This window comes from Phaethon aethereus (genome assembly GCF_964289735.1).
Source record: "Phaethon aethereus genome assembly, chromosome: 2".
In the NCBI taxonomy this organism is placed as follows: Eukaryota; Metazoa; Chordata; class Aves; order Phaethontiformes; family Phaethontidae; genus Phaethon; species Phaethon aethereus.
Genome location: NC_138582.1, coordinates 55637243 through 55779551, shown reverse-complemented (window position 1 = coordinate 55779551; position 142309 = coordinate 55637243). Strand labels below are relative to the sequence as shown.

Here is a 142309-nt window from a genome sequence, read left to right as displayed (position 1 = left end):
AACAGTTATGTTTGGCCTATTGGTATCTCCTTTCAAGACCAGGAACTTTCTCTATGCCTCAAGGTATTGCAGCACAAAGTAATTTGGGATTCTCAAGTAGAAAAGACGAAGATAATAGCTTTCCTCATCTGTCAGGTGTACTGATGCCACACTATTCTACAGTGGTCTCAGCAGCACACATTTCTGTAATTCACTGCTATCAGAAGACACTAATAATCCCGATTCCCTTTTCAATACCAGTAACTTTCATCTCTTTACTCAGCTTGCCTTCCCCATTTAGCCTTTTTCCTGAGCCACATGCAAAGAATTTTGATCTTTATATTAATCTAAAATCTCTACTTCCTTTAAACCCCCCCCACCAACTTCTACTACTACTAGTTTGCCTCCTTATGACTCGTACCAGTAGGCTTTTATGCCTTCCTATCATTTAGGAACACCCCCCCTAACATTTGGTCTGGGCTCTCCGTCATCACCATTATTGCCCATCGCACAGATTTCCTGAGCTCGCTCTGTAGTGGGAGCCTCTCTGCACTCTCCTCTGATCAATTGCTCCTTTCATGTTGACAGTCCGACTGCTTCCTGTTGAATTTCAAAAGCTCCCTTTTCAGCAAGCGAATCATGAAAGCACCTTTGTTTCATCCTTCTAGGTTTTTGCCCAAATACAGTTGAAACTAATTTTAACGTTTATTAATCTTTTGCAGTAGGTAATTAGTAACAGTATGACTAATGCTTTCCTTTCTTTTGATAGTTTCCATGTGTTCTTGAACTTGGTACCACCTTGTGTACTAATTATTGCTTATATACTAGTTAGGCAGGCATCTTCTCCATTAGGATACCTGCTTCCCTTAGTCCATAGGGATTCCCTTTTAGTACCATAACTTCTCCTCCATGGCAGCCTGGAAAGGTCACATCAGACTGATGTTTGGTCCTAAATTCTTTCCCCTCTGCAATCATGTCAGCTTGCACCAAAAAGTATTTCAGTTGTGTATATTCTGAATGCTTGGACTGGATCAGGAGCTGTGAACAGATGTGCTGGTTTTGGCTGGGATAGAGTTAAATTTCTTTATAGAAGCTAGTAGTAGCCTGTGTTCTGGATTTGGGATGAAACTAATGTTGGTAACATACTGATGTTTTCAGTTGTTGCTAAGCAGTCAAGGACTGTCCAGCTTCTCATGCTGGCCTGCCAGCGAGTAGGCTGGGGGTGCACGGGAAGCTGGGAGGAGGCACAGCCAGGACAGCTGACCCAGGCTGGCCAAAGAGATATCCCATACCATATGATAGCATACTCAGTGTATAAACTGGGGGAAGAAGAAGGAAGGGGGGGATGTTTGGCGTTACGGCGTTTGTCTTCCCAAGTAACCATTATGTGTGATGGACCCCTGCTTTCCTGGAGATGGCTGAACACCTGCCTGCCCATGGGGAGTGGTGAATGAATTCCTTGTTTTGCTTTGCTTGCGTGCACAGCTTTTGCTTTACCTGTTAAACTGTCTTTATCTCAACTCACAAGTCTTCTCCTTTTACTTTTCCGATTCTCTCCCCCATCCCACCGCGGGGGAGTGAGTGAGCGCCTGCGTGGTGCTTGGTTGCTGGCTGGGGTTAAACCACGACAACAAGTTATCTTGTGCCATTCTGTGGATTCACAGAGTTTAGACAGAAACTGGGACTAGAAAGGTGGGGAATATGGCACAGGCTGACATCGCCAAAATTGGCTTAGAAAGCTGAGAAGAGGCAGGCTTGTACAGAAATGTGCGAGGAGAAGGGGAATGTGTTGACTTGCATCAAAGCTAAGAGCAGGATGTCTTGGGATGCAGCAGATATGCTAAGGGCTGCCTGGGTCAGACAACTGAAAATGGACCTATCATCTGGAGTGTGGAATAGACTCAGTGTACCAATTCCAGACAATTTGAAAGAAGGAGAGTTGCAGACAAGCAGGCTTGTTGCATAACCTAGACATACATCGGAGAATAAACTACTGGATCAATGCCTTTCCACTGATGGAACCACAGATGTGGAGCCAGAACCAGTTCACTTTCATGATTTGCCATACCCATGCTACTTGTGCCAGCATCTGGGGTAGGGACAGATGAATTCTCCCACAGTACACTGTAAAAACATTGTCAGAGCTACACAGCTTACTGCAATGTTACAAACCCCGAAGGACCACGTCTGGAAAAAACGGAACAGGGTGAATGCATGACTTCAGTCATGCAGGCACTTGTACACCTCCTTGCCCTTCCCCCCAGTGCTTAACCATTAGCCTGTCATTCTCTGTTATGGTAAGCTCATACAATGGGAGTGTATTGAAGGTGTCCCTCTCTCAGATTAATCCTGTGCTGGAGAGGCACTTTGGCTGGGGAGCTGAGGGCAGAGAAAATCCATGCATGGAAAAGCAGCATTATATAAATGCATAGAGTCCTGTGTGTTGGCATGCTTGGGCTGTGGCATAATAGCTCTGCTGAGAGGGAGCTAAAAATTGGCAAGACTGGCGTCTGAGGGTGGGGTTGGGCAGGAACCTGAGCAGAAGCAGGCATAAAGTGTAGCACAGACTTGGTATGTTCCTGTGTATCACCCCCTCTTCCCCTACCTTTTTGCTGTTATTTAGGCTTGACAAATGCTAATCCTCTAAATTTGGCTTAAAAATGAAACATTGCTTCAGGTGCTTTGGCACCAAAGACCATTCTACAAGTCTGAGTTGCTCTTCCACAATTTTCCACACATCATAGGCCTAGGCTGTACCTTCTGTATAGGGCTTTGGCCATTCTTCTGTTGAGTATTTACAGACTGTTTGAAGAGAGGAAGGTCAAGAGGGAGAATGCATGAGCGCTATACACTGCAGGTGTTTTACCAGGAATGGCAGGTCCAGATTTGCCCTGTGACCTTTCCCCATCTGGGGGAAGTTTTGATGTGCAGTTGCTTCCTGAGTTATGCAGTGAAGAAGTTCATTCCTTGCCTGCACACACCTCAGCCTCATAAGCAATTAGTTGTAGCTGTGATGGAGGTTACGCTTATGCCTCACTGGATGTATAGTGGAGGAGACTGTAGATGAAGGGCAGAAAATAGCATCTTTCAGTCAAGCCCCCATTGCATGTGTGTTCTCAAAACCTACAGAAATTCACCGACTGGAAGTCTAGACCCAAGTGGAAGTGGAGGGTGTAGATAGCCTCTTTCTCTCCCTTGTGTCCTTGCAGAACACAGTATCCAAACCTAACTGACAGAAAATCAGGAAACCAGCATCTTAACTCTGCATTTCCGTTAAATCCAGATAGAAGAGTTGCCCTATTAAAAAAAAAAAAAAAAGTTCTTTGTGCGTGGGGCAATTTGATATTAACACATCAATTTTTGAATTCACATCCACCCTCCAGATAGCCCCATTTAACTGGGGCTTATTTGCAATGACATCTGGATAGCCTGAGATCACATTGCCATCTTGGGATTTTATTCTTAGGAAGAGAACCTGTTAAGAGTCCCTTTTCATTTATATAATTTTCTGTTCACAGTCATAACACCTACTTGTAGACCAGACCTTCACAAATGAGAATAATGTATTCCTTGAAGTAGGACATATTTAAAATGCAATAATCCTTAGTAACACAGACCCTATGTTAAGAATTGCCATAATGACTAATGGAGCATATGAAGTCCCATCACCCAGTTTGCATCTGTAGTTCATCAGTACTATATCCAATAAAAAGATAAGATTTCGTATGCAAAAATGAGACTGATGTCAACCATCATACTAGGAAGAGAAACCTCTTTAATTGGACAAGGAGAAATGCCAATAATAAGGGTATGTACAAAGGAGATGGAAAAAAGAAAATAATTCCGAACTCACTTTTACAGTTCAAGAAGGACACTTCCTAGGAGAGAAGGCAGGCCTGGCTGCTTCTGAGGAATTCTTTGCTTTGAACAAAATGCACAAACTGTGTTGGGCCTCACATAGTAGAAGCCCAATGTCAAGTTCTTCAGAAATTCTGAGTTACAGAGCCAGGCATATAGGCTGTCTCTGTCTTCCCTTGTCCTCCCATGAATCTGACCCTCCTTCAACAGAAAGCCCAGCTTCAACAGGAGGTGTAGAAAAAGGTCTCATTCTAGAACAGTTTCTGGTATGAGAGCTTTGAGCCTTGTCAGGCTCAAAAAGAAATTGCACCCAGGTCTCTACTTGCCATATGTAAATGCTAGATACTGGCACAAATCTCATCGGTGGTGATTCTGCATGAGATGCCACTGTGCTTGTGCTTAACTCAGTGCTGTCCACCCTTGGTAAACACATTCACCATATGATTGGTGGACTCAGGCTGTGAAGGAGCAGGACATGAGTTAGGCCCAAAGACATCATCACATTTTAGACCTCATGTGGCTTTAGGTTGGAAATAACAATGAAGCTGTTCAGCTCAGCCTAGAGCATTAGATTTGTTATGAGTCTTCTAGAAAAAAAAAGTAAAAGGCCACTCCAGACAACCAGGCATGTAAGCAATTAGGACAGGAAAGTACAGTTCACTCTGTTCAGAGTTCAAAGCCTAGGTTCAGTATGGATTGAAACCTGGAAGTTTTATGTTCCTTTGCAAAACCTGTGTGTCCATGCTTACGGGACATTGGTAGATGATGAAGTCATTTGTTACCTTAGTTATCTTGTGTTCTCAAAAACAGAAGTTCCTTTCAAGTACTTTAGGATGGAAAGAGATCTTCACTTGTTAAAAGGTGAGTTGCAGGCATGGAGCCAAAATTTGCCTGTCAAACTTGTATGAGTACTGGATTTACTTGTATGGATGTAGATTAGGATTTGGCCAATACAGCTTGTCCCAGTCCCAGGTGTTTTAAATGGCAATAACATGCTGTACTCTGGCTAGCCATTAGTGCAAGGATTGAGGGTGTCTTGGCAGTAAGGTCAATAAAATGTAGTTGGACTCAGTTCCTCGGCTTATAAAACCAGTCTTGCTGAGGCTTTGGCACTACTTTCACCTACGTGATTCATGCTTACATAGTCACCTGCACCTATAATTACCTGGGTTAAGTGCAAGGCTCTCTGGGAGCCTCTCTGAGGGCTCTTAGTAGCTCACTAATTCGTGCTACTCTACAAACGGATTCAGACCTCATTTCCTCTTTCTCTTCATGGAAGGACTTAGGCTCCTGACACATTTAACCCAGTCACCTCCAGCTATGTGCATGCATCAGTTCTGTCCATTCAAGCATGGTGCCAAAACAAGACTCCAACATAGAATGTGTTTCTTTTGCAAGACATAATAAAAGTTGCATGAGATGAGATGAGATGAGATGAGATGAGATGAGATGAGATGAGATGAGATGAGATGAGATGAGATGAGATGAGATGAGATGAGATGAGATGAGCCACATTTTCGGACATCCGAATACAAAGATGTGTTCTCTGAGGGAGCATTAGAGCTGCAGATACACCAGGATGCAGACCGGTAGCTTGTGCAGCATAACTGATGTTAAACAGCGAGATTACTTATTCATCCATGCCTGGAAGGGTCAGCAGAAACTTCATCACTTCCACAAGGGAAGAAAATCCTTCTGGTACTTTATGAGAGGCTTTCCCCGATTCTCTTCACAGCACACCAGTGTGGAAGCCTTACCACTGCTAAAGCAGATAGCTACTGAGGCTGGAAGCTTGCTCTCTCACCTGACTGCTTGGAGGGCTGTGGCTCAGCTATAGTCAGAAGCACACAGACCATATGCACCAGATGATGTATAATAGCATTTATTTAGTGGCCTGGAGATCTGACGTTCCACTGGCTGGCAAAAGGAACAACTTCCCTCTAAACAACAGTTACTGACAGGTGCCAACGCTTGCGTTTGCTCTTTTGTGATACTATGCTCATGTAACACGGCCAAGAGCTGCATGGAAGAGCTGTGCAGACAGTGTCACAGAACGATGATTAGCAACTTGATGACAACATAAGCCAAAATGCAAGATAAAGCACAGCATGTAGTTAGCAAACAAGGTACAATTGTCTCCTTTTGTCATTAGGCTGTGGGATAAGAAAGGATGAGGCAGCCTTGGAATATTTTGGTTGCCACTTGTTATCTAGAACACTGCTAACACAAAGCTGCTAAATCAGCCTAGCCAAAGCCAGAGGTGGAAATGATGTTTTGATGAATTAGAGAGGGCCCAGTGGAAGCTGTTCAAACATAGCTTTTGTCAGCTCTACTGAAAAAGTGCTTTTATTATGGAAATGCCTTAAGACATTACATTTTCACACCCCCACCTCCCCTGCCACCTCTGTTTTGCTAGACACTGTACAAACACAGAGAGAGACCTACTCACCTGTCTGGAGCTCTGGGAGCATTGTGAGCATTGGCACAGAAGTTACTCTTCAGCCAGCTTTTTTTAGTGTAGTAAGAGGAAATATGCTCAGCCTAATAGCAAAATATCTACTAAAGTAAACTCGAGAGTCTGTCTGTCTCTCTCCCAATAAGGACATAGCTTCTTTCAGGAGTCCAAACTACTATATACCCTATATAGACTATAGATTACAGGACAGTCTGGCTTTGCCTAAAGTTTCTGTCTTAACTCTGCTTTTATTTATTCCTCGGCTACAGTAATAGCATATTGTATAAGATTATATAAAACAAGATTGTACTGTGCAAAGGGCCCCAATTTATTTAATCAATATGTCTCATGGTGTCTGGATGATTACATACAAAATGCCAGGGGCAAAAAAGTAATAAAAGCAACAAGACACTAGAAGTATTGTTCAGATAGCTGTGTAATTATCTTAAGCAATTTAATTTTCTGTGTTGAAAGTTAATTACTTACTATAGGGAAAGACCAATTTAATGTCTTCAGTCAACTAAGTGGTTAAGATTCATTAAAAGGAACCCATATTACAAATACCTTCATGCCACATCATTGCCATTATTTCCAGGTATAAAACTTCTTGCCCCCTACACACAACCAACTTCTGTTCTAAACAGATTTTTATACAATCCTTTTCTCTATAGCTTCTGGGAATAAAAGTTTGAAACAAACCTTTGTGGACTGTGTAAGAACATGCCCAGATATCACAGGTGTCTGACATTAGCCACATATAGCAGAGAAATGCAAGGAGATTTACCAAATGAAAATTTCAACTGCCACAGAGATAAAATGGGGCAAATTGTATAGGAAAGTCATTCATGTAATATTGATTAGAAGCTGAAACTCAAGCAAACTGTACCCTTGAAAAAAAAAAGTAAAAAAACCGCAAAACAAAGAACAGCAGAGTCAGGAAATGAGCCAGAATTACGTATTGGTACGTAAAGGTAAATATTGGAAACTCGCATAATGTTGCTGAAATGGCCCTTTTAGGTGAGCCTCACTAAATTCAGTACAATTTCCCTGTAGAAGGAAAGCCTGTGAATAGGCTTAAGGGAGGCATGGAGGGACTGGAAGGAGACGAAATAACTAAAATAAACACACCCTAACCTGTTCATAATAACAGCATCTCCCAAATGCTTTCCTTGCTTTTACAGTCACTTTAAAAAACACCAGTAGGTAACAAAAACATTCCTGCAAAGGGTGTGTGCAAGCACTAAATCTGTCATAGGTAAGAATAATCCAGAATCGGTCACATAGGTGTAAAGTACCCTTCGAGTCTGGAAAGTGGTTGTGAAAATAAGCAGCCAGCACCCCTTTGTTTGATATTTGCTCTTTCATAGCAACTTGAGATCAGTGATGGAAGAGGCATAATTACCAGCCCTGAAAACCTGGCATAGGGTAAGATCTTCCAGGCATCACTAGTAAGAACATCAGCCAAAACAGTCTCCTGTTTTCCTAGCACACTTACCAACTTCCCTCAGATAACAGTTTTGTCATGTGTTGCCCTATTGCTGTGCATCCAGAGACGTGCACAAGAATCTGATTTGTGCTTTCAGCCAAGAGCCTGAAACGTCTGAGATACTGACGTCCCATTTAGATACTGCCAACATTTTCAAAGCTGCCACTGAATTACTTCTTAATCCTGGAGGTGCTTGAATTTTTACTCATCAAAATTTGCAAAGTCTGCCTTACAGCTTATTAGCTGCTTTGAATCTTATCTCAAGGTGAGACCCAAGGTGTGGTACACAAAGTAGGGAAGGGAATGCCTTTCTTGCTTGAGGGCCTCAACCCTTTGGCACGTGTAAGGCTTGTAATAGAAGGGATAGATGCAGGCCCCTGACATGTGGAAGGCATTTAAGTGCTTTCATAAAGGATGGGGGGGAGGAGGAGAGAGAGAGAGAGTGAAATATCAAATACGAAACAGAACCCTGGAAGAGCTGCTGTGGGTTGCCAAAGTAAGGGGCTACCTAAAGAGTTGACTAGGCATTCGTGTCCAGCCTCTGGAGAGGGCTGACTACTGGGATCTCAGCTGGAGAGTCATCTCTCCGATCAGCTGCATCAGCAAATACTTCAGTGCCTCAGCCCCCATCTTCTCGCCTCTTTCTGGTATTTTAATCTTCAGGAGTTTAGATAGCTACTCAGTTATCCAAATTCTGTGTCCAGAGCTTGGGGCAGAAAATTTTGGGGGCATGCAGTGCAACAGGAGCAGAGTAAAATCAAGTACTTCCAACAAGCTTCATCACTGTCTTCTGACTGCAACGGGATGATCTGACTGAGCTGTCACATCCACATTGCAACTTGACTCCAAATTCGGCCATAGCTGCTACCAGGTGGGGTTTCTGCTAATCGCGTAGTTATAACTAGCACTTCATGGTAACAGTCTGTCCTCCTCTTTGGGGGTTCAGGTAGCCCATACTCATCTTCCAGTAAGTGAATCAGAGTCCTGCATTTTGCAGCGTATACCTTACTCATCCTTTTACACAAGTTTGACGACTCCTCCTTCCTCTTAGGTCTGAATGTAGTAGGACATTCCCGAACACAGCTAGGGCAGTGCTGCTGTTCTCCGCCTCACCTAGGCAAAGAGGCCATGGAATAGATGGATGTGCTAAAAAACAGCAATAACAAACACCAACAAGACAGATGCCGTTTACGTACCTATACTTGTTACAGCAGAGAAACTAGTTATTGTTAAATTCTAAGATTATGTTCAATTAGTTACAAAAAAAAGTCAAAGTCTGAAAGAAATGTTGTCTTCTGACAACTGAAAATTGCATTGCTACCTTTTTTTTTTCTTTTTTTGATTAGCAGAGGAGGAGAGCAGGCAAAATAAGAAGGGTTTAGGTTCATGGCCAAGTTCCGCTGTTTGCCGACAGGATAGCAATAACAGTGTTATAACTTGTGTTTTGTACAACATCCATCTCAGGTTCTAATAAATACATGAATCAGTAAAAGAAACAGGCAAGCACTAACTACAAGTCATTCTGTTCCATTTAATTCTCTTCCAAGAATGTATCACAAAGTTCATGAGCTTATCTTGCTAACATGAAACTTATCAACTCCCCTTTTAACTGACTCCAGCCCTATAGCTTTGAAGCTTGCTAGGGCTGTGGGGCATAGCGCTGTGCAGATTTCTCAGGAAATCTTGTGTATGGGGGGGGGGCGGCGTGCAATAATTGAGGTCTCACTGTAGCTTTTTGCAGTCATTTCCAATGTCACAGTGACCTGCACTTATTTGAAAAGGAAGTTTCTAGCTGCAAGTATCTTTAATTTGCAACTCTTACCTACTCACTGAAAGAAGCCTGCTGGGACTGGTATGCATTTTTATTAAAGTTGTGTGAGCTTTTTTTTTATATTTTTAAATACTCAGTTTACATGACACTTCGATCTCGTGATGATTACACAGAAATTCTAGTTAGGTTTGCCTTTCACAGCTAATGAGTGCTACTAAAACAATTTTTATACTTAAGCAACGGGATGCATGCAGTGGAACTAGAGATGAGTCAGCAGTTAGCTAAGGTTATTTGAATAGCAATATAAACCATGCCTGCCGCTAGGAAACAGTCCACAAAGGTCACACCGAGTGCCTAGTATTTAGACGCTGCCACCCTGGTGATAGGAATTCTCTTGAGACTCTCTTGTTTTTTAGACCATGCATCATTCTGTTTGACATTTGGATGTTGTCGTATTAAATACCCGCGACTTGGTGTCTGGATGACGGGGAATAATGCTTGACAACATTGGTACTATTCACAGTGAGGCACGCCTGCCAGATCAACAGATGCTGCTCTTTCCCCTTCTAGGGGAGCTAGGCACTAAAATTAGTAACTATTAAACCAGTGCACTGAGTAAGGATCTGCTGAATCTCATCAACAAGAAATACCGAAGAGAAGGTAAGGAGTCACCACCGCTCTTTCTACAGGAGTTGGGCTGTAACTCACAAGTAGGGACAGCAGAGCTTACAAAATGACTGCCCCCAGTACAGAGATAGCCGAGTTGCTCAAGGATAATCGGGTACTGAGCCACAGCAGCTTACAGCGCAGAGTAAGGACAGGGACAACCTTTATAAGTCATTACCTATGCTGACGGGGAGCGCGTGTGGGGTGTTAGGCCAGATACAGGATGTGTGAGACAGTTCCCTGGTGAGGCACTGCATCTCACAAACAGCCCTGGAGAGGAAACGGTTTATAAGCTAAAACTCATTTAGAGTTCAGCTCTGTTGCCTCTGCAACCACAGGAAACAAGCATACCAGCTCCACTTGTGAATCATAGCTTTTGGGAACTTCACCTTCAAGAGCAGGAAAGAGTCTTTCTTCAGGTAGAATTGATCTCTTTAATCCCTTCTGCTGAGATCATTGCCTAAGCTCCTTCATTTGCCAAAAAAGAAAAAAAAAAAAAGCAGCACAATAAGAAACACAGCTGCTTGCGGCGGTTCCACCCTCCTTTATTCAATTGTTCAGTGGTTTAACATTCAGCCTGAATGTTGCAGACCTACTTTTAATTCTCTCTTCTAGCTGAGAGGATTCAAGGCCACATTGTTCCAGCCCTCCACTCAAGTGACCTAGCTACAAAACAACTGAATGAAGTAAAAAAAAAAAAAAAAAAAAAAAAGGAGAAAGACATCCCACCATAAACGCCTCCATGTTCTGCTGACCCACTTCACTAACTTCACTAAGAACACTCAGAAATTCTGTGTTGCTCTGACTGCAATTGACTTTGCCAGGACTGAGAACTGCAGCTAGTCTATAAAACCAGTGTTACTGGTTCCAGACCGACACAGACTTTAAGGCACCTTCTGTATCAGAGGTAAGCGGGGGTTTAAAATTTCTTTGCAAGAGAAATCCCAGGCCTCTGAATTACCCACCAAAAGTCCTTTTTTATCAGCCTGACATGTCTGCATCAGTGCATTAAATGCCATTAAACTTGAGAGGGTAAAACAAAGATTCTCCTAAAGGCAAGGCTAAGAACAATAGCGTTAGTGAATGACAGTTCATCATCATCGCAAGACCAAATGGCATATAGGTGTTGCTATACAGCAATGTAGCCCTGGCCCGTAAGCAAGCACTGGGGTTTAACAACTGGCATTTATTGTTATAGATAAATACCAGCTGCCTCACTCCCAGCCTCAAGAGTTTCGTTTATATCACAGGTTTTAGTCTTTTGTATGTAAACAAAGTTATGCAAAGATACAAATTTGAATTTTGGGGTAGTTTTTCAAAGCTAATCTTACAGAGCAACAAGAGCACTTACTGAGATACCGAGAACCGCATGAGCAGTGTGCCTGGTTTGAGTTACAAAAGCAGCCTTAAGTCCTTCTGAAAACTAATCTTTTTCAAACATACACCACATGTGTGTTTGTGCATACATGACTGTAACAGCAGCTTGCAGATACCTCTTTTCCCTTTCTTTTGTAATGAATGAATTTGATTAAAGAGCCAAAATTCAACCCATACAAAAGCTGCAATTTGAAAAATCCCGAGAGCATGAGCCCTTGTTGTGGTAGGAGCAGAGCTTCTGTGGGAACTGACTGCATTTTCCTCTGTACGCTGCAGCAAATGAGCTCTTCGGGAGTCGGAAAAAACCACCCAAACCTACAGAAAACTCTGTTGTGAGCCATTTGCCCAGCCGCTAAATTAGTGCTAGGAGCTGCAATGCCACCTACTGATGGCTCTGGAGAGTGGCCTCCAGCTGCAGCCTGCTCCCTCCCGAGGAGTGCCCGGAGGGAAGGAGCGAGGCTGTCCTCAGCCGGCGGGGACCTCGGGCTGGTGAGGACCTGGCCGACTTCGCCTCCTTCAGACACGGCGAAAGTGGTTTCACTGACAGTTTACAGAATCAATTACGAAAGTTCTTTTTCGAATTTGTTACTGCTGCCCTCTCTAAACGTAAATATTTTCAGAAAAAAAGCAGCAACCGAAAACTTAATTTTGAAGCATTTGGATTTCTTCTGTCTTCTCTGAAAGTGTTTTGAACCCCTTACACTCTGTTTTTCAGCGCCTTCTATACTTTTCTTACAGTCCTACTGTTGGCATCCTGTGGTCCTTTATGTGTTCACACAGTTCCCACTCTTTTGCAAAGCTAACAGGGAACTGAGGCAGAGCAGAAGCTTCAGAGCTTTTTCTTACAGGTACCAGTGAATGTTTTTTATGGCATTGTTCCTTCTCAAAAGAGCACAGTCCTCATAGGTTGTTCATGAAAGAACAGTCTATTTCTAAAACAAATAATCACTGTCTTCTAATGAAATTTATTAGAAGTTCAGTTATCAGACCTGATAACTTTATTATCACTGTCCTGCACCTGGGTTGGGGCAACCGCCAGTACCAGTACAGGCTGGGGGATGAAGGAGTCGAGAGCAGCCCTGCCGAGAAGGACTTGGGGGTACAGGTGGATGAAAAGCTGGACATGAGCCGACAATGTGTGCTCACAGCCCAGAAGGCCAACCATATCCTGGGCTGCATCCAAAGCAGCGTGGCCAGCAGGTCAAGGGAGGGGATTCTGCCCCTCTGCTCCGCTCTGGTGAGACCCCACCTGGAGTCCTGCGTCCAGCTCTGGAGCCCTCAGCACAGGAAAGACATGGACCTGTTGGAGTGCCACAAAATGACCAGGGGGATGGAACACCTCTCCTATGAGGACAGGCTGAGAGAGTTGGGGTTGTTCAGCCTGGAGAAGAGAAGGCTCCAGGGAGTCCTTCTTGCATCCTTCCAGTACTTAAAGGGGACCTGTAAGAAAGATGGGGACAGGCATTTTAGCAGGGCCTGTTGCAATAGGACAAGGGGTAATGGTTTTAAACTGAAAGAGGGTAAATTTAGACTCGATATAAGGAAGAAATTTTCCACAGTGAGGGTGGTGAAACACTGCCAAAGGCTGCCCAGAGAGGTGGTAGGTGCCCCATCCCTGGAAACATTCAGGATCAGGTTGGACAACCTTGTCTAGTTGCAGATGTCCCTGCTCCTTGCAGGGGAGTTGGACTAGATGACCTTTAAAAGTCTGTTCCAACCCAAACTATTCTATGATTCAGTTTGCAATAGCAGCCTACCAAAAACCAGCAGAACACTCTCCACCAAATGACATTTCTTAATTTTGTAACCTAAATTCTTAAGGGATAACAATGCAATTCTTAGAAGTGACAGAAGCAACTCTGATCACCCTTTCTCTCAAGACCAAAAAGCCAGAACCACAAGTATGCAGGGTATGGCAAAGTTGCTTCAGAGTACCGTAGAAAATCTTCTGTGCATTCCATACCACAAGAACTGGAGGATGTAATTATGAGAAATGGAACAAAAAGGAATGCCTCTTTCTCACACACCCAAAGCACCACTCTCAGCAGAAGCTCTTAAAAATATATTGTATATTGTTTCATTTGCAAAGCAAGAGTAACATTTTCAGAAAGAAAACAAGAAGGAGAGAAACAGCACACCTTCCTTCTTCATCCAGCCCCATTCTCACTGTGCTTTGAAAAAAGATGGGAAGAGGAAAGAAAGAAAAAATAAATGGTTGCAATGAAATGTAATGAATTCTATATTGTCAGTCCTGCAAATCTGATAAGAAGCATTAGTCAACCATTCTACTCTCAGATGGTGCCTTCTGTAAGTTTTTAAAAAGCAGCATTAATACTGTACTCGGTGTCAAGAAGTGGAGATGCTAAGGTGGTAAAATCCCCCCTCAATTACATCCGTAAGATTTTTTTAATGTGCAAGTCTAGGACAGAAATCACTAATTTACAATGCACTAAAGTTTGAAGGGTGGGAGCTTCTTAATTCTATATGCTCACAGTAGTAAGTGAAGTACTCAGTTACTGAAGTACAAACATCGTATGCTTAAATGACTTATGCTTCATTTTTAAGGCAAAAACAGGTAACAACACAACTGCATACAGCTGCAAAAGTATTTACAGACATAATTAGAAAAACAGTTCACTTTTGAGCATGAAAATTTTAATGACATACTTAATATAGCAGTGTTTTATTTTAAAAACTACCATTGAAATTGTAAAAATCTATCCAGGATGAATAGCACTGACATTTTTACCTGGGCCTCCACGCTCACGGATCTTTGTCCCTAAACCTCTATCACTGTAAGCTGTCCTCTCTCCCTGCCCATTTCCAGTCTTATTACACAGGTGCAGGTGTGCCTAAGCAGCCCCAGAGTCCACTGAGGAAAAAGCTGGGATGTTAAAAAATGTAAGTAAAAGGTCCCACCAAGAAAAAAAAAAAGAAAAAACAGATCCTGAGAAACAAAATTACTGGGGGGGGGAAGCTATCTGCAGGTATCAGGAGCTTTGTTCAGTCATCCTTGTCTTTTGCCCCGTGTTTCAGGATGCGTGTGAATTCAATGTAGTTGAAATTCCCCTTTTTGTCGATGGGTGCCTCTCTGTACAGCTCATCTACCTCTTCATCTGTGAACCTGTCTCCCATTGTCGTCAGCAGCTCTCGCAGGTAGTCTTCCTGGATGAATCCTAGAATGTGACGGGTGGAGAGAAACACAAAAGGGAAGCTGTTTCGCAGCGAGCCTTCAAAAGCAGTAAGACAGACATACCGACACGTGCAATTAACTAACGCAGCATGTAATGAACGCATTTGCACCAGGAGCCCAAAATACTCCCTTAACTGAATTCTAAAAAAATTCCTTGAATGCAAAGGGGAAGGGGGGGGAAGTTTGATGCAGTTCATACAGATTTTTGAAAAGAGGGCCTGATCTGCCGTGACCTAATAGTATCTATTTCCATCTGCTGATCTTTAACAGCTCAAAGTGGAAAAACAAGTTCCTGTCACTGCTGCTCTTCATTACACAAGCTGTTCTCTTAATTGAATTATATTTTTCTTGACTTAATTAGATATATTTGTGCATCCTCTATAGTTTCCTCTGGGGACTAAATAACCACTGGCTGGCTCTTCACTGCTGCACAATACTGTTGCTGGCGGCGGTTTACGTGGATGCAGCAAACTGCTGGCAAGCATCCAGGGAAAGAGCTTGTAACAGAAAAGACTTCCAGGCAGGACTGAGCAAGTTAACTCAGGAAGAAGGAACAACGTGGAGAGGTAGAGGCAGAGAAGCTAGTCAAAAAGAGGTAGGATATATCAAGTTATTTATTTTATACTAAAATATTAGCAGAAGATTTTGGAGGAAATTAACAAAGGTATAAAAAAGAGCAGTTGCGAAGTATTTTCTGTTAATTCAATTTCAATAGATGGGCAGAGCCACCAGTTGCCAAATAATTCCAGGAAAGTTTAGAGATTAAAAAAGGAATGTGCATAACAAAGGGTAGACAGAAGAATGCAGAAACTGCTTAATGTTGAAATAAGACCTACCATGCCTTTAAATGCGCAATAGTTGCTTCATTTGAGAAAGAAATTGGTTATCGAACTTTAGTGGGAGAAATATCAATAACAGAATAGGGGAGGTAGAAGTATGTTCCCCCCAAAAAAAAAAAAAAAAAAAAAAAAAGAGTAAACTGCAGAACAGCTGGAAATCATATGTAGACACCCACATCAACTGATGTAGATTCAATTAGAATGGGTTTAAAAAAAAAAAAAAGTTCTGCTTTGGAAAGAGAGTTCAATAACTTAAGCAAACAGAGTTCATTAGGGAGACAAAACCAAACAGGGAATCAGGGGACCAGAAGGCAGTCAATGAACATGACAAATTATCATGGGGTTGGTCTATGCTGCAGGGAAGGGAAAAAAAGCACGTTACAACATATGCTAATTAAAACAGCATCATATCCCAGTGTAGACAAGCCCTTGACTACTGACTCCAAATGAAGAAGGCTAAGAGCAACATTCTACTTTAAAAACGGGGAGAATGTTCAGTTAGCCAGGCCCATCTTAGGCAGGGTCAAACTTTGGAGTTGTCTCTTCGCAGATTTGCGTAAAGAAGGGGAACCAGCTAAACAGATTAGGCTCTCTATTTCTGCAGTCCTACAGAGACCAAGTAGTGATGAGAGATGACGTGAGGATTAGTATTCAAAGAATGCAAGGCCTTTGGTGCTTCAAGTTTAGCCTCAAGGACTTAATTGCTTCTGTCTGAACAGCTAGGTGTTTAAACACTGAGCTAGGCTGCCAGACTTGGAATACTCTAAAAGTTGTAGCAGCACAGAGTTATAAAGCAAAGAGTACTCCAAGTCTCCTGCACACACAGCTTCAGCGTAGATGGGGAGCAACAAGTTAATGAGGCTGTGGCAGACAGCAGAAAACAGATGACAGTGCAGGATCAAAGAGCAGACAAAAGATATACTGAATGCAGACAAATAAAACTTTTATACTAATTTCATAGTACTACATACATACTACACACAACACTAATGCTGAAGCAATATACCCAACTAGACTGGCAATATAGGAAATGTAAGTAAAAAAGAACATGTACAACTGCCTTGTCCTCACTGAGACAATCTGATTTGTATTATTCTCTTTCAAAAGAACTACACTGATGTAGAGTTAGAAAAATCAGGCCCACAACACACACACACGTAGAGATTACAAAGTGAAAAAAAAGAAAAAAAAGAAAAAAAAAAAAGGTTTGACATATGCTTCTGTCCATCTTTAAAAGGAACAAACTGATCAGAAGCCAAATCTGAGAATAAAATTAATAAAAGGCAAACAACATGGGTTCCACAGATACATTACATATTATTTTGAAGACTGCATTTTGACTAGTATGAATCAAAAATCAATAAAACGGCATAACTATCTAACAAGTTTCCTGGTTAAAATTTGAGGATGGTGTAAGGCACAAAAGAGACTGTGGAACCATTATCCTCAAATCATCCTAGGACTAGACTAAAGCATTTACCACACAGAGTTGAAAGATAATAAAATCAATCTTATCAGTACATGGGGGCCTGAACTAGTAACTTATTGTTTACATAGGCATAGAAGGTTACTATTCAAAAGAACTGGTAGCACAATCATTTTCTTTATATCCTAATTCGCAGGCTCTTGTTTTGGTGCACACAAAAAAACCCCTGTAGCACAGTGAGTCAGACTACCTGTGGAGAGAAAATAATTAACCTACTAACAAAACTTCCTCCTTTAGGAGATGGTAAAGAGATTTCCCTTTAGAGGGAGGAAGTCAATTAACATTTGAAAAGGCCTTACCAACAGCAAGCCTGTTTACCTACACCTCAGCAGGAAGGGGATGCTCTTTGAAAGACTCAAAAGGTGCTAAAAATACACAGGCTGAAAATAGCCGTTTGAAATGGAGTAATATCCTTTGAAAGGTTCAGAGCACATATCCACAGGTCAGATTGAAATATTGTGGTGGACAGTTGTGGGGGAAGTTATAGGTACGATGACATCTCTAGCACAGAGGCTACATAATTTCAGCACGCTCTAGTAAGGCATGTTCACAACATGTCAAAGCATTGATATTCTGTAACACCACGGAATTGCCCTAAGGATTCATCCCTGGTTGCTACACACTTCTGCGGAATCTTAGTCTACATGCATAAATAAAGAAAAGCATAAACACTAACCTCAAGATTACAGGCACAACCTTGAAAGTCTGATACAGTAAAACTGAGCTCTGCATTTTCCTCCTTCCCTCCACCTTGCTATGCAAGTCAGTCCAATCTGTCATTTCTGTCTTCTAGACCCCACCCTATTTTTATCTTTAGATCATTAGGGCTACAGCCCTTCCTGCAACCTGAAAGCAAACTGAGCTGTGGGTGAGGGCATGACACATGGCATTTGTCATCAAAGCCATAACATACACTAGGCAAGATGAGGGTTCAAAAGAGTTTACAGGCTGGGCAGCCTACCTTGAAATATTAAATGCATTGAAGAATTCAGATGCATCTCAGATCTACTGCAGAGGAGGACAAACTCAATTGTATTACAGATTTCACACCTATTGCCTTTTCAAAGCCGTAATAAATCACATATGACCAACTTGAATTCCTCAGCTTTTTAGAGCACATGCATCTTATTTTGCACTTTGAGGAACATACACACTGCCTAGTTAAAACACTCTTCCTCAAAGCCTCGCAGAAGAACGTTACTACTAGCCCTCAGTACTCACACAGAACACCCAGCCAGTTTTTACTCTCACTCAAGTCAAGTGATAAGTCAAGTTCTCACTACTTGGTAGAATATGCCACCTAGAAGGATTACCATGTCCTACTTCCTTTATAGGTGCAAAAATCAGCATACTATTTAGAAACTGAAATAAACAACACACAAATACCGCTCCGCCCGACTGAGTTTCACCCACGTACCTGTTGCTTCTTCATCAAAGCAAGCAAAAGCATTCCTGATTACATCTTCCGGATCAGTCCCGTTTAACTTCTCACCAAACATTGTGAGGAACATCGTGAAGTTTATGGGGCCTGGAGCCTCATTCATCATGGCATCTAGGTATTCATCCGTTGGATTCTTGCCTACAAATAGAGGGATTCATATTTGGTTTAGCTTTCAAACTAAAAGAAAATAAAATCTGAATAGCACAATACCAACTGGGACACCTCTCATAAGCTGTCCCAAACTCAATTATTTTAATTATAACAGCACAAATTTGTCCGGCAAACATAAACAGAAAAGGGACATTACCAAGGGAGGCGAGCATATCATGCAAGTCCTCTTTGTCGATGAAGCCATCCCTGTTCTGGTCGATCATGTTGAAGGCCTCCTTGAATTCCTGAATCTGTGACTGATCAAACATTGCAAATACATTGGAAGTGGCACGCTGAGGGCGCTTCTTGGTGGTCTTCGTCTTTGCCTTTTTGCTAGACATGTTGATTTTTGGACACTAAGAGAGAAGTAAATATGGTAAATACAGTAAAATCAGAGTTAGGACTTCAAGAAAAACTGTACTAAGGTTTAAAGTTCACAGACAGAAAACACCTCTAACACCCTTCTATTTCCTCTTACTGGAATACATGCCCCTAATCAAGACGAGAAAAAGAGAAGTAGAAAATACAAACAAATGACAGACAGACTACTACCAAAAAAAGGTCACTAAAAGAAGACATAAGTTAAAATTAAATTTCAGTCTCCAAAGGGACAGCTTTTGTCTGGAACCCCTTCTTGATACATGCATCTGCAAGAAGGGAACTTGGACTGGTGTCGAGTCTAAAGGAGCAAAGAGAGGTTTTGAGAGCTGTTATTAAGCCTGTGAAAAACCTCTGTATGGATCTGCACACATAACTGTGTGCAATATTAGGTAGTAGGGGAAAGAGAAACACAACTCTGTCTACCTGAACAAACTCTGAAGCACCCATTCGTGACATCTGACAGCAGTAACTAGTTGCTCTTCTGTATATTGATGGGTCTCTGTCCTTGCCTTGCCTTCCACCCTCAAACTAGGGGAAAACTGTGCAAGCTATATTTCGGCACATACCAATCAGCTCTGCCTGACCTCCATTTACTTTTATGCATTTAATTTTACCTGAAATATACTACAGGTCTGCCATACCTGAAAGGTGACATCTGCTGCCTACTTCTTTAAGCAAAAAGGGAAAGCAACCAACTCAGATCGCTTTTCCTCCTCTCCCTAGAAAAACTGCTCAGAAAAAAAAGTATCTTCACCCTGTTACACTCAAGCTAACTGAGCCTGGGGCTGAACAATGCGACAACTCTCAGCTCTCCAGCGAGCACAGCACTGAGATTAAAAAAAAAAAAAAATTCTTTTTATTTTTTGGCCTCAGAGAAAGGCTGATCTTTCTTCAAAAGCGGCATCCCGCCCTTGGCTTCAGGGGCACACAGAGTCGAAGAACTCTTGCTCTCCCCCATGAAGAGACAACGCCACCGGCCCGGCGCCATCACTTCTCCGCAGCTGCAGCTGCCCCAACGGCTGCCGCCAACGGTCACTGGCTCGAGGCCGTCTCCCAACGGTCACTCTCTCCACAGCCCGTTCCCGCCCCCCCTCCAACACCTCTCCACCAGCGGCACCCGGACCCTCTCAGTCTCACCTCAACGGTTGCTGCGGGGAGCCGGTAGGTGACAGACGCGGAAAGGAGGAAGCGGCTGCCGCTTGCAGCTCCGCTACTTCCCGGAGAAACCATCGCCCTCCTGAGCGGCGGGTGGGGACGAGCGGCGGGCCGACACCGGGTGGCGGCGGGGGACAACGAAACGGCAGCGAAGCCTTTCTCCTAACGATCGCCACCGCCTCTTGCTCGGGGCGGCTGGCTCGGGACGTCCTCGCAGCCGCTTACTCTCCCCTCCACCCCCGCTGGCAGCGTTGGCGCAGCCCGGGGGAAGTCGCCGCCGCCACCGCCGGTGCCCGGTCCCGGCGCCGCCTAGGAGGTGCCGGGGAGCGGGGAAGGGATGGAGGGAGTCGTGCTGTCGGTTGCTGCTCTGAAGCCGGGGGTGTAGGGCGGTGGAGAGCCCAGAAAGCTGCTGAGGAAGGATCAATCCGAGCCGCCTTAAAAACGCGTGTCTGAGATCGGGGCGGGGGGCGGCACACGGGGCAGCTCCGGGCTGGGGACCGGTTTGACAGGCGGAAACATAGTTCTGGAAGGTCAGTCAGTGCTTTCCGTGTGCTTAATTTTTATCTGTCACGTTGAAGGAGCTTCGGTCCGTGTTCCTGAAGCCTTAGCCGGCCACCGCGGAGTCAACAGGTTCATGGTGTCATGGCAGTGAGGTAAATGAAGCCTGATCATTTGGTAACATGCTGCCTGAATTAGGTGTGAGGTGTTACCCTTACATTCAGTCTTCCTCACGTTTCGCTTACGGGATTAGAAAAATTCTAGTTTGCATCTTTAAGTCTTCTGAGTACTCCCGCGTCAACAAGATTTAACGCCTCTCGCAGCCATGGATTATAAAACCCCTTGGAGGATTTATTTTTGCTTATGTTTTCTTCATGAAAACAGTACAAAGGATAACACCAATATTAGGTTTTTTTCTTTCTTCGTTTACTGATATAGGATCTCAAAAACATTGAGGTACAAGCTCTTTAGTGCTCCCCTGACGATGGGGTCTGAAATGACTTCAGAAGCAGTTCGTTTTAAGCTGTGCCCACTTCTGCGTTTTTGAAATTTTTCTGAATGGAATGTTTATTCATATTTTGCATATTGAAGTCCTATATAAATCACTTGGGCTTCAAGAAGCTGTTGTTTAGTACAGAAAAAGACTCTGAAATATTGTCAGATGGGAAAGCTGCATTGTCAGTTCATCATTCTTTTAACTCCTTTCATACCTGTTACCGGTTTTGTTGGTACACAGTTGGTATCTTGGTAAACAGTAGCTCCTAAGGAGGAAAGGGAAAAAATAGATGAACAGGCTTTTGCTCTTTACAATTATATTGTAAATTATAAATTTATATATAAAAATTGTATTTACAAACATAAATGGATTACAATTAGGCACTGTGTGTAGTGAAGTTAATATATAACCTAGAAGTTGCAGTCCCAAATTTGAAGACATTTTAATTGCTGAAAGGCCCGACTTTCCTTCCCTGCCCTCTCCTCAAACAGGAAGAGTTATTTCATGAGGTCTGAGAATTTGGCCTAATTAGCTTATCACAATACTTCCCTGATTAATTTTAATATTGCTCTTCTAAAATTTGCCTCAAAATGCAATGGGGGAAAAGATATTAAACTTCACTGAATTGAGAGCATGTTCATGGAAAAAGTTTTGGTGAAAAATCTTCTGAACTTACTAGACACAGCACATCGGTTCAGGATAATTATATGCAAAGTGTGAGTGGGCAGAAAAGATAGTAACAGAGTTATTAAAATACTCTGTGATAATTTTGAACAACTGAAGTGTGTGTTGAAATTTAATTATGAAAATAGTTATTTGATATCTTAATTTAAAATCCTTTAATCGGTTACTTTAAATTGAACCACTGCTGCAAACATGCTGCTCTATATTGTATTGTTTTTCATGCTATTAAAAAGGTGTTATAGGAAACCTGTCATCGTGTATGTTGTTCCCAGTGTTTGACTTTCAAAGATGTGAGAACAGATGCAGTAATACTACTTGCCAAGTATAAGATCAGTTCTTACTGACAAAATTGTCTGTCTGTCTCTCTCAAAGCTTTTGTCTCCAATTTGTCACACCATAATGGAATAAGAAGCAGTTATTAAATGCAAACCACTTTCTGTGTGATCTAAATCTATATAATGCTTTTACAAACGGTTCAGTTTTACTTGATTCCAGCATTCATGATGCCACTAAAGAAATTGAAAGGGGAAAAAAGGGATTTGTTTTGCCTCTTATAATATTTGGAGACTATTTTTTTATTCAATGACATAAATCACAAAAAAACCCCTTTCTTTCCCCCCCGCCCTTTCCTTTTGTGTTAGCTTGTGCTTCAGCTCTTAATTAAGAAGATGTGTTGTGATGATCATTCAGGTGAACCGGCTTTGTTTCTGCTGTTTAAACCTCCCTCTGGAGAGGATGCTGCTTGAGGGTGGTACCTGTGAGCTGCCCGCAGCCTTGAACAGTGCTCACTTCACTGCGACTTCATCCGCAGCTGATGCTGGAAACGAGCGTGGCTGTAATCCCATTTCCTGCTGCCTCACAGACAGTTGCTGAGAGCACAATGAATGTTTCTTGAGTACGCAAGCTCCTCTGGGCGCTGATGGTTCTCCCTGACTGCAGGGAGAGCTGTGCTTGCAGATCGCTATCTGATGGGACAGCGGGCCTGCAGGCTCTTCTAGAACAGTCCAGGCAGATCCTGGGGAGAGCGTGTTCTGGGAAGCCCGAGCGTGAAATGGGTAGCTCTGCCGCTAAGTGGATCATCCAAACTTTTGCCACCACACAGTGCCAAGTATGTGCGGAGTGAAGCATTTCCATGAGTGCTCTGCAGAGAACGTGTGCCCTCCCTGCCGTCCTGTGTGCAGGCCGGGCGCTGCGAGAGCATTTGGGGCCGGGGAGTTCTCAGGGTGCATGTTGAAAGGGTGCTCGTGTGGTACTGCACCAAGAAATAGTACCACCTGGTTTGTTTTGTGGGCTGGTGAAAAATGCTTGCACTATACCACATCCAAGAATGTATGCCAAAAATGTGTTTATTTCTCAGTACTGCATAGTTTCCTGCATGAACCATACAGAATAGGAATTAATTTATCCATTCTGAAAACACGATTAAAAAAAAATACTGAGCTCTAAACTCCTTCAGTTTTCTTCTACTAGTTTTTCCTTCATTACCCCACCTTCTTTCTTATTATGTCAGTCTTGTTTAAGCAAAATGTAAAGATTTTCCTATCCTTTCCATCTAAAATACTCTAATACTTTGGTGCTGTTGAAATGTTTTCCTAGATTTATTTTCTTTGGATCATCTAAAAAGCCTTCAAAATTATCTGTTTCATGCTTAAGTTCTCAGGCTGTTGCAGACAGCAAGCAATTTACAGTAAACCTTTTCCCTCCTTTCATTTAATTCTCTCCATTCCCTCACCTCTGCTGAGTTATGATGACAGCGTGAATATTTGTGATTAACTTGAGTGCTTAATGAAGCAGAATGAGTCTGTGCCATACGATGTTTCTTTATGAATCTCATTAATGTTACAGGAACAGCTGCACTGGCTCGCCAGTAAAAGTCTGCTTAGTCCAGTGTGCCCTAGCTGTAAAGAGATGTGTGCTCTGGATGTGGGAAGCAGGGAGCAAAGTCTCGGCCATCCTTCAGTGACCTGCCGTTCCCATGGACTCTGTCTGCTCCAACAAAGGCGACTGCACTGAACGGGTGGGTGCCAGGGTGCTGGTCTACTTGTTTGCGGTCATGGTGTACCGCTTGCTCGCTGCAAGGCCAGAAAAAATACCAGGGTAGTCCCCAGCGCCTGCATTTGGCCATACGCCACAAGTGAGGAGCAGAGCAAGCCTGTCAGGATTGCTCAAGCTGGAGTTTTGCTCAACACTTGGATCTTGCTGCCTCCTAAGAAGCTGAGAACCACAAAGCTGGGGTTAAATGAGATTGTCCAAGCCTCACCCTGATTCTTCAGCAAGTCAGAATTGGCCCATGAAATGGGGAAGGCAAAGCCCAGCAGCTGTGTCCTCTTCCTGCTTCTTGTATTTCTAGATGGCGCACCATTGGGATGTGTCTACTGGCTCGTTGGATGCCTTCAACAAATAACAGATGCTGTGAGGTCTCCCCTACTAGGTCCCTGGAGGGTTTTATTGGTTTGGTTTTGTTTTTCTTTTTCCTGAAACTTGGAATCATCAGGGTTTTTTAAAAATCTCTTTCTCTATACTACTACTACTTTTTTAGAGGAGAGAGCGCACTGGGTGCTTTTAGCCTATTCTTAAGGGGAGAGCAGCAGCAATGGCCTTATGCAGGTACTGAGGGAAGAATAAGAATCAGGGAAGCCTGTGATATCCTTCCAGAGTCCTCTCCCAACCTCTACTATGTTTAACTCATGGAGGGGTAAGCCACCCTGAGCCAGATGAGGTAACCCATGATGAACTTCGTTCATGAGCTTGCCTAATATGTAGTCCTTGAATTGATGTAAATTTAGTATCCACAAAATCCTCTGCAGGTCTTTTTGGATTCCTTTGCAAGGTTGCTATTTGTTATGTGGAGAACTTCACCTTACTATTTTTGAGCCTACTTATTCCTATTTCTATTCAATGCTTTAGACTTTGTATTGGAAGAAATGCTAAAGCTCAATTGTGTGACGACCTCTTTTGTGTTCTGCTTCTAGAGAGCTCTTGTGTGTTCCATCAGCTGTAGCAAAGAGTCTCGCTTAGGTAATTTTTCTTGTGCTATGAAGCTATTCCATATCCTTGGCCATCATAGAAGTAATACTAAGGATATCCGTAGGAAACAGCAAAAGAGTATAAAGAAGGAGACTAGATGAAAAAGCATGTTTCTGATTTTCACATTGAATCAAGAATTAAAAATGTGTGAAAGTTGGATGGATTTGCCAGTTAAGAGACTTTTCTAAGCGTATTGTCACTGTTAACAAAAGTAGCAAATGCTGCTTGCAGAGATGAAGTATTGGCAGTGCAATCAAATACTTCCAAATTTTGTTCTAGTAATTTCTAGGTCAAAACAGTCATTTAACAAAAGCATTTTGCCTGTCAGTTGCTTCACCTAGTATTTTGGCTCATCCCTCCGCCTTTCCATCCCTTCTTCCCTGATTCCAGGTGGCATCTGTTGTCTCTGTCAAGCAATCCCAAGTGCAGTGCTGTATCAGTCAGAGTGACAGTCATTCTTTTTGTGATGCTGGGAGTGTCCCAGAGTTGTTCTGGAATTTCTCCAAAAATAGCTCCAGCATTGCGATCCAAAGGGAAAACGCTTGAGAAGTGGTGAGCGAAAGAAGGGGTTCTGAATGCATGTCTTCACTTGAGTCTCTTGGAGGACCTCAGAGCAAGCCTTCCTACTAGCTGCGGGGTACTCCCTGTTGTCATTCAAAGACTTAATGAATAAAAATGGGAAGTGACTGCTTTCCCAGGTGGTCCCTGCCACAATGTAGATGCTGAAGCACGAAAAATAAAGGCTCTCAGAGGATGTACTGGAGCGTATAGAAGAAAGATATATTCTTTCTCCATATTGAAAATAAGAAATGGCTCTGGTTTGGCTTTCTGGTAACTTCCAGTGTGCATAGCTGAGGAAAAGGTGAGAACATAAGTTCTGTAGAGCACCGTATGACATTGGTATGCCAGGGCCAAGGACAAAGAGAAATGTAATGGAACATAAATAAAATAAAGTCAGTCTCTGAAGTGTTGTAAAACAGGAGAAAACAAAAACCTCCAATACAATTACTTAAATCTGCAGCTCTGTATGAATGGGTACTGAAACACGTTTGTCAGAGTATCGAGAAGACTGCACTCGGCAGACAAGTCCAAAGTCCTTTATATATAAGAACACAAATTTAAAAAAAAGGAAGGAAATAGCTGAAAAGTACATTTTGGGCTGTTATTTCTCCTAGGTTTTTGTCCCTTGCTACCTGTTCTCTGTGATAAGTCACTGTACTGCCACTTGTGCTGTATGTCGATCACTTGTGTTTTATCCCAGCTGGTAAGTTGCAATAACGTTAGCCAAATCTTTGTGGGTTTTTCTCCCCTTTTTGCACCAGTTTTAAACAGAAATAATGCCAGACACCATGATTGCACAATGTTTATAAGTGAAATGCAAAAATATGTGTTGATAAGGTATTCTTAGTAAGAAGAGAGTGAGGCCTCCAGTCTTTCAAACACTTGTAATTAATTCTGCTAGACCTAAGGACATACATATGTGCCCTCTCCTCACAAGTTAAATTAACGTTCATATCTATCTGACAATATGTATGTATAAATAAGGAAGAAAATTAAATGTGCCCAATGATTGGCTGAAGGCCTAAAATAGTATTTTCAAACATACCCAGAAATCAAGAAGGAGCACATTTAGGCAGGTGTTTGGCATAAAAAGTAAGCTGTTATCTGTTTTCTTATTAGGTAATGCCCGTGCAAGTTTGGTTGGCTGGTGGCAAAATTTCAAAAGCAACATGCTGCTTGAGGGATGGTGATATGCTGCCAGTATAAAACCTATTGTGTTAAGAGATGGTTAGCTCACAATTAAGGAAGAAGAATTTGACAGATGAAAAAAAACCTCCACTATCTGCTAGATGCAATGCTAAGTCAAGGCTCGAGTTACTCGTGTCTGAAGCCAGCTCTATTTTAGCAAATACTAAGACAGGGCTCGCTGGCCTCGTTTTACACCCACTCAGTGGAATATGCTAGGCAGAGGCTGGAAATTATTGTGGAATGCTGTCTTCTAACTCCCAAGGAGCTATGCCCACAACACACATAAGGAAAAAAATGAAACAAAACATAGTTCAGTGTTTAGTGAGGTTGTACTCATTGATACCCAAAAATAGTCAAAGTGAGGAAATTACAAATTAAGGATCAAACCAACCTTGCAAAATTGAGCAGTGGCAGCTTACAAGAACGCCAAAATGAATGCTGCTGTCATGCACCATCTGCTCCTTCGGGCACATGTATTAAAGTTAGTCTTGACCTGCCTTATCCTGTAATATTTGTAACTGACTTCCAAGCTTTATCAAAATGGAAGGCTGGTTTACTAAGGGACAGAAGAGTCTGCAGGCAGCAAGCAGTTGGCATTTCCCAGGAGGCAGTTTGATTTTCTGCTCCCCTGCTCATGACGTGCTTCCGAGAAACAGGTAAACATCTTCCCTTGGATTTATGACATTCATACAAAGTGCATGACTCCTTCAGCCCTGCGATGCAATGTCTATTGTGTATGATCTCTAGGGAATGTCACACTGAAGATTCCTTGGCAGTATTTATTTCTGTATTGTTGGAACTTGCAATACAAGTTACTTTTTTAAAGGTCTAGCGCAGGGATTCCTGAAGGACATGCAACCACAAGCAGCCTGTGCGCTTTGCTCACAGCAACCAAGTTTGCTCCTACATGAAATGAGTGACCGCAGAGAGTGATGTGTGTACAGGCCCATGGACTACAGAGGAAAATGGAAGGATCAGCTTTTTTTTTTTCTTTAAGATTAAAAGTTGCCTGTCCAATATATCAGAAGTTTAGGAAAACAGCAACCTCAATGGAGTTGCTGCACAACAAAAATGAGCTGCGTGGAAATTGTTTTTTTCCCAGTGTTGTTTTTCAACATTTCATGATAACTTATTTTCAGCTGCATTTTGAGAGGCATTTACTGGTTTTTCTTTGCCTCTATATTCTTCCTGGCTTCTGTAATACTGTTTCTGAGTTACTGTCATCCTAAATAATTTTTCCAAAGGAGGAGGCTATCTAAAAATGACAGTAGAATTTGAAAAATTAAGTAAGAAACCAAAATAGGAGCATGGGTACATGGGCAATACCAATGGCAGATTAACTGCTGCTATCTAAAATGACCCTGACTCTGATTGTTACTCACCTGTTATTTGGACTTACATTGTCTGAATGCCTTCAGCATGGTAAAAGAGCCATTTGTTGCCATTTGAAGTTCCCCAGGAAGATACCAAAGATAAGGTTAGTAACATTCCTGACAAGAAAAGGCCTCGGCCACCAGAAACATGTGACGACAAGATTTCAGGTATTTTCCAGCTTTCAGAACAAATGTGCTGGGCAGGACACAAAGGCATACTGTTACTAATGTCCTGCGCCAGGATGGGGCCCCTGTGTTGCATTTTATTTCTCAACATATGACAGCGATCCTAGAAACGAGCCACCTAAAGATAGTTCTTAGATCAGTGGTGAAATGGATCCTTACCTCAGAGTGTACAGACATTACCTCTGTGACATCGGTTAGTTGCTGAGCTAGTATTTTAAGCTGACTTCATGTTGTGAATTGCTTCAGTCATCTGATCACTGTGTGATAAAAGATTGTTTTATTTGCTCAGATGTGGCATGAAGAGCAGAAACAAGCGTATCCTGAGTGGTTAAAATGGTGCATATTACCAGTATCTCCAGCAACAGTTGGAGGAAGGGAAGACAAAAAAAAAAGCACAGCATATACTGGCAGCACTAAACACAAACGTAGTCCTCTTGGAGGTTTCTCACACAGCTGCAATAGCTCTTTGGCTTCAGTTTGACCTTTGCAGATGTAGCCTGAGAACAGGGTAAATGGGTCATGTAAAATAAATTGCTGCTTTTCAATAGTGCTTCACAGGGCAGTATATATGACTGTAGATGTAAGACTATTAAATGTGTGCATCAGCCTATGAAAATAGTTTTTCACCATAAGCTTAGTCTGGCATGGAGCTTGGAGACCATTACATATGAACCCCCAGGGAGAAAAGATTAGGCTCCAAAATTTTGACCACAAAATGCTAAGTCTAAGTCATCAGCATCTTAAGCTGCTTTAGTGACCAAAGTTATTTTTATTTTTGGCAGTGGATTATTGATGACACATCCCCCCTACAGCCCTCGGCATGCAACCTCAGCTGTCTGGGCATTGCTCGCTGCCTAGCTACAAAATGCATCTGATGCTCTAATATGGCCTCTTGGCTGGGGCTGTAAGTCTCGCCGCCTTCAAGCGGTTAAGGGGTTTGTGCCCGCTTGCAGGTGAACTGTTCTCCTACACTACAATACAGGTACTAGGGAAACCTAAACTTGGAAGCTCATCATTAGTTGTACTTAAAGATCCTTGGAAATGTTCTCAATAATGTGTCTCCCTGAGTAGATGTCTTCACATGAATACAGTTCCTTGTCCCCACCCCCTAACTGGAGAAAGCAGCCAAGAGCATAGCACCCACACAGTGCAGCAAGGAACAAAGCAGCTACGTCCCGCGTTCCAGCTGGCTGTTCAAAAATTGAGAGCAGCAGCGCAGAAGATTTTGAAGCAGACAATTTCTTCTCAAGGAGAATACCAGATTCTTTTACATAATCCACAATTTAAAAAAAAAAATCACTTTGAAACTTACTTCCAGCAAGAAAAATCCAGCTGGCTTGTCTGCCATCCCAGCACCTAAAATTTACTGAGACGACAGGATCAGGAAAAGAATGGTTTGGGGACCCAGCGTTCATAACAGAAGAAAACCGCTCCTCCAAATCTTATACCATTTAGAAATTCAAAGGGAAAAAAAATAATCAAGACAGTCTAACTTCTATACTGAGCACAGGCTGCTTGCATGTATGCACACAATGTTGCATTGCACCAATGGGACAAGATCGGTCCAAAGAGGCAGCATAACTTTCTTCGGCTTCATGTTACATAGCAACATCTCTGCACCATTGTCTGCCACACAGGCACTGTAGGTGAAAACTTCCATACTTACTTGTAAACTACCTTCTAAAAATAGCAGCTGTTGCTAGAACCTTGCAGGCATCCTATGGAGAAATACCTCAGCAACCATCCTGAAGAGGACTGAGATAGTTTAAAAATCAAACCTTTGAGAAAAGGAGCAGGTGTGGCAGTCTGAAGGAATATAGCAGAGAACATAGTCTGGGTAGGAGAAAAAGAAAAATTGAGGCCAAGTTCCAGCTAGCAGATTAAACTAAAAATTGGAAAAAATTATGGCTGAAAGCTTATTTTTAAATTAAGCCCAGAAGTGCAAGAAACCACCCAGGAGTTAAAAAAATATATCAAAGTACACCTACCAAGTACACTTTGTCAAATGAACTTATTTACAAAGCTAAAGCCAAAACCTCTTCAAGAACTGATATACTGGCAACACAAATAAGATTAAGTCACCAAGCCTTCATGCTACAAGATGGGAAACAGGACAAACTCTCCTTACAGTATATGCTGTCCCAGCCTTTACACACCCTTTAGCTGAAGTAAAATTCCTATTCTTTGGGGTATTTTAAGTCACATGAAATAGGTCAGGGCACAGTTTCTGGATAAGAGGTCATCACTTAATTGATAAATATGCAGGCATAAATTCCCCTTATGCTTTTCAGCTTGCAGTAGCCAAGAGAACGAGACACATGGATGGCCAGGATCATGCTAAGAACTAAGAGAACCACTTTCTTTTCTTAGTACTTGAGGCATCAGCGTGGTTGCTTTTGAATGAATGAATCTTGCTTGCTTAAAAGCCATCTTACCGGTATATGCTCTTTTAAAAAGAGAGAGGGACTTTAGCATGTATAGCGTTTTACCAAGTTAATTCTCAGCACACTTTGCTCCCTTTCTCACATGCAAATGAAAAGCTGCAGAACAATAAAGGTTGATGTAGGTTTTCTGGCCATGTGTTGCTGTTAATTAGTGCAGCACGGACACCTAGCTCAGAGTCCAATTCCTTTGCACAAGCTTCCTTCAGCAGAAGGGAAAAAAAACGCCTAATTCCCACTTACTGCCAGCATAAAAACTTAGCAAACAAACCCACAAACTTTTACATGAAAATATTGCTAAAAAATTGTCAATATTAAAAGGAAATAAAAGCTGGGCATGGTATCTGCTTAAGAATCATAAATGTTCTCTGCTGGCCATTAGGCAATTGTAACAACCGTCCCTAACCATTTCTTTGGCTGCCTACATACACCAGTCAGATGCCACTTCAAAAACCTGAGATGAAGAGATTTGTACAGCTGCATTGTTAAAAATACCAGCACATCCTGCTAGGAGCAGTTCAGACCTGTGTGACACTGCACAAAACATTATGAAAATGAGTTTTCCAGCTAGATTTGCAACTGCAAGTAAAATACAATTAAACACACCTGCATTTGTAAATGCATAATAGAAATGTCATTCTTCACAAAATTTGAGGTATTTTATCTATATAGCAATCTTTATTTCAAAATGGCAGTTATTACAAAAATGTAAAAATCCAGCTAAACCAGAAACATTGAGATTATTTTCCTGGACTATCAAATCCATGGATCTTTGTCCCCATATCCTTTTCCTCACAATATCTTCCCCACTTCCAGTCGGATTACACAGGTGCAAATGTGCCTAAATGACCTGGAATAGATAAATACATTGAGAAAGGCAAAAGCTGTAAAGCTAGATGCATGCAACAAGTTCTATCTGGAAGAAACCCTCAATAATAAACATAAGTGTAAAGTAGAGATAATCTGCAGGTATCCAGGGATTTGCTCAGTCATCCTTGTCTTTTGCCCCGTGTTTCAGGATGCGTGTGAATTCAATGTAGTTGAAATTCCCCTTTTTGTCGATGGGTGCCTCTCTGTACAGCTCATCTACCTCTTCATCTGTGAACCTGTCTCCCATTGTCGTCAGCAGCTCTCGCAGGTAGTCTTCCTGGATGAACCCTGGAACACAATGGAAGAGGACGTAAGGGAAAGGAGTTCTTAAATTTATCTGCTAATCGACAGATGGTAATTTCTTTCTTTGAATTCTTTGTTTCAGTTAGAGACCCCTACAGTCTTTGTTCCCAAAACAAAGCCATTAAAGCCTAGCACTATTAATTGCCAAATAATTACAAACACTCAATCAAGTCAAGCCTCTAATTAATTTGCATGGTGTCACTACTTCAAGTAAAGGCCGTTTTATGATTTGCCCGAGTTGTTTCAAAGAACATACAAATTTGTCAGTATACATACTAGACCTTTCCCCCAACAGCAGGGCTATACTCCCAGCAGTACTGAGAGCCTTCTAACAGCTGCACATTTTATGCAACGGGGATCAGTTTGTCTTGAACATTACTAATGAAAACTACTAAAAAAAAATGATGGAACTTGACTACCAATGTTCAGCAAGTACATGAAACACAGGGAAGTTTGAAATATTGCGGAGATTTTTAGTTTGGAACAGGCTGCGCTGGGAAGTATTCAAAAAAGCATGTAGACATGGCACCTTGGGACATGGGTTAGTGGGCATGGTGGTATTGAGTTGATGGTTGGCCTTGATGATCTTGAAGGTCTTTTCCAACCTTAATGATTCTGTGGTCTTAAATCAGTGACAAAACTCAGATTTACTAAACTGGTTGCAAATACATTTTTGGCATTGTTTATTAAACAAGCAGCCTTCTATAACTTGTATTTTTTTTTCTATCAGCACTCTTGTGAGTCACACAAGGTTTTCCTTGTACTCTTTCTCCTCCTTAAAGCACAGCTTAATGGAGGAAAGGTGGATACAAGTTGCTGGCGGAAAACAAGTTCTTCATAACATCACAACAGACAAGGATTCCCCTTACAAAAGTTTCCCCAAAGCTCAACTTTAAGGTAGGAAAAATTTAAGGCCCTGGCTCCCAATCAACACCTTTTTTGCTTTCTCCTGTATTGAACAACAGAACCGAAGTGCCAGAAGTTAGGGATTTTAAGTTTTATAGTGTTTGAAAAGGTAATTTCAGCTGATGAGGATAAAGGCATGACTTAGTTTGCAGAAATCAGAATTTTCAGAGTTAAGAAAGTATTAATTGTTACAAAAGTAAGTAGAAGTAATATATGTATTATTTCACCCACGTACCTGTTGCTTCTTCATCAAAGCAAGCAAAAGCATTCCTGATTACATCTTCCGGATCAGTCCCGTTTAACTTCTCACCAAACATTGTGAGGAACATCGTGAAGTTTATGGGGCCTGGAGCCTCATTCATCATGGCATCTAGGTATTCATCCGTTGGATTCTTGCCTACAAATAGAGGGATTCATATTTGGTTTAGCTTTCAAACTAAAAGAAAATAAAATCTGAATAGCACAATACCAATTGGGACACCTCTCATAAGCTGTCCCAAACTCAATTATTTTAATTATAACAGCACAAATTTGTCTGGCAAACATAAACAGAAAAGGGACATTACCAAGGGAGGCGAGCATATCATGCAAGTCCTCTTTGTCGATGAAGCCATCCCTGTTCTGGTCGATCATGTTGAAGGCCTCCTTGAATTCCTGAATCTGTGACTGATCAAACATTGCAAATACATTGGAAGTGGCACGCTGAGGGCGCTTCTTGGTGGTCTTCGTCTTTGCCCTTTTGCTAGACATGGTGGCTGTTGGTTCTAGGGAGACACAAATGTATGCAAGATTGAACCTTATTAAATCAAGATTACAAGTCCTTGGGGGAAAGATGAATAAAGGAACAAATTCCATGTTATAAGCAAATACTCCAAAGTACACACTTATTTTAATATCCCCTGTTCCATTTTCTTTCATTCAGACTCACTTGCTATTAAGCATAATGTTTTTCAGGATTCAGGGACTGGCACTGTAGGCCAATAGCAGGCTACATTAAAAAATAAATCAAATCAGAGGTCTTGAAATGAAGATCACACAGTGCTTTTATTGCTGATTCAATACTCTATCTGCATCTTCCACAAATTAAGATTACTACATACTTAGCAGTTTAGGAGGCACCATTGACCTAGCATGTAGAAGGATATGGGCTGCTAACCTAGCATAATATGTAGTGGTTAAATAAATCAAGTAGTACGTTAAACTAACATTTGAGAGGGGAAAAGAAAAAAAGTATTTTAGGCTCTGAACAGCATTGTTTCATTTTAACAGCACTGCTGTTAAAAGAGCAGTAGGTCTCAGGACACAGAATGACCGTGCTAAGAACCTAATGCTTTTGTGAAGATCGTTGAATGGCCCTGGGGCTGGGAGAGAGATCTGCCAAAGAACTCCTACTAGGGTTCTTTCATCAAAGTCAACTAGAGGATTGCGTGTGTTACAAAAATGACACTGACACGGTTCAACTGCACTACATTGCTGTTCTCTTACACAGTGGAACTATTACACGATCCATACGCAAATGCAAGCATACTCTTTTTAAAATGAATTAATGACATAATAGTTCTAAAAGTCTAAAAAATCTAAAAATAGTTCTAAAAGTTCTAAAAATCTAAAAGATTGTTTCCTTTAAATTATCAACCTTTTAAATCATTTATATATTCTCAAAGAATCTTTATATAGTTTCATGTATCACAAATATACTAATTTCATTGTTTCCCCTTGAGCTGTCAAATGAAGAACATGGTAGTTTACATGTTGTAACACTAATATAATCAGAGTAGAAGTGCAGCTTTCAAGTTAACTGCTTCTAGTTATCTGGGAAGATACATTTAGTGTTCAGCTATGGCTGACGGCACAAACATGAAAAGCTGAGTCATTCACTGAAATGGAAACACAAAGACCTGGACACTGCTATTGGATCAAAGTAAGGCAGACCCTGTTTAATGCTGTTTCTAAAGGTGTTCTACACCTCTATGCTTTAGTTTTATCTAATGCAAGCAATCCATGCTACTATAATCCTTTATTAAGCCCAAACCAAATGTTAGGTAAACAAGGTTTCTTCCATCCTTGATTTTGAAACTTACATGAGGCACCTGCGACAAGCATGTCCTGAAAGAGGACAATTTAAGCTTCGCCTGTAGTAACAAGAATGCCAACATTTTGAAATTTACACTAAGTATTAATTTTATAATATTAAAAGAAATTATCTGGTCAGAAATGCAACTCTAATCAGTCACAGCACAGTTCTAACGGTTTCTCAGATAGTTTGCTCAAAGTTACTATATTTTCTGTTAGACTCCTGAAAAGCAAGACTGAAGTCAGTAACTTGGATTCATCCTTAAAAAAAAGGGAGTAAAATTAAGGAAAGTAACTCCCTTACATGGTCAACCAATGCAATATTCAGGCAAAAAGCAGTTTTTTGTTTTTTTTTTTAATTAAAGGAAAGACATTTTACCTTGCTTTGTATCAGATACATGACATGCTGTACCAAGCATCTGGATCATAAAAGGATATTCCATGGTTAAGTCCTTCTCAGTTGTCTACAAAAAGCGTTACTGATCTCCCCTGCTAATTCCACGCTTTTAAATCCTACGTGCATATACAACGTTCTTCTGACGTATAAGACAAACCATTATATGTCCTGAACTAAAAATAGCCTATGAAACGCAACTGCGCATCATTCAACAACACTTAAGTTCTCCCCATTGCATTCACTAACCACAAGCTATCCGAGATGTTTGGCCTCCAGCAACACTTCAACAAATAGATATGAAGTCCTGACATCTAGATATTTATGAAGACAGCTGACAATAAAGGTAGTTTGCTTTCAAGCTGCAGTCAAGGGCTGTGCATTACTTCAGTCTTTTTCTTACCTCAGTAAAAACCCTCATATAAGTTAAACTCTGAATTATTGATTAAAAGTCCCAGGACCCAAAATAGAGTAAAAAAAAAAATCCATTAACAACCGTTCTCTGAAATAATTCATAGTTTTCAGGATACGGCCTATTCAAAGTAAACTAAAAAGTTTTCTTTGCATGTGGTGCAAGGCAGTGCTCCCAGCAAGCCACTACCTGCAATTAAACCCTAAATCAAGAGAAGGTAACAAAAGCAGCCTACTGCCAAGTGTAGCTACCCATGGTGGGAAGACAGCCTCTTCGTTTTCAATTCTGTTCAGAAGATTGCCATATCAGAATATCATACTAGAGAAGACGAGAACTTTGCTAATGCTCGTGGTACTATTTTCTAAGTTTCTCTCAGCCAGGCTTGGGCAGCAGCCATACAGAACACAGAAGGCACGACTCTCTTACTTCAAGCAACCTGTCAGCCTGCATACAGAGAAACGTTCGGTCTCACAAGACTGTAATGCCTTTCAGCACAAGTTTAGTGTAGCTGTGCCTGAAATGCGGCTCTGGGACACTATGAGAAAGAGGGCAATATAAATTGGAATGTGTTCAGAAAAACAAGAGCATCAATCCAGTTAGCCGAAGAGATCAATTTAAGATAAAAAAGTTCCAAGTGTTTACATGTAGTGCTATTTCTCTGTGCACAACAGTGAACGATGTAAACAAGCAAGAACTAACCTCATTTGAGTCAAGCAAATGGGCCCACTAATTTTAGAGAAAAATAGGACTTAATCTGATAAATCTACCAGGTCATTTATTTAAAAAAAAAAATTGTGCTTTTATAATTGAAATGGGGTGAGTAGAGGCTGAACACAGAAGAATTTCAGTAGATAAAAAGTGGAAATACTTCACATTAGATAGTGCAAGTCATGACAGGCAGGTTTAGCCTCTGTTTAATACTATGATGCACTGAATGGTCTGAGCCTTGTTTTGGAAACCGTTCAGGAAACTTCTAAGATCTTGCCTGTGAGACTTATCATAAGATATTTCAAAAAAACATAACCTTTATTTAGGAAGATTTTCACATATTAAAAAAAAAAGTGGTACCCACCGGACTAGATAAGTAGTTACAGCACTGTGCTGCTTCTACACTCATGTGCTTAGTCAAGCAATAGCAATGGATATCAGACTACAGCAGCACAGAAAGTCACCTTATGCTCCTTACCTCTGCGAAAAACAGAAACCTGAGCAATTAAAGAGCTTGAGCCAGACAATAAGATATGAAACTTTACAACGCACTAACAGTGGTGCAAGCTGGATCTGTTTAGAGGCAGGGACCAAAAGTTACGTTTCAGAGAACAGCCTCCTGTTTCAACAGCGGTTTTACCATGACTGTGAATGTCTAGCACTCAGAATTTAAGAAGTACCCAACAAAAAAACCCACAACACAAAAAACACTCCCAAAAAAGTCTCTACATAACATTTAGTACTGAGTATTTTAACACTGCCAATTACTTGGGAACTTTATTAAACTAAGACACAATGGTCACCTTCTCTTAAATCACCAAATTCAAAAGTCAGCCTCAGAGCTAACTCTCAAGTTCTGTCCATGTAATCAATTAGGGCATCCAGTACCACCGCTCATCCATCACAGGCTGGGTGGTTGCAGGGAGAGATGATAAGACCAAGGCACTCCAGCAGATCTGTGGCAAAGCTCACTAACGAGCAGATTACACTTTGGAAAAAACAAAAGAACCCCCCACAACCTCACCCTATGTGATCTCGTCTAGTCTTGAAAGCCATCTTAATACACTCCTCATTAATAAGTTTTCCAAAACCATTGCACAGGGGTCAAACCTGCCTCAAAATCTAGTTTCTGTGAATCAACAAAGTCTCTGTCCGCAAATTAAAGAGCAGAAGCCACCATGAACTGTCCCCAATAGCTTTGCTAAAGCCGCAATTACCTCGAAGCGTAAGCAGGCAAGGACAGACTCACCGCCTCTCCTGCTATCTCGACCCCTTCCAGCCACAGCAGCCTTCAGGCTAGCCCTTCCCCTGCTCTAACAACGGCGAGTTTGGCCGGGGCCGGGAGGCAGCCGATCCCTTTCCACAGGGCGCCCATGCCAACGGGGGCTGCTGCCGGTGCCCGGGCCCAGGCCCGGGCGCGGCGAGGCGAAGGCCTGGGGTGGAGGGTGTGCAGCGGGTGACGGCGCAGCCGACCCCCGTCCCGGCTCCTCAGCCGCGCCCCTCACCTCCCCCCACCCCCGGCTCCAGACGCGCAGCGCTGGCGGCGGCCGCGCCTCACCTGGCGGCCGCAGGAGAGGGTCCTCGTCCGAGCGCGGCGGGAGCAACGGCTGCAGCAACCACGCTTCCGGAGTGCAAGCGGCCACCGCCCCGCCGGCGCAGAGGAAGGAAGGCGTGGGCGAGACCATCCACGCGGGGAGGTGGGGGGGGAGTTGGGTGGCGACGAGGGTCGTCGCTTCGGCGACGAGGCGGCACAAACCGTGCCCATGGCTTGTCCCGACGGTGCTCGTGTGTTTCACGCTTCCTCTCAGGGGTCTCTACCCTCCTCGGGGGGATGAGGTCAAGGTCTCGGCCTCGGCCTCTGCGCCGTTCCCCCCTCCGGCAGACCGGAGCGTTGGTGCAGCGCGGTGCGGTCACCGCATTCCAGAGACGGGGCGGAGGGAGCGCCGCGTCTGCCCTTGTAAGGCAACGGCGGGAGTTTCCTGCTCGCCCGGCTCGCGGCAATGGGCGGGGCGGGGTCTTACCCCCTGGCCCCGCCCCGCGGCCGGGCGGTGTTCCCGCCGGGAGGGCTCCGCCTGCCCGCCCCGGTGCCGGGCGGGCCGGGAGCCGCGTGTTCCTCGCGCTGTCCATCCCCTCACGCCCGCCGCGAAACTGCCGTTCCCGCCGCCTGCAGTGCCTTTCCACGGGCCTCTTCTTCATTAGCGTTGCAGCTGCCTCGGAAAGCGTCACAGAGCTCGCCTGTTCCCAATTTTCTGACAGAAAAATAAATCGTATTCCCGGCTGCCTTTGACTATCTAGGGCAGCGTGGTGGGGCGGGGGAGCCGGTCGCCAGCCCAATAACACGTAAAAGTAGGTGTTATTACGCTGCCGTGCGTGCTCGGGAGGTGCCATGTCACGACAGCCGATGGAGCTGGTACATCCAGAGGACTGTGTTTAAAGTTAATTACTTGCCAGCCTTGGCCCTGGCTTCGGAGGCAGCAAGCGAGGCTGCCTGTCGGGCCCCGTATCCTGAGAGAACGGGGCAGGTGCCGGCTCTTGCCTGTACCTCATCCCGCCTCGGCACAGCGTTTTGCCCGCCTTGGCCAAGGCCCGCAGGCCTCACAGGCGGCCTGCTGGGTATATTCAGTTCTCTCATCATTCGTGAGAATGGTGAGAGATTACCCATATTTCTGACATTATTGAGGGGAAATATGCTTTTAAGTGAGCGACTAGGAGGCGCGGCAGACAGGCTGTGCCTCCCGGGCCGGGGCAGAGAGGAGGGCTGGGGGAGAGATCTGCGCGGCGCCATGGGGGACGTCTCCTCTGCTCCCCTGCCGACTCATGAGAAACTGCTCGCACGGTCTTCCCTGCCGCTGGCGCGGCTGGCGGTGTTTTCTATTTATAGGGAAGCACGGTGGGTTCTGCGGCATCTCCCGTGCTTGCCTGCTGCAGGCCGCCCGCTTGGGATGAGTCTTCTGCGTCGTGACAGGCAGCCCCTGACCTCAAGCTCCCACGTTGCTGTTGCAGAGTGGCAACTATAGTGGGGAAGCTGAGACAACCTTTCCTCTCGTCATCCAGAAACAGGTCGTTCCTGGTGCTGCGTATGCACGTCATGCCTGGTCTGAAACCGCTTTTTTCGGTCTTTGTTGCTTATGTTTGTAGAGTCCAATACTTCTACTGCTGGAGTCAGTGGCAAAATTGACGTGTAATTTAGCAGAGTTAGCCTTGATAAGAGCAGGAAGGCCAAGTGCAGGGTCCTGCACCTGGGTTGGGGCAACCCTTGGTACCAGTACCGGCTGGGGGATAAAGGGATCGAGAGCAGCCCTGCCGAGAAGGACTTGGGGGTCCTGGTGGATGAAAAGCTGGACATGAGCTGGCAACGTGCGCTCGCAGCCCAGAAGGCCAGCCATATCCTGGGCTGCATCCAAAGCAGCGTGGCCAGCAGGTCAAGGGAGGGGATTCTGCCCCTCTGCTCCGCTCTGGTGAGACCCCACTTGGAGTCCTGCATCCAGCTCTGGAGCCCTCAGCACAGGAAAGACATGGACCTGTTGGAGTGCCACAAAATGACCAGGGGGATGGAACACCTCTCCTATGAGGACAGGCTGAGAGAGTTGGGGTTGTTCAGCCTTGAGAAGAGAAGGCTCCGGGGAGACCTTATTGCAGCCTTCCAGTACTTAAAGGGGGCTTATAAGAAAGATGGGGACAGACTTTTTAGCAGGGCCTGTTGCAATAAGACAAGGGGTAATGTTTTTAAACTGAAAGAGGGTAGATTTAGACTCAATATAAGGAAGAAATTTTCCACAATGAGGGTGGTGAAACACTGGCAGAGGTTTCCCAGAGAGGTGGTAGATGCCCCATCCTTGGCAACGTTCAAGGTCAGGTTGAACGGGGCTTTAGTTGAAGATGTCCCTGCTCCTTGCAGGGGAGTTGGACTAGATGACCTTTAAAGGTCCCTTCCAACCCAAAGATTCTATGATTCTTTATCTGTATTAGAGGTTGTATTTTTATCCAACAATGAAATAAATAATATTCGATAACAACAATTTCCTAATTTTTTCCTTCAAAACTTGATACAATATTAACTCAATGATTCATAACTATATTTATTTTAATGACCTATTCTAAAATAATTTTTTAGCTTACCCAAAATTGAAATAATGAAAAATGTATGAATAAAAGAATGATGAAAGGCTAAAATGTGAATGAATAATATGTAGGAAGGCCAGTCAGAATAAGCCTTTGTACCTGGTATCTGTGTCTGAAGTGTGTAGGTATGAGTAGCTGCCAGGTTTAATATTTAACATCATGAGCAATACTTAATATCCTGACTAACCACAGAGGACTTCAACCTATACACTAAATTACCATAGCTGAGTTTACTTTATTGCTCATTGACCTGTCACAAGATTTTTTTCTGAATCATTTCTGATGTGTGCAAAGTGTGCAACCTTTTATTATGAGAAGTAAGGGAGAAATTTAGAGACTCAGTAGATTTCAGGCATCTTTAAGAAATACAGACAGCAGTAATTTGATTCAGGAAGAGGAATCCTGTTTCCAGAAAAAAATAATTAACCAGTTATAAAAAAAATACATTATTAATTTGTAACATCCTTCTTCATTAGCTCTCATTAAATTTCTTTAGACAGTGTAAAAGCATCATGAGTTCCACATTACGGACGGTGAAACTGAAGCACAGGTGGGCTAGACAGCCGGCGATACGTAAAGGCTGCAGGTGGGAATGTAAAAGGACATTCAATAAGTAGTTTCAGAGTCTACTTTCAATGGGATTTAGAAGCTTACACACTTCCAAAACACCTATAAACTTCTGATCTCGGGACACCTAAATAACTTTAATATCTACCTTAAAGTGACTTACCTGCTGCTTCCTCAGAGGCCAGAGGTCCCTAAAAGGAGGAAATTTTCCAAGGCTGCTTGTAAACTCAGTTTTTAATATATGCTAGACTTAGGCTAATCCTTCTGGGTTGGTGTCTCTTTTACACATGGATAGTCTCATTGCAGCAACCAGGCTCCTCTCCTGGCTAGCAAGCAATCTGCCTGGAGCTCCTCTGCGGTGGCTTGTTTGGGGAAAAGTCTGCCTTCCTGGGCTTGCATGGTCACTGGCATCAACGCGTGTTGCATCTTCCATGTCTTTTCACGCTCTACTGTTGTAAGGATCTCCACTGCTGCTTTCTAGATACTTTTGGGGATCTTCTCACTCTCAATAATACCTTATGCTGCTTGTAGGTTGGTATTTTCCACATACAAACAATACGATTCACCTCGATGGAAATGATCATACTGCAGTGCAGGCTGGCAATGGCAGCCTAAAATGAATTACATCAATTTACCAAGAAGAGTCTGTAGCCAGCAAAATCCTGGCCGTATGGAAGTCAAGGGCCAGAATCAAGGCCCTTGTGACCCCAAGGTCACACCTCTTCATCAGTGTGTCTCCAGTATTTTACTGGGAGAAGCATACTTTAATGAACTGCATACTTAAATGAAGCTTGTGCTTCATAAAAAAACCTCAAACAAACAACTCAGTGGGACCTAGGGCATTCCAAGAAACAAAAGCAGAAGACTGTCCTCAAGTAGCTGATTTACCTATTCTAACCATATGTCAAATTTAGCAATTTGTCTAATGCTTTTCAAATGTTTTATTATCTTTGTCTAGAAATGAAACAATTACCAAAGTAGTTGATTAATAACAATTACAAATATAGTAATAACGATAATGATAATGATAATAATAACAACAACAACAAAAATAGCTTAATACATCTGCAGCAAAGGTTAGGAGAATGTATTATTTTACGGTATTCTGTTACATAAACATTAGTATAGTCAGACTATTAAATAAAATAAACCAAGGAGGCCGGACTAGTTACATTCTGGGAATCGCCGATACTGACAGTGAGGAAAGAACGAACATGCTCTACCTTGTTACCAATTCCAGCAATCAATGCACATCTTCCACACTACGGTGAATAACACGAGTTTACTTAAACAGTGCAACTCCAGCTGATGCGGGCACCTAGAAGGCGGGTGCCACGTCGCGGGCCTGGCAGTGCTGTTCCTAGGGCATTCCTACCACAGGACTATGGCCCCACGCCTCACCGACCCTTGAAGATGTGCCTGTGGAGAAGTCAGAGGTGCTGCCGCTTGCCGATTCCATGCGAGCTGAGCTGCTTTATCCTTGTCGTCCATCTGCTGCTTGCGCAACTCGGATGTCCCGCTCACAGCTGAAGTAAGGACACACTTTGAAAATGCAAAGTGATGACAATACATTTGAGAACAAACCCAACAAAAGCGCCGCCCAAGCCGAGCTGCCGTTCTCCCGCACCGTGAGGCCACGAGTGACAGCATGTGAATGAGGAATGACCAACGTGTCTGCAGTGTTAAAAAAGAGCACTTTGGTGGGCTGTCCACAGTGAACTGCTCTGTCTAGGTACTGAGATAGTCCTCTGGTATTGCTGAACACTAGTAAAGATTAAAAATACACTTACCTTTGATTATGGTATGCTGGGTGACATCAGATCTTATATTTACCTTTCTTGCTCTTTCCAGAGACTTCTATCTGCTACACAACTTTTTTCCCAGCCACGGTCAGTACTACAGAAACGTTTTTGCTTTGAACATCTCTGCAACGTTATTTTCTTTTTAATCTTGCAAATGCATATCTCTCCCATTTTGTGCTGTTGTGTTACGCGCCAAGTAGATTTGTCCTTCCATTTTGGGAGAAAACGGGGTCCAATGTTGAACGCAAGGAGTCAAGCCACGCACGGGGCATTGCAAGCAGCCCATCCGTCCTCTGCTCCGTCACAACTTCTGTCACGCCTTCCTTACCTGTGCGCGGGGTACGCAGGTTGTGCGGTAGCCGGGGGTGCACAAACCCCACGCGGATGCTGCGCGAGCGGATCGGGTTTGGGAGCAGCGCGGCCACGCTTGCCGGCTCGGGGGAGCCTGAGGACGATTTATTCACCTCCATTTCTGATTCCTCACCTTGAGCGGGGCACGTTTGTGTCACGAGAAGCCGCCCGGCCGCCGGCAGCGTGCGGGCAGCTCCCGTTCCGGCTGCCACCAGCAAGGGGAGCTCCTCGTTTGTGTAGGAGCCGAGGGACAGGCCAGGTCCATTTAACGCTGTAAAATGACATTAAATCATTTGGGGATAAATCCTGGAAGAGGAAGGGGCAAGACCCTACAAGTGCCGCGGGCCCCGGGGTGACACCTGGGGTGCTCCCGGGTTCCTCAGACGCCCACAGCAGCGCCTGCCCGCCTCTGCCGGGAGAACTTGCTGGGCATTTTACCCAGTGGGGCTCTGCCCGGGGGTCGTAGCCTCTCTTTGCTCTGCCTCAGTGCCGCTAATTGCTTCTTCGCAATCACCAGAAACCTGAAGGAGTGTCTCCAAGCTCTGGTTGCTGCAGAAGCTTTCCTGAGAGCTCGGTTTATCCCAGCTGTTAAAGCTCTGTGAAACCTGGCATCGCAGTTTCACCTGTGATGAAGCCCTTGAGCCACCTCTCTGGGCTGGGAACCGGTGTGTTCATTTTATGAAAAGCTCAACTATTATTTTCTGGGATGGGACGTATTTTGTTTTATGGTATTGCAATCAAAGTTACAAATGCAATGACAGGTACAGCATCGTAGTAATCCACACCACCTATGGCAAATATGTTTTCTGCTTATATAACAAAATTAGTCTCCTCGTTTTCAGCAGAGGTACCCCTGTGAACATGGTGAGCCAGAGCTGACCTACCACTCCAACAAGGTTTGCAAATACTCCTCTGAATCTGGATTGAATTTAGAACAGGCCAGAAGGAAATTTTGAATAAATGGGTTGAAGAAAATAGCCAAGTGCTTGGAAAGTATATGAAAACAAAAATTCTAGAGTAGGCCAAGAGCTGGAAAAAAATGCAATTTGGTGTGTGTTTCATTCAAACCTGAAAGCCAATGGAGAACTCATAGTTCATGAACCATTTTCAGTGAAAATTGATGAAATAAGCACATGGACAGCCAGGAACAAACAAACAAACAAATTACAATGAAAAAAAATCAGCAAACCAACACAGCAAATTAAACCCAGCTTCACAAATCTCTAGGTACACCTTCCGTTTCTAGCCATGCTTCCTAGTTCAAGTCTACCTGGGTAGCCTGCAGGAACATGTTAATTTTGATGTTAGGATTAAGAACATGTTCTCTCCCTTTTGTAGCATAGGAAAAGTAACGAGGACTTAATGAGGACTGTGAAAAATTGCTGAAAGACATAAATGCTTTTAAAACCAAACATTTTGAAATTTTCCTATTTTAAGCCTATCCTACCGAACATTATCTGGATATTCTGCTTGTACTCAGGTGTCCCCTGGCTCCCTGTTGCTAGAAACACATGCTTTTTTCTGTTGATGAGCTGGGAAGATATCTCAAAAGCCCTTGTTTGGATAGTCAGCTTTTGTGCTTTTTAAGAGGAAATCTCACTTCAAAAAACAAAGCATTAAGTCACTGACTATTTTATGCATGAAAGAAGCCTTGAGACCAGAAACCAGACGACAAGGTGAAACGGCATGCGTAACTTGACTCAATTTCTCCAATTGGAAGCGGGGATAAGGGCAAGCATAATCATTTTCCAAAAGCTCCACCCAAAACTGTAATCTGACTTGCGGCACTGGAGTGATATTAGTGAACAGCAGCTAATTGCAAATGGTAGGGGATATCAAAAAAACTGTTTTGCAGTCCCTCTAGATATTCGCATTTTAAAGGTAGTCATCTTGTGAGTCTCTCATACTGCAGAATAGCTGCTGACAGACCATGGTCCCCCAAGACTGCACCCCCAAAAAGGCTTCCTTGGGGTATCTGACAGGTGTAATAAATCCCTTTTTTCCCCTTTCCTTCCCTTGTACCGATTTCAAGGAAGAGAAAAGGACTTTTCTGGCTAGAAACCCTTGTCTGGCCCTTTTCCCCCCGGGCTTCACTTGCCCAGCCCTTGCTGCTTTCTCTGGAGCAACTGCCGGAGAAGAAGGGACTCTGGCTTCCTTGCTGCAGGCTGGGTTTCCCACTGCTCCCGCACCCTCCTGGGCAGGGACCCCCCTGCGAGGGCAGGCAGCACACGCAGGAGACCAGATGCTGCTCACCCGAGCTTTGCCGGTAGCCGGACTCGTTCCCCTCTTCATCAGCAACCCGGCAGCAGCAAAAAAAATTGAGTTGCTCCACCAGGAATTTCTGGAGCTCATCAGCAGCCGTTATGAGCCCTTAGCAGCCATTACGCTGCTGCGCTTGGTCGCGCGTCCCTGCTGGTGTTAGCAGAGGGAAGGGACATATTCCCTCTGTATTTTCTCTGCCGTCTAGCGTAATGGTCCCAAGAGAGCTATAAGGAGAGGGTAAAATTTTACGCAAGGTGCAGGAGGGTCAGCAGAACATCAGCCCTGCCTCGGGAACCACTAACACCTTTTGCAGGGCTGTTCGCAGACGTGCCCCGCACTTACAGCCGGGGGCTGAGGACTCAGCTCTCCGCCTGCGACTGCTGTCGGTGCAGCGCACACCCTTCCACGCTGAAACCCCAAACACAGGACCTTCTTTTGTTGATGGGAAATGAAAAGCACTGTGGTATGCTTGATAAGTTAACATTTTTCTCTTCTGTAGGCAAAATAGGAGAAATCTGGTATCGACTGAAAAAAGTTTGTTGTCTATTTTATTTTAGTGACTGTTTCAGACCTGCGGGAGTAATGATGAATGAATGTATTAAAATTTTCAAGGTGTCTCTGAATGGCTTGATGAAAACTCTTCATCATATGTAGAAAAAATACAAGAAGATACTGGCAAAAATCTTTAAGAATAATATGTTTCTGGTCCCAAAATATTGCCATTTCCCCACAGAGTGGATTAATTGCAAAGATTTTTCCCAAAATCCCATCAGAATCTGAAACTCTCAAGAAGTTCAGCCTCTGCAAGTTAAGTAACCTAAAACTTTAATTCATAAAACCACAGAATGTGAAAACAGTCTTGAACTATTCAGTTTGATCTCTCCCTTGCAGCTAACTTTAATTTTCTTTGGCCTTTGGCCAGAGCTAAAGCAATGTTTAAATCAATCTTTTTGCAAGAGCAAATACGATAACTATGGCTAAACTTCAAAGAACTGCCAGGAGGTGATAAATGGTCAACAGATGGGCTCAAATTTGGACCATCTCATAGAAAATAAGACACATCTAGTGGATAAATGCTTTCCCTCTGTTTTTGCATGTGACTATAAATAGTAAACAAAGATACGTCCTGCATTTTCTGCTGTGCGTATTTAGTCCCTGGTTTGGTATCTGCTTTATGACCCAGTGAATCATATGAACTCCAGACTCTGCACTCTTCTAACTTTATCTAATAACTTTGAGTGTTGTGGGTCCATATCACTGTTTTAATTATTCCTTCAAAGATTAGGCTGTTATCTGTAAGACTGTTTCTAATTAATCCAAACACTGTACGTATATAGAGGTAATAATTCTGGAGGCTCTCTCCCTTCCGCTGTTTTTCTCATGACAGACATAAAGATTAGGAATCGTATCCGTTGGGGTTAGCGGTGTAACGGGCCATGCAGGGCGGCATCTCTTGCGATGAAGAGATTGTGTTGCAATTATGTTCGCAGGCATTTTAGGATCATGTACAGTGCATGCCTATCCATAAAGAGTACAGCCCTCCTGTGTGCAGTTCTCTGAATTACTCATCTAGCCTGTGTTAATACACAGGGGATGAGTGCTGGAGGAACTATTATTATAAGAAATTCAAAAGCAGAAAGTACCTGGGCAAAAGAGACTTTTCCGCCCCATTGCCAGCTCACTACCAGCAACAGTGAGATCAAGTAATAAGGGCGTATACAGACAAATATTTTTATAATACACTTATCAGAACAATTCAGAGACTCATAGAAAGACAAAAATCAGGATGCTGATGTCTTTCCAGCTTCTTGAACTGGAAACAGCTAACGTTAATCACAGAAGAAGTGTATATAAGGACACCAGAATGAAAGAGATTCTGTGACAAAAATGCAGAGCTATTAATGCCAGGTCCCAGGCAGGTTTCAAATGGCTGCCAAACTGCCCACGTAGCACGTTTACTATGTGAGCAGGAGAAACCCACGCAAAGCAAGGAGATCACCAGCCTTCCAGTTGTTGCAGAGGATTAGGATGCGACATCTCCCTTGGCCAGCAAAGTTAGTGCTGGCACTAAGTAGAGGTGGACCTGCTCTGCCGAACAAACTCTACCAACAACTCTACCAAACTACCAAACAAAGAGAAACCGTTTTCAGAATAAGACCTAGCTATGGAGCAGCAAAACGTGATTCAAAAGCTTTAAATACTAAATTGTTTGCAAATACACTTTGGAAATAGATCTCCATTTAATTGTGCTACAGGGAAAGGGGAGAAAAAAGAAAGGAAAAGTTACAAAGCCAGCTGTGCGTCAGGATTTTAATGTTGGCAAATTTTACTTAGATGGCTGGAGGTTGAAATACATTACGCTATATTCTCTGGTCAGTCTTGCACATATTTGGCTCTTACGTTGTATCTCCTTGTCGCCTTCCACCTCCATGGGCAGACTGAAAAGACAGAGATCACAGCGTAGAAAAGACGGGGAGAGGATAACTCCCCTGTGCCCGGACCCTACCGGAGCCATTCCCTGAGACTGTTTCAGATTTGGCAGCCCTACATCTGCCTGCTCAAATTGTGATAATGTTGAATGAATCTTCAGTTCCCCATGAACTCTTAAGTCCATCATTATAAAAAGCTGGCTGTTAATTAAGCGTATATGCTGCTCACCTAGTGAGTGCTGGTCACAAACTCCCTGAATACCGCATCTTGAATGGTAACGCCCTAACATATGGTCTTTGTCCTTGAAGTATTTTGGGATTCTGAAGAGGTGTCTTTCCCAGGTAACTGCTTCTCCTAGGTAAAATTATTTGAATTCCAAAATCAATTTGACACTACAAGCTTCTTTTAAGAACGTGTGCTGAGAAGGTACTGAAACTAAAGAACTTTGCGAATTGTACAGTTGGTTTCTGCTTGCTCATTACTTCAAAGTTATTTTCAGTGAAATAATATTATGCTTGTATCTGACACTTAGAAAGAAGAACTAAAAACCAAACAAGGCATTTCTATGTTTGCCAGAGACTGTGAATATCAATGCTGCTTTCAGCAGTTTTCACTGATCTATGCAAATAACTGTGTGGCTGATCAGCTAGTCTGAGCTTACATTCAGAATACTACTAGTTATAGGCATAATTCGGAGATGCAGTGCTCTGAAAATTAATGTTATTCAGCAAATTTAGTGAGCAGATTCCAATTTTTAAATGCCTATCGTTGCCACAACTCCGTGTTCTCACAGCCTGCAATACCTGTACAGCTCAGTGCTTTCAGTGTTAAATAAGGTTAATACAGATTGCTTGTCTCTAACATTGACAACATTGACATCTAACATTGATTGGCTTTCCCTTGCCATTGTCCAGCGTGAAGAAGTTAATCTTCCTTCATATGGGTCATTAAACTCCTGAAACCACTTCAGCTTCTGTGGATTGGTATACAGCTCTTGCAGAACCTATGGAAAGATTATTTCCTTCCTCTCAGGTCCGCGTCGTTTATCTGGACATGTATGATGGACCTAACCATGTTTCTGGACATCATATGGTTGCTAATATTAAATGTTTGTAACTCTGTGAGCCCTCATGACAACCTAACAGTGATGCAGCACTACCCCTTCCTGGAGCTAGGTCCAGAGATCATCCAGATGTCAAGGTTTGCCTTCTTAGGAAAAACCTCCCCTCTGGTGATAGCACCCAACTCTAGGGAAACCTGTTCTCCTGGGAGGCTTTCACCAGCTGCATCCCTTCAGATGCTCCTCCCAGCCCAATGCCTTGAGCTCTGCCACTGATTTTCCAGGGTAAGGCAAAGCTCAGAAAGCATGAGATAGGGACATAGGATGGGAGGATGGAAAATTGGGCAAGTAGGTTGCTATGTAAAAACCTTGAAATCTTCTTTAGATCCTGTCACTCTAAAAAGTCAACCCTTGGGTTGAAGAAAAGCTTTGCATCCACGGGTAGACACTGGAAACTTGTGCAGTGGAGCAAAATCACTTTGCTTTGTGCTGTCCATAAATTGCTGTTTTCAGGGATGACTTTGGTCCTAACAGAGCTGAATCAGTAACAATAGTAAAATACAGAACTGTTTAAACTGCAGAGATTTTTAAAACAAATCTGTCATCAGACCTCCAAATGGTCTGTTGTTATTGTTCTGCAACTTTCAGAGCGCTGGCAACCTGCGTGCATTGAGGTTACCTGCAGGAGTTCAAACACCAGACTGTAGAGCCAGAAGCACGTCACAGTTTTTTAAAAATGCAAACAAAGGATCAAGCTATGATTCTGGAGGGGAACCCCCAAATTTGTGAGCACCTATGGATGATGCCTCTGTCTCCCAGCTATTGGAATAGTCAAGGGCTAGGACAGGTTGCTCAGGGAGGTTGTGCAGTCTCCATTGATGGAGGTTTTCAAGACCCAACTCAACAAAGTCATCGACAACCTCACTGCTTACTCACAGCTGACCCTGTTTTGGGCTGGAGGTTCAACAAAAGACCTCCCAGGTATCTTCCAACCTGAATTATTTTGTAATTCTGCAATTCTTCATTGTAGATCTAAATTGCCATTCAGATATGCTTGACTGTATGTTGATAGTAAACTAATTACTAGAATTTATGAGCTGGACTAGCATTATGGTACCTTGAGATGGAAAAGATTATGCAAATTTCTACAAACATAAGTTTAATTAGAAATGATGGCCAACAGACAGATCACAGTAAAATGATGGGACATTTGTCCTCTGTCTAGCACCAGCAATCTTACCTTACAAAAATGTATGAGCAATTTCTGAAGTCCTTCACTCACATGTAGGCTTAATTTTTTCCAGGAGAGATTTTTCTCTGCTTAAGATCAGTAATGGCTTTCTCAACAATTAAATATTATTCCAAATGCATAAATGCAATCCAATAGAAGTAATAACCACTCCTCTATTTTACTTCAGACATGTAAACCAATCAGAGTAGAGTAGCTTAAAAGGCTGGTCTTATACTGCTGCACACAGTTCAGACTCATTAGAGAGAAGTATGATTGAAAACCGCAACTGAAGTAGAGCTAGATTTAGGAATTCTGCTGGTGGTACATTGTTTTAAATAACAATTCCCTCTGGTGTAAGGAGAATTCAGAAATCAGTGTTTTGTGCAGTCAAGCAATACTAAGATCCAAAGAGCAAAATACTCAGGGGAAGAGAGGAAAAAGGGAGGAAAATAAAGGAAGAGCACAGAATAACAAGACAAAAAGTTTTTTTATAAAAGAAGAAATATGAACCAAAGTCTTCCAATTCTTATGCATGAGTAGCATGCAGTGGTGATGGTTACAGACTGGGAAAATTTCCCAGATTCTTATGGTTTGGCTAAAGGGAGCAGTACCAAATTACCAAGTTGGCCAGCAAAATGGGGTTGTTCTGCCACAGTCATTGGGTGAGTTTGTTTTCTTGGACTTCAGAAAAGAATGGGAAGTTAATCACCTTCTCAAGGTTCATTTCTTTATCTGGTGCTGAGAATGTTTTTGTCTCAGCCTACTAGCAGCACTTGACAGTTACTCATCTGTGAGAGCCTCCAGGAGGGTTTCCCCAGCTCATGTTTACTTAGTACTTTAGAAGAGCCAGTGGCTGCAAGAACAGCATCCACAGGCATGGAGAAAATGAGTTTTTCCTTTTGCAAACCATTATATTGCAGCTGGGTTTTCTTTCAGATTCCATGTGAAACTATTTTCTTTGTCTGGTAGACTGATCTTTGATGTTTTCAAATAAAAGTCTTTTAAAAATAACAATTATTTAACATAAATTTCATTTATATTTGCTGTCTTCCTGCCTATTTTCAAATATGGCAAGAATATAATACTTTATAGGCCAACATTCAGAAATTCTTTATTTAATAATACATAAAATGGGTAAAAAAAACCCCAATTGAAAGGAGGTCCAATTTAAAACATATAGGGAATTCCAGTTTAGCTGAGATGGCCATGACAGGTACTACATGGAAAAGTTTTGACTTAAGAAAATAAGAACTGATGAAAAATCCAGGCTCATAAATAAAAGCCAAATGAAGCAGTATTTAAAATGTATGAAACAACAGGGAGATGTGAGATACAATATCTTAAATCTAAAATGGTGATTCTTTTGAAAGCACATCAACATGTGGAAGATTTTTGACAAATTACTTCACACAGAAAGCTTGAACCTTACATCTCTCCAGCTCCCACAGCTCTGCTGTGATTTATGCAAAGCAACAGTAATCATCAGAAGAGTTAGGGAAAAAAAAGAGAGTGAGAGAATGTTTCTCCTTAACGATTTGCATATTCTGAATAAATTTGTCTTACATATGCCTGTCAAATTTACAATCATATATAAAATCTTTGTACAGTTTCCACACAGAGATTGAGCAGTGACAAAGCATGGAAGAGATTCAAAGTAGTTGGTGCGAAACAGTACAAAGATTTTTAATAGAAAGATTTTTAGGTCAATTGGACAACAATTTGTTTTCAGCGCCCATTTAAAATGACTGAAGTATTAAATGAAAGATACTGTAGATGAGAGGCTGAGCATGCAGAACAGGCCAGGCTGTACACTCAACAATGCTACAGCCTGTGCTTTGCACAACAAAGAAGGTCCGTATGTCACTTCTTTCTTCCATATTGCATCATATCTCAGCCTTTTAAGACCTTATCTAAGGTCTGAAAAATTGAGCCCCTGGGATACCGTTTGCCTGTTTGACAGCATGTAGAATGGAAACTTTATAGATATATATTTCTAAGACCGAATAAGGCATGCCAAATGTCATGGTTTAATATTTTGTCTCAAATCGTGATGAGCAACATCAGCATGCAGAATGGTGTTTTGGAGGGAAAACTTGGAGGTGAAAAGTAAACAAGAGTCGGAGTTTTAAGAACAGCACGAGAAGACGAGTGAGGGAGCAGGTGATCAGTGCGTGTCCACATCCAAGCAGCGTGGATGTGTTGCGTACTGGGAGACGTGGTAGAAAGTGCAGACGCATAGTCAGACACGGGGACAGAATTAAGGCTGTGTAAGCACAGCCTTGACTTACTGGCACTCTTTGTGCTGAGTAATTTGCTTTGTTGTTGTTTTCATGAGGAGGCAGAGCCTTTGCATTACGTGCGGTTGCAATATGCCTCATCATATAACGTCGTCTGGATTTTCGCAGAGCCTTGATGACCTCAAGCTCTTGTCCTGAAAAAATAGTTAATGATTTGTCCACACTCGTCGTCATCTAGAGATATATCTGGGAGAGCTTTAAGCTAACTAGTTCGTCTGAGCTCGCTGTATCCCTGCAGCAGTGCTGAGATCGGGGCTGACTGAAAAACTCACCCCAAACTGATTAGCTCAGTAAATAGCAGGTGACAGGTCCTCTGCTGAGCTTTGTGTTGCCAGAGCTACACCATCACTGATGCTGGATCTAGCCAGTTAAATCTAGTATGGACCTATACTCTCTGATAACTGATATTAGGAAAAAAAAGATGTTCTGCTTTCTAAGGTGGCTGCTTGTGCAGGCAGAGGAGGATGTTTTAATAGCTGAAACCCACCCCCTGCTTGGCTCCCCTGCCCTGTAAGTTGCTTTTGGTACCCCCTCTTAGTTCCCCCGCCTGCAGTCACAGCGATTTCGTTCTCTGGCAGTGAACCTGCGGTCCCTTTTCCTGGGGCCCACGGCAGCCGGCGGGGTCTGGGCACTTCTGTTGCCCGTATGGTGTGTGTCTCCCACTCAGTTCACTGCAGCTTACGTGGTGGAAACACCAAAAGGAGGTCTACAGAACTCATCCGGAAGTCATTATTTTCCACTGCCGGTCTACATGTGGAGTAACCGCTGAGGGGCAATTTGGAAATTTACCCTCTAAGAACAGCATTGAAACAGGGTGGAACGTAGCGCTAGTGTACAATGAGTCTGTACCATGGCAATTCCCTAGGCAATCCTAGATGTTGGCAACATCAGGGGAACTTGGTGTGCTGACTCTGGGAGAGATTACATGGAGGGTGGAGCGGAGTGGAGACCTCGCGGCCACGCTCTGTGAACAAGGGAATTTGAAGGTACACAGTGTGTACATTAATAAGCTGCACGTGCAATGCCCTGGGTCAGTGACCTGTCAACTTTGATGAAATGCTGTACTTGGAGTGAACTTTGCTTATTATAATATCATTATAATACTAAAACGCACACCCCTCTCAAAAGTTACCACCCTCCCAAGGTGCGACCCCTCCTCAATGAGCGTGCGCACTGAATTTTTCCTCGTCTGTACCTTTAAACGCGAAGCGAGAGAATTCTGCACCAATCCTGATAAAGGTATGTATGACTGGAGTCACGCAAGCTCCACCTGCAAAGTAAAACACTGTAAAATAGTGTGAAAAGAGCTGGATGTCAGGGAAGACACCATCACCCCTGACTTTTAGGATCCGCCGACGCGCTGAGCCTCTCTTCCCCCCCATCGGGACGCCGTTGGGTAAGATTCGAACCCTTGGTCATACCAAGTGCCTCCCCGGGAAACTTAGAAATCTCTATAGAGTCACTTTACATCTTTTAACGCGTTTATAGCCAAGTAGTGTCACTCATATTTTTGGCATTTGCACATGCTTTGTAGGCAGTGAATTTATCGCCGGCAATCCAAAGAACCTGTGTGTCTGTTGCTTCAATAAATCGCACTATGGATTGACTCAGTGTGTGTGTGTTGTCCCTGAACGCGACCGTACCTCTGAGTGCGGCCGTGTGAGTTCAGGAGGTGTCCGGCTGAGCAGGTCATGCGATGTCAGTAGTGCATCCGGACCCGTGATAATCCAACGAAGGCGTTGGGCGCGACCGGACTACTAACGCTGACTTTGGGCATCACTCAGAACCTAAGCTCAGCCGCCCCCAGTCCCTCTGATATCTGAGGATTGACTGGAAAGCAAGGGGGTTTAGTTTCTGCCAAATTGCTCTGCCTCTTAACGCAACAATACACAAGCACGGTATTTTGGAGGAAATTTAGTGTGGCTAAATGACTCGGAGGAGATGGGTTTGCTAGATTAGGATTCGCATTTTGCCGCTGCCATTGTCTAACCTTACGAGGCTTGCTTCAGGTGTAAGGGTGCTGGGTTGCGAATCCCAGCCGTTCGAACCGAGGCAGTGGTGCTCTGCTCCTTTCCGGTCGCTGTGGGGAAGACTCTGCCGCCTTGCTGGCGTGTCCTGCGGACGACTTCAGAGGAGGAGGCACAGACGTGCTAACAGGACACTGACGCGTTCTGGTAAAAAGCCAGGAACAAGCTGGAGCGAGAAAAAGACAGATGGGAACCAGTAACTTTTGACAGCTTATAAAGTAACCAAATCCTAACTGATTTTCAGAGAGTCAGTAAAGGTTGAGCTCTCATCTGTAGGACTAGTGTTACACCGAGTTATGAAGTTTTACTGTAAACAGCTATTCCAAACCTTATTTTTATAAAAATAAAGGACCTCGTTAAGCCACCACAACTTCTCCTACGAGTTATAAGATCATAAAATAACTGATAAACAACAAATGTTAAGGTGAAACATCCTCTTGGAAAGGATACTGCAAACCTGTCCACGGTGTGATTTCTTGCATCTTTTCCTGAACTGTCTAGTACCAGCCACCATCAGTCAGGACACTGGGCTGATCTTGCCCTGCAAATTCATATGTTCACCAGTCTTTGAAGCATCTTATTTTAGCTGATGCTAGTCCCTTTTGTTGAGGCTCCAAACTTGAACTTGCTCAAAAATGTAGGAAACTTGTTCTACATCATGGATCGAGACACAAGAGCACCATCCCACCACATAAAAATCAGAATTTATCCAGTTCAATGTTAAATACACTGCTGCCCTCATGGAATATGACTGCACTGCAGCCTGAAGCCACCAGCTATACGAGTTGTTTTAAGTGACCAGAAACAAACATTCAAATAATTTGATTGACTGTCTAAATATTTCTAAAAAGTCCTGGTGGGTTTGGCAGTTGTCTCAACATCATTTGCTGCTGTAACTTATGCTGTTGATGTTTGAGGTACTTTGTTTAAAGCTAAATCACACATGGCAAATAATCACCAGAATTATCTCTGACCTGTGCCTTCACCCATCAGATCCTTCTAATCTCAGTTCCTTCTGTTCTTGAGTGTATCTCCTTCTCCAAGTGCTAAACGCCAATCTATTTTCCCCTCTTTGTCTTCACCAGGTCTTTTTTGCATTATGTCCTCAATGTCTGAAAGAGTTTTCCATTCATAATTGATTTTGATGTTTTAAATTTGATGGCTCTGACCTGCAGGGAGTATTGAACAAAACAATAAATTTGTACATTTCTGATGCAAATTTTCCTTGAAAATTTGTTCAGCTTAATTATTATATTGGAAATAATTTCCAAGTGTGATAGCTAAAACAAATCTTTTTTTTTTCTATTGAGACACTGCCACTATCCTTTAATGGAAGCATTTGATTGGTTCAAAATTATTTAATCAGTCAATGAGAGATGAAAGTTATTATTGTGTATTGGCTGGTAAATGTGTGTTATCTATGGCTGAATGATTGTGGCAATGATTATTGTAACACCTGAGGCAATTGCTTCATATTATTGCAATAGTGGCTTAAATCTGAGTGAGATGATACCTACAGTTTGTTTTCTTTGTAATGAAATAGTGCAGTTAAACAGACTTTTGATAACAGGAAAGGGGAAGACAATCACTTCAAAGTCAGTATCTAAGTGTCCGGGGGCTATGGGAGCTCCCCGTGGGGTCTGCCAGGGCAGGTCCTGGCAGCCGGGGCCTGTCCCACCACCCCAACCAGGAGCAGGGCAGCCGGGGGGCACCGGGAAAGCCCCAGCCCCGGGCAACGGGCACCTCTGGCCAAACTACTTAACGTATATTTTGAAGTATATTATCTGCTTCTAAAAGCTGCATAACTAGATGGGAAGAGCTCAAATATTATACCTCACTCAAGTTTTCTGGCTTTTGGTTATCTGGGATTGGAGCAACTCTCTGGTCCTTCAGTAGTCTTGTGTCAAGGTGTTTTGGCTGGTCTTTCCAAGATACAAAACTAAATAGAGTGGGGATAACAGAAGCTACCCATTGATATTGGAATAAAGGTATTGAAGGATCTGTGGTGTTTAGGAAAGATTGACAGATACAGTATGGGACAACATTTAACAACCATCTGTTTCAGTATGACATTTTAAATGACAAGAGATACTATGAATTGAAAAACCATGCAAGTGCCAAAGGCACTTAAAGAAATTGTAAGAATTTTCTGTTGGAATAGCTCTAAGAGTCTGCTAGAGAGCCTCAGGTTGAGGTTTTAATACAAACACAAACCATTAAAATGTTATGAAGGAAAATAAATGCTGCCAGCAACTAACCTGTGATGGGATACTTCCAGTTCCCAGAGAGAAACTGCAGAATAAATGCTACTAATAATGGTAAGGCAAATATTTCTGTATAATGAAAAATTAACCTAGGCACCAAAAGTCAATAGCTTGAAAGGCTTTTGGAAAAATTTTGCTTTAAAACAAGTTTTGACAAAAAGGTTTGGAGGAAAATGGAAATCCGGATGGAATGTACTCAGTAAGAATAAATCATTTAACCCATCTAGAGCAAGAAGAACAAAATCAAGCAGAACAGATCAAGTAACTTCTTTTTTTTTTTTGTAACATGATAAATAATTTTCCAGACAATAGAAGTGCAACTGATTGAGTCCATCTGAATGTGATACCCTGCCACCCGGAAAATTTTTAGTTAAAATGGATGAATTACACAGGAGGTGTAGTGCAGAGAAGCCCTACACTAGCCCAAGAGCTAGATTAGCAGTACCAGATTTTGCTGAAAGGTCAAGAATCAGGGAGGAGATTTTAGTAGCAAAAGAATAGTCTTGGGACCAATATTTAATGTTTTTGCTGGTGACCTTATTATCAAAAAATAGGAAGGTGCTAATGTCAATTGCTGACTATAAATCACTGAGGGGCATCTGCTCTGCAAAGAAGGATTAGAATATTATGTTGAGTAAGACTCAGAATACCAAAGTAGCACAAAATTTAAGGTCGTAAGATGTAAGATGTCACTGGATTGCCTCAGCTGGAGGTGACAGAAAACTAGAGAGATCTGAAGATGTTAATCAGTCAGGATGACTGTGATGTAACGTATGTGTGAAAAAACCCAATGCCATTCTAAAATTTATCAGTTGAGGTTTTTTTTCCAACAGAGACAGAAATGTGTCACAGTATGAGAGTAATGGTTTCTAACGAAACCTCTTCTGGAGTACTGTGTTGTGTTCAGGCCACCCGTGGTGTAGAAAGATAACTTCAAGCAGGACCAGGTACAGGTGGGCTTTGCTAAATTTATGACAAAAGGATTCTCCATCATTACCTGTCAGCAGGCAGAAGGAAGGAGCGCAGACTGGTCTCTCCTGTGCACACGTTGGCAGCGATGAAGCTGGGACCCGAGGTGGAGCCGCGCAGTCTTCCCGGCCGGAGACCCCTGAACGTGGAAGAGTGGGTGATCCACACAGCAGCTCACCCGAGCTGTTTGATGCTGCAATGCTTGGGGTTCCCAGCATATAAGAGCGTGTAAGATTATCTGTACTATTTTCTTCCTGTAGTCTTAGCTCTAATCCACAGCACTTTGACTGATACCTTAGAGTCTGAGTGCCGTTCTTACTGGAGTCATAACAGACCAGCACCTTCCCATGCGAAACAAGCAGCAATGTTCAGCACTCATAGCGGAAAGCTTGCACCAGCATTGGTTCATTTCATACCATTTATTTCCCCCTATTTTTGCTTGCTAAAATAGAATCAAATACCTTTCTTATTTAACCTTTGTTTTCCTGTAGAGCGACAACGGGAGGGCTAGCGAGATTCACAGGCTGGCAGTGGAGGAAACGGCAACGTCCTCCTCTTTATCCAGCCCAGCCTCCGCATCAGTGAGGAGGAACTTTCTGATCGGAGCTGCAGGAAACTTTGAATGTAATTTCTATCCATGTCAAGGAGAAAGTGGCCTTGCACGTGGGCTTGCAGGTGTGAAGCCAAACTCTCAAGCTGCAGTAGGCTGCTCCTAGACCCTTCTGTTACATGTCTGAGTCCACGTGAAATGCGTGAATCGAGAGTGACATAGAGAACAGACAGAAACAGAGATTGACTTTACCTGGTGATTAAGACCTTCTCATGGGTGAAGGTAAGGGAAGGCAGATCTCCCTGGTCTTCAGTGGGTTATGAAGATGGCTAGATAGGGTATAATGGAGAACAGCACATCTTCCCAAAGTGATTATTTCTGGAGAAAAATGTCTTTTTTTGAGAATCCATTCAGAAAATTGGACCCAAGTTCAAAAATAAATTCTGGAAGACAACACACATGCTTAAAAACTCTGTCCACCAAAAAATGTTTTGCTAGTTTTATTTAGGACTCTCCTGTAGTGAAGGAGATGGACTTGGTTGCTGTGGAATTTGACTAATATCCACAGCTACAGGATGATGTAGCTCTGAAAAATTCAATGGACAAACAGTCTAGAAAGCTCTTTATTCTGCTGTGTCAGGTTCTAAATTAATCTTCCAGCTTTCCCATTCAGAAAAACAAACTGGTCTCTGGCACTGTGTAATTCTAATTAGACAAAACTAACATTTCCGAAGACTCTGTCTCCCAGGACCAATGTGACTAAATACATATGGATACACAGTGCTGCAGGGTTTCTGAGACTTACAGAGCTCCAAGTGGTTTGAAACATGTACTTTGGTATTCAAATAGGAGTTAAGTGGTTTAAAATTAGCTGTGGATGTTATCTCATTTTAAAGCCAGATAAAAGTGTGTAAATTTAAGTGCCAAAATAATTAAAGAACCCAAAAGATTTTGCTGTCACAGTCTTATCTCCATTTTATTTTCAGAACAAACAGAGCCAGCACAGAATTTGAAAACTGTATGGGACTTGGCAGTACCATTATATCCAGAAAAACACTGAAAAATGTTGTTTAGATTTTTATATCCCACCTATGATCTATACAAGTTGTATTGCAATGAGAGCAGAGAAGCACGATGTTTAATTGTTTTAATTTCTACATGTCTCTCTGAAATTTTCAAAAGCAATTTCCATGTCATTAAGTATTTTAATATGTCAGTGTAAATGACACATGGTGAAGGGGTGGATCAGGAGTCTGTAATACAATCCAGGAGCCATCCACTAAGGCCCCTTCCTTCTCTAATAAAAAATGTATATTATAGCCCAGATTCTGTAGCTCAGTAGCACTGCCATTGGCACAGAATTCTGGGGGAGAAAAAGTTATATTACGGTTCCCATTTGTCATTCTGGCTGTTGCAGATCTTGGCCTGAGCCAAAGTGCAGTTCGTATGACTGTACAACTCTTTGCTGGCCATACTTCCTGCGCTTGGGACCAAAGACCAAAAACCCATATAGAATCATAGAATATTTGGGTTGGAAGGGACCTTTAAAGGTCATCTAGTCCAACCCCCCTGCAGTGAGCAGGGACATCTTCAACTAGATCAGGTTGCTCAGAGCCCCGTCCAACCTGACCTTGAATGTTTCCAGGGATGGGGCACCTACCACCTCTCTGGGCAACCTCTGCCAGCGTTCCACCACCCACATTTTGAAAAATTTCTTCCTCATATCAAGTCTAAATATACCCTTTTTTAGTTTAAAACCATTACCCCTTGTGCTATTGCAACAGGCCCTGCTAAAATGCTTGTCCCCATCTTTCTTAGAAGCCCCCTTTAAGTACTGGAAGGCTGCAATAAGGTGTCCCCAGAGCCTTCTCTTCTCCAGGCTGAACAGCCCCAACTCTCTCAGCCTTTCTTCATAGGAGAGGTGTTCCATCCCTCTGATCACTTCTGTGTCCCTCCTCTGGACCTGCTCCAACAGGTTCCTGTCTTTGCTGTGCTGAGGGCTCCAGAGGTGGATGCAGGACTCCAGGTGGGGTTTCACCAGAGCACAGTAGAGGGGCATATGTAGCTGAGAAATGGTTAGTGTAGCTGAGCAGCTCCTGCTGTGGAAGATTAAGAGGCATGTGAACTTACTCCATGGTGTAGCATCAGGCAGGAGGTAGAGACTCCCCAGGGAACAAGTAGCTAGTGATGACAATGAAGAGATTTCAGGTCGAATCAAGGCAGGTGAGGAAGAAGATACTGGTGAACCATTGTACAGAAAAGCCTGGGACCCACTGGCCTCGTCCAGACCTTCTTCTTGTGGTTCCACTCATAAGGGAGAAGGCCCCAGCAGAAAAGGAGGATCTGGAAAGTTCTCAGTTGTGTCACATGGTGAGTGCGGTGGAAAGTGACCATAGCAGAACGGAGAGAGTTAATATTTCTGTCAATGCAAATGAGCAAAATAAAGTGGACTAATCACTTGTAAGTTAAATGTTCAGTGTAGAGCAAAATCTGTATTTATAATGAAGTCACAGTGCATTCCACATATTAAACCTCAGATGACAGAAACTTTTCTGATGGACTGTTCAGCCACATTTATTGTACATTTCTGTGCCCAAATGCTGTGACCAAAATGAAAGAAGACAAGCCCGTTTACCCCTAGAGGTAATACTGTTTGATTTAGAAACAAAAAGTTGAGTCTTAGAGTTGCGTTGTTTATATTGACTTAAATGCCTCATGAAGTCATGTTCTTAATTTAGTATTTTATCTTAAATAAGATGATAAAAATGTAACATCTTGTCAACAGAACAAATAAAGTACATTTTTATTGAATGGTAACACATTTTATGGCTTTATAGTTTTGCTGCTAACTACTTCTCTAGGTTGTCTGTTGTTAAGCTGAAGTATCTACGTTACATGCACTGTGGCTTGGCATAAAAAAAAAAAGGAAGGAGCTCCTAAAACATTCATATTCTTGTACCATGGCAAAGGTCAATACAGAGACTGATCTTTCCTACTTTCTGGCTCATGACACAATAATTGTTTTTTCTCTCCTAAATCTGATTTAACTAAGGAAAAAAACCCTAGAAATAATTTTAAATCGGAGTGCTGATCTTATACTGAATTTAGTGAAGATACTTAGAAGGGAGAACTCTTAGTTTGAAACTGCTGTCACCGTGTCTTTGCACAGAGATAGCACGGGGCATTGGTATCTGTCTCTGTCTCTCTCCCTCTTCGATGCTATATTTATCACGCCCCCAGCCATACAAGGTCTGGACTGGGGCTCTGACATTCCACTGACTGCAGGCATTATTTTTGTTCTGGACCTTGAAGTCCAGTCCTTACCCCTTGTCCTGACTACCTCTGTCTTTGCTGGCTTCATCGTTGCTGTATTTTCTTGCTTCATCCACTTGAGAGCTATTCCATTTGCTGCTGATTGTCTGGGCTCTGGTAAGTGTTCCTTTATGAGAGAAGATTTTATGTGTTCAATTCTTTTTAATCTTATTCCTCTCAGCTCAGCAGTTATTTGAGGACTTGTGGATGTGAACTGAAGATATCTGAGGGTTCAGCTGTGAAACAAAGCAAAACAGTGCGAGGGTTCACTTATTATCAACTCAACTATCCTTGCATATTTTCACAGTACTCTCAAATGAAGCATGCCTCACTGAGATACGGGAGGAATTTGTCATGTAACCTCCTTTGGGCTTAGTGAATGTGTAAATAATCTAAATATTTTCTAGTTGCATATCATGTCTTGTGATTTGTAAAGCCATTGACTGAGCTGAAGGAAATGTTATAATTTTTTTTTTCCTGCTTATAAGTGTTTCTGGTTTTTATGTATTTCACTATTTTCACTGATTGATGGAGTAGATCTTTGAAGAATTACACAGACTGGTAAACAGCGCAAGAGGTAATGCCAATAAAATCACTTCCTTTAATGTGTGGCTACAACCTATGAACAAGTACAGAACTGTCTGTCTGGCATTTGAAATTTGCTGAACATATAGTTCCAAAACCTGCATATTCATCTAAGTATGGCCACTAATATTTTTAGGCCAAGCTCTGCAGTTATTAAATTCTACACAGATCTTGAGAGGGAGTGTTGCCCTCACACTAAAGGGGGCTGATTAGTGGACATAAACTAAGTAGGTGCCAGTAGCATGGATTTTATAAAACTTAAGAGATGGGAGTCGGTCTGATAATCAGACAGTGCTCCAAATAGGAGCAAAATCCTTACAAGGTTCAGAGTCGCTTGTCACCTCCAATAGCATCAGACTACTATATCTGATCAGACTAGTGTAACTAACCAATCCTGACCTGTGAGCAATGCTTGAGGTTTCAGAGGCAATATAAAACACAACTCATAGTGTGATAAAATACCTATAAAAGGAGTTTCCTCTTACATGGATTGAGTAAGAGTTGGCCTTTGGTTTGAACGAGGAGAGCTGCTTCCTGCCCAGCTCCTACCTTACTGCCTTAGTTCTTGCTCCTGTCATCGACGGCTCCTCTTACTCCTGAGGACAGTGAGGTCCAGACCTTTTATGTTTAGAATAAAATGGTTGCCTTTATAAATTTTAAACACGCTGACTGTAAGGCCACTGCTTGTTCTTTCGCTCTGATAAGATGTAAATGAAATGCCTCGTTTAACTTCTCCTTAATGGGCAAGACGTGCAGTGCTTCATACTTTTGGATTACCTTCCTTACTTTGAAGCCTGGAAGGTTGTGGGAATCCCTGAGCAATAGGACTGAATGACTGTTAGCCTTGTGGCTCTTGTATCTGTGATGAAGCTAGCCAACACTGCAAATAAAGCTGGTGAAGACAAAAGGAGACAACTGCAGTGCTCTACAGAAGGAAAACAGGATGTTCTCATGTTCCTTCTCCTTCGGTCTGCAAAACAAGGCTCATCTGTACACCTTTACTTTGCTCAGCAGAAATCACAATGGCTTGCAAACCTGAAATCTAGCTCTGCGGCGCTGGGAAGGAAAGCAGTGAAGAAAACAGGAGGAATCTTCTGAAATTAGAGAAATTGAGTGGAACTACATGCTACCGGAAGCCAACAAAGTGAAATAAATAACACAAAATATTGATAGCTATTAGAAACAAGAACACTAGACAGAATAATTGCGTTCTTTAGACTTACATGAAAAAATAGCCATCAGGAGAAATAAGGGAGTTAAAGAGTAACATAAGTTTTTTCCATAGAGAACAATGGGCTAATGCTCTCTCCTGTTCCTCCCCCTTCCTCGGGTGAAAATAAAGTAAATGGATAAACTGGTCTCCTTGAAGCCATAGTTCCACTGTGGTCAGGATATCAGCAATTTCTTGTACATACTTAAAGACTTCTGAATGACCTTCTTACTTTCTTGTTGACTTTCTGCAAACAAGTGATCTGTTCTGTTACCATGCAAAGATCACTTCCCTTGAGAGAGCCCTGAAATATAAGAAAGTTGAAACATTGAGGGTTTTTTTTAATAATTTGCCTTAGTTTGGGTGCGTACCGGAGCAGTTACCAATAAGAATAGTTTGCAATTTATTGACTCGCTATCAGAACCAAATACTAAAGAAAGCCAAGGACTGAAATCTAGGCAGCATAAAGACCAGGGGAAAAAAAATAATTAAAATCAAAATTAGACTCCAGCTCTGTAAGTGTATTTTCTATCAAAACGTCAGATAAGTAGTTTCATTAACATGGACAAAACCAGAAGCAGAACAAGTCACTGCTGTGACTGATATTAAAAAAACCCATCCAATAGCAAACACCTCTCACCATTGTTTCTGAACCTTTGAATTCTTTTAAACGTTCCCCCACTGTAGCTCATTTCTATTCATAATCGTGTACCTCTTCAGGGGCAATCCTAGCCATGTTGTAAGCCTACTTACCAGTGATAAGAGAAAGAAAGGTTGTCATGAGGGGTTAGTAGAGGCAAGTTTGCATGCCAGAGGAGAAAACGTCAGTTTTAACAACATTATAATAAAACAAAATAACAAAATAAAGATTGAATTGTCAGCTGGGAAAAAAAAAACCACAAAGGGAAATCCTTCCTGTGCTCAACCCTCATCCCATTTTGAGAGGGGAACTACCTCTCACTTGATCAGATTTCCTGCTATGAGTGACTGCAAGACTATCTATTGATGACTGTGCAAAGTAAAACTTAGGTGGGGATAATCGGCTGGAAGAAGTTTCTTGATAATCTTGAACATGACATTCTAGGTTAAAAAAAGGGGTCATATGGACTGAAGAACATGATATTATTATAGTCAATATAGACAGACTGTATCCCTGATTAAACTGGGTAAGTACAATAAGCCATTTTAAATGGATCTCTGGTATCCCATACAAAATGTAATGCGTGTTTATAGAAAAAAGGGACATCTTTCTCAATCTTAATGTTTTTAATTCACTGCTAAGATATTAAACAGAATATTAAATTCAATCTGAAAGTTGGATTACAAAAATGAATGAAATGTTCATATATTTTTATTTCCGCTTATAAAGTATTGAATAGCCATGTTGGAATTGCTCATGCCTTTTTGGATAATTTATTACTGTATTCTCTCTTTTGTAATTTAACAAAAATATTTACACTATCTCTGAAGAAGCTGAGCACATAAAATGTCATTAGTTTGCAGTAATGAGTGGAGAAGTCAAGCACCTGAGACTTCAGTAGTCTGCAGTAACAGGGAGACCAACTACACATGAACAGACGCAATAGTGCAAGGTTTTCTGCTCCTAATGAATGACATATGAGCATCTTGAAACTGAAATACAAACCTATCTTAAAGTCTAAAATGCATCATAAAAAGATAGCCCTAAATTTATTGCATTTGATTTTTGAAGTTTGAAGTTTGAAGTTGTGTTAGCTTTTTTTTTTCTGTATTATTTGTATGCTAAGGCAGGATTTTCTTTGACATTAGTCTTTCTGTTTGATCTGTTCTTTTTCAGACACTCTCCTGTTATATTCAGCAACGTGCAATAGAAACAAAATTAGAAGACATCCATGATGTCTTTACCTTTCTACCAAAGGCACCATGAGCACTATGACCGTGCGTACCGCCATAAAGCCCTGCAGTCCACTGTAAGCCAGTACCAAAAGGAATCAAAGAGCAGATCTGCTGTCTATGCTCAAGGATCTACAGCTTACGCTAGGGGCTCTGCAGCCTATCGACATGCATCTGCAGCAGACTTCAGCCTTGACTCTTCAGCAGCGTATAGTCGTGGCTCTTCAGCCTATGACCTTGAGTCAGCAGCCTACAGCTATGGATCTACAGCCTATGATCACTCTGCTGCACAGAGTAAAAGATCTGCTGCATACAGTCTTGACTCTGAATCCCTCAGCAAGAGCTCATCTGCCTACAGCCATGGATCTGAATCCATCAACAAACTGGCTGCAGCATACAGGCTGGGATCTGAAGCCTACAGTCTTGGGTAAGGAAATCTGTCTTTGAAACAATATTCTGGGACAAAAATATCCAACCACCTCCCATTGAAATCAATGGCAAAACTCTCCTCCTCTTCCACAGAAATCGGCTCTGTAACTTGCTGTTAATGTATTTTCCAGACTTGGTGTTTTCCGTTGGCTTTGGCAATGGGAATGACAGTGGATGACAGATTAGTTTTTTGGACTAAATCATATAATGGTTCGATTGCATAAGAACAGCACTGGCAAAGCTGACTTGCCTGAATGATGACAAATATGAGTTTTGTGTTCCAAAGTGGTTAGGCATGACCTCTCCTCTCAAGTTGTTTAGCTGTAGTAGCACAGCTGAAGCTAATATGCAGCGTTGAGGCTGGCTCTTATCTGTCCAGGTTGGAGCAGTAAAAGAACTTAGGTCTGTTCACACAAGTTTGAGCTGACATGTCCAGATATCATTAAAGAATTCTTCCTCGGCATAATGGTTTCATTTTTATGCGGAGTGATTCAAGAAATTGAATTTTTCATGCTGTCAATTGGTTGAGGCATACTATTTCCAAAGTAAGAATACCCTGAAGTGTTCATCTTGTACTAGAAGAGCAGCTACACTTAGCTGCCATGATGTTCATTTAATTAAGATAATAAATATTGCTCAAGCCATTATATTAGCAGAATATTTCAGATATCATAGCTTCACATTATTTGTATGTATCTCAGAGATTTACAGAAATTAGGGGAGTATTAAAGTAAGATTAGAGCAGCTGTTAGCAATAGAGGAAATGATCAACAAATTATAGCCCAAAACATCTGCTCGCTGTTATGTTAATACAAAATTTAGAGTATTATTAGCAGAACTGACCAAGACTTGTCCATCAGAAAATTTAAATTTTGAAAGCTGAATATGCTCCAAGGATTGTGGTTAAAGATGGAATTTTGGTCAAAACCACTAAGAGAAAGACTACCTGTACTGCAGTAAACAATACCTTGTGATTACAGCCTTCACTTGGCTTTCAGGAAGTTCAGGGTCAAGTGTCTGTTTGCCAGGGTCGTTCAGGAATTTGAACCTCAGGCTCTTAGAGCCCAGATGAATGACTTGACTATTTGACTGTCTTGGGTTGGGTAATATCCAGTCTTTGCTGTTGGAACAATTTCACTTGTGCAAATAATTAACCACTGAGTGGAGCAATGAGAAGCTCATTTATAATGTGCTGATGAAGGGAAGCAAACTGGAAATGCTGGGACTGAGAATTATGTTTCCAGAAAAAGTTGGGCAGGGGAAGATATTCCAAATTTCTGCAGTGATGCAGCTATGCCTACACGCTGTTGCTGACCCTAACACAAAGCCGCCTCCTTCTCATAGAAAACATCCCCATAAGAAATGGGAAGATTACTTGAAGTTGCAAAAAATTATTCTAAAAAAAACCTGCTTCCAAGTCCCAGTTACAAACGCTTCAGTGACTCTGGTTTGTCAGATGAGTTTCTTCTGAAACCTGTATAATCTCATCAAAAACTCCTCTAACATCAGCAAAATAATAGTCAAGGAAATTGAATTGCTTAATTGGGAGAGAACTTAAAACATTTCCAGGCTTCCTGATGTTTTGTTTGAGATAACAGCTTTTGTTTCAAAATAGTGTATTTGGTGATACTTCCAAGCTACTCTGTAGTACAAGAGTTGCCAACAGATTGATATGATATCCTGGTAAGCAGAGATAAGAGTGTCTCAGCTGTTAACTTTTTTTCTGTGATCCTGTCCTTGTGCTGGTGGTTTGCAAAACTCAGTGCTGCTATGTAAGACTAGGACTCGGGAAATCAGACCTATATTGTGATTTAAATCTCTCTTGCACAGAACTTAATTAATACATGAGAGAATGTGTTTCTGAATTCTAATCTCAGTATCTAACCTAATTTTATGGTTAATATGGCCTCTGTGTTAGTATTTATGTGGTTTTTGCAGCCCATTTTGCTGCAATTTGCAAGAGGCAAAGTAGAACAAATAATGCAATGTGACTGTATGGTTAAATGTAGTGCCAATTCAAAGAAATTCTTTCCAAGTTTCTACTATCTTCCCCAGATATCCCAAAACACTTCAAGGGATAATGTGGAGACAAAAAGTGTTACTGAAATAAATTTGGCAAATCAAAGACTTTCTGATTTCATCTGTATGAAAGGAATGGTGTAGCAAAAAAAAAAGAAAATACGTCTTCAAAAACTTTCAATTTTCAAAAAGTAGAAAGGCCCCCGAATTGAAATGCTGTATCTAAATGACCAACAACAGTGGTGGTTGCTTAAAACCTGAATGCGTATATGAATCTAAATCCAGATAAAATTCTTCAGCTAACGATTGATTATTGCTTATCACTGGATTTTAACATGAAATATACCTTTATGTATAATGGATATAGTTTTGTGGATAGACTCCATTAAGCCCAACAGGAAAAAGATACTATTCAAATACTAAGCTATTCAAATACTAAGCTTTTATTCAGGTCACTTCTTATTTTTATCTAAAGTAGCTTCTGCAAAACTTTACTGTACTTGCAAAATTTAAGCCTCATCCTTTTCTGTGGCTACCATACAGAAGACAGTGTTCATAAAGCAACACCGTTGACATGCAGTTAGTGCTATGTGAGCAATTTATCATGGAAAAGCAGTGGAGAAGGACTAGGGACTAGGTAACCTGCAAGAACTTGACCTGAGCCCAATTCTCTGACATTGGAGCCTCACTTAAGTGGAAAACTTGCCCAGGGCATGGACATAGACAGCTTGAAGGAGTACAGCTTGCTTTTTCATGAGGACAAAAAGGGCTCTGTTTGCAAGTGGGTTGTCCCTTCCTCACATTTCAAGTCTTCTTCACACCATGACAGCCTGAAGAAGTGAAAGGAGAGAAATGAAAACTGGCAAAACCAAGAGCAAGTACGGAAGCTTGCAGCTTTCCTGGTTACAATTTGCAAAACCCCGGGCTCCTAAAAGAAAGCAAGTCTCACTGTGTAAAGGTTGCCACTTCACACCTAGTCGTCTCTACCAGCTCACAGGGCCACCTCTAGCCGAATGCTGCTTCTTTGGCCTCTGCAGAGCCAGGAGGAGCGGGGCATGCTGCTTCCCCTGAGGAGCAGGCAGGGTCCATACAGGCAAGGGGTGGCAACTCTTTCACAGAAGCTGTTCTTGTGGTCACTCGTCCTCTTCCCTGTCCTGTCCTTGGGGGCTGCTGGCGTGGGCAGGTTGGCTCCAGCTCTCTCCACAGGAGAACCGTCTTCCCATGGCACTGCTCCAATCTCCATGTGCTTCCGAGAAGCTTTGAGTCAGCTCTGCCAAAGATACTTACAACACTAAAGGCCTGTCAAATGGGTTAAACCCGCTTAGTTTTGTTTTTTGGAAGCTCAGTCATTTGCCTTTGCTCAAACTTTCAGGGCTTTTCCACGTGTTACTTTCCTGGCCGCCAGCATTGGATGATCCCATCACGTCACAAACTGGTTGTCGGCCACCAAATGGGCCGGAGACTTGCTTAGAGAGAAAACACAAGTTATTGGTGTGGCTTGGGCATTTGCATATGTTTTGCAGGTCAGGAGAAATGGCAAAAACGACATGGCACAACTCAGGTGAACCAAGCAAACAGAGGAGAGATGCCTTACTAGCTTGTGATCAATTAGGCTGCCAGACATTAAGAGTGAATACTGTTCTTAGCACTATTGTAACCGGGATCGGGACAGGGCTGAGTAAATAACACACTTTAAGAAACATGAGAATACTGTGATCTTGAGATCCCTGCTGGCACTGCTCATCCATGGGTTTATTATAGGTGAGGGCTAAGAAGGTGGCTTCCAAACGTCATAGCCAAGCGTGGAAATTGTTTTAATGAGACCTGCTATGTGGAAACAATTCCCCTTTAAAAAAAAATGTTGTGGAAGCTGTGTTAGGGAACAGCATGATTATTGCCAGCAATATTGCCTGGGCCTGTGACAAATCTGTCAGCAACTTAAAATGAATATAGTCACCGGAGAGCACTTCTCACCTTTAGAGGCTGGCTTTAAAGAGCTCTCTTGTGAAAATCCTTTTTTTTTCTCTCCTGTAACTGGGTTTGCCAATCAACTGTCTCCTCTTTATGGTGAGTAAATTCTAACACTGCATATTAGGAAAGAAGCAGCTGCTGGAAAGATGTCCTGGAAAATGCCTCTTGGCGAATGGAGCTCCTCCAGCAGGTACAGCTGGTACAGCTATTGTGTATACCAAATGCATCCCTGCCTGTTGTTGGAATAAAGTGAGAGACACATAAGAAAATCATGCTAAGGACAAGATACACGATTTTCCAGAGGTGTAAATGAGCTTACAGGTGCCTTTTCATGCGGGGGTGGATTATCTAAGGAATAGGGTGTTGTGGTCCGTAGGACCCATTTCTACATCCACAGGGTGCAGGCTTTCTTTGTGCAGGGTTGGAAACCTGTCCCCTCAGGCACAGAAACAAGGGTGGTGCCAACATGCTGAAGTATATTTATATTGCAGAATAAAACATCAAAACAAAACCTCTGTTTGGGAGTTTCAGAAGCCCTGCACAATGTTGTTGTATTTATTTCCTCTGTTGGGCTAGAGGGAAAAGTGAACAGTGTCTACCTGTTCTTTACCCCTTTACAGGACAATACCTGTGCCTTTAGCATTTACAGTCACACAACTCCCAATTCAGTGACTCTACTGAGAAGCAAAGAAAATGCTGATGTTGATATTTTAATATGCTAAAAACCATCAAGAAATGAGGACACTAAGCTTAGGTCACTAACCTTGATAAGGCAGTACAGATAGTATCATACATACGCTAGCTGGGCATATCAAATGAGGCTGAAAGCTGTTAAAAGGTCATGGTACTGTTCAGCCCTGTGAAACTAGAGAGCACTGATACCCTGTTCCTTCTCCTCCGGGGAGATTCTGTTCCACATATCAAGTAAAAGGTTGGAACATTTTAAAATAAAGGGCAAGATTTTAGCATCTCGTTCAAGAAAGCAGAGTTCTCCTTTGGGCTACCTAAATAATGTTTGTAGACGGGGTTTGGATTTTGTGTTGAACAGGAAGAAGTAATAACAAAAAAGGAAAACAGGGAAATAATCTTCATGATAGAAGTAGTGACCAAGCTGTTTTCCCATGCAAAGATCTCTATTTGAATATGCATTTCTACTAGCCTCCATATAGCTCTGCCTGAACAAAAGCAAACAATAGAAGGATTTGGAAAGGAGAAATATTTTCTACTGCTTAAAACTTACTTAGCTCTTGATTTATGCAGTGTAACTCTAAAAAGATTTGGGAGTTACTCTGGACACCTCTCTGAAAACATCAGCTCTGATGTGGTCATGAAGCAATTAGAAATTTTGGAACAGCTGTAAGGGAAAGTGAAAATAAAACAGAAAGCATATTGTGTCAGTGTGTTAATCCAGGGTATGCTCGTAGCTGAAATACTGGGTACAGTTCTGATCATCTCATCTTAAAAAGTACAGTCTGAAACTAGAAAAGGGTCAGAGAACAGCAAGGAGGGTAGTGGGAGGTGTGGAATACCTTCTGCCTAGAGAAGGTAAGACACTAGAGCTCTTACCTTGGGACAGAGGCAAACATGAGCATGTAATCTTAATGTATAAAACAGTGAAAGATGTGCAGAGAGTGAACAAGGAACAATTTTTACTATTTCTCATTCAGAGCAGCAAGTAAGCACAAAAGAGATTATAGAGTTGCAGATTAAAACAGGTTCAAAAGAAAGTGTCGTTTTCGTATATAAATAAATTGTAAACTCACTGCTACAGCCTCTGTATGCATACTCACTGCATGCAACCTCTGGCTCAGGATGTACCTCCGCATTTGTTTGAAACCAAAAGGATTTATCGGGGCAAGTATTTCTCTACATAAGCTTTCTTTTTACCTGCTCTTAACCATTGCTGGAAGAGGAAACTGGTCTAAAAGCACCATTGGCATCATTCAATGAAACACTTCTCACCGGGGTGCTGCTTGGTCCAGGCCAAGTTTTTGGAAGAGCAAATGACTGAAGTAAATTGGTCGGAGTGTCATGTTAGCAATCTGAAACAGCAGACAATTACAGGGATCCACATAGATCCATTACTCAGCTCATAGTGCTTTTGATAGGCGAGTGCTCCCTCTTCTGCAACCACTACAGAGTATTGGGACCCAACCTTTGCTCTTAGAAGATAGCATGACGACTCTTGTTGCAGCTGCCCATTCCAGAGAAAGAAGAAGAGGAAAAGGCATTCTTAATGCTTTTCTGGTCTTGAGCACATAACACACAAGGGTTAACCAAAGGACGTGATAACATGAAGGATCCAGCACCTGTAATTCAGAAAATAATCAGGTGGCTGCAATGAAAGGTGCCTCAGTCAAGAGACATGCAGTTTAGAAAACTCGGAATAGAGTGGGAATCAGCTGTGCATGTACAGTGTTTTCATCCTAGTCATCATACCTCAGTAAAAATCCCAGTTCCATTCTGGTTTCTCAAGCTACATTGTGATGGAGATTACTGGCAATATGAAGGATTTGGGGGATATTTTCATAAAGCCAGCTATGGAAGGCAGAAAAAATGAAAGTGAGATATTCAATTTCACACGCTTGTAGTGTTTGATAAAAAAAAAAATAAATCAAACAAACAGAACCTATAGCAATTTACTCTTTCCTTTTCAAACAATTTTAGACGTTTGTTTAGATAGGAAAAAAACCCACCATGTAGGAAAGACATCAACAAAAGGCCTAGTGGAGAGTGATGAGAACTGCTATGTATGCTCCCCATTAATTCCCTACATGAATGTATAATCTGGACCTTAACTGAAAACTAAACTGACAGGACAGAGAAATTCTTCTTTAGGAACAAAGAGCAAGTCTGGATTTAATAGTGCTGAAAATGCCTAAGCTGAAATTTTCACAACATTTCATCTACTATCATGAAAATAGAAACTTCTTGACATTTAAACTGAAGTTCAAACAATACTGTGATCCTTCTTGATCTAGAAACAACCAGGAATCAAGTGGCCTCCTAAAGGGTTCAGCCTAAAGCCCCTAGGAAAACCAGTGTCGGTCAGAGTCAAAATTCCGGATTTGTTCCATTTTAAAATAGGACAGCAATAAAAGTCACCTGCTAAGTAAAGAACTGCAGCTCCTTACAGACCAGAGTTCATTTCTGAAAAAGAATTAAAATACTTTGCCTTTGACATTTCTCACCATTTATTTGACAATGAGTTCTCCCAATGCATTTGTGGTTGACTGTAGTGACTGCACCACATCGTTGCCCAACTCAGGAGCGAGGCCATTGAATACCCTGTTTCGCTTCATCTCTTTTACTTTACTCTGCCTGGGCTGTGGGGAGGGGAAGCCTTCCCTGTGGTTCGCTCTTCTTTCTTTCCACTCATCTTTCTTTCCACTTTCTTTCTCCATCTATCTGTGCTACGTTAAATGGCGTTACTTCACGCAGCTCTCCTCTTTCAATGGATTGGGGTGGTATAGGAGAGCAGTGGGAAAGGCAACACTGTCTACTGAGCAATACGCTGCCCTACAATTTCTCTACAGGGACTTAAGGCTTTATTACTTTGAATATATTTGCACATCAACGTTTTGGTTGGGGACCAGACAATTTCAGGACTGTAAATTTTGGAAAAGTAGAGATTATGTGTTCAGATACAATCTTCAGAATTACTCAGTGGTCTCAGTGACTTCAGGATCTACCAAAACTGGGTATACAAACGCTCCAAGTTCCAAGACAAGGAGCTATTAAATGTGCATTGCTATCCAGTATATTTTTTATTCTGTTTATATTTAATATCAAGGGATATCAATGTTATATTTGTAATGGTGAGTTTGTCAAAAGTGCATTTAGTTTTGTGTTTAAAAACTCTGAAGTCACGGCTTTTCTTGCTTGTCAAACAACAGAGAGCAAACATTTATAGTACTGCAATATCATTTTGAAGAGTTTCTTAACAGCTTTGTATTCTGAATTTAGTAATATTATTTTTATTTCAGACTGAAAGATTCCAATTTAATGATTGAAGATCAATCCTATAAGATGAGTCCCAAAGCAAAGAGAGCAAAACAGAATTTGGTATCTGAGGACAAAGAGAATGAAGCCATAGACTACTCAGTGCCCATATTCACAGGACGGTATGTTCATTTTCCTTTTATTTGGTATCTTATTTCTGACATTTTATTGAAAAAATATAAAGTAACAAATCCATTAATCCTTTTTTTACACTCTGGGATCTCAAGGTGATTGTTTGCACTTCACATGAGTGATAAAAAGACAAAGAGAAGTCAACTGACTGGCAGAAAATCTGACACTGAACATCCAGAGCCGGGACAAATGAACCGAGGTGTCTGGACTTTGCTTTGAACATGTCTTCAGGGCCACTTTCTGTAAAATTAAGATTTAATTATAACCCTACTCACTGTGAACAGAACAAGCATGTTGTCCATATTATTTAGCTTATTCTTTTGGCTTGAAGACTTGTTCTGTAATTCAATCTCTTACCAAGCATTAAACATAGAAGCAATGAAACGATATTTCAAAATTAGGGAAGTGATTGTGCCCCTGTACTTGGCACTGGTGAGGTCGCACCTCAAATACTGCGTTCAGTTTTGGGCCCCTCGCTACAAGAAGGACATTGAGGTCCTGGAGTGTGTCCAGAGATGGGCAACGAAGATGGTGAGGGGTCTGGAGCACAAGTCTTATGAGGAGCGGCTGAGGGAACTGGGGGTGTTCAGTCTGGAGAAGAGGAGGCTGAGCGGAGACCTTACCACTTTCTACAACTACCTCAAAGGGGGTCGTGGTGAGGTGGGTGTTGGTCTCTTCTCCCAAGTAACTAGCGATAGGATGAGAGGAAACGGCCTCATGTTGCACCAGGGGAGGTTTAGATTGGATATTAGGAAAAATTTTTGTACTGAGAGAGTGGTCAGGCATTGGAACAGGCTGCCCAGGGAGGTGGTGGAGTCGCCATCTCTGGAAGTGTTCAAAAAACGTGTGGATGTGGCGCTTCAGGACATGGTTTAGGGGACATGGTGGTGCTGGATTAATGGTTGGACTTGATGATCTTGAAGGTCCTTTCCAACCTTAACGATTCTGTGACTCTGTGATGTGCTAATGTTTTGTCCTGGCACAAAGAAAACCTGGAATGAAACCAAGTTCTTTCTCAAATCCGTTGTAACAATCCATACTGATCTCATGTGTTGGTGGTATTTATTGCATGGTTACTACTGATGTAATGTGTCTTACTGCAGCAGTGTCCTCAGTAAAGCTGAATGTGAACTTTATGCAGAAGCCAGGATGAACACGAGCAAGGAGGCTCCCCTGCCCTTTTTGGGGTATGGCATACTGATTTTATAAGGAGTGTCTGGCAGTTCAAGTGTAATTTCTTCAGATCAATACATACTGGGGTGTGGTGTGGAAACTGACTCCTAATTGGAGTCCAGGAGAAAAATTTCTTGCCCACCTGCAGTTGAAAAGAAACTTTCCTTCAACTTGTCTGTCTTCTGCAGCACTGCATATCTCATGGGACACTTCCAAGCTGTTTCTGGGAGTCTGTTTTTCTGTCCAGTGCTTAATCAACATTCAATGTTACTTCTGCTTTGTGTCCAAACTTGTGCTTTCATGTAAAACTGAGTTCCACCTTGTCAGTGGGAGATGTTATTGCTTTGGCTCTTTGAGCATTTATGATGCTTTTGTGATGACACCAGGAGTTCTGGTTTTTATTAATTCCCTTCCACTACCCTGGAGTAGTTTTTTACTCACCCCTCATACATTTCTGTGTCAGATTCACTGCTTTTTGATCCAACCAACATTCAGAAGCACACACTGTTGCATTACTAAACCAGCTATTTGGAGTTTCAGCTATATCTTCTGTGACAGAAATACATAAATATGTCTCTCTCAAAACTTGCAGTAGCATATTTTCAAGGCTTCTCACTACCGTGGTGCTTCAGCCAGTGTTTCTGCTTACATAGCAGCAGATTTGCAGTTTGCCATCATCTGTCTCCCATGCCCTCAAACACAAATATGTTCCCTTTTTATTGTGTCTAGAGTCTACGAAAGTAAAATTTATAGTGTTGGTCAATAGCTGGAAATCATGACTAACGGCTAGTACTCTTGGATTATGAGCTTTTATACAGGCTCCTGCAATCTTAACCAATCACGACCTTTCTTTTTTATTTTACTTTTTTTGTAAAATTAATACAGTGATATCTAATTCAGTGTGATGGTGTGTAGCTTCATTTATTTGTGTCTGTGCAATACTTTAGGATGCTACACTAAAAGATGCTGTTGGATTCTTACATCATTGTCACTATTATTCTTTTTCTTCTTACTGTTGTTACTATCAGTCTTACTTTTTGCAGATGGAAAAGTGCAACTCAGGAAGTTGTGTGTGCTTTCGTGCCACTGAAATGACCAGAATAGATTTTTTTAAATTAGTTAAAAAATATAAAAAGGGCATATAGTGATTGCTAGGGTGCCCAACTCAACACGGCATGAAATGGTTGGGATATCTGTTTTAGGCTTTTTTTCTGTTGGCATCATGTTCGTGACCACATGCCAAGACTGCGGAAGTTGCATGCCACTTTCCTGTCAGATATTTATTTTTGTTTGAAAGATAACAGCTGAAGCCCATTGAACCATGTGCATGTTATGTGTCATTCCAAAATTCCCCTGTGAAACTGATGTGTTGTTTCCCATGGGCAGATAGCTTTTATAGGGAATAGTTATTTATAAAGGTCAGCTCTCTGTGGGTTCATGGGAGCTGTTGCCCATGCTGCTGCATGACCTTCAGCGCTGTGTCACCGTTTCCATTATTTGGTTCTATTTCGGAGCCCTCAGATTCACTGTAAAAAATTCACTCAGATTATTCACCTCACAACTGTTCATCTTAAACACCTAGCATAATCCTTGCAAAATAAAATTAGAAACAGCCAGACTGTATTCTAGCTAATAAACCACCCAAAGCTTGATTTAATGCCATAGGTGCTAAAGATACTGGGAGTGGCTGGTGGAACTATTTGCAATAGCTAATAATCCTACCCCAAAGGACTGCAGATGGCAGATACCCTTGTGTGTACCGTTTGGGGTTAGATCCCATTGTATCTGTCTGAAAAGTGTTTCCTACTGAAACTCCCGAGACTTGACCGCAGAATCAATTCTTAAATGGTGCTGTGTCTGATGTAGTCATCATTTCAGGGAACAAGCTTCTCTTTGATCTGGGAAGATTTTAACAGGGAGAAATGATTAGCAAATCTAAATATTTAATACTGTTGATCAAAAGCATCTGGGGACCATTACTGCAGATGACTAGGCTGAGTCCTATATTAGTCTGAGGGTATTCATCAGCTCCCAGAAGATGCTTTATGCCTTGTGGAGCGGGTCCATACTGTGAAGTTGCTGAGATCTTAACTACTGTAATTAAGGAGGAAATAATGTCGACTTGCCTCTGAAGGAAAATGCCACTGATTCATTTAAACTGAATATAGATAGCTACATTCATATTCATTAAACTGAGTTTTCAAAATTGTCTTTAGAAATCTCTGCAGCTTCGGATGGGAGCTGATGTGCCTAAGTGAAGCGATATTGTCCCATTGGTAGTTTTAAGGATCATCCTTTTAAAGCAGCCCGAAACACAGAAAGCTCAAAGCAGAGTTTGAACACATGAGGGAGGTCAAAGCTCTGTGCTGTTCAGTAAGTTTTTTAGTCTTTTGAGCAATTTTTATCAGTAATTAGTTTTCCAGCACATTCCACTCCTTGGCTGTCTTACATCTCACTTAATTGACTTCATAACCCAAAGATAAGGGGTTGGACAGTTAATTATGGGCTGAATCCAAATTTTCTTGAGTGTTGCAATGTGCTATCAAATGCATAATATTAGCAATCTTAAAAAAAAAACAACAGGAAAAAATAATTCTTCCTAATCTTTTTGTTTTGTAGCAGCAGTAAGTGTTTCATAATAAAATAGCGAGGCTGTGCTTGAGTGCATTCTGGAAATAAACAGAGGCTGCTTTCTCTGTAGTGCTTGCAAGATGGCACTTAAGCAGAACTTAAACAGAAACTTTTCAGTGTGCCATCTAATGTTACTCTAAAGTAACTAAACTCAGCAGAAGGTTATTAATGCTGCTTCTTAAGTGAAGGAACTCTCACTGCATATGCGCCGCTATATCAGCTGTGATGTCCTGACAGTGCCAAAACAATATGGCTGCAACGGTACTTCCACACGTGCATGTGAAAACAGGACTGGACCCGTTGTGAGTCCCACTTCTGGAGAAAGCCTGAGGAGGATCTTCTAGGAAATCCTTAATCATCTTGAAAACATTTGGAAGAACAGTTGCCCTACAAACATTAGAGGATTGATTTTTCTATGGATAAAGAGAATTTTTGTGATATACAAAATTTTTTATTTTTGTATAAATCACAAAGAAGGACATTGTTATACAGCTAAAATTATCCCCTGCCCCTTTGGTAGCATATTATGAATGCTGCAGCCGTAAGTCAGTAACTGAAGATCAGTGGGTATGCCTTACACTCGTCTTTATAGTGATGGAGATATAAAACCACAGCAGGATAATGGTTAAACTGAAAATGTGTATGGCATATGACTGTCTCATGCAGGGAGTCACTGAAAATGGCCATGACTTTAGACAGTGAAATACTCAGTCATTCTGCAGTACCCTTCCATGTTTCTGCTTTGAATACATATGAGACTGTAATAGCAGAAATATGTAATGAAAGAGCGTTGGCCACTGTAGTTGGCTAGTTTGATAGAAAGTATAAATGGAATACGTTCTCAGCATTTTCCAATGGGATTCTGCTTTTTACATTTTTTTTCAGAGAAGTGAGTATCAGTGGGATCACAGACACGGAAGAAGAAAGAATTAAAGAAAGTGCTGCATATGTTGCCAAGAGGAACCTTTTTGCCACAGGTGAAGGAGTTAGTGTCAGCAAAGTGGCCAAGTCAACTTCTGAAGAGGAGCATCATGAAAAAAAATCAAGGAAAGTAGCGATCCGGGAGTCTGCTGAACGTGTGGCCCTGAAGAAAACGGTAAAAGAGTAGAAATGAACACATAGGCTGTAAACAGCATGGGTCTTTTTTGTCTGGTGTTTGTAAAGTGCCTAGCACATCAGGGCCCTGATATACACCATGGGGAAACACAATAATGGTAGTAAAACCCAAAGTATTTTAAATGGAAGTCTTTTCAATGACTTAAAGTCTTGTTATCTTGGTGTCAGGTGGGTAAGAAAAGAGGTTCAGTGCCTGAAGTAGGCACCAGGAACGCTTGTGTTGTGCTGGGAGAGAGGGAGGGAGAACGTGGCTGGAGAATGCTCTTTGGTCTTGTCCACACCTAGTTAAATGGCACAGCATCCTTCACCTGAACAATGAGGCAGTTGCTGGGCAGAGAAGAAAGGTGCCAATATACGTAACTTGCCAATAAGAAGGCAGGGTAATTTCTGGATTTTTATGGCCTGGGAACAAGCTTGTCCAAAGTGTTTGCCCCAGAGTTTTAACCACAGGGTGTAAATTAGGGAGGGAATTGCCCAAGACATCTGGAATTGAGTCTCTAATTGTGGGTAACTTTGATATTATTGTGCAACTTCTTGAAAATAATACTCAGATGATAGTTAGAAATACGTTATGACTAGACTGGCAGAATATACCAAGTGCAAATATATTTCATTTAACAAAGTTATTAATGTTTTGAGCAGAATAATTGGCAATATGCTTATACAATGCATGATGAGGTTGGAAAGGGTGTAAACACTTTAAAGGACAAGGTAAAAATTCAAAATAATCTCAAAAATTGAGAAACAATGAAGGTAAAATTTGATAACACCCAATGGAAATTACTACACACAGAAGAAAAAGAACAAGTGAATGAGGAATGCCTGACTAGGTAGAAGTACTGGAGGATTTGGGAGTTATAACAAGTCACAAATTTAACATCAGTCAATTTAATGTCAGTCACTGTTGTATAAAAACAAATGCCATTCCAGAGTGTATTAATAAAAGTATTGTCATTAAAACATGGGGGGTGATTATTTAATTGTGTTGGAGACTGTTGGACCTCTGATAATAAGTAGCTACTGTTTTATGAACTTGAGGACAAGTGGAACCTGTTCAGAGATGAGAAACAACAATTGTAAGGACAATCGGTATTGCACAGTTTATAAAAGACTGAGAGGATTATGAAAGCTGTCTTCTACTAATAAACTTAATACAGGGAACTGTAATTCTCCACATATGTGAAAGTTATGGCAGAAAATAAATAGTTTAGTTTGCAGGAAGCAAGATTTATACTATATTAGGGATTTTTCCCAGCACTGTGGATAGCCGAGCAGTTGAAACAGTTAACCCAGGAGGATGAAAGATCCCATTGGCAGGAAAGGTTTGAGAGCGGGTCTGTCAGAGGTGATCTAGCATACATGATCTTTCATTAGAGCAAAAGTACAGAAGAGATCTCAGTTTCAGACCTATTTCAACTTTCACTATGTATTTAAAAAAAAACAACTAAATGTGGAGAATTATTTTACTTAGAATAGTTTTAAGGGGAAAAAAAAATGTAAAATCAAATCTAGCTATTTTGGAAGACCTTCTTGAAGATGACAACTTTGTTTTCTGTGTCCAGGTGGGATAAATACATGAAGTATGTCTCTTTGGATTTTTAAATAAAAATTGCATATTTTTTTACTGGTCTTAAAAAAAATGCTTTTTGCATATTAATAATTTGCACTTAACTGCTGGAATTTATAATTAAATGTTTCTTTTCCAGCTAGAAGATACTCAGGCCTTCCACAAAAAGTTGAATCAAGATAAACTTTTACACGCTCCTGAGTTTATTATCGAGCCTCGTTCTCACACAATCTGGGAAAAGCAAAATGTCAAATTTCATTGTTCTGTGGCTGGCTGGCCAGCACCCCGTGTTACATGGTAAGTTGTATCTATCACTGAAAGTCACCACATAACCAATATCTGAAGTCGTCTCACTGAATGTGGCATTTTTTCAAGAAAGATATATGTTCAACAAAAATATCAAGCACAGAGAGGCCTGTCAAACACCTTTCAAGTCACCTGGTACAAAAAGAAAGCAGAATATTAAAAGGCAAAATAATTCTTTGTGTAACAACCATAAGAATACATAGGTTGTTGGGTTGGTTTTTTTTGGTACAGAGACATCCAACATATTCTTTCTGCCTCCTGATGAACGAAAAATAGCATTTTAATTTACCATCAGTACTATCCTTAAAAGAATGTTTTCCAAATACTTCTGTTTAGCCTTCAAATGCCATTAATGTCCCTGAAGCATTAAAGCATGGTTTGGTTAAGAACTGGCTGCTTGGCTGCTGAGCAGTTATAGTCCTGAATCTCCATGGAATTGAAATCTCATGATGCAGGGTGTTCATAGCAGACACATCATAATTATTTAAAGTCAAAGACTGCCAACAGATCCAGGACCATCCAAAACTTCTGAACGCTTTGGAGTCTATTGGAAGCTTTCCAATTTAGCTTAATTAACAATGTCTTGTGAAGCTTTACTGTCTCACCATCTATTGAGCTGATCTTTCTTAGCTGTTTCATGCTACAGAGATACCATCAAGTTGTTAAGATAATAGGAAATAACTTTTTTTCAAATATAAAATGACACTTCATCCTCATTATTTAATTAAAAAGATTCTTCTAGAATGTGTATATAAAATGTATGAATGTGTTTATAAAATGAACAGAGTAAGCCTGTGTTCAGCATTAAGCATTAATTAGGAATGAGTCCCATGGAGATTCTATTTGTGGAGACAACAGAAAACATTGACTATATCATTATGTCAAGTAATTCTCATTTTGCAATTTACTACTTGAATTGCTTAATGGACTCTGTGTTTATTTAGGTCTTAAAAACCTTAATCTCAGGGCTAGATAAAAAGTGCTACTAAGAGGTACATTAATAGGCCAGAGCTGATGCCCATGAAGTCTCTTGATCTCTCTTCTTAGACTATGACAACCAATAGCCAGGCTCTGCACAGACACATTTTTCCTATGGTGTAAGAGCTGCAAACGCCCAGTTTTGACATTCTTTCTAGACAGGATTCCAGACAAGCCCTTTGGGTCTGGCCTCAGCTGGACAGAAGGAACGGTCAGCTATGCTCATGGCTGTAATCCAGCTCTATAATCTGAATCCTAACCAAGAACAGGAGAGCTGGGCCATTTTAACTCTGGTTGAGATTCACCTTATTCCAAAAACCTGACACGGTTAAACCAAGCCTTCAGCTGTCTGCCTTTGCTCTCACTGTGAAACAGCCTTTCATCGAAGTGCTAAATGTGGATGGTGGAAATTAATACATCATTTTACACTGCATTTGAATTCCAAAGGGATTTCAGTTTGCCACGGGCTACTAATGGAAAAAAAGAGTTCACAGCCATTTCAGCGGGTGTCTTTGCTCAGAGACACAGAACAGTGCTGACCTGGATCTGTCAGCTTTCATTCAGCATTTCTAAGGAAATGTCAGTCGTCTGTTCTAAACAGTCATTCCTTGTATAAGCACGGAAGACCTTTTCATGCTGTGCATGATAAATTATAAAGCTTCATGAACTTTCTCTAAAGAAAACCATACTGTGTGATGCAGCTGTTCTGACTCCCTTGGAAAAAGCATATGGAAAACCCAGGACATTTGAAACCAGTAGCAGAAAGCATGAACTATCAGTGCATAATGACAGTGGGAGGTTGCAGTCCAACATTAGCTAATGACTTGGCTATTCTGGAATTTGTGTTTCCAGAAATAACAAGTGGTCCTTCTAACATGAGCCCTATTCTTTCCATAGAGGAATATAAATACGTGCAAATTCAATCAATTATTTTTTACTAACCTGATAATGAAGATGAGAAGTGAAAGTCTTCTCACTGCTGCTCGACTCAGCTTGTTTCTGTACAGCACCACATGCTACTGAATGCCCTCGCTGCCAATGGGATCCAAGGGTCACCCTTTGGGGAAAAGTTTAAGACATTATGGAGTCAAATCCTGTTTCACAGGATTTCATATTCCCTGGAAAATATTAGGAGCCGATGGCATTATTCTATTTTCTAAACTGACACAGTACATGGAATATAAACATGTTGAGAAGTACCCATGCAGATCAGTCTGAGGGCCACCATTGCATGGATGAGGTGAAGAGCAGTGGCAAATGGATTTACTTACACATTTACCCATGTGTTATTCTTTGCTGTAAGTCAGGATAATGCAGTAGGAGACCTGTAATGATGTCAAGCATCTCTGCAACTATTTGAAGTCTGGAATAGAGGGTACTGCCCTGCATTGAGTCTTTTTTCATAGACAACTTGCTGAGGGGAAGATCAAGATGAAAAGCGTTAGGGTTTATGATCCTCACTCACTTTGGCACTTGGAAAAATCCCAGTGTAATACTGTGCCCAAGTATTTGTAGCCAGGGAAATATTCTTTATTCCACAATACTGAAATTGTTGAAAGGCAATTTTCAGATTTATTGCAGATATAGCTTCATCTTGAGACATATTAAACTGGTAATATTCTTGGTAAAAATAAAATAGCTTATTACTGACTTGTTTGGTGAAGTGGGGCATGTCACTGACAGCAGAGCAGTTCCCTTTCCTGATTGAAAATCATGAGAAAAACTGACCTTTAAAATCTGAAATGAAGAAGCAAAGCTTTTTGGATGGATATCTGTTATGACTTATGAAGAAAAAGGTTTGTTTATGCTACATCAAAGTAAGAGATAAAGATACTTTTATCTATCATCATTCATATTTCCACTTCCCTTATGTACAACACCTTACGGAACACAGGGAAAGCTATGCTAAAGGAGGACATCATGTTAGGGAATGCTCTTTCTTTATAGACCTCATATCAACCCCAAATGTACTGAACACAATTCAGTGTTTAATTTTATTAGACTCCTATCTCCAATTTGTTCCATATTAATAGCATTCACTTAAGACAAGATTCACTTGAACGTTTGCTCGTTTACACCATGTATTGTCTAGAATGAGTGACTTTTTATGCATGATTGGTGAGGAAGAATCCACCATGAACCACTGAGCTCTCAAGTCTCAAGCTGTTTATATAAATTCTGAAATTAGCAGTGCCAGCTCACGACTGAGTAGTACTGGTTCATTCCTTCAAATTACTTACTGGAAATTTTGAACAGTAAACTATTCCTACCTGAAGATATACCCGTACCAAAAAAACCCACCCATAGTGTATACTTGTAATGGCAGAGAAGTTTTTAGTAGTACAGCTTTTGCCAGATCCCTCGCTGCAATGCATTTTACCATCAAGACAAATTTTTTTAACCACTCTTAACCCTAGCCTGCATCAGGGCTTCTGCCAACCTAGCTATGCAAGTAAAAAAAAGTTATTTTTCTACCTGACATTTTTGTGAATATGTTGGTTTTAAAAGTAGATCAAATATGCAAACCAAAAAAAATGTGTACAATACCTAGTAGATAAGGTAAGGATGCTACAGAATTTTCATTGTTTGTAATTCGCAAAACTCTGAGATGTTGTTCATGTGACTCCTCGATTCCCTTGCAAGCAGTAATGTGGAATTCATGGTAATATAATCACAGAATCACAGAATCACTAAGGTTGGAAAGGACCTTCAAGATCATCAAGTCCAACCATTAATCCAATGTCACCATGTTCCCTAAAGCATGTCCTGAAGCACCACATCCACACGTTTTTTGAACGCTTCCAGAGATGGCGACTCCACCACCTCCCTGGGCAGCTTGTTCCAATGCTTGACCACCCTCTCGGTGAAGAAATTTTTCCTAATATCCAATCTAAACCTCCCCTGGCACAACTTGAGGCCATTTCCTCTGGTCCTATCACTGGTTATCTGGGAGAAGAGACCAACACCCTCGTCGCCACAACCCCCTTTCAGGTAGTTGTAGAGAGCGATGAGGTCTCCCCTCAGCCTCCTCTTCTCCAGACTAAACAACCCCAGTTCCCTCACAGCCGCTCCTCATAAGACTTGTGCTCCAGACCCCTCACCAGCTTCGTTGCTCTTCTTTGGACATGCTCGAGCACCTCAACATCCTTCTTGTAGTGAGGGGCCCAAAACTGAACACAGGATTCGAGGTGCGGCCTCACCAGTGCCGAGTACAGGGGCACAATCACTTCCCTACTCCTGCTGGCCACACTATTGCTGATACAGGCCAGGACGCTGTTGGCCTGCTTGGCCACCTGGGCACACTGCCGGCTCATGTTCAGCTGGCTGTCAACCAGCACCCCCAGGTCCCTTTCCGCCGGGCAGCTCTCCAGCCACTCCTCCCCAAGCCTGTAGCTTTGCATGGGGTTGCTGTGACCAAAGTGCAGGACCCAGCACTTGGCCTTATTAAACCTCATACAGTTGGCCTCTGCCCATCGATCCAGCCTGTCCAGATCCCTCTGCAGAGCCCTCCTACCCTCCAGCAGATCAACACTCCCACCCAATTTGGTGTCATCTGCAAACTTACTGAGGGAGCACTCGATCCCCTCATCCAGACCATCAGTAAAGATATTGAATAAAACCGTTGGTTTTCACCCTATTCAATACTATTTTCTCCTTTTAATTAAAAAATAACATTCAACCTGGGGCAGGTCAAAGAGAAAGAGAGGCTAAGCTTCTCTTAATAGTGTCTTTCCAGGTAATTAGACTACAATTGATTTAGGAGAAACATGCAGAAACTGATGTTCTGTTTCAAACACCAAGCACTTGACCTTTTAAAGTATATGATTATATGCTTCCATTTGTGACATACTGTTTCATTGCTTCTCCATAGGTACAAAAACAACGTGCCCATCAATGTACAGACTCACCCTGGCAAGTATATAATTGAAAGTCGATATGGGCTGCACTCACTGGAGATTAGCACGTAAGGGAATACTATATATTTTAACAAATAGTTTAAGATGAAATGTTGCTATAGGTTGAGACGTGCAAAATGTGAACATATGTTTTGGGGATATAAAACAGATCAAGTTTGTAGAGCTGAAGTGAACGCTATATACTAAATGTTGAAGTGGTTCTGTTTTTCCTCAGGAGAGGATATGCAATTTACCTAAGTGAGTAATTTATCTGGATTATTATTCTATTTATGGCTGAATCAGAAACATGTGGGACATTTGTGATTACTTTTTCCATTTGTCTGAGGCATGAGTACAGTTAAACATGAGAAAAATCTAGTTCAGGGTAAAAATATGTGAGTTAACTGTTTTTCAAATATAGCAAAGCTCCTAGCTCTTACTGGAATGCGGAATGGAAATGAGATGTCCTTACTTACACACAAGAAAGATCTTTAACAGTACTCATCCTCCAAATGAGAAATTTTTGCAGTAATTTTGTATTTAAAAAACATTGAAAACATGGGACCTAACCATCTAATTTGACAATCAGCAACATTCTCGATTTGACAATTTAAATACTGGTAGGTGCCTTTGAAAATATTTTCTGATATTTGCCATTTCTACAGCTTCCACATTAGGCATCTCTCCATAGGAGACAGTAAATTAGAGATAACTTAGAGATAATTTAGCTAAATATTACCAGATAGTTTTCCCTGCTTCCATTGTATTCTCAATTTCAAATCTGCAGGTGATGTTTGAAAAGAGGCATGTATTCCAAACATTGGATTTTTAACACTGAGAAAAACTTAATGGCTACAATCAGTCCAGCATCCGGTGTGTCTGTCTCCCAACCTTTTTCTTGTATAGATGTTTTGCAGGTTTCTGAGGGTTTTTTTTGATCTAAAACATAGGAGAGGGTATGCCAAGGAGTAAAAGGGTGCCATGCCTAACGATTTCTATCATTTTAGATGCGATTTTGACGACATTGCTCAGTATCGGGCCTCTGCTATGAACGTTAAAGGAGAAATTTCAGCTTATGCTTCCCTTGTGGTAAAGAGTAGGTTTGCAAAATATTTCCTTTGTTTGTTTTCTTTTTTTTTTAAGATGCACATTACCAAGTTCATATCTGTGGCTCAGAGAGCCTTTACCTCTTGGTGATAGTGACTGGAGTTGCTCTTTTTCTGTGTAGGGTACAAAGGAGAAATTGATGCAAGTCTTTTACATGCTGGAACTTCTTCCATGCCTCTGGGTTGTAAGTTGCAATATATGTTTGTCTGATACATCCATTTACAGTTGTGACATCATGACAAATGACTAAGCAGAATATTTTGTAACATTATTTAAAAAGGAAGAAGGTCTGATTTACAAAGATACGGAGCTCTGCAGTTTCAGATGGTGTTAGCCTCACCCGTAGGGGAAAATAGCGTTGCCTTCTGGGTCTATGGCTATTTGCTTATATAAGAAACATGCTTTTAATATTGCCCGTGGAATAAAATCTGTCAGAGAGAGAGAATTCATCTCTTGCAGTATGTAAAACATGGTCTGCAAAAAAGCTAGAGGGTGCATGTGCATAAGCAGAGTAGTTGACTCCATCGTTCTTGTCTGCTGCTGTGCGATTCCAGGTGTTACGAAAATGCGTAGAAAGGATCAAATAGCTAGGATGCAATTTGAATATTTTGGATATATCAGGGTAAAAATTGCAGTTTGTTTTACCTGAGACTCTCCCATTTTGAAGTGATTTACAGTATTGTATAGATACTTCCATGATGAGAAATGTTAAGACAATCCACCCACATATGCCGTGTGTGAAGTGCTGTAGGGCTCCTGTGCACGGAAGCCTTGACAGATGAGACTTATGGACATTTCTTTTATTGTAGCAGCACAAATAGAATCAGCGATACTCTGCTAAAGCATACTAGATGCTATTCATATACCGAAGCTCTGAAATAATAGAAACAAGATTATCTACTAGATTACAAAGCAAGGCCATGAGTTTCCGATATAATTTAGGTTTTATCCCGTGGGAACGGGAAAGGAAGACGACGACCTGCATATGTTCATTGATCACAGGAAGACTGTGAGCTACCAGTGTAGGACAGTTGGGGAAGAGGAAAATGTGACACTAAGTTTTATCAGCTGAGCTGTTTCCTAAAGAAACATGGAAGCCCCTGTGCCATGTACTTGCAGCACAAGTGTAAGGCACTTAGGATATTCTGTCTGGAATACTGCATAACTCAGGTCACACAGCATCAGAAAAGGTAAATTCAGGAGCAACTACAGAAACGGGCTACTTGAATGCCAGGGGAATGGAGAGCTCATTTTATATTAAGAGCCCCCCCCAAAAGGCTTATTTCGCTTATAAAAATGAAGGTTGAGTGGATGCATGACTGCCCTGAGATGGAGCAAAGAGTTAAAACAGGGAAAGAAAAGAGCCATATATGCTAAAGATACTTGACCTGAACAAACCATTAATCATAAATAGAAGTCTGTTTAAGTTATAAAACAAACCTTATGGTAAAATGATGAAATGCTGGATCTGAAATTTTGGAAATTATGGAATGAAATTCTGCAGGAGCCTCTCCCTGATAAAGTGAACTAGCTGTAAGAACTGGGGTTGTATGAATAAATAAATAGTTGATTCTCTGTGACAGTAAGAAGGGCTTGGATTATTTGACACTGCAATTACCTCTGAATACGATTGCTAAATATATATTGTTTCTATTCATGACTTAAACTTTACCTGTATTCATAATCATTGTGTAGTTTTGCTTACTAGTCTCATGACAAAATGAAGGAAAAAATAAACAGCCAGATTTTTTTTCCCTTATACAGTTGGCGTGACCCCTCATGGCTATGCTTCCAGGTTTGAAATCAGCTTTGTCGACAAGTTTGATGTAGCCTTTGGGAGAGAAGGCGAGACAATGAGTCTGGGATGCACAGTTGTCATCTGTCCTGATATCAAGCGCTTCAAACCAGACATCGAATGGTACAGAAATGGTGAGAATATTTGACAAGAAGAAATATAAACTTCTTTCATGTAAATCTTTACTTATTTCGGCATATGTGAATGTTAAGGTTTGTTCATCACTTTCTCAGATTTCTAAACTAGTATTTCCTCTTTTTCAATTAAAAGTGTTTAAAAATTTAGCATTTTGAAGTGGAACCACAGTTAGAAAACAGACAAAGCAACGTAAAAATGTTTTCTAGGGATTTTTTCTTTCTTAAAGCAAAATTTAAATTAGACCCATTTAAATCAGCTCCAACATTTATGTGGTCCATCTACATAGCCCACATAGCTTTTACTATTTATTTATATGCCAAAGCATTTCTTAAGTAGTTGCACAAATGTGTTATGCAACAGCGGATAAAAAAGTTACACTTTGAAAATGAAAACAAAATTGACATGACAGCAGAATTAGCTATAATTTATGATCGTCTTTGAAGACTGAAACTTGCATAGTAAGAATGGTTTCTTGTGTATTTCCAATATATCTATTCCCCATATTCAGAATCTATTCCTCAGTAGATCCAACTAGTTCCCATCATGAAATTCTCTAATTTCTAGGTGTGCTTATTACACCATCCAAATGGGTCCAGATGCACTGGAGTGGGGAGCGAGCTTCATTAACACTGACTCATGCAAACAAGGAAGATGAAGGTCTTTACACTCTACGAGTGGTGATGGGAGACTACTACGAAGAGTACAGCAGTTATGTCTTTGTTCGAGGTAGGATATTTTCCTGTGAACGAAACCCGCTAGAGAAATTAGGAAAAGGCTGGCAAAATCAGTCTCAGCCATTTTAGGTCCTTTTTTTTCCAATAAAAAGAGAATAATTATTTTCTGTTAATAGAGTCAATATAACTTCCAACTGTTATCTTTGGAGAAACTGAACACATGCCTCAAGCTTTGGTGTCATGTGCTAGAAGACTTCTAAACCACATTGGTATTCTGAGGAGGAAATTTAGGGTATTGATGTAACTTCACTGCTCTTTCTCAATTTCAGCCTCAGAAGAGTACTGAACATAAACCATAAAGAGGAAAAATCTACATAATAACTTAAAAATGTATTTTTGTAACCATTTTACTGCTAGCTAAACTCCACTGTTTTGATCCAGATTTTGTGTGCTATTTGAGGGGTTCTCTCCAACACACAATGCAGGAAAAAATACAGTGGAAGAGAAATGCAAAGGTCTACACCTGGGGAAGAATAACCTCATGCACCAGTACAGACTGGGGGCTGCCTGGACTGGAAAGCCAATTTTCAGAAAAGATCCTGGGGGTCCTGGTGGACACCAAGGTGAACATGAGACAGCAATGTGCACTTGTCACAAAGAAGGACAGAGGCATCCTGGGCTGCATTAGGAAGAACATTGCCAGCAGGTTGAGGAGGTGGTCCTTCCTCTCTACTCAGCACTGGTGAGACTCATCTGGAATGCTGGGTCCTGTCCTCGGCTTCCCAGTACAAGAGAGACATGGACTCACTGGAGTTTAGTGAAGGGCTGTGAAGATGATTAAAGACTTGGAGCATCTCTCATATGAGGAAAGGGTGCAAGAGGTAGAGCTGTTCAGCCTGGGGGCTGAAGAGAGGGCTTAGGGGGAATTTATCCATGGGTATAAATACCTGATGGAGAGGAGTAAAGAAGACAGAGCCAGGCTCTTTTCAGTGGTACCCGGTGCCAGGACAAGAGGCAATGGACACAAATTAAAATACAGGAAAGCCCATTTAACCATAAGAAAGCACTTTTTTTGCTGTAAGGGTGGTGGAACACTGGAACACGTTACCCAGACAGGCTGTGGAGTTTCCATCCTTGGATATACCCAAAACCAGATTCAACATGGTCCTAGGCAACCAGCTTTAGCTGACCCTGCTTTGAGCCAGGGGTTGGACTACACAATCTCTGGAGTTGTCTACCAATCTCAGCTGTTCTGTGATTCTGCAAAGTAAAGCAGCAAAGCTGACTTTGTAACTGAAATGTAGAATTAAAATGTTAATTCTCTGAGTGTTTTTTGCTTGTACCATGAAAGTCTTCCTTGATTTTCTACTAGGGAAATATTTATTTAAAAGGAGTCATGGTTATCAGGTTACGTGCTGATCCTATATCTGTTCCAGCTGCTAAAAGCAGCTGAAGTATGTAATGCTAATTCAAAGGGCTCTGGAAATTCTTGGCTCTGAGACCGTGCCCAGAATGGCACCGTGTTGCCAAGTTCAGCAGAGCTGTGTGAGATAACAGCCTGCTCAAAAAATATGACCGAAGCAGATGCTTTCATCACCTGAAAAAAGAGTCTACAGAAATGAGCATCCGTGACAAGGAATAGGACTTGTCTTTCTTGCTTTGTATGAAATTGTGCTGCCATATAAATAATCACCCTCGTTCCTGTTACATCTAGCAACGCAGGTATGACCTGACTGTGAACCCACTAGCCCTTTCACCAGAGTATCTTTCTAGCCAATTGGTGTGTTTGACAAATTCTAATTAGATTAATCATATTCTATATTCCTACTTAAATGGTCCCCACAGTCTCAGTAGGCTAGTATATTCACTGCTCCTCCTAAATTGTAGGCAAATTTGCTATACGTGTTGTATAGCGCAAGCAGTTGTCTTTCTGTGTCACAGGTAGAAACCCCTGTGTATCCGTGGAAGTGAGCGATGCGCTGCTCAGGCTCACAACATCAGGTCTTTAGATGGGCTTAGAGAGCGTGTGTGACTCTTCTGCCGCAGGTACGGGTCAGCATTTGCCAGCAAGCCGTCAGGGACGAAATCGTAGCCTTGCTGGGGCTGATCAGCAGTGCCGGCTCTCCCAGCTATTTCCCAGTCTGCCTTGGAAAAAAACCGTGGTGTCTCATGTTCCGTCAAGCGGCAAATATGGGCAATTAAAACCTTTTGTACCTGTAGACATATTGTTATTACTTTTAACGTTATTGTGTTATGTTAACTGGTTTGCTTACTCTGTACATTATTGTTTTAAAAATGCATCGAGTTAGCTGTAATTAGAACCTGGACTGAGTAAGTTTGGCGCAGCTTCAAAAGCTCCATGTGATGCTACTCTGCCTATAAGAGAAGACACAGTATAAAGTGTGTGGGTTTTTTTTTCCTGGAGACTACTGTTTTACTTAACGAAGCATGTTAAATACTCTTATAAGGCATTTTTTTTCTGAAAGCCGAAAGCATAAAAAATAGGGATTACTGTATATTGTAATACAAAATCCTGTAGTGCCTTGAAACATCAAACCTTTTAAAGAAGTCTGGGGTTTAGATGGAATGTATGAATAACATTTATTAGCAAAATATTTTTTTCTTCAGGTATATACATCTTTACTGTCTAAGGCAGGTCTTCTTTTGAAGTAGTGGGCTTGAAAAATGCTACATGTAATTTTACAAATTGATGTTATTCTGCAGAGAAACAACCTCTCTTTTTTGAAAGTCTTTCATACAATCTTCCTGCAAAGGTTATTTTTCTCTACGTGAAAATTACCCCATCTCAGAAATCAGACTCTGTGTAAACAGCAAAATTCCCTAGTGCTCAGCACTCTGCTCTGTGTTTTAAAGCTTTAGATATGTCCAGATGCTGAAGTCAAGGCCCTTTGACACCAGCAGTCCCAGATTTTTGATAAACACTTGAAAGGAACAATATGCTCATCTTTTTGAAGGTTATATCACAGAATCACAGAATTCTGCGATAAATTATATTCCACAATAATAACGTATGTGTAATATAATTAAACTTCAAAAGCTTTTAATACCTTTACGGTTCATAGCTAACCAAAACCAAACAATGAAGGACTATGTGTGGTGATAAGAAATTTAATTCAGTGTTGTATACCCAATGGGTGAATGCTTTTGATTGAGCTATTGCCTGGCTGTAAGGCAAGATATCAGTCTCTTCTCTTAGGTAGAATAGCAGGTAAATATATAGCCTGCCAAGTTTTTAGTTCAGCTGTGTCTCTGGCAGCTACCTAACCAGAATGCATATTACTAATTTTATTTAAAATGCCTACGTGAATTACATTTACAGTATGCTGTAACATACTAAGCATTTGTAAATGTGACAGAGAAAACCAAAACCTAGAAAAACACTGGCAATATAAAACCAAATACTTTTTGAAGCCAGTGATGGAACTTCCTTTTTTTGTCTCAGTAGGAACAGAGTTTAGTCCTTAAAGATTAATAACTGGGAAAGAACTGTGGTTCACATCTGGAAACATATGTCTCCATCCTCATAGATGCTGATGCTGAAATCCCCGGAGCCCCTGGCGCACCACTGGACGTGCAGTGCTTAGATGCCAACAAAGATTATGTCATTGTCTCCTGGAAGCAGCCCGCTGTCGATGGAGGAAACTCCATTCTCGGATATTTCATTGACAGGTCAGTGAGCATGCTGGACTGGAGAATTCATTTTTCTGCGCATTCTAACTCAAAAACCTAAAAGCACATTTAAAAGCATGAGATGAAATGGTCCCTTGTTATTTTATATATTATCTCAAAGGAACTTGCATTTCTTTTATGCGCTGTTGTTCATATGTAGATCATATGTATGTGTTTTTCTCTGGAACAATAATAGTTGGAAGTATTTTTTCAAAATATGAAAACTGAATGCATCACACAGTGGCAGGACTGCAGAGGCTCAGGATTTAGGAAATCCAGTCAGTATTTGGAGACTTGCAACGATCTGCAGAGGTGGTAATATTTGTTTGAATTTCGGTAACAGAATACATCATCAGTAACATGGAGTTCCTGTAAGCATATTCAGATGCATGTAAAAAAATCCCAAACTTATATTTTGTAAGTATCTCACTATATTATGCCATTGTATATACATAAATTATATATGTATAAAAGGAGGGCATTACTTTGTAAAACAAATCTAACGTCAGTACATTTAATTTGAATATAATTTTACTGGTTTGATAACTTATGAGTGTCAGTTGCTGCTGTAACTAGGTAGTGCTAGATCTGAGTTACAGCTCTTTAACATTCATTGAAAAATCCTAAACAAAAGGTAGGACTAGGCTCTGAAAAATAATATCTCATTTTAAAACTAGGCTATTGAGAGATGTTAGCACTGCGAGTAACTGCAAGACAAATGGCATTTTCCTTTTTCTCTTGTGTTCACCTCCTTTATTCTACATTTGCTCCTAAGTTCAAAGCTTTGTTACTGCTCTCCAGTATTTGATCCCACCGAAGGTATTTGGGCACCCAAATATTCAGCCAGGGTAGCCCCTATCTGCCTGAATACTTGAGTGAGCCGGTCACCCAAGGCAGCAGGACTGGTTTGTGCTAACGCTGGAGGTGAAGCTTGGGCATCCTTCACCCCAAGCAGAAACAAGAACCACAAAACCACCCCGAGTGAGAGGTAACAATTCCCAGAAGAGATGCTCACGTGTACCAAGAAATCTGGGTAGGCACTGTAACATTCGCGTTGGCAGATATCTCAGCACCAATAAAAAGTCTTTCCCAGTTGCTAGTTCATGTTCCTGTCAACCGTGTTGCTGGAATCTGGGAAGCCATCCCCACAGGCTCCTCCTGGCTCCCTGAGCCAAAGTCACTGCGGTCCCTCCCTGCTGCTGGTTATCTCTTTTCTTCTGCCAGAAACCATCCTCCTGCCAAGGTGCGAGGCTTAGCAGCGATGGGACCAGCACCACCCTGCCGGGTCTTGTCATGGCCATGACTGCAGCCACTGCACCGCAGGCTCCCTTGGCAGCCCCAGCGGCGCTTGCAGCAAGGGTCCGGCCAAGAGCCCAACTCCAACCCCGTTCACAGCCAACTGTACGCGGGGCTGGTCACAGAACTCACGACGGAGGCCTCCACGCCCCATGAAGCCCATCGTTTTGCGGGATGTACAGTGGAGCACTGTGCATGACAGATGAACTAGTTGCCTTCTGGCAACTGCAGAGGATACATGTATTTCACGTCCCTTCAAGCATGCTAAATCTGACACTCCCTCGGCATCCTGCAGCATACTTTGCAGGGCTTAAACAGCGAAGTGAGTCCTGCTGGTGTCCCTTCCTCCGTTCAGGAAAGAAGGAGCGCAGCTGTGGGGGATTTAGTGCGTGCCCAGACGGTACTTCAGCCCTGACGCCTTGGTGCAGCTGCTTTGATGTCACCAGTATATAACGCTGCTGAGGAAACTGGTATGGTCCAGCCGGTGAACACGAACAGATGGTGAAGCTGTAAAGGGGGGTGAGTGCCCCGACTTCGCATTTTTTCCCCCCTTCCCAGCACTGCTCTTGCTGTTTGTATTTTTCAGGTGTGAGGTTGGCACCACCCACTGGACCCAGTGCAATGAGACTCCCGTGAAGTTTGCTCGCTTCCCTGTCACTGGTCTGATCGAAGGCCGCTCCTACGTTTTCCGAGTCCGAGCTGTGAACAAAGCCGGCATTAGCCGACCATCCCGAGTGTCAGAGCCCGTGGCTGCTCTGGACCCTGCTGACAGAGCCAGGCTTAGAAGTAAGCTGTGCTTTCTGCAGGTTACCTGAGAGGTTTAAGAAGTCACAACTCGGTCAGGAAAGAAAGTCTGGTTACCTACACGTAAGCCTTCGAAATCCCACTAGAGGGAGCAATGCAAAACCAAAATATTCTTTGGAGACCGCTTTGCCAAGCAGAAATCATCTCGGCGGTCTCTGCACAAGGTGCTCTATCTGCTCAGACGGCTTTGGCTAATTGCCTGAACAGACTTGCTGTTGTTCAGCCAACAAAAATGCTGATCAGATCCTGTGAGTAGTCTCTCTCGGTGCCAGAGGCAAGGGTGGCCGGTTCTGTGTTCATGTGATGGTCAAAGTCTTGCAGTAACTTCAGCACAATACCAGGGTAGCCCAAAAGATTCCAAGCTCTCTGCTTTAAAGTTAACATTTTCCAAGCCGAGGATACGTTTCTTGACGCCTGGAAATGCCTTAGACAAAAAGACTTTGCTGAGGATTTTAACTAAAGTTTGCTTCAAAATCCCCCTCTCTACCCACATGCCAAAATCATATGCCTAAAATCCAATTATTTCTACTTTTTTCTGAAGTTTTACTATTTGAAATGGCCCAGTGTGAAGGGGTATTGTATGCAAAGCTACAGGGCTCTCACGGTCCCAGCTTATACATAATGCTGCAAGCTACAGACTGCAGTCAGATGATCCAGGTTCCCATTCAAAATAAAACCAAAAGGCCAGAGGAAGAAGGTTTGGCACTGCCAGGAAACATTGTGCTCGGACAGACATGTGAAAGCTGAAGCCTGGGGGAGGCCTCTTCTTTTCACTGGGAAGTGTGGAAGCTGTCTCAGGAGATGAAGTCTGGTCTCGGTGGCCTGTTCCCGTTGTATCTCTTCCTCTCGTCCCTCATGATCCTCTTTTCTCCCCACCCGCTCCCTCTCTGCTCACATCTCCAAACCAGATCAGCCAACGTAAGGTAACGCACCTGGAGGTGGAGAACAGCATTTGCAAAAAATTATCTCTGAAATTGCATTGACCTGGCTGATAGCTGAATGCTATAACTACAATAATGTGCTAACGTAGAGGCGCTGAGAGAGCCACCTAAATCATATCAAGTGGGTATGTTGAGTCAGGCTGAGCCATTTCTGTTTGTGACTGTGACCCATGATTTGAAAGCTGGTACTGTGAGGGAAAGTGGTTAAAAAGAGACAAAAAGCAGCCTGCAGGAATTTGGCTGTTCCTCTAATCAGTGAGCTGTTAACCCAAATGAATAGACTATGGAAAATAACACAGTTAATTCCCTGAAAACGACGAGCTGAGTGAACCAAATACCTCTGCTTGTCACCTAGGTGACTTCAGTGACGTTTCAGGAAGGAATACATGTTTCAGTGGATTAAATTTTCTAGCTATATTGATTGCCACAACAACCCCATGCAACGCTACAGGCTTGGGGAGGAGTGGCTGGAGAGCAGCCCGGCAGAAAGGGACCTGGGGGTGCTGGTTGACAGCTGGCTGAACATGAGCCGGCAGTGTGCCCAGGTGGCCAAGCAGGCCAACAGCGTCCTGGACTGTGTCAGGAATAGTGTGGCCAGCAGGAGTAGGGAAGTGATTGTGTCCCTGTACTCGGCACTGGTGAGGCCGCACCTCGAATACTGTGTTCAGTTTTGGGCCCCTCACTACAAGAAGGATGTTGAGGTGCTGGAGCGTGTCCAGAGAAGGGCAACGAAGCTGGTGAGGGGTCTGGAGCACAAGTCTTATGAGGAGCAGCTGAGGGAACTGGGATTGTTTAGTCTGGAGAAGAGGAGGCTGAGAGGAGACCTTATCGCTCTCTACAACTACCTGAAAGGGGGTTGTGGCGACGAGGGTGTTGGTCTCTTCTCCCAAGTAACTAGTGATAGGACAAGAGGAAATGGCCTCAAGTTGCGCCAGGGGAGGTTTAGATTGGATATTAGGAAAAATTTCTTCACTGAGAGGGTGGTCAGGCATTGGAACAGGCTGCCCAGGGAGGTGGTGGAGTTGCCATCCCTGGAAGTGTTCAAAAAACGTGTGGATGTGGCGCTTCAGGACATGGTTTAGGGGACATGGTGGTGCTGGATTAATGGTTGGACTTGATGATCTTAAAGGTCCTTTCCAACCTAGTGATTCTGTGATTCTGTGATTCTGTGATTGCTGAGCTGCTGTCAGTATTCAAGCTGGTCAGCCTACAACTAGCTTGGGTTACTAGCTTGCTACATGAGCAACAGTCACAGCAGTAACCAAAAACGGAGCTCACATGAATCTTGCAAATGTTAGTTTTGAACTACAAAAGAGCAAGTTTTCTCGTTATTTCTAAAGTTCCTGAAGTCTCCCATTTCTGTGACACCTCTGACATTTATTTCAGGTCACCCTTCTGCTCCCTGGACTGGACAGATTATTGTCACTGAGGAAGAACCTGCAGGTAAACACATCCCTTTTGCCCACAAAAGTCCAATGTGAAGCTGGGTGAGTAATTACAAAAACTCCAAGTGGGTTCAGTGGACTTTGGCACACACCCAAAGTTCGTTGTTCTGAGAGTCACTTAACCTTGAATAACTCCCAAGTTGGTTGTTAAGGTGAGGTTTCATTATTCAGTACCTAACAAATAAACATGATTAGAGTTAAAAGAAGGACATTTACATATTTAGAAGACTTTTAACTCTATGTTTAAAAAAAAATCAGGTGCTAAGGTATATTAATACTTCTTCTATATTTTAATTATGGCACTAATTCTGATACAAATATGAAGGAATTAAATCCCAATTCCCTTTCCTATTCTTCTCCCCTGTTCTTCAGAGGGTGTTGTTCCTGGTCCACCTACAGACCTCCAAGTTATTGAAGCCACCAAGAACTATGTTGTGCTTAGCTGGAAACCTCCTGGACAGCGGGGCCATGAGGGTATCATGTACTTTGTGGAAAAGGTAAAATTGGACAAAATCAGAATCATGTTGTGGTACTCTCTCACATTTGTCTTGCCATCTCTTCTGGACTTTTAATTAACTTTAATTTCCACCTGAGGCTTTCAAACTAGGGCCAGGACTAGAACTTCATCAAGATAAATGTTACTGTAGATTAAGATCAACTAGGAAGAAAAGAAGGACGAGAAATAGGAAAGTAGATGCAGAATGTGTCACACACTGTAATAGCCTTTTATGAATTGTGTCATTGACCTAACCTGGAGTAGACAACCTGACAAACTTCGTCTATAATGAGAAAGCACAGAGGAAAGTCACATGCTTTTTAAAAAAAATATATGATATATATGATATGCGTATAAATATATATTAATATATACATATATATAAAATAAAATCTGTATAAATGAAGCTTGTTTGGTGGACAGATTATTAACATTTTGGATGGAGGCATTCTGCAAGAGTTTCTTGGCATCAGCACTTTCTCTTCCTGCTGCCTTTTCATATGTATCTTCTACATTAACTTTCAATTTGCTTCACCAACTCAACAAACATAACAAAATTTCTTTTCTAGAACAAAATCAGTTTTAATGTTAGTGTCCTGCTTTTTTGAGATGTTTTTTGCATGGCTGCTAGCCTAGAAAATTCTTCACACCATCACCGTTTTTACTTGTATCTCATGGCTCACAAACTTTTTTATCAATGCTTTTCCCTGTCAGTCTAGAGTTGTCATCCTGGGAGACATAAATATCTTCCCATTTGTTTTTCATCTCTGTTACAAAATTTGATCTAAACAAATGAGTTTCACTTAGCAACAGACTTGGAGAGGGTGAATATATGATTTTTGAGTTTCCATATAAGAAAGCTTTTTAATAACCTGTTGTATGCTGAGTACTGAGCACTAATGTTAAATAGTCAGATAATGTTTTCCTAAGAATTTTAAATCCCTCAGCAACCAGAACCATTACTTGAAATTATCCTTAATGTAAATCATGGGGAAAAATTAATCACTAATAATAACGTTATAAATGATCATGGTATGTAGAACTTGTAGCCACAGTAATAGAAACATTAATTGCACATGTTATTTTTTTCTGGAAAATGAAGGTAATTTCCTGATTAATTCTGGAAGCCACCCCAAAAACATTCTCAGGAGTAGCACAAGAGCATCTAGAAGCAATGTGGTAATGTTAGAGTTTTGTTCTTCGGATGATGTTGAATGTCTGCAGGACTTACTTTGAAAGTGGTCCAGAACTGGATGCAGTTAATAACAACATCGCCTCCTTGCAGTGGAGAGGAGTTTAGCTTTGATAATGTACATTTTCTGGAGTAGGTGGACATCTGACTGATTCATAAGCTTTGAAATACGCTCATCCTGTAGAAAGGCCCAAAAAAGGAACGTGACTCCCTGTTCTCCATAGCAGACAAGCATTTAGTGGTCCGGGTAGAAAATCTTGTCGGTTAGACACTCAGCTTTCAGAGACTTTTATTCCAAATGCGGTTTCTGGGTTTGACTGCAGTGTGTTGCCGGCACAGAGGACTGGCAAAGGGTGAACACCGAGATCCCTGTGAAGTCTCCTCGCTTTGCAGTTTTTGATTTGGCTGAAGGCAAATCCTACTGCTTCCGAGTTCGCTGTTGCAATTCAGCTGGTATTGGTGAACCGTCAGAAGCAACTGAAGCCACTGTGGTGGACAACAAACTTGGTAAGTGTGTGGTCATATGTAGTAAATTACCTGCATGGTATCTTTTCAGTTTGTGATGTAATTGTTTTGTCTGAAGACAGATAGCTGCCCAGTAACTAATTCAAGTATGAAGAGTAGTCAGCTACTCTTTAGCTGACTCCTAGATTCAGTACCCTTTAGCTAAAATAATTTTGGTTTGGGTTGTTGAACCTTTAATGTGTTGTCAAATGGCAGATGCAAACCAAGGGAATTAATCCGCAAATAGCAATGCCAAAGAACTGCAGAGGCTGCAAATAGTGAAAGAAAATGAAAACTCAAGGAAGTACAAAAATGTTTTGTTTTACTTAGAGTGTTTATTGAAAATAAGCCCAGACATCAGCAGAGTTCAACCCTTGTTGTTTGCCAAATTAAACAAAAGTGAAGAATTTAATACTTACATGAATGCAGAGACTATTTCCACTGGAAGAAAAGCCAAGATGTTCACCACAGTAAAGCGTCAGTAGCTATGTCTACATTAGCAATTTGTTTCCAAATGGCAATGCAGATTTGAATCCAGTTCCAAGATTGTCTCTGTTTACTTCATATTGATTGAATTCTCAGAACAGTTTGGTGCACACGAACTACATTCTTTAAGAAGAGTAAAACAGCTCTTCTTGAAAAACACTTTAGACGCATTTTACTACTTAACACAGGCATTTGTTTCTGACTTATTCTGTGGGCGGCACAAAATCCTTCAGTGCACCTAACACATTTTCCTTTTTAGAAAGCTCCAAATCATGTCTGGTGCAGATGTTCAGCACAAGGGAATAAACTAAATCTAATTTGAAGGAAATACTCATAACCATAGGCATTGGAGACAATGAGGAACCTCACCACCAAAAGCTTGAACCTACTGGTCCTGTCTTGCTGTGTCAGATTACTTGCTTGAAATCAGAGGAGTTTTGGAAGGTTAAATCTGTATTAGTTGTGCTAAAATAATCAAGAACAGAATGTCACTCTTATTTTAGTTGTAAATTTTGACAGGCTGGTCACGACTTTATTTCTGTTTCTCTCCCACAGATATTCCCAAAGCTCCTGGGCGTATTATGCCAACTAGGAATACAGATACCTCAGTCGTTGTCACTTGGACAGAGCCCCCAGATGCTAAGGAGCTGGTTGGGTACTACATTGAGTCAAGTGTAGTTGGATCTGGTCATTGGGAACCATGCAACAACAATCCAGTGAAAGGCACAAGGTAATGGATTTAAAACATGGAAATTATTGTCACCAGTTTTTGACTTACTGGGTATATGTTCTTTCCAGCCATTAGTAGTAGTAGAGTTAATTGCTCTGTGGTAGCCAGCAGGCTGGAATCCCTCTTGCAGGTGAAGTTTATAAGCAGTTGTAAAAACATCTTTCAAACTGTAAGTCTTTTCCAAAAGGAGTTTATAATCAACCTTATATTACAAACAATTAGTCAAGGGGGAGGAAATGTGGACATTGCTAGTGAAGACAAGAGAAGCAGCTCACTAGTTTCAGCTATTGTACAGCCTATCAGTTTGATGAAAACCAGTACAGTGAGGAATGACTGAAGTTACAAATGTGGAAAACTAAACTGCATAATGTTTGGAAGCAAAGTCCTTTGTTTTGGAAAACTGCTGTAAACATTTTTGGACTGTATATCTAAAATGTCAGGAGGAAATGTGGACTATATCACGCTAACAATATTACTTTCTAACTGCTCTTTCATTTGCAATTGTCAAGATATTAATGAACACTTAAATATTGGGTATAAAGTCACATTTCCTACTGACATGAATCTCAGTCTCTAGTCAGAAAAAATAATCAAGATTTAAAACTTTGCAAGTTAAATTAGATTCAGTTTTGTCTGAATAAGGATGTAATCTTCAGAGTCTGAAGAACTGCAGAACTTGATCTCAAGTGGGTTGATGTCAATCCAGAAGCAGTCCCTGCTTGTTATGACTGATTATGCTTATTTGTAATTGCTATTCATGACAACCCTTATTACGATAAGTAAGGCTCTGCTAAATACTCTTGGACCAACTTTGTTGTTTAGAAGGGAATTGTAAATGCTTAGTATATCAAAAGTACCTAAAACCCCACTTGCTTGAAAACGAGTACAACAATCTCCTTTAAGTATTCTTCTGTGCATTCATATTGCAACAGCTGTGTGTGCAAATATTATATACTTTCACATATACTTCTATGATTCATATTGTGGTTACATCATGTGTTGGCAAAGTTTTGTCCTGTTTGCTTATTTTAAAATATGAAACATGATCTTTATTCGCCATAGAAATAAAAATATTGTTCTGAGTTACTACATATTGTGATGTAACAACACTAGTTAGGTTCCTATCACTGCATTTTAGTCAATGCGATATAATGTATGACGCAGTCAGGCACAGGCTGTCTGTTAACTCTTGACTTTTCTGTTTGAGTCAATCTCAAAGCATTCGCTGTAGCTCATGTTTTGCATTATGCAGTATATTTTGATCTTTTGAAATTTTTTTTCTGTACACATCCTGGTGAAAGCAAATGATTTGGAAAAGTCTGGTAGAATGGGTAGGGAAAAATTTTGGTCTGAAAATTTTGATTCCTTTTTTTTTCCCAAACTAAAATTTTTATTTTGAAATACATTTTGTTTTCCACATTACATGTGCTTCGTACATCATTGTATGATGTCATCATTTTTAGAGCAAGACATGACATTATGAAGTAGAACAAAATAAAAGAAACATGAAATAAAATACACTTAAAATACCTATTAAAAAATAAATGTTTTAAATAAAATGTTTACATTTCCAAACCACAATTTTTCTGAAAGAAATTATTCCTGTCTTGGGAAACTTTGTGTTCTCACTGTGGACACCAGAGAAAATTTATGAGGTTTTTTATGCAATCATTAGGTAATCCAGTAGCAAAACTATTCTAATAAAGGTTCTTTGCTGGCTTAGATTATTGTGTCATGTATAGAAGCAAGAAAGTGAAATAAAAAATTGGACATTTTTTTTAGCTCTTGTACGATGCCCTATAATTTTTTTGAACAGCGCAATTTTTCAGTTGTAACTGGAAGTGAATTACGGGAACTTGTGCTACAGGTGTCTTTTACTTATGTCATGAATATATTCCGCAAGCAAATATAGACCTTATCTCTGGAGATTTTTGCATTGTTTCCATTAGGAAGTATGGATTGTATATACTAGCAGGAGGTAGACCTCTGGTAACAAAAACACTTATGTAGTCTTAAGAAAGAGTGTTGGTAAATGGTATGTCTGAAGAGATGTGGTTTTAGACATTATCTTTGTTTCATGAATGAGGTGCTTGAATACATTCTGCATTCTCTGACCTTCATTTAAGTGGCTGGGGTCATGGTTTATCCTCAGTTTTCAGAAACCAGAATAAATTATATGGAAGAAATGCTTTCTTTTCCCTCTTAAGTTTTTTATTTTTTTCATAATACTTTCTAAGTATTCCTTCACTGGTTTGGTTTAGATTCATTTGCCATGGGCTCGTCAATGGTGAGAAGTACATTTTCAGAGTCAGAGCTGTTAATGCAGCGGGACTCAGTGAATTTTCACAGGATTCGGAGCCTATAGAAGTGCAAGCAGCCATTGGTAAGCTATTTTCTGCTGCTCTTTTCAATGGTAAATACATATTTTTTTAATTAAGTAAAGATGTATGCAGCAACTATTTGTAACTAATTGTTTTGTTTTACAATGCTGTCCACAAATAATAATTTATCCATAGATCCTATGGTCACACAGCATAGTTTCACAGTCACTGCACTTCTGTAGACTGTTCACCTTCACCACCCAGTCTTCTTCAGGGGTTTCTTGTGAACCACTGTAAGAGAGTAGTGCGAAGTTCACTTCATAGGTATCCTGGAAAATGGAATGTTGTTCTGATTCCGTAATGTGGTACTTATCACCTCTAACACACACCATCCTATATACAGTCAATTCCCATGAAATTTGTTTCCATACCTAAACCTAATAATCAGTGCAATGTGTTTTTTGTAAACCTTTTATAACCCTGTGTGTTCTCCCTTTGCTGATTAATTACTTCTGTTTGCCACTGCCTGAACTAATCTGTAAAGATTAATGAGCTCATTGGGCTAGAATAAATTGTATGTCTGCAACATTCTCACTCTCATTTGTATCAAAACTGCATACCTCGCAACCTTAGAGCAGAGAGATGTGGTCTAGGGCAATTTTGTGAGAACATCTTGAAAGGATCAGAAATATGACTTGGAAGATCTAGTACTAAAATAATTGTAGCAAATGAAGATTGCTATTAACTTTCCACATTTCTTCTGCTTTGAAAAGTAGACGTTATTAAAAGAGCATTACTTGTGAGCAGGTTGAGAGGTGCACGCATTTCAAATTGTTTTGAATTCAGGCTTAATATGTTGTGCGTGAAACCTGTGATTTGTCGTACTTTGGCTGTATTGTCCGCTGTACTCATTTCTTCATTCTGTTGACTAAATGAAGAAAAAAGAATGTATTCTAATTCAAAATGTCTTTGCTGTCTTCTGGCAATTATAGGGGGAGGAGTGCTTCATGGTGTGTGTCCTGAACTGAGTGGTAAAGCTGGTGGACTAACAGACTGCACTACCAGCTGGGAAGGCATGCATGAGTCCTCCCAGCCTGTCTTTGACACAGAAGCTTTGCTAAAATGCAATGCTAAATTTAATACAGACACACTACCCAGTAGCTGTGACAAACTGGGGAGTACAGGAGACAATAACATGAGAGAAATGGTTAAGGACGCTGTCACATCTGCACCACAAAAAGTTGCTGCTAAGCAGGCAAGTAAGTCTCAACCCAGGGATCTTTTGACACTGGAAAAAGTGACAACGGAGAAAGATATAGGTGAGAGTTAATAAAACAAATAGATTTCACTGCTTTGGTAGATCCACTTCAGACGGTTGTAACATCTGCTTGTCTGCACCACAAGTGAACGCGCTCTCCAGTGATGCATCTTCCATCAGACCCATTAATTACGTGCTCAACTCTCCATTAGGATCGTTATGCATGTAATGGTATCGGAGACCACTTTACGAACTTAGTGGGTACTGAAATTGAAACATATAAATCCGTTTACTAATTTAATAGCTTGTTTGAGTACATATTAGTGTACCCAAGATACTGTATTATTTCTAAATCACTTCAGTAATTTGTTAGGAGTCTTGTTACCTAGTCTGTGGGTTATGTATGTGTGAAGGAAACAAAATCTGATTATGATGGCAAGCATGAAAATCTGTGTTGTGTTAGGAAATAGGAAGATCCTTTGTGGATTTATGCCTAAGCTACAGCTTATCCTCTGAGACACAGTGCTAATGAATGTTGTGTTGTATCTCTGACTGATGGCAATATGTAATGAGGAAAACCTATCAAGTTGATGGCACACACACAAAATCACATTTTATGTTGTCAACACCTAAACACCCATTGTGCCGGAGAAATGCGGGGCTTGAATTTCATGTAAGTCCTGGTACCTGGCCCGTGAACTGAATTCCTCCCCAGGCCTCTGAAGTGAGACTCAAAACACTTGTGCAAAGTGTTGAACCGAAAACAAAGTAGAGGCACCTGGGGCTACCTGACACTGATATAAAACATTAAAGACAAAAGGAAACATATATGATTTAAGATTTCCATCAAAAGTAGAACTTTAGGGTCACAAGTAGGGCTCTTCACTGATGCATGACATATTGGGTGTGGGCAAGCATTTCCCCACTAGATACAGAAAAGTCTTTAATAAGACAGTGGGCTGGGATGAAGTTAATGATTTCTGTATTGTTAAAAAAAAAATTAAAAAGGGGATTATGCAGCAAATTTTTTGATGTAAGTTCCAGTAATAGACATGTTCCACTTGTGGTCAGTCTACAGTGCCTATGATCACTCTTCGTTCCATTAAGGTAAGATCATGTGATGGGTGCAATGATAAAATTTGCACAATGTATAAATTTAAAAGAAAAAAAAAAGAATTAACAGATAAAGTCCATTCTCAGAAGGGAAGAATGTGGGCCTATTTAAAAAAAGGAACTACCATGAATATGTGAAAAAGGCATTGCTTTCAGCAAAAGAAAACAAATCATTGCATCTCCAATTTTTTTTACTTTTCCTGTAATGTTCATTTTAGTTCCTCATTTTTCACAGTTTTAAAGTGAGTCCTGATCACTTACATCAGAGCTGCAATTGCAACACATTCTTTCACTAAGCATCAGCTTGCTTCTCAAAAACCAAATGATTCTAAAAACTAATTCCTATGCATCTGGACGTCTTCATTTGGTTTATGAAAGCTTTTATCCTGCATTTCTTATTCCAACTCCAGAAACTTCCCTTGACCACATAAATATTGTCCTAATTAGGAAATGCAGGATGGGAGCCACCTGAATACGGTAATTGAATGCCAGTCTGTCTATTGAAATATTACTTCCTACTTATGTTTTATTCACGTTGAAACAGCTGCTCCATCTCCACCTTGTGACATCATGGTACTTGAGAGTGTTCGTGACTCGATGGTATTAGGATGGAAACAACCTAAAGTCACTGGTGGAACTGAAATTACTGGCTACTACGTGAACTACCGTGAATTGGTTGATGGAGTTCCTGGGAAATGGATGGAGGCCAACATTAAGGCCATTAGTGAGAGGGCATACAGGGTAAGGTTAACTTCTGTTATTTCTGTGGGTGCAGATAATATTTCCAAAACAGGTCTCAAAGATAGATTGGGATGAATTATGATTCAGTGTACAGATTGATGTTCAGAGGGTTTTATATCCATGATGATAAATTTATTTAGCTCTGTTAAACTTCTCTTATTTGTATGCATAGAGTATATTTGTACACTTATCTGTTAGTCTGGCACCAACTGTCGTCTCTGAATTCACTACTCTAGACATAGCCTGAATTTCTCTAAGTCAGGCCCTCACAACAAATGACATTCCTACTGGGCTTGGTGCACCTATCCCAGCACTTGCTGGAACCAGCTCTGTGCCTGCTGCACAGACATTATGCCTGCCTCTGTTTTGTGATCAGTTCTTGACCCAGTTTAGAGATAATGCTAGCTACAACCTTGTTGAGCTGCTGTACAAATGAAAAGCAATGCCAGGACTGAGTTTCACTCTGCTGTGAGGACAACTCTTGCCTTAACTGAACTTGCTCTGTATCACGAGACAGATTAATATGATTGTTGAGCAATACCCTGCTCCCTCCCTGGCTACCAAAGTGTCTATCAATAGGAAAAGGGGTTTACAATTTGAATGTGCTAAGACCACTCATGTATCCTGATCAGAGGAAAAGCCAAGATAGTTATCGCCTTATGTATGATGTCAATAATGCTTTCAACTCTTCAGGCACTTAAAAGCATGCTCAACGCTTTCAATAATTATTATTGTGACTTTCTTCTAAAGCCTTAATCCAAAGTTAGTAAGTACCATCTTATTGATTCTGCAGATTCAAAACCTGAAGGAGAACATGGTGTACCAGTTCCAGGTGGCTGCTGCTAACCTGGCTGGGGTTGGGACACCCTCCCTACCCAGCCAGCCCTTCAAATGTGAAGAATGGACCATTGCTGTACCTGGTAGGATCCTGAGTGGGAGGTGGAGGTTACTCACAGCCCATGAGTGCTCTGTGGCTGATTATCTAAGTTCTCAATGCCTTCAGCTCCAGGGAAGTCAATGGGCACTGAAGTTCATACCCACCCTTGAATGTCCGTTGCTTTGATTTAGTGTATTTACAGTGATGCATTAAACAATCACCATTTAATCAGTAGCAAGTTACAAGCAGCTTGTATTTTCTTTATTTTTCCTGCTTGTTTTCTGTACTGTCTGACACTTTGCTTCCTAGTTTAAATGGTAGACATAAATACCTGTCTAAGGTACAAGGCAGAAGAGAATGAGGTCCTGTAATCCTTTTCTAAACGTATCACTTCAAGGCCAGATCGCTGGCCTTTTAACACTCATTGAAATGAATGAAAATAACCTCCATTGACTTCAGTGGACTTTAGAGCAGTCCTTGAAGCAGCACATTAGCTTAATAATTAACTTATTTGCCTGAGTTTGGAGATAATTTGTCATTTTTGTTAGTTCATGAATATTTGATCAAGATACCAAATCTCAACCAACTGGATCGCTTTTTAGGCTATTCTTTTTACTAGACAGGGTTGTATTTATATTGGGTCTAGGTATGATACAGAGATGCTGCACGTGTTATGTCAGCTCTGGGTGTACAACGTGGTGTCTGGTTTTGGTTTCTGAAGTCTTATGCGTTAGCCTCTTCAGGATTATTTATTTTGATACCACAACTCCAACTTTTACCTTTCAGGGCCACCTCATGATGTCACATGCACAGAAGTTAGGAAGGACTCTTTGGTTTTACTGTGGAAGGAACCAGTTTATACTGGTCGTAGTCCCATAGCTGGTTATTATGTTGATATGAAGGAAACTGAGGCAAAGGAGGAACGCTGGAGAAGTGTCAATGAGAAGCCACTTCAAAAGAAATTCTTGAAGGTAAATAGCTTAAGATTCAAATACTGGTATTACCATATAACCTTGAGGAAATCAGCCTTTGATAGCATCATCCTGTGCTGATCATGGTTCCATTTAATGAAACACTTAGCAGGCTATGTTGTGCCGAGGATACACAGATGTAATGCCTGTATAGTCAAACAAGACAGTAACTCCGAAGACAATCTGGTATGACAAGCCTGAAAATAAAAGAAAGCGCTGCTAAAACCAAATACCATTCTCGTAACACAGGAAGCATCCCTAGCATTTTCTGGCTCAAAGGGCAAGACAGGTATCACTCCACAAAAACAGATGGCACAAAAGCAGATGTTGTGATAATGTGGCTGGTGATTCTTTTGAATACAAAGTACCCTCTCCTCACATTTCACAGCAAGTTAAACCCAACCTTTTTGCACTATTATGCTACATCATTTTGTGGAATGACTTCTAAATAAGGGATTGGCAGTATCTCAGTTCTAGAGATATGTCTGAAGGAGGTTTGCTATTCATATGCTTTTCAGAATATTTGAAAGACAATTCACTTTAAAGTGTGATCCTTTTATATATGTTTTAAAGGAGTATTCACAGGTGTTATAAGGTCAGTATGATTCCTCAAGTCACCACAATTAAATCTGTACAACTAACTGCCCTCCTGTTTCTAAATAGGTGCGGCAGCTGGCACTTATTACCCTAATAATTTAATTTTTAAAATCCAGAATTTACCTGCAGTAAAAACAGTGTTGTTTAAGAGGTCAATGTACATGAGTTAAAAACATCCTGTTCCAATAACAATCTCCTGTTGCCAAGAAATCAATGGCAGTAATGACACTGTCTACGTTAGCTATGCATACAAGGGAGGAGCAGGCCATACAGATTAGTCATGTCACTCTGGAATTGAAAAAAAAAAAAAAGAAGAAATATTTGTCAAATGGGAAAGAAGCAAAACAAAAAAAGTCAGAAAATATAATTGTCAAGCATCCAGACTGATCTGAAATAAGCGTGAAATTAAAATCAGTGTATTGTAGCACATCATGCATGTGTATTTGCTTCCTCCAGTTAGGTGGCCTAAAAGAAGGTATGAGCTACGTGTTTCGTGTGCGGGCAACAAACCAGGCTGGTGTTGGGAAACCATCAGATGTCACGGATCCTGTCGTAGCTGAAACACGACCAGGTTTGTTAGAAATACTTCCTCTTTTTCACCGTATTTAAACAGGTTTCTCTTTGTGTGATGTGTTTACATACAGGCTGCATGTGAGCAGCCTGACCCCTTTCAGGTCAAACTTTTTTACTAAGCAGGAAATGAGTTGAGGGTCATACCTTACTTTCTTGTCTGCTATATTTTAAGGTCAGAACAGATTTTCTTACTATAACTACAGGTTCAGGCATATAAAAATACAATAAAGTTGTAAGATTTGCATAAATCTATAGATAAATGCATAAGCAGAGGACCCACTAAGATCAGCTCAACCAAAACATTCTATAGATGTAGATTTTGCCTTTTCTGTAGCAAACCAGTTTATTTATGTTTTATCTCTTTCCTTCCTCTGACTTGTATAATGTGCCATTCCCACCCCGGCTGCCTCAGGAGCATTTCCTCGGCATCCCTTCCCTGTTTCTGACTCCCAAGTCCATTTTCACATCTCCTATTCCTGCAGCAGCACTGGCCCAGCTCTCATAAATGCCCAGGGCAGCAAAAATCCCAAGAAGCCTTGAGTTAGCTCTCAGTGAGGCTGTAAGTCAAGAAAGTCTGAAAAAGGAGGTCTGAAGCTGGCAGTATAAAAGAAGAACTGGAAAATTTGGAGTGGGGCAACTGGGGCAACTGCCAGTGAGGCTGGGATGGGAAGAAGGGACTGGAAGGAGTAGATGGTAAGTTGAGACAGTGTAGGATTGGGATACAAGGACAAAAAAGGGTAAGTGTGTGAGTAAAAAGGGCTTGGGAAAGGATCTTTCAAAAATACGGTAGCCATAATTTCAGATCTGCAAGCCACTGAAGCACTAGGGCTATTTCCACCACCTGCAAGTGGAGTAAGCTAAAACTTAGAGACTTACTATAGAAAGCAACTTATACACAGTGACCACCTCTAAAAAGGGAATCAAACCAGTATTAGTACTAAACTTTTGGCTTTACTAATCCATTTTCTTCGAGGGTTAATACCTATCTGTCAGACTTTGATAAAAACTTGTTATGATAACAATCTTCAAGTGTTCTAAATAAAGGATTGGTCATGCCACTGCAATTAAAAAAAAAAAAAACAAACCACAAACGTAAACTCTTGTGAAGATGATTATCATGACAAAAAAAATTTGTACAGCATTTTCAGTGTTCACTCAGATGAGGCGCATGCCCATCTGGCAATATGAACTTGAGCAGAACATTTGGTTTGCAGACCTCACCGTTAGAGAAGGAGGTACATCTCAGGATCACGGCCTTTTTGCAAGCAAGGCTTGGGTTCATAGGTAGTAATGACTGTGGGGTCACAGGAAAGCCAAGGTTTGGCCCAGTGAAATCTCAGGGAAGTTGAAAATTATTTGCTTGTACAAATCTGGTTGACCCATATTTTGAGCTGAGATCTGCAGATACGGCATCCATCAAACTAAGCTTCTTAAAAGTATTAAAAAGGACAAAAGACTTATAAAAAAAAATATTTCAGCAGTCTCTTGGGCAGGCTTCCACCTTTCTCACTCAAACCACACAAATCTCAAGAACAATCATACCATTTTTAAAAATTACCACAACTCTTTTGGTTTTCACCAATGAGAGCTGCCTTTATAAACATCTTGAATGAAGACAAGAATATTGTCAGACCTGAATATTGTCAGGTGTCTCTAAACAGTTCCTGATGGAATAATGCTTTTGGCAAATGTGTAAAATTGCCAGACAGTTGAGCTTTCTAACCAAAGAATGTAGGTAAAAATAATATCCTGAATGAAAATATTTGCTTAAATACGAGAGGCACCAATTTTCTTTATCGGGTGACATGTGTATGTCACAGTGCTGGAAAGGACGTGTATATTATTAGGATGATGAAACACAGAAAGCTCCTTGTATGCTTGAGGCTCATTAAGAATTATCCTGAAAATAAAGCATTTAATCTCAATGTCAGGAATAAGGCTCTTGTCTTTAAGGTACAATACTTTGTGGAGAAAGTGTGTCATTAGCATTGTGGGCAGCCCGGAATTGTCTTAGGCTAAGTAATATAACATGAGTGCCCTATTCAGATGCAAGATCCAGCTCAGAGCTGTTTGGAAAAGGAGGCTGGATGTTCTCCAGCACCTCTCAGTGCACACGCTCTCCCTGACATTCTCAGGCAAGTTGTTGAAATGAAAGTTAACGCCACAGATGACGAGTTCACCAAGCTGCCTGAATCCCAGTGAAATTCCCTCAGCTTCACTGGGGCGTGAGGGGGTAGGCTAGAGGTGCCTTCAGGTTTCTGATCTGAGATGCACCCCCAGGGCCTTTTAAAGGACAAACTGGGTCACCTTATCCGTCTCAAGGACTGTAGGCACTGGCAAAACAGGGTGGGCGACTTAAGCAGCTAATTGCAAATATTCACTCCCTTTGTGGGCCCGGGATTAAATGCTGCAGATGGCGGCAGGGCTGGGTGCCAAGCACAGCAATTAAACATCCCAGGGTGAAGCCAGAGTCACTGAAAACGTGTCTCAGCTGCACAAGTGAGTCTGATGGGGCAACTCGATTGTTTCCTCTTCTGCCTCCTGCACCTCTTCAAACACCTACATTTGCACACAGTGGTCCCTTTAGAGCTCTTGTCTTACTAGGGAATAAAATTCATGCTGCGTAATGAAAGCTATGACTACCCCTTACCACGGAAAATGTTGTTATTTAATATTTCAAACATTTAGTGGATTTAGAGGCTTGCTTCTTTTTTTCCCCTTCAGGTTTTTCCAAAGCAAGTATCATAACTCTCATGCGTGTTTAGACTTCCTGAAATAAATCAAGTGATTTAGGATGACTTTTAATCTGTTCCTTACTTTTATGGATTAGAATAAGAACTGTTCTTGTGAATCAAGGACTGAGGATTTCAACGTTTGCAGCAATTTATGTGCCGACTGAGAAAATGGCAAGGACCTGCTTAGTCCACCCTATGAACGATATCTATATCAACTTGTTTACTGGCTTTTCTGAGAAAATGGAATCACCTTGTTCTGCTCTTTCAGGAACCAAGGAAGTGGTGGTTGATGTAGATGACAATGGAGTCATTTCCTTGAACTTTGAATGTGATCAGATGTCTCCAAACTCCAAGTTTGTTTGGTCCAAGAATTATGAACCAATTGAAGATGATTCTCGACTGAACATCGATACCAAAGGCGGAAAGTAAGAACCCTCGGGGGTAGCAACAGTCTCGTGTTTGAGAGATCTAGGCTGGTCACAGGAATCCATCCTTTTCGATGTATGACCTCAGTAAGAGTTATATCTGCCTCTGTTACTGGAAGGCCACTTTAGGAGTATGCTGTTCTCCAGCAAGACCATTTGGAAATTGTAGCTCGCGCAGAATGAGTCAGGCCTCCTATTTAGGCAATTTAGTTATGTTTAGGCATAGGGAGAGAAAATCTGTGCTCTGTCATCTTGTAACCTGTCAGTCAAGGCAAATTTGTTGTTGTTGTTGTTGTTGTTGTTGTTGTTATTATTATTATTACTTTAAATCTCCAAGGATAGAATTATCTGTCTGCTTGCAAAATGCTTTTGCCATGTAACACTGTTGCAATCTTTGGAGGTGCTGGAGTAAGAAGTACTCTTTTTCTGATGTAGACACCACGGCTTGAGTTGGCAACTTCTGTAATGCTCTCCAAGCCTAGCCTGTTTCTTCAGGCTTTTAACAGAGAAAAAGAAATGGCAAATGCACAGGTTCAGCCTATGTGCTCTCCTAGTTATAGAAACCATACAGAAAGAAACAGTGGCTCACCACACTCTTTGTGTTGAATATGAAAATTGAATCAGGTTGTACTTACAGTATCCTTCCACGCTCACCGAAGACTCAACAACATGTTTTTAAGCATGCTTCAGCTAGCTTAAACCAGCTAGCTCCAGTGCTTTTGGCACTATCTGAGAGTTTATACAGCTTCCTGGAAAGGTTGTGCAGCTCGTGCATGGTTCTGTGCTGTCAGCGCTGCAGAGGCAACAGGTCACCTTTGACTCTCATGGTCGTCTGGATGCTCTCGATTCTTCCTCCATTAACGGATTCCTCATAGATACAGAGTCTGTGCCATCTCCATTTGTACCACACATGGTAGGACCTTCCCTGGTTTATATTGGGCAGAGCCCCATATTTGCCTCTTCAGTCAGAGTAAAAGCTCATACATGACTATTTTTATCTGGTGTTAGAGACATAAAGGAGGGATTCAGACTGATCTCATCTTTCTATCAAAATGTGTTGGTTTGTTTTGTTTTTTCTAAAGGTCAAAAGCTACCTTTAAGGATCTTGGAGAAGATGATTTGGGAATTTACTCTTGTGTTGTTACAGACACTGATGGAGTTTCATCAAGCCACACAATTGATGAGGAAGGTAGACACAATGTCTATTAAGTGTGCCTGTTTTGCTTTCACATCTGTTTTTTTCCTGCTGCTGTGTCTCTCAGATCCATCAGGCATGCACACCTTATATTATTTATTTTATGTCTTTTGCAGAAATGAAACGTCTGCTTGCTCTGAGCCACGAACGCAAATTCCCAAGTAAGTGAATCAAACATATCTGTAGGGGAGAGCTTTGCATGCAGTGGGGTATCACAAAGCTCCTTCCACTATCAGGTGGGGAAGTTGCTATAGTAATTTCAAGTTAAAGTGGTGTTGAATTGAAGATCTAAGATTCCTTTTTTTTTTCCTTTCTTTCAGTACATTTGTGTATTACTGGTGTTCTTCCTGATGTTGCAGGCTACTGGTGTAGGAGTATAATTAGTCTATATAATAGTTGGAAAATAAGTATCCCATTGGCTTTGTTTCTTCTGCAGAACTGCCTTTTATACTTGTTCAGTATACCTAACCTAATTTGAAAACCTGAATTTGAAAAATTCTCTAACTACTCCAACTGAAGTTAACATAAGTTAAGGTTAAGGTTAAGGTTGACAAAGCAGGCAACTGTAGTAAATACAGCTGTAAAGATCTATATATACAGAATTTTCCTGCTGGAATTATTCCCTCCCTCTTTTCTGTAACACTTGACAATATGAACATCTTTCCTGCTGCTTGGGATGGTATTTTTGTCAAATCCACAGACCTCTCATACCTTAGTGATATCCTAGTAGTAGCACAACTTGGTTATTTTCATTGGAATGTAACTTGAATAATTGAAAAAAATAATACATTTAATTGTAAAATGAATCCTATTATATATAATGAGGCAAGACCTAAACTTTGTCTCATCTTCTCCCACTACATTCTCTTCTTCTTCATTCCAGGCACTAAAACTCTTGCCTATGTTTTAACATGTCCAGCTTTGTGCATGCACTGCTGGCACCTCTGCTAACTCAGCCCACATCACGCCTCTCAGCCCAGTCAAAGCTTGGCCACAGAAATGGCCTGTCTTTTTGCCCACAGTATCTCTCTCTCTCATTTCCTTCTTGGTCTTTTCCATATCATCTCTACCCTTCTCAACATATTGTATCACCTTTTGACAGCTTAATGACAGCCCAAGCATCCCCTTGTTTACTCCTGCTCCTCCCAGTTGTTTCCTCCTAATTGTATCTTCACACTGAAAGTTAGTCACCACAAAGCCTTAGTGTTGTCACGCATCCTTACTTGCTCTGACCCTTCTCTTCTGGGTGCTCTTCCATGCTCTGCGTTCATAACTAATGTCAAAAATAAGCTCCTCAGGATGCAGACCGTGTCTTCTTTTTTTGCATCATCTTAGGTAACAGTACACTTCTGGCTGTGCATGAGCTTCCAGGAGGCACAGGCAAAAAGGAAGATCACTGCAGAATGTATCTTAATGTTTCAAGGAGGAAACCATCTTACTTGCTTTGGCTACTCTAGTGCCCTGTGGACACTGAAAAAAAATTATAAACAGGGGTTGAGATATGTCCAGTTATGACTATGAGGCTAGAAAAATAATAATGAGCTCCCATGGATCAACCTAAAACTTTAGTCATATCTCCAGATAATCTGTTTGAGGATTACACAAATTCTCTAAAAAAAAAATTAGTTGCGAGGCATTTCTGATTCAAGATAAGCACTTGCATGTTGCTTGCTTTGTACTTCTGAATGGTATTTAATTGTAACTTCTGCTCAGAAGCATCTGCAGCTGGTAACTCCATGGGAAAATGTGTTGCTTGAATAACGCAGCCTTATAGAACACAACTACGTATGGGCGCGATAGTGTATTGGTGCTAGATAAAAATAAATTGTTCCAGCTCTTCAATTTAGCAACTGCCCGAGGACTCCCTGTCAAATGCTCGCAGTAATTTGTGATGCTATACAAATAGAATGTAAAACCTTGTAAGCACGATGGCTGGAAAATGCCTCAAGTTGCTGTCAGCTGGTGCTTCTGTAAATATTTTAAAAGAAGACTTCTGCTCGTGGAGGACTGTAATGCAGATTCATCCAGTTCCTTTGGGCTGGGGAGTGAACGGCCTTTTCCCAAAAAAGAATACTTTTGCATCCTTTCAGCCCTTTATTTAACAGTTTCTGAGATACTTTCCTCTGTTCCATGTTAGACTAAAAGACATTCGTAGTTAATTACATGCAAATCAAGTGGGGGTTTAAAATTGCCGTAGAGCTGACAGTGAGACAAAAGCAGCACAGCCTGATGTCTATTCACAGCGTCTCCCTCTCGCTTCCACTGGCTCCTGTAGCATTTCAGTCGCTTTCTTTTGAGAAATTATGCAAGACCTGAGATTCCTTTTGTTTCTTACAAGCGCTGGGTGAGGAAGCTTCAGATGGAACATTTGCACTGCTAGGGCACTCTCCTATGGGGTTGTTCTTTGCCCTGCTCCCTTTTTAACTATTTTTTTCTCTCTGGTTAAGCCTGTGTCCTTTTCATAATTCTCTTTTTTTCCTGTGACTGTTGCTTCACCTCCCAAAAGCCTTATATTCACCAGAGACGGGTCCTGTGACACTCGGGCACCAAAAGCTTACACGCGAGTGTGGGAGGGCATAGGTGTGGGGAAGGGGTGAACGTGGGAAAGGAAGACACGGAGGGTCCTCGCCCCCCTAACTCTGTTTGGCAGTGGGGTTGGATGGCAGCTCTACTCCAGAAGGCACCCCAGTTGTTTAGGATGGTGCAAATAGAAAGATGAGAGAAATTAAATACTACCTCCATTCCAGTCCTCTCCTGCTGTAGCTGGGCCTTTGCATACATGAATAGAATAGAATAGAATAGAATAGAATAGAATAGAATAGAATAGAATAGAATAGAATAGAATAGAATAGAATAGAATAGAATAGAATAGAATAGAATAGAATATTTTCAATTGGAAGGGAAAAACAACCCTGTCTTGGGATTTGTCTGGGAGGAGGTGGATCTTTACACTCTCACCAGACTGTACCATCAAGCATTTTGCAATGTGTTTGTACACTGTCCTCAGCTGTTCCTTTTTACACCCTTGCAGTGCAGACTTTGCACTGCTGTGCAAGTGGAGGCTGGGGTAGAGATCACATACAGCATATGTGCTCCCTAGAGTATGATTTTGTTGAAATTTTGAGCATCCACCAAGAGAGCTAAAAATTATGGAAGCCAATAAAATGAACAATATGCCCCAATATCAGAGTCTAAATGCTCATGTTTAATGTTGCTGATTAAGATAGCTCAACAAAAAGTTAAAGTGAGAGCAAGCTGAGGACTTCTACTAAAAAGAACAGGGAAAAAAAAAAAAAAAACCCTAAAATTACCTGCAGTATCCTTTACGTGATTTTTTTTTCCTGCTAACACAAGAAATTGGTCTATATGTGGGGGATTTCCATTATTCATAGGTAAACAAAATGTACGGGGGAGATTGAGGAGGGCGTGTTGTGATACCTGGTGAATTGTGGAGATAGGGGTTCCACTTAAGAAAGAATCAGAGTTCTCACAAAAACCTGCAGTTCAGCAGCTGATTTTCTGATCTGGCTTCATGCTTGTGGTTTTTTAGTGTTTTTTTCCACTGAGTCAACTCACTGTCTTACAGTAGCATTTTTAAGCAACTCATTAGACATGGGTCTGTGCCATATGACTTACATCATGCTGCAGAGATTACTTGCAGTTTACCTTTGAAATAGATTTAGCCTTGTGTTAGAATGGAGGGGCACCGGCATAACTCAAATCCTGAACACTTCCAGTCTCTACAGACACAGTGAACAAAGAATCAAAAGATTAAATCTTGTCTTTCATCCTATGTATATGTGGGTGGAGAGGTATTCTGTCTGTATGAAGAGCTATCGTAAGCTAGTTGCCTTGCATACAGTATCCAAGTGTGAAAGGAAGAAGTGGCTTTCTGATTATAGAAGAAAAGAGTTGTTAGGGCACAGGCAAAGTATGTATGTATGTGCTTCATTGTTTTCTTTCTTCTTTGTAGCTGTCCCACTTGCCTCTGAGTTGGCAGTGGAAATTTTGGAAAAAGGAGAAGTAAGATTCTGGTTGCAAGCTGAAAAACTGTCTGGCAATGCAAAGGCCAACTTTGTATTTAATGATAAAGAGATTTTCAATGGAGAGGTAGGCATTTTCATTGCTTACATGTGTTTGCATTTTTATGAGTGTCAATGAGTGTTTATGTCTCTGTCTCCAATGTACTTCCAACTAGTGTCCCACACTAATGCATTTTCATGAGAAATAACATCATTAGAAAGATTTTGTCCGTAGTTCTGAGCTGCAGCTGGATTCTACTGGAAGCAGTTTATAAAGTGGAGTTAAATGACTTCCTGCCACCTTTGTGAGTACCACGTGTTCTGTTAACTGGTGGGGACCATAGGAGCTCCTGCAATAAGGTAGTCCCAGGTAGTTACGGTGGTCTTCAAGGAGTCACTGCAGTAGCCCAGATTCATCCTATCTCCCTCATCTATGGCCCTAGCATACCCTTGTGCTCAGTTGTCACCTCTCTTTGCTGTTCGGAGGAATTTGTTACACCAAGGGAAAATTCACAATTGTTTTTTTCCAGCAGCAGAACTTGCTACTCCCCAAAACAAGACATGGCACGCTTTTGTTGCAACACTGATTTTGTTCAATATAATTTTGTTGATATCCATTAGAAGGCAAAGATAGAGCATTCTACACAAAAGCTTATTAAACTATTATTGTCTCAAAGATATTGCTATTCTGAAGAGATGCAAATATAAACCTTTCTAATGAAAAAGAACATGATGCTCACCATAGAACAGAACTATTACATGCTTGTATAGCACTAGTAAATAGCCTTCACCTTTAACAGATTTCATATTTATTTGGTTACATGTTTAGAGCTGGAGCTAGAGATAGTGAATAAGTGGAAATCTGAATAAAGAAAAGAGAATTTCACCTAACGATGCCATATAAAGTGTGGTAAATATTTTCTGACTCTGATATTCATTAACTGTTGCTCTGCTTTCCATTCCTGAAGAAATATAAAATGAAGGTGGACCAGAAGACCGGCCTTGTTGAAATGATTATGGATAAACTTGAGGACAAAGATGAAGGGACTTACACTTTCCAACTGCAGGATGGCAAAGCAACCAACCAATCCAGCCTTGTCCTCATCGGTGATGGTAAGCTAATCTATATTGCACAGTAGGCTGGAAAAATTATACTGAGGTTACCTCACTTGTCACTTCACTTTCCACTGTTTTCAACACCAGTAGAAGTTCCAGTGGTTTTTCATGTCACAGTGCTTGCCTGCCTCATGTAGGACAGGCCATGTGTGTGAACTAAGATTTTTAAAGTGCTGGGAAGAAGAGGAACTGTTATAGAAATGTAAAATATTGCAGCCTGTCATGATTTGCTTTTCTATGGGTAGAATGAACATTTCCCATGTAAAAAGCCCATTCCAGTGGGAACAAGTAGCTACACCTCTTAGAGCTTGAGCGGCTTGCCGACTCTGCTGCTGCTCATTTGCCTTCCTACCGAGAGTAGAAAGTAGCTGTGTGATTGGGGATTATGCTTTCTCAGACATGACACATTAAACACATGATGACTGCAAGCAGCTAGGAATTACGGTTAGCCGTAATCAGTTTCTGACACTTCAAAATGTTCAGTGAAAACCTGACCCTATGGCAGGATTCTCACTGACCTCTCAAGGGACAGAGTTGCACTTAACTCTTTTAGTGACATGCAGTACTGTACAAATGGCATGTGGTGTTTAACCTTATATTTCTTGCTGGTTTTAATTCTTAGTATTCAAGAAGCTGCAGGATGAAGCAGATTTCCAGAGAAAAGAGTGGCACAGGAAACAAGGTGATATGTGTTTGTCTGTTAAGAGGTTGTTTATGTTGATATATGTTAATTTGAAATAGATGGGTTTTGTTCTGTTATACAGTTGCTTACCTTCTGAAGGAGAAATGGGAAAAATAAAACCACATTAAAATATAACAGTATTTTTGTCAAGACAAATGTACTTGTCTTTGGTTTTGTATCATGAATACCATTGATGTGACCTTTAAAAATGTATCTGTAATTTTAAACAGGTCCTCATTTTGTGGATAAACTGGGATGGGAAGTTACTGATGACTGTAACGTGATGTTGAAATGTAAGGTAAGGGGCAAGGAAAACATTAAGTACAATGTTCAAAGCACTTTAGCCTTCCACTCCTTAGATGGTGAAGGTGGGAAGGGACTAAAGACATGCCCTTTGCTTGCATACTCCCGGCTGCATATTGGATAGTGACAGAGGCTCTGAAGGCTAATCATGCTGGGATGACTGCTCATTGCATGTAAAAAGATACCTTGGAAAATAGCTTGAACTTCTTTCTTCGGGTCTGTCAGCCACCCACCCAGGAAAAGGCACCTGAATAGGAATGACAGGTTTTTTTAAATCCTGGGACATTCTCATTTTTGGTTGGTTTATGCGTGTAGAAATCTCCTGGGCAGGATCCACGGGTTCCCTGCGCTCCTTGAAGCTGTTGCCAGTTCTTTTCTCTCTCCTTTCATCCCTGCTGTTTTCCCTCTTGCATCCCTCATTTTAAAATAGAGGCTTGCAATAACTCATTGTGACCAGGTTGTAAAGCTTGCTGCTCTTTTATGAGAGACTTGAAAAGGTTAACCCATGCAACATTAAGTTCCCCATCTTAAATGAAGAGAATAATTACCATGTGGTTTTCATTCATCTTAGGTGGCTAATATTAAGAAGGAAACACACATTGTATGGTACAAAGATGACAGGGAGATAATGGTAGACGAAGAGCATGACTTTAAAGATGGCGTGTGTACTCTGCTGATATCAGAGGTGAGTGAGTGTCCTTGTGAGCCCTCAGCTGAAGTTAGTGCTATGAATTCAGATGAACGGTACGATCTAATCTGATATTTCAGTAGAACAATCAAAAAAGGAAGCAGGTTTTAGAAATGGAAAAACTCATGAGGCGCCTGTGTTTTAGCTAAAGCAAATGTCTATCTATAAGTGCTCGTTCAGATTTTCAGGAAATGATGACAGAAGAGATAAAAAGCTTGTCACTTCCTTTGCATGTCAGTTTAGCAACAGAGTGAGACCATATTTATGTTGCGAACGGCATTTGGAAAGCGCTTGTCCCTCAGGCTTTCAGAGGACCAGCCCCTCGGAGTCACCAAGAGAGGCCTGGTCCGTACCCAGCCTCACTGCAGACCGGGGCTCTGACCTGCATTCACCACTTCCCTGGGGCCCCCCCACAGCTGCAGGCCAGGACCCCCCAGCCAAGCCCCGTCCCGCCGCCCCACCCCGTCCCGGAGCAGGGCAGCCGGGGGGCACGGGGGCAGCCCCAGCCCTGGGCACCGGGCACCTCCCTGGGGACGGGACATCAGCTGTGCTCGGGAGCAAAAATCTAGATTTTTCTACAGCAACTGTTCTGAAAACTGGTTTTACCGTTACAATATTGCAGTTTTCTAAGAAAGATGCTGGCACTTACGAAGTCATACTGAAGGACGACAGAGGAAAGGACTCCAGTGAGCTAAAGCTTAAGGACACAGGTCAGAGCCGCTTGCTGCGTGCTGTCAGCCATGCCAGCTGGCAGCCTGGCTGCTCGCCTGCCGGCGCCTTTCGGGGTACAGCAGGCAACTGCGTGTGTCACCTTCCTGGGGCTTTGTTCCTCCTGTGTGTAAGATCACCTCATTAGAAAAACTGAGACTTTTCGGCTCAAATAATATTTGAGTACAGCTTATTGCATCTGGATTCTGTATAATTCTGGGAGAATACAATGACTAATGCTAAGCAAAATGGTAACAGGGCCATCAGTAGTGTAAGTCTACAAGTATAGAAAGAAATTACAGAACAAGATGATTTAAAATGGTTTAACATTTTTATTATGTTTTGCCATTCATTTATTTAGGGGCCTTTCCACTCATTGCGATTACTATGTTTTTAAAATTTCGCTTATATGTCCAAGCAAGTGGAGAAAAACCTATCCACTAGAATGTGTACAGACAGGTTAGCATTCCAACTGAATAGTGTCATTTATCAAAAAAATAAATAGATAATAGTTTTGTTCAGCTGCAGCAGTATTCATCAAGGCTGCTGTTAAATAAAGGCTGGAAATCATGAAATAACAGGCTATATTTCTGCATTACTTAGATTACTAATATGCTTTATAAGGTAGGTCAAATTTCTTTTTCAAACCTACTGGGGAGAATATTTCAGAGCCAGTACTTGTCCTGTTATTGACTGTGCTTCAGCTGCAGACACAGAGTCTTAGTCTCTGGATTTTATTTCCACAGCTTTTGCAGATCTGATGAATGAAGTATGCAGAAGGATTGGTAAGCACTTAATTCTCTTTTCGAATGAATGACTCATTGTGACGCTCAATGAATGGCCGCATGGCTGCATAAAACCATGTGCTCTTCTTTCAGCTTTATCCGCAACAGACCTGAAAATCCAGAGCACAGCCGAGGGTATCAGACTGTACTCCTATGTTACTTATTATGTGGAAGATCTGAGAGTAGGCTGGGTGCACAAGTAAGTACACAAAAGCTTTGCAAAAGTCAGTGCGGTTTTGTTTTTATAGACCCAGCAAGAACCTGGATATGTGAGAGAGATGAGGCCCAGGTTTCTTCTCACCTCTCATGAGTCCTTCTCTCATATGAGTGCGTTTCAGTGAATGACACACATGTGAAATCAGTACCAGCACCAGGTATTGGTGGTGCAGGGCCCTGCTGTCACCTCCTTTGAGACAGACAGTCCCGTGCCATGGGATGCTGTCAGCGCTGTGCTGCTTCAGGGCGCTTCCCACCTCCCGGACGCGAGCTGCGTCTTTCCCGAATCGGTTCTGAGGAGTGATACAAACATGACCTGAGAGACTGACAAGCTTTAGAAGAGGCCAGTACCGCGGGTTCAGAGATACCTAGCCTGGAGATCTGCTTGTCTGGAAGCCGCGCTTCACGGAACTGGAACAAGCGGGCACATCCTCTTAGCGCATAGGTTCATCCTTAGGAGGCAAAGCAAGTTTCAGCTTGTGCCCGGGGCAGTGAAATACATACAGCCCTTCCTGTGAGCATTACGAACTTAACAAAGACAGACAGGAGAACTGAGATTTTTAAAAGAATCTGAATGCCCAGCTCTCCATAAAATTAATGGGAGTTTCATAGCCAAAGCCACGAGACCGCTTTGAATTCTCAGCCAGCACCAACAGCATGCACTAGAAAACAGAGAGAAGTAAAAAACTTAGATTACATTTAATAGCAATAATAGATTTTAGTTGCTTCAAATCTATTATTACTATTCTTGCTGCTTCACTTCCTGTGGACTTGGTAGTAGTTAGTCTTTAGGATGGAATCTGAATTACGGATCTCTCAATAAAACTCATATAAATGAGGCGCAGAATACCCCGGATGTGCTGTGGCAGTCTGGCTGTAATTATTGACACTGATGCTAACCAGCAACGCTGCCACAGAAGTGAAAACAGCTTGAGGTTTTCCTGTTTCTTGGCACCCATTTTGACCTGGTATCACCAGGAGCCCTAAGCATTTCAAAACTGGAAGTGAATATGAAGTATTCTGGATTTCTCTTTCTCTCTTATTTTTTTTCCCCTCTCTTTTTTTTTCTTCTCTCTTTTTTCTATATTTAATTTTTAGAAACAAATTTATCTTGAAGCATAAAAAATTAATCTAGTAAAAATGTTCTTTGACCCGCTAGTATATTCAAAGTTATCAGTTTAAAGATAAAAAGAAAATGAGAGGCTTCTTTAACGAATATCTTTTGCCTCATCCAGGGCAATTAACTGCTTAGCTAGGAAGCTAAGAAATTTATATCTTTTGTGGAAGAAGATATACTTAATGTTAAAGTATGTTCAACTGTAAATGTCAAGGCATAGCAGAACACCAGAAAACATTCCAACTAGGCAAATACAATTTGTGACAAAAGTGGGGGTGTTTGAAGGTACAGCCCTATATAGTTTTGTTTTGCCCAAGCAGAAATAAACTTACGCTAAGAAGAGAAGATGAACATTTGAGGATGCATGGATTACCCTTCAGAGATCTGGGGTTTAAATTTGTTTAACTTTCCTTTGGCTCAGGTCATAGACTAAGGTGTATAACCTTGCTGCAAGCTTTGAGGAGAGCTAAACCTTGAACAGGGAAAGACTGTCACATCAGTTCTGCCCTGTTGGCCCACCACTTTGTCAAGAATTTGACTTCAAAAGTTTCAAAATATGGTGGCACACCATAGCACCTTGGAAATCATTTAGTAACCGCAGAGGTACTCGGTGGCTCATCATGAGCAAATCCCATTTATACTCTAGTAAAACAATAGAGTAACATCGTTTTGTATTTTTCAGTGATACCCAGATTAGGTTTACAGACCGAGTGAAGACTGGTGTCACCGGGGAGCAGATCTGGTTGCAGATCAATGAGCCAACTCCACAAGACAAAGGCAAATACACGATGGAACTCTTTGATGGTAAAACAGGACACAAAAAGACAGTGGATCTTTCTGGACAAGGTAGGCCATTCCCTCTCCTAACACCATCTGTATGTGGGCATTACGCTGTGTTTGGGCAGGAGCATCTGTATCTGGATCTTGCTACAGACCTGTTACTTTTTGGGTTGCAGGGTCTCTGTGTGTACCCAGCAGCCTGGCAGAGTTTGTGGGGACAGTGCCATTTGGTTTCCCCAACCTGTGCTCTTGGGTCATAAATTGCAGTCAGCTTTTTCCTATTCTAAATACTCACTTGCAGTTTGCCTACTGAGATGTCAGCCCAGTTTCTGAGTTGTCTTACAAAACCCCTTGTGTTGCTGGCATTGATTGGCAGTTTTAAATGCAAGTTGTAGCACTGAATGCCTTCTGTATCTCTCCCAAGTAATATTTGGAGGAGGAAGTGAGGGACAAGCTTGTTCTGTTACTTTCCTACTGCATTTCTTTGATGGATATAATAGGGCTCCTTATTCTTCAGAGATGTCAAGACTGGTCCCTTTCATCAGCACGATGAAGGACTGTTAGGGGAACAGCTAAAATTATTTGGATTGACTGTTGGAAGCTTTTATTCTGAGAGACCTCTCAGTCACTAGGGAACAGATTAACTCCTTCCAAACTGCTGAGTTTCCATTCCCAGCTGTTCCCATCCCTAAAGCTATACTTTGGGTCTGCAAGCTCTGTGTAACGACAATAACCTTATAATCATCTCCATGTTGCTCCTTCTGTACTCTATCCTCACTTTCTGAGAAAAGAGCTTTCTTCTTCCCTTTCAAAGCGGAGAGGCTGACCTCCTACATGATGGTAACTTAGCCTGAGTTTACAAAGGAGACAGCAGTTTGCTGTTTGGTTTATTTGTGGCAATCAGTGTGATGCTTTAGAGCAGATGTGAAAAGCGCTTGGAAAAAACAGACCTCTTGTATTTCATAAGTCAGTAGTTGCCAAAATGGGGTGCATGCAAGATGATCCACTGGAGTGCGGGAAGAAAAGAACTTCAGTAGTACATCCATATAATTTATAAATAAATAAATAAACATATATAGGGGGTGCATGCTAAAAAAAATTTTACCAATAGAGGTGCACGATCAAAAAAGTTTGTGAAACCACTGCTGTAAGCCATGACTTAGATGGGCTATTGTGGGTTTCTTCCTTTGTTTTGTGAGATAATTTCAGCCTATTGCTCTCCTGCTATCTCTTTGTCTTAAAGCCTGACTTTTAGAAGAAAAAAAAGTGCTTGTGCATTCATATGTATATATAACAACTGCCATATACAAGATGGTCTTTATTAGTTGAACCGTTCAGCTTTTTAGGGTTTATACAATATACATGCATTCATCCATTAATATTTCTTTAATGTTGTCTACATTTTAAATTTAAACTTGTGATGATTTATCTCTGAACCTACCTTTAAAATCAACTTTTCTCTTTCCAAAGCATTTGATGAAGCCTTTGCCGAGTTCCAGAGATTAAAGTAAGTATTATGCCACCTAAATACAGTAATGGCAGCCATAAAATAATAACAGTATTTGTTTTGTGCTGGAGCTAACTATATCCTATGAAGCAAATGCTAGTCCTAGAGAAGCCCGTAGGAGTTTTGCATGTGACTTCTTTGGTGTAACTCTTATATAACAGTTAGGTAACAAAGAAAAAGCAGTATTGCCAAATGATGAGAGAGATTTTCCTTAACAGATTAAAGGCAGTTAAAAAAATAAGCTATTTTTCAATCAATAAAAGTAAACCTTAACTAAAATTAGACTTTATTTTTGTTTCTTTCAACTCCAGGCAAGCTGCGATTGCAGAGAAAAGTAAGTGGGCCTTCTTTGACGATGGTTGCAATAAGCTGTTTATGAATGTTTTCTTCCTCTCCAGGAAGGTTGCATGTTGGGAAAGAGAGGGCATGTATACATGTGTATGAGCATGGGCTCATCCTAAAATGAGTTTGTCCTTACACCAAGGAGAAGCAAGGAGAGTGACCTCTTAGTGATTTAACATTGGTGCACTTTGCAGCTAATCACACTATCGTCATGGGTTATGTTGATTTTTCCTGTCTAAGCTCCTGTTCTCATTACCAGTTAGCCTTCTCCAAAAATTAACTTTATTGCTGAGAACTCTCATGCATGTTCTCTGCACAAAAGTCACTTTGTTTTCAAAGATGGAGGAAATCACTTGGCTAGTTTTGAACTATCTAAAATGTCAAATGACTCTGCATTACATACAGAAATGGGTAAGAAAGCAACAATAACTTTTGCATTGCTTAAAGACAGATCCCTGAATCTCCTCATACTTTTGCCTGTGTGTCAATTCCAACATAGCAACTAAAGCAAAAGTATGTATTAATTACCTAAGGAATAAGTCATGAGAATTCAGCTTGAATTATTAAGCTCAATAGTCTCCCTATTTACAGAAAAATGCATGGAAAAAATGTGACACATCAAAAAGTTCTCACACTGCAGATGACTTTCAGACCTGTATAAAAATAAGGGCAGAACTTGCATTTGAAAAGTTATTGGAGAAAATGTGTAGAGAGATCTGAGATAACTCCTCTTGTACATATACTCCAAATAGAGCGGGGCTTGGATATGTATAGTGATCCCTATATGTCCCAGCTGAGGCAGCCTGAAGGGATCAGTAACAGCCCTGAGCATTTCACTTCTAACCTTGGGCCATTCATAAAGGACCGGCATGTTAATTAAGATAACACAGTCCTGTTCCTGGTCTTGTAAGGCTGTTATCTCTGTGCTCCAGAGCACATCTTTTAGAGAATGCATTAAAGGGGAACATTCTGTATTGTCATTTCCTTCCTCTGCCAGGCTCCGCCAAGACTTATAATGAACAAAATCCATATTCCAGAATAGGTGCACCAAAGCCTGGATGTGATCAGCTTATTTGTATTTATGTAAGATTCCTATGAGATTAAAACTAGACCAGATACTGATCTCATTTACACCCAGGTACATACAAAGCAATGGGATTTCAGTGCTGTCACTGAGTCTTTGTATTTAGACTGAAACCTAATCTCTACCACTACATTATTCCTTTCTGAATTACAACACCTTTAGTTTACAACACCAAAAATTTAGAGCACCAAATCTCAAAAATTCAGATTTTTTGTTTGCACTCAGAAGTAACGCTGAATTGTTGGCAAAATCTGCAGGACACAGCACATTTACTTCAATTCCCCTCTGTAAGTGATTGACACCAGCTATTAACATATTTTCACTGTGAATTCAACGTTTTTTAGCATCTGAATGGTGTGCTATGAATGCTGAATAGTTCTTTGCTACCACAGATGTCAGAGACAAGCTGCACATAAATAAGATAAAAGGAGAGATCTAGAAGGGAAACAGACTCTGGGACACAGATGATTTTGAGACACTAAAGAAAATTACTTATTTCTTTCTAGATCGTGCACGGGTACTTGGAGGTTTGCCTGATGTTGTCACCATCCAGGAGGGCAAGGTACAGTAAATGAACTGAAGCTTTGCACTACAGCCCAACAGCTTGAATGCCTTTCAATGATGGGAAAATATTCACCTTTTTTTTTAAAGATTTCATCTTTAAAATCTTCTACATTATTTATTCATCCCCTGCCTTCTGTACGTAACTCAACGGTCTTGCACAGATGGGTTTATGTATTCAGGGCAGCGTCTTTTCTTAAGCATTAGATAAAAGTGAGATGACAATGTGAGTTGAGACTAAAACTCCTTACATAACCACCTCTTTAAAAATTCATGCACAGGTTTCACAGTTAGATTTTTTTGTTACAGAGTATCAGGGAAGTTTAATTCCCTTCGTACAAGGGTAGATAACTAGTCATTCTATGTCTTTTGCAGTTAACTTCCTTGCAATGTGGCAAGACAATCACCTGTCAAGGCTGACTTTTAAACGGTGTAAAAGTAGTAAACCGTAACAACTCAGTTCTCTATTTCATCAAGGTAAACAGGAAGGAAGTCAAAAGAAGTCACTGGTGTTACACTGGATTATATTAGCAGAGTTTAGCCGAAAGATTATTGTAAGGCACTCCCAGAGGAACATGGCTACATCAATGTTTGAGCACAGAACAGATGACCCAGAAAGTCAGTTCTCAACCTCGCAACCTTTTCCCAGCACACTGCTTTTACAAGTTGCTGCTTAATAGTACTGAAACCAAGAAGTGCCTGCTCTTCACTTCCCGCTGGTCTGCCACTAGCCAGTTCCTCTTTACAGTGTGTGACCATTGAAATAGGGCACATGGATGTTATTGAAAGCTTGTAACAGGACAACTATGGTAAGACAGCTTCCTGGTATTTCTGTCTTTATCTGACCCAGTAGGTCAGCTGGGTTAAAAGTATTTAATTATAAGATGAGCAGAAGTGCTAAGAATCTGAAATCTTGGTATGAATCACTTCACAATGCGAGATACAACATAGACAATAGATAGTGGACTGCAGCACTTCTGGGAAAATAAAGTATCTTGGCATTACAAAACGAAATAACATTTGATTAAATCTTTGATTAAAGGATTTAGCAGTTTGGGAAATGCTGTAGAAGCAAGAAACACTCATACGAGCATTGTAGCTGTAGGTAGAAGACACAAAGAAAAGAATGAATTTGCAGTTTCTCAGCTAATAGTGCTTGTGCTTGGAGATGAGATTCTCATACTGCTTTGGCAGGGGATAAATTTGGGTGATTATTATCAGTTTTAAGCTTCCTACAAAAAGAGAGTTGATATGAAGTTGAGTATGAGCTCACTAAAGCAAAATGTGTAGTGTTTATTAAAAGGGAGTTTGTAAAAAATGACTTGCAAAATCTTACCCAGACACATATTGTCCTTGACAGCAAGGACATTTGTGATGTTTGAATAAGTGACTGAAAAACTGTCAGAACTCAAGACAAATATCCTTGACCTCATGTTTCTGGATTTAGTAGACCATCATTTTGAGAAATGGAGTAGGACAGAGAGTGACCAGGGAAAACAGTGCTTGTTTGGGTGGTGTTGGCTCATCTGTCTATTGTTTGCATATATGCTGGAGAGAGAAGAATGCTGTTCTCTGTTGTGTAATTCATGCAAATTGCACAATCATCAAGGATTTTGAAAAACAGTAAATGAGGTAGCAGAGGACCGTAAATTGCAAGCTTTGATTCTGAATACAAGTGCAGCCATAGCTACAGAGTTATACGAACAGATTTATATCCCTTGAACTTCCAAGCATATGCATATCTCAAACTTAAACTTAACATCGTGACTGTGATGCTATTTATTAGCTTTTTACATGTAAGCTGAAGGACATGTGTGAGAACGAATGAACCAGTGTTTACCCAGTGTTGATCAAACAGCATTCCAGTTGGCCTTAGAGGCTTTCACTGATAGACATAAATGCTCTTCAGTAGTGTGATATAATTGGTAAAGGCTAAGTGTCAGGTCATATTGGGAATTTCACGTGACAAAAAATACTAGCATAAGTTTTGTGTACAGCTGGCCAAATTAACCTAAGCGGCTCTTTTAATGAAGGCCTGTAAGTGAGTAAGGGGTTTTATTTTTCAAAGGAGAGGCTTAGGGTTCTGACATACAAGCACTTTCAGACATAGAAGCAACATACTGCATCCTTCTGCCCACCAAATCCCCATTCTACCATTCTGCCAGGAGCAGGTGCCCCCACGGGTAGGTTGGAAAAAGGGAGAAGGTTCAGTTCGCTCACTGGCATCTCAGCCCAAACCACTCGTCAAGAGGAATGGCAATACTTGAAATACACAGTGACACATTTCCCTCTGCCGCCTGCCCTACCCTACTCATGATAATCTGCAGTGAAAGGCAGAACAGGTAGTGGGGTCTACAAAGGGTCTGGGCTTGCAGCTGCCAGTTGCTCCAGGTGCACGTGCCTCAGTGCCCCAGGTCCAGACGTGTTATGGGAATTTCTGTATGGAGCTCTGAAATACTCACATCCGGCTCAAAAAGGTGGGGTTCATTCACACAGTGTTTTTCAGATAAATCAGATTTCCTGATAGATTTCGTTCACTCACCACAACATCTAGACAGGTTTCCAGTCCTTTTCCCTAGTCCCCTCCCCCAGACAATCATCAGAGCCAGACAACTATTGGAAAAGGGGGTTTATCTTGAAGGGAAAAGATGCCTTCCCCCCCATACCCCCAAGAGCACAGGACACACTTTTTTAACCAGGATAAAGATTTCAGGTTGAATACAGCATTATAATCAGGGTTTTCAGTGAGTAATAAAGATATACATGAGCAAAGACAATCTCCTGCCCAAAGAACGGAATATCTGAAACAGATGCGATCACAATGGGCAATTGCTTCTCCTTGGCTAAGGCTCTATAATCATGGAATCCAGAAAACCAAAGATCTCACCATCTACATAGTGAATAATGTACATCTCTGCACATTAGTAGTTGGAAAATAAATAATAAGAGTTTGGAACATCAAGAAAAGCACCGATGTCAAACAGGAGCTAGTGATGCAAGGTTAAGCAAAATGCAGCTATTTTAATGAATGATTTAGAAGAAGAGTCATCACTGCTGCTTGAATCTCTTTGAATTAGGGAGTACTGACACCACTTCAAACACCCAAGGTTTGAATGATGCCACTAATAGAGCTGTCTGGACATGGACAGCAGCTCATTAGCATCTTGGAGTGGCAGGTGGGACCACTTGGTGGTGATCTCTGGCTTGCTGGAGAATCAGAAGACAATAAAGAAATACTGAGCTCTAGAAGGGACCCATATGCAATGCCTGGCTGAGGCTGAGGGCATATTTGTATTGAGAGTGATAAGGAAGAGGGGGAAATGTAAAACCTCTTGTTTTCCCCTTGTTTTTCGAAAAGATGGACTGATATGGCAATCAAAACCACATTCACATTCACACCAGTGGGCTACGAGAGAAGCCACGACATCCCCATGCGGTCACCAGCTGTAGGTGCTGCAGGAAATCAGATAGAGGCCATTTCCACCATGCTGTAACCACCTCTCACTTGGAATCTGTCTTTCCTTTGGTACCAAGAATTACATGTTGTTGATGGAGGAAAGACTTCCTCCTCCCTTTTGTTCTCATTTTGGTCCTTAGGTGATGTGGGACTTACTTGATTTTTGTTTTCAGAGGTACAAAAATCTTTCATTTGTATAGAGGTATCCATTTTTTCTATCTGCTCATTTCAGCAGCCTTCTAGGTGTCTCTCTTCTGTCCCATCTTCCGTCATCACGCTACCAGATAAGAAGCGGAGAAGTGAAGGGAAGGTAGCCTGTTAAATAGATTTCTCACAGTAGATTTTTATCATGATAGCCTATAGGGCCAACAATGTGAGTACTCTTCAGTTGTCTCTATTTTTGACATATATTTATCAAGAGCCTTTAAAAAAAAGTCAGAGGAACTTGATTCCAGCCAAGTGGAAGCTTTATCCTTTATCACTTCGTCCATTCCTAATGAACCACCGAAGACCATTTTCTCTGCAGTAAAAATTCTTCAATTTCCATTAAAAAAAAAATCTACTTTGAATAACTTCTTAAGTTCAGACCAATGTACTATTTAACATTTAGACATAAATGGATTCCTTCCTAAATAAAAGTCCAGAGAAAGGCCTATGCACCACTGAAGTTTCATATGAACATTTTTCACATTTGACTTTCTATGTGATGTTCATTTTGCAAATTTTTTGGAGAAGATTCCCATGGCACTCTGACCGGAGGAGGGGATTGTTTATACGTATAGGTATCTCCCAAACATGAATTTCTCAGCTGACAACAAAAAAAGGAGGCCTGAACATTGTGTGCATAATAGACTCACCAGCCTAGAGAAAATGTCCAACTGCCAGCGATCTCTCCAACAACTGACTCTCTGCCAGGAACGATACTTCCTTCAGTCAGATGGGACTGAATTCAGTCCTTAGGAACATTACTAACATCAAAGGGAAATACTTATAAGAACACCAAAGAAAGGGTAAGGCCTGTACTGATTTTACGTAAAAATAGTTTTATAGGAGTGTGTAAAACAATTCAAGTCTATTGGAAGAGCTGTCAGGGCATAGTTTAAAAAGATCATAAATTAAACTAAATATTCCAGGGACACTTTGTTCTAAGTTAATTAAAAAGGCAGGCACACTTTCTTTACTTCTGTGATAAATATATAGTGAGCTTAACAAGAACAAATCCATCTGACAGTTCCTCAAATTCTCATTTCAGGTCTAACACACAAATGCAGATAATACCTAATTTTATATTAAACAATATGCATGGAGAAAGATCTACTAATGATTATGAGAGCAGAGAAGAAGGTGCATGAAATATTGAAAGGTTTTAATGGAGTTTTTTAGTTAACCAAGTTCCTTCTTTTCCTTTATGATTCCGAAGACTGACAAAAATTATTGATCACTGATGATATGCATCCATTTACTAAAAGCAGGAAGCTAAATGGGGAGTGGAACTTTTGGAGACTCAGGCATCAAAACCACAGCAAATATTTACTGACTCTTACTTACAATCCTTTTGTACTTTTTCTATAGGCACTTAATCTGTCTTGTACTGTCTGGGGAGATCCTACCCCAGAGGTCTCATGGCTGAAGAATGAAAAATCATTTGTGTCAGATGCTAACTGCACCCTGAAATTTGAATCTGGGAAAAATGTCAGCTTTACCATTTCTGCTGTGTCCACACTCGACTCTGGGAAATACAGCATCGTGGTGAAGAACAAGTACGGCACAGAGACCAGCGATGTCACTGTAAGTGTGTTCATACCTGAGGAAGAGAGACAGTCCGAGCAAGAGAAAAAGAAAGAAGATAAGAAAACGAAAGCGTGAATTTAAGACTAGGAAACAGAAGTATGGGGGAGATTTAGGATGATAGGCTGACATAATCGGTGTGTGTAAATGGCTTTCTGCTTTGGCTGGCAGCCCTGGATTTTTCCATTCACTTCACTTCTGCTTCCAATACACTTAATTGTGCCAGGGAAAACAGGGCCTTTCCCAAATATTTTCTTACTGCTAACTTCATGGAACCTAATCGTGTACCTGGCCTGCACCTTCAGTCCGGCCAAATGCATGCATAAGCACAGGTCCGCCATTTGACCCTCTCCCTGGAGCATTTGACCACACAACAAAAATGGAAAGGGTGAAGAATTGTTTCAGTGGCGGAGGCAACTGGTGAGGTAGATGGAAAGACAAGAGATCGAGGCATTTTTGAGCCGCAGTTTAGATTTTTTCCAACTCTGGCAAAGTAGCATAGATGGAATGTGTTAGAGAATTAAATCATGGAGAATTTAGTGCTGGTTTTTGTCTACATTAAGGCCCCTTTGTATTGCTGTGTTACTTTGGAGAGGCCTTAATATGGGTGTGATATACATCCATAAATATTGTTTAAACTGCCCAATTGGGGTAAAAGTACTGTAACATAAATGCAAATTAGGTTTAGGAGGCCAGAATACTAATGTGTGTGTGTCTGCAAAAATGTATGAACTCTCCTCTATGTTCACAAATAAACTGAATTCACTTCTTTCCTTCCATCACAAGCTTGTTTCACTGTGTCTTGTTTTACTAGTCACGGCTCTGGTAGTTGTGCACAGCATCTTAGTGTCTTAATGCTTTCACCACTGTAATTACCTCCAGCTTTCCGTTAGATCTCCGTTACCTTCGCTTTCCTGTTCACGACAAAACCCACAGTGGCATCTCTTCACACCTTTCTGTCCAGACCTTCACTACTTCACATCTTAACTCAACAAGGTGTTTTTGCAAATTCAGGCACAGGAGTAGTCTCATGCAATGCCATGGGCCCACTCATGAATTTTGGTTTAAGGGTGTTAGGTAAGTATTTTGTTAGACCGAGACCTCAGTTAATTTCATCCAAACTTAACACTGGGGGTGAGAAATAACGTATTTTGTCACAATCTTTTAAAGCTACAAGACAATCTTCACCAGAATGTTAAAAAAAAAAAAGTGGTTTTTTTCAGACAAAAAACATTTGTCCAGATCTCCGAACACATTTCTATAGACTAAAAACTCCACGTCAGCTATTTTACAACAATGCTACCAACGCCACTGATTATTATTAGCTGAGGAAGAACAAAAGAATGTACATATATGTTTATCCTGCTGGACATATATATGATACACACATGTGATATATCATAGATATGATATACACACGTGATACAATATATAGCACATAGCCACACATATATGATCAGAAGCAGTTGTCAGCCCAATTGCTAATTAGGATAGCAATGTGCCATATTAATAATCCTTTTCAATCCTTTTCATTCAGTCTCACAACAGCACAATTCTTCACATCTTCACAAATCTAAAGAACTAATGTATAAATTTTCAGTGTAAGCATAATCTATGTGCAGCTTTCACATACTTTCTCTTGCCATTTTTAGCTACTGTGACTGCATAGTGCTGTTTCCCAGGCACTTGTTTTGCTGCAGTACTGACGTTTCTGTGAGGATGCCACTAGCAAGTGCTGCACAGTTAATGCTCACTTAAACATTAAAGGCAAAGTGGAAGCATGAGGGAATTCTTAATGGTTCAGGTAACATTGTTTCAACACGGTTATCAGTGGTGGAAGCGGTGATTTTTGCAATTTTTAATAGGGTTTTTTTATCAGTTTCTATAAAGGGCTAATGATTATGATCTTAACCATTAAAAAAAATCCAAATTTAGATCAGATTTATGACCTACTAAGACATGTTAGCAAGTGCTTAACTTTATGCATGAATAGTACCACCAGTTTCAAGGAACATGTTAAGTTTATCTAGTATAAATCTTTTTTCTTCCAGAACAGATTTCACATCACAGGGATTTTTAACAGGAGATGATGTAAAACTATTGTTTTTTCAGCACTTCACATAAACAGTGTATGTGTTCACACAGCCTCATCTCCTAAAATAGTTAAAAATCAAGTATCATACTTGATGATATTATCGCCATTTTAAGGTTTAAGTGTGTAATCATGTACATTAGTGAATCAATATCTCTTATAAAATAGGTTCAGCTTATTTAGTCACAACAGCTGTGTATCAAAGTAAAACAGCTTAACTTTTAAATTTCAAAATATATCTGTAATTTGAGATACAGCAAGCTTTCTGAGTTTAAAGAACTAATGTCAAATTATTTGATAATTTCTCTTAGTATGACATGAAGCCAATTCAAGGGTGATAACGGGTCACGCCATCTTGGTCCCAGGACATATACCTTAAAAGCAAGTGCCACATCTCTTCCTTCCTCCAGGGTGCAAACAAGAGTATGACTTGCTCTTTGCAATACCTGATAACTCAAGTTTATTACTTAGCATTAGCATATTTTTAATAATGATTGCATTTTGGCAGCAGTTTATTTCTACTACTTCAGCTTCACAAATCTGCCCTCCTGCCTGCCTCCCTCCTTTTGGCAGAACTGCGAGGGAATACAGTTAGCCCTCTCCCAGGCTGGATTCTACTTCCCTTTGCTTCTGAAGATGTATGTGTCCCTGAAAGTTAGAGTAATAGCTGCTTCTAAACGTACTGCTGCCAGGGATTCAGTTATGGTGGTTTCAAACTGAATTTGTGATGCGTCCACATTTCTCGCTTGTGCACTTCTTGTTCTTGCTTTGCTTCAGGTGATTGTGATTTCTGTGTCAGGACAGACTGACAGAGTCCAAGGACACGATCAAAATAATCTAACTGTATCTAAAAAGAAAAAAACGACAGCAAGCAAACGGAAGGAAGGGGAACAGAAAGGTAAGAGCACTTGCACCTTTGTGGTCTTCTATTCCAATGAAAAAACATTACGCAGTTAATAGGCTATGCCAATCAGTATCTCTCGGGTCCCAAACAATGAAGTTTACAGTATGTGTGCTCTTAATCAACAACGAGTGCAAAGTATGAATTGCCGGTTGAACCTCAGGGAAAGAGATGTAAACCAACACTTTTAAATCACCTTTCCACTGGGCTGTGAGTTCTCACCTTGGCCCACCTGGCTGATGAACGTTTTTTAAGCCATAATAAATACTTTCAAATTTCTGAATGCAGAGGGGAGATCTCCTAAGCATGTATATATACACAGATGGTGTTATTTTCCAAAGTGAGACTCATTTCAGCAGCTAGACGTTTGATACTTAACAAAAAAAAAAAAAAAAAAAAAAAAGGCCTTGCTAATTAAGGGATGCTAAATGCCAAAGTGTTTTAAAAAAACATGACTGTATAGCCACTATTTGAGATTAATCAGTTATTATCCTATAGTTTTATGTCCATGTCGAATGGTAAAGTTGGAATTATAAGTGACCATTTTTTGGTCCAATTTAGAGAAAGGGTGGAAAATGAAAAGCACTCTGGTGATTCAGTGTTCTTGTATATTACAGATTTTTAATGTCCTTTTAGACTCATGTTATATAGTTGCTCCTTGGCTGTTGACCTGTTCTTCACAATTACAACTCCCTCATGTAGAACATTTTAGCTCCAAATAATGCTTAAATTCCAACATTATCAGAACATCAGTTTTATGTATTTTTGCTTAAGTATTTTTTCTGTTTATACAGAGCGTATACATGTTATATCATTGCTGACAGAACATTTTATACTCTTATTCCCCTCCCCTTTCTGCTCCTAAGGCAAGAACAAATATTTAACTGCATTTCTTTCCTCTCTTGCCTTACTGGTATGGGTAACCTAGTCATTTCTGAGCAGTCCTGTATATGCGATGACTTACGTGAGAAACAATTATTTACATCTGTAAATGTTTTGCAGGTTCTACCCCTTAATCTTTTTAATTAGAGACCATAAAGACTTGGGCTTGCTTTTGGCTCTGTAAAAAGCAGTAACATTATTTGTGACACTGAATCTCTTTATATGGGTATGGGAAAAGAACAGGAAGTCATAACCAATGTGAAAGCAAAACCTTACTCTACATACCTCCGTGTTGCTGAGCATAGTAAATATAAGGGAAATTTTATTACTTCTCCTAAATCAGATTTTATTAAGCCACACGTAGACGAAATTATTGCTACAGAAGAGACACCTGATCCAAATGAAATCCCCCCTGTGGAAACAGAAAAGGACACAAAAAGCAACCAGCGAGCAGCAAAGATGGCTGATGGAAAGGCAGCAGTAGCAGAAATGGTTCCTCACCCCACAGAAAGCTTGGATAGGCTGGGAAAGAAACCACTGGAAAAAAAGCCTTGAGTAAACCCTGCTGTTCTTGAATGAAGAATGGGATCTTGTTATGAGCTGGATAATAAGTTCAAGCTGAAATTTCATGGGTGGTAGACTAGCTATAATATTTTAACACAAAAGTTTGTTTTTTTATAATATTTGTAATACTTCATAACTTTAAATGCATAGTAGATGGGCACTTATATCTCAGTACCAGATTAGTTGCACTGCAGTCATTTATTTCAAAGTATCTTAATAAAGATCCATGTACTGACAAGGTGATTTTAATTACTAAAAAATGTCCATGATAAGCAGAGGTTATTAGAGCGAATCCTGTCCAGAACTGACCTTTTTACTACTCTGTAAAAGAATGTTAGTATCAGTTATGTGGCTCTGTTAATTGATATTTGTAGGCCATCACAGCTTGAGGCAAACCCTGCTTACTTCCTCAAGGAAACCCTACATACAGTCCTCTTAATGCCATGTGGGCTGTACTTTTCACCATGACCAGTTTGGCCACAGGAGAAGATCTCCAGAAACACAACCATCTCCTATGGATGCAGGGGGACCATAAGCAGGTTTTCTTTTGATCCAAGTTTCTTTCATGAATACTTGTTTCACCAGGCGGATCGGGATGACATCTGGACATTTCTTATCACCTCTCTACTTCATTAATTCCCTCCTGGCCTTGGTGAGGTACCATGGGATATAGCATTAACCCATAAAGTATCAACTACCCCACATGCCCCTTCTGCCGCAGCAATCATATTTCTGCTTCCAAGACCTGCTAAACCCACTGTCTTCCTTTCCCTCAGTGACTGAGGCCAACACTTCCCCTTCTTCCCCTCACTAGGAGAGCGTAGCTTCACGGTCCATGTAAGTGAGGAATAAACATAAGCCAGGAATCGTTGCTTTAAATCATTGCTATGCTCATTCACGTTCATTACTGTGTTCATTTGCATGTTTATGTATTAAAGATATTGAAGATTATGTATTTATTGGTATTATGATTGATTATGTATTGAAGATAAGAAAATATGATTCGTTTGTGGGTGCTTAGATACCTTGGATGAAGTAGAGTTCAAGCTGAACACCAAACCAATAAAAACAACGGTCAGAATTTATTTTGTTAATATGCCAGCTAAGTTCAAACTTTAAGTGACCAGAAATTATTAAATAATAGAAATAAAAATAAGATATTTTAATTACTAGGAAAATATTTTTATTGATGCCAACTCTTAGAAGGCTCATTCATATTATATTGGCTTTTTCCAGATAGATTATTGATGAAAGATTACTGAACTCCACTGGTATAGAGTGTTAGATCTATGACAAATACGGAAATACTGAAAACACAAGAAAATCAGTTTCTGATTAGAAACTGATCCTTATAGAATTATTAGCATGAGAAAACAAAGAATATTAATAGCATGTAAATATATAACACCTGAGACGCTGATACTACTGATAGAAAGAAATCCATTCCCTTCCAGTAGAATTCCAACAGGATTCTATTCAACTCTTCGTAAAACCAACAGAAAGATTTCTGCTGAATGAAATACTGGTTAGAGAGCTTACATGGAGGCAATTAGAGTAATAACATTTCTGTAAACAAGGAAATGGATTTAAATAATTTGGATGGTCCATTCTGAGTGACAGAAAGATGTTGGGTTTTTTTAGTGAAAAAAATTATGCAAATCAAAATATTGACTGCTACACAAAAAAGTGGTGGGAGAAACTTAAAATACAGATGGAACTACAACTACAATCATCCTACTAGATGTCGGTACTGTTCAATGAATCAATCATAGAGATTGATTCAGTTCTACATTACATCTTGTTTCACAGTAGAAAACTGGAGTAGCACAGCAGCGAACGATGTAAGTGTAGGTCCCGTACAGCAATGCAGTAAGGAGGACTTCCACGGCAGGAGACTTTTAAAATGAGAACCCTAATGCATGTAGGTTCTCAGGCAACTGTTACAGAAAATGATAAAAATCTACAGATGTGCAATTAACATCACTCTGCCAGAGAGTCACAGAGCCTGGCCTTTCAAAATGTTACAAAGCTGTAGGTTGTTTTACACAACTCTTAACTGCCCTTTGCCATGGCAGTTCTTTCAACCTGCCTTACCCCCCTAAAAATCCATCACTTCCTACAGCTTCTTTGGGTTGGGAGACGATCACCCACAAACATCAACGGCAGTGTGTAAGTTACGTATAGAACAGATTGTACCACTGAGAGCCTGATCCAATTCCTGCAAAATGCCACAGGGAGGTGTTTTCATTAGTTTTAATAGAAAACAAGCTGGATCTCAGCAGAACATTCTAAAAATGTCCCAAACCTCATATTACAAAGCCCATTTTGCTCACTGTGAAGTCAATGGCAGATCTCTCTTTGGTGTCATTGTAGCAGAATCAGGTCTTAGCTTTTTGCTGAAAGAAAAATTAGTATTTTCCTGATATTTGAGTTAAAACCTATTGGAAATATTTTTTTTTTAATTTAAACTAAAATGCACCAGTGTTTGGAGGTTTTTCTTGTGAAATTTGGATGGTTCCTCAAAAGCTGGAAATGCAGTCACGTCAGTATTACTCTACTGAAAACTATTTGCTGTCCAGAAGCATAGTGTTATGCACGGTAAATGAAATACATAAATAAACTTATCAAAGATTTAAAAAAATCTTAATTTGTTCATTTCGATTATTTAAGCTGTAGTTGTTCACAAATGTTTAACAAAATGTTCAAAATTAGCAGAATTGATGAGTATATTAAAGCTTATTATGTTACTATATTTGAATATTTTTTTCTTACCATCTAAATGTATAATTTATATTCTATTCTCAGTGATAACTATGAAAAATGGTTTCAGTCTCTGTCCGTTACATAATGATAAAATGCAAGTTATTTCTGAAGCAACAGAATCTCCTATCGAACACACAGAGCCATTTGACTACATTTAAGACCAGACACTGCATGTAATGTTTATCTCAAGTGCTACTTCTAGATAATATCTTCTTTCTCACCCAAATATTCCATTCCAGCATGCATTGCTCTTTATATTCAAATTTATAACTTTATTATAAATTCATATTCTTGTGTTATAACAACTGTATTTAACAGTATGGGAAAGTGTTGCATTAAGCTATATTATCTAATCACCTTCCAAATTTACAAAGGGTTATTTCTGAAGACGAAAGGTGTGAAAAATAGGCTTTGCCTCCCACTGCAGTAAAGGCATTGTGATTCCTGGTGTCCTTGAGCTCTTCTGAGAATTTGTTCTGGATTTGTTAGCCAAGTATTGAGGAAGACCTGTCTGTGGTCCAAGACAGATAAATAGTAATTTGATAATACAGAAAACCATAACCTTTGAAACAGCTAGTTGCAAAATGAGATCATGCTTAAACTAGGGTAGAGTGGACCTCTGCTCTGTATCCTTGAACAGTAACTATAAGGTGAACACATGAACGATACACCATTTAAGTTGCACTTCTACTGACCAGACGTCTGAAACAAATCTTTCCACACAAGTTTTCTTTGTCTTGCTAAAAGGACAACAAATTTTAAGAACTGAAGTGAAATGTTGGCCAGGGAAAAGAGCAACAAAAGCTGTAAAGAGAAAAACGTTAGAGAAAACTGCTCCGTTCCACAAGGGCTTCTGGAGATGAAAGTACTGTGAGAGATGGTGAGGGGATGAGACCTATGGCAAGGAGAGGAAGGCAGGCACCAGATTTGGCTGCAGTCTTCTGCTGACTTTTCCCCTTGTCTCATTTCCCATTTCATTATGCAAGATGTCTTTCCTGTAATCTTTCTCTTTCTGCATGTTTTCAGATGCAACACTTTTCCTTCCCCCTTCCCTACCTTGCATCTTCTACCATCTATCCTATTTGAGACAGTCATTTCATTTACTGTTACATCAGTCATACTAACAGGAGCAGAATAAAACCTCCTACGTAATTATGCTGTGATTTTGGCAAGGATAAGAAACCTCTTAACAGAAGGCCTGAAACCCTATCGTACCTATTATCAGAAGATAGTTTGTGAAACACCTGCTAATGATTGACAAAGAATGGAGAAATATTGCTCACATGAGACTTGATCTGAGTGTGCTGACTTAACCAAATACCCTCAACCTACAAACAAGTCCATCAGCTACAGTGGGACCATTGGTGTGCTTAAATATTTTGGTGGCTCTGGGTACAGTTCCTTACACCCCTGAATCCTTGCTATTAACTTTATTTTTTTCCCAACTGTTAAATGTGATTAAAAAGGTAAACTAAACTAAATCGTTACATGCTGTCATAATCTCATTCTGATCTCAGAGAAGTTATTTAAACACTCCTGCGAGGACATGTGCAAGTGATGACTAACATGCAGAGACAAGGAGTGTCCCAGATTTACTAGGGTTAAGATATAGGAGACAGAGTCTAAACAACAATTTAAAAAAAAAAAAAAAACTTTAAGGATATCCTGACTCCTGTAAAGATAAGCATGGGTGATGGTAGGTGTGGAATAAATACTGCTACAAACAATGGTTTCTGGGTGCTGTATGCATACAAACAGGCAAAATGACATAACAAAATCTCATCACTGATGTCAGCTTTTTTTGCCACATGTGGCCAAAGACATTGTTTTTTAACTGGTGTAACCACTAAGCAAAAGGCCATTTTTTTTTCTTTCATCTACAGATGTCAGCAAGACGTTGAGCACTCAGGGACCAATGCACTCTGGGGGTTGGTGCTACATCCCTACACCTACAGCTCTCTACTATCTGCAGAACCATGAATTTTCTGAGACTTCACCAAAGCCGTGCCTAGCACCCTATATCCTCCCCGACCTGTGATTTAGCCCCGGCACTCTCTATCCTAACCTTCCTTGCCCAGTGCCAGCAGGCTACCTCTACTGCTGCTAAGATGGGATCTGGCAGTTGAACAGCCGGAGAGCAGCTGATTTATGTATGGCACTAGGCAACACGCTTTCAAATTACTTCCCCTCCACGGAAAAAAAAAAAAAAAAGCAAACAGTTGCTCTCATCACGCCCTCCCCTGTCCCTGATGGGGAAAATACTGGTGACATTTGTGGTGAAAAGGCAAAATGAACGTAAATGAGGTGGCAGGTTTCCTGTGGCCCGGAGGCCCTGGTTTAACTACCAGTGAGTTACGGT

General features: G+C 41.1%; 2 protein-coding genes and 1 pseudogene across 4 annotated transcripts; 1 reads left to right on the top strand and 2 right to left on the bottom strand.

Annotated features, from left to right (window-relative positions):
* Positions 1-14052: 14052 nt before the first annotated feature.
* On the bottom strand, positions 14053-19042 carry LOC309417362 (myosin regulatory light chain 2, smooth muscle minor isoform; the record flags this gene model as incomplete). Of its 2 annotated transcripts, XM_082014855.1 has the most annotated exons (3): positions 14053-14768; positions 18528-18689; positions 18859-19042. In XM_082014855.1, the coding sequence occupies 3 exons, from the start codon at positions 19040-19042 to the stop codon at positions 14596-14598; spliced, it is 519 nt and encodes a 172-aa protein (XP_081870981.1). In that variant the 3' UTR covers positions 14053-14595. The 2 variants fall into 2 exon arrangements, with proteins under 2 accessions (XP_081870981.1, XP_081870982.1); XM_082014856.1 differs by lacking the exon at positions 18528-18689.
* A 12345-nt stretch (positions 19043-31387) lies between these two features.
* On the bottom strand, positions 31388-35837 carry LOC309417143 (myosin regulatory light chain 2, smooth muscle minor isoform-like; annotated as a pseudogene). The gene is made up of 4 exons: positions 35223-35837; positions 33337-33534; positions 33006-33167; positions 31388-31849 (listed from the first exon to the last, which is right to left on the bottom strand). The product of its transcript is annotated as a myosin regulatory light chain 2, smooth muscle minor isoform-like (transcript).
* A 29305-nt stretch (positions 35838-65142) lies between these two features.
* Positions 65143-137292, top strand: MYOM1 (myomesin 1). The gene is made up of 39 exons (XM_081996832.1): positions 65143-65695; positions 73674-73811; positions 78511-78721; positions 80448-80605; positions 85464-85556; positions 86496-86584; positions 86717-86779; positions 88360-88524; positions 89093-89254; positions 92751-92892; positions 94775-94974; positions 97320-97376; positions 97751-97875; positions 99390-99573; positions 100612-100786; positions 103048-103169; positions 104100-104426; positions 106023-106219; positions 107013-107139; positions 107883-108067; positions 109121-109235; positions 112241-112397; positions 113480-113586; positions 113709-113753; positions 117566-117702; positions 118583-118727; positions 119353-119412; positions 119643-119710; positions 120287-120400; positions 121026-121113; positions 121858-121896; positions 121990-122095; positions 123912-124075; positions 125480-125516; positions 125828-125850; positions 127449-127504; positions 132533-132748; positions 135618-135738; positions 136967-137292. The coding sequence occupies exons 1-39, from the start codon at positions 65268-65270 to the stop codon at positions 137176-137178; spliced, it is 5358 nt and encodes a 1785-aa protein (XP_081852958.1). The 5' UTR covers positions 65143-65267; the 3' UTR covers positions 137179-137292.
* Positions 137293-142309: the final 5017 nt, after the last annotated feature.

Bases quoted from the DNA above. Each gene is read 5' to 3' on its own strand.
- MYOM1 (XM_081996832.1), top strand. From the start codon at position 65,268: ATGATGTCTTTACCTTTCTACCAAAGGCACCATGAGCACTATGACCGT. The intron at 104,427-106,022 runs GTGAGAGTTAAT...ACGTTGAAACAG, and splicing joins GACAACGGAGAAAGATATAG to CTGCTCCATCTCCACCTTGT. The intron at 113,754-117,565 runs GTAAGTGAATCA...TCTTCTTTGTAG, and splicing joins CCACGAACGCAAATTCCCAA to CTGTCCCACTTGCCTCTGAG.